Source organism: Podarcis liolepis (genome assembly GCF_965112155.1).
Source record: "Podarcis liolepis genome assembly, chromosome: 16".
NCBI classification, from domain to species: Eukaryota; Metazoa; Chordata; class Lepidosauria; order Squamata; family Lacertidae; genus Podarcis; species Podarcis liolepis.
The window spans coordinates 7,604,296-7,746,783 of record NC_139567.1 but is presented as its reverse complement, the minus strand read 5'-3'; the positions used below and the strand labels follow the sequence as shown (position 1 = coordinate 7,746,783).

At 46.9% G+C, this 142,488-nt stretch overlaps 4 protein-coding genes across 7 annotated transcripts; 3 read left to right on the top strand and 1 right to left on the bottom strand.

The window, feature by feature from the left end:
• The first annotated feature begins 41,491 nt into the window (after positions 1-41,491).
• Positions 41,492-56,642, top strand: DUSP26 (dual specificity phosphatase 26). Of its 2 annotated transcripts, none has more exons than XM_083480779.1 (4): positions 41,492-41,879; positions 49,936-50,207; positions 51,407-51,621; positions 54,455-56,642. In XM_083480779.1, the coding sequence occupies exons 2-4, from the start codon at positions 50,029-50,031 to the stop codon at positions 54,652-54,654; spliced, it is 594 nt and encodes a 197-aa protein (XP_083336905.1). In that variant the 5' UTR covers positions 41,492-41,879; positions 49,936-50,028; the 3' UTR covers positions 54,655-56,642. The 2 variants fall into 2 exon arrangements, with proteins under 2 accessions (XP_083336905.1, XP_083336904.1); XM_083480778.1 differs by having other exon boundaries at positions 41,500-41,879; positions 49,931-50,207.
• A 14,605-nt stretch (positions 56,643-71,247) lies between these two features.
• On the top strand, positions 71,248-106,335 carry RNF122 (ring finger protein 122). 2 transcript variants are annotated; one of them, XM_083480815.1, is made up of 6 exons: positions 71,248-71,632; positions 90,157-90,313; positions 97,085-97,130; positions 98,946-98,987; positions 101,510-101,589; positions 105,082-106,335. In XM_083480815.1, exons 1-6 carry the CDS (start codon positions 71,608-71,610, stop codon positions 105,194-105,196), a joined length of 465 nt encoding a protein of 154 aa, XP_083336941.1. In that variant the 5' UTR covers positions 71,248-71,607; the 3' UTR covers positions 105,197-106,335. The 2 variants fall into 2 exon arrangements, with proteins under 2 accessions (XP_083336941.1, XP_083336940.1); XM_083480814.1 differs by having other exon boundaries at positions 101,507-101,589; positions 105,082-106,147.
• Positions 106,336-111,448: 5,113 nt separating this feature from the next.
• TTI2 (TELO2 interacting protein 2) lies at positions 111,449-126,749 on the top strand. Of its 2 annotated transcripts, none has more exons than XM_083480562.1 (8): positions 111,449-112,831; positions 114,089-114,275; positions 115,024-115,116; positions 116,935-117,122; positions 117,207-117,350; positions 118,927-119,089; positions 119,638-119,768; positions 126,319-126,749. In XM_083480562.1, exons 1-7 carry the CDS (start codon positions 112,167-112,169, stop codon positions 119,737-119,739), a joined length of 1,542 nt encoding a protein of 513 aa, XP_083336688.1. In that variant the 5' UTR covers positions 111,449-112,166; the 3' UTR covers positions 119,740-119,768; positions 126,319-126,749. The 2 variants fall into 2 exon arrangements, with proteins under 2 accessions (XP_083336688.1, XP_083336687.1); XM_083480561.1 differs by having other exon boundaries at positions 111,450-112,831; positions 119,638-119,776; positions 126,327-126,749.
• On the bottom strand, positions 126,427-140,408 carry MAK16 (MAK16 homolog). The gene is made up of 10 exons (XM_083480728.1): positions 140,306-140,408; positions 138,752-138,801; positions 136,919-137,028; positions 135,484-135,548; positions 134,226-134,377; positions 133,769-133,823; positions 133,053-133,127; positions 131,079-131,189; positions 130,341-130,397; positions 126,427-126,956 (listed from the first exon to the last, which is right to left on the bottom strand). The coding sequence occupies exons 1-10, from the start codon at positions 140,318-140,320 to the stop codon at positions 126,759-126,761; spliced, it is 888 nt and encodes a 295-aa protein (XP_083336854.1). The 5' UTR covers positions 140,321-140,408; the 3' UTR covers positions 126,427-126,758.
• Between the last annotated feature and the right edge of the window lie 2,080 nt (positions 140,409-142,488).

The window sequence follows — 142,488 nt, the reverse complement described above, 5'->3', positions numbered from 1 at the left end:
CACAAAAGCCTTGGGTTCAGTTCTTGGCAGCTTCACTTATATGGAACAGGGAGCAGTTGATGGTAAAGGCTACTGCTAGCGAGAGAAATAAAACTGTACTAAACAGACAAATATGGGACGCGGGTGGCGCTGTGGGTAAAAGCCTCAGCGCCTAGGGCTTGCCGATCGAAAGGTCGGCGGTTCGAATTCCCGCGGCAGGGTGCGCTCCCGTTGCTCGGTCCCAGCGCCTGCCAACCTAGCAGTTCGAAAGCACCCCCGGGTGCAAGTAGATAAATAGGGACCGCTTACTAGCGGGAAGGTAAACGGCATTTCCGTGTGCTGCATTGGCTCGCCAAATGCAGCTTGTCACGCTGGCCACGTGACCCGGAAGTGTCTCTGGACAGCGCTGGCCCCCGGCCTCTTGAGTGAGATGGGCGCACAACCCTAGAGTCTGTCAAGACTGGCCCGTACGGGCAGGGGTACCTTTACCTTTAAACAGACAAATAACTGGATATGGTGTAAGGCAACTTGCACTATTCCTAAAATCTCCAAGATGAGCATAAGACCTGAGGCTCCTCAAAGACGCCCTGTTTATTCATCATTCACCCTCATTCGTTTGCACAAGCTTTTGCAGTAGTTGGGAAATATCCAGTCCTAATTGAACATTTGTTCTCATCTATTTACAGTGCTGTTATACAAAAATGTGCAGCCATCCTGATTTGCTTGCAGGGTGTTTACACATCTTCCCATTAATAGTTCAATTTTCAGTGCATTTCCCCTTCAAAGCTGTATATTCAAAAGTGTATTTTGTTGCCATTTTGAACTAGGTGTGCAAAAGTATATTTGTTGCCTCAGTGGATGCTTCCATCCACTTTGTGTAAACTTAAATTCCCAGGATCTGCTGGAGTCCCTCCCACAATATAGTGAGGAACTTCCTCCACTTTCTCCTTTCCCCAGTCCTAAATTCAGATCCCCACATTTCTGCAGCAATTTGCAATATTTATTTGGGCAGGGGGATTTAAATGAAAACCCATCAGCCTTTTAGTGCAAATTTCTCTTTATAGACACTTGGAGTGGGCAAGGATCTCCTAAAATTCTTGGGTGCCATGTTCTCCCCATAACTTCTGAAATTAGTAAATGTGGGATCTGAAGTCAAGTCAGCTTCCCCTGGAGCTCAGCTTAGAGAAGTGCCATCGAAGAACAAAGACAAGTGATAGCAGAATCATTATCCTTGTAGAAGGTGAGACATTGAGTGTCAGACACAGAGGAGGGGGGAGTCCCTCCCTCAGCTGTGTATTAGTTAGCAAAAGGCAAAGAAGAATTGAGAGGGGAAAGTTGCCAGGGCCTGATGTCACCACAGGAAAAAGTGTCTTTCACAGGAGGCTCTTGAATTAGAGGTTGCCAGGGTGACCGGGGGGGGAGTTCTGGAAGCAGAAGGGGAGGAGTTGTCATCTGCAAAGGCTGCTGGGAAGAAGGAAGAAGAAGTGGGAAGAACTCCATGTGGCACTGAGAGGGGGCTATTCCAAGAGACCAGGGCGCGTGGCTGACTGTGGCATTGGACACCCAAGCTGGCTGAAACTATGAGAGGAGCAATGAGAGACACTCTTGGGGTGCAATGTTCTGCACCCCATCCATGATGACTCAGGTTGTAAATATGTGTAAAATAAACCATACAGTGGTACCTCGGTTTAAGAACAGTCCTGTTTATCAACTATTTGGTTTACGAGCTCTGCAAAACCAGAAGTAGTGTCCCGGTTTGGAAACTTTACCTCGGTCTAAGAACGGAAGGCCACTGGCAGTGGGAGGCCTCATTAGGGAAAGCGCACCTCGGTTTAAGAACGGTTTCGGTTTAAGAACAGTAAACCGAGGTACCACTGTTTTTCATAAAGACTCTAGTTTCAGCTGTGCCTCATCCCAAAGGAATACAAACTGGTTAAGTGCTAAGACTCCAGGAATCTTGCTCCTGCTAGGCAGAAATTGGGGTGGCCTGTAACAATGCACATTTCGCAAGCAATTTTCCCTATTATAATGCATGCCATTGTTTTAAAGCGTATAATGTTCTTTTCACAAATGCATGCATTTTTTATGCAAACTATCTCCTGATACATGCATTTCCGTACATATTGTTTGATTGGAGAACAGCATTGCAAAATTCAGATAAGTCTGAATTTCAAAGGATTGTTGTGCTCTGGTTTGGGTATCAGTTTGAAAATTGCAGACTGGGGTGTTTCTTGCCGAAATGCAAACAAAATCAGCTTTCTCCCCCATCCCTGATCTGGAGGCAGCCTTAGCATTGTGCCAGCATCTTCCAGCCTGAATCTTAAAGCACACACTGTCCACCTGATGATCTAAGTTTAGCCTTGACATTCCATTTTGCCCAGAAGAGTCTGCTCTGCACCCACTGAGCTTGTGTCTCGTCCCTATTAACATTGGCAGCCTTCTAACACCCATTAAGCAAACAATTTCCAGTGCGACGGTGAATGAAAACCTCGTATCACCCTGGAGCCAAGGGGGGATATTGGCTTCATAGGGTCTCCTTGGTTCCACAGCACATGAAATTTAAAAAGTCAGGCTCATTCTTTCAGTCCTCCTCAATTCAATTTGAAGAGGTGCTGTGAGCTGCCGCCGAATATGCCGGAAGAGATAAATGGGCAAATCATGCCCTTTCTTGATGCTGCTCTTGGGTTAGAAAAGTTCTGGGACAATTCAATTGCTTTAAAATGTTTACCAGGTTCTCAGACAAGGGAGGTGTATTGTGCCTGTGGGGTCGTTTGTTTTCAAGTTACCAAATATGTCTCCTCTCCTTCAGATGTTTCCTCCTTAACTCAGAAGCTCAAGGAAGCATCTGTATTAGGTTTTATGTCTGGGTCCAGTGGAAACAAAGTGATATTGCTGAAGTGGGTGAAAGACAGCATGCAGTCTACCAGTGGCAGACATTGGTGTCTCAAATTTCAGTGGCATCCTATGCAATGCCAAAATCTGGTGTGTCCTCCCCCCACCTCTCACCTTCCATGGGACCTGGGCGCACTCCCCTATATCTGCCTTTGAGTCCCCTAATGATGGGCCATTGGTCAATGTCATGTTGACCACCTCCCACAGGAGTAGGCAACCTATGGCCTTCAGTCTGTTGCTGGGCTCCAGCACCCCCTACCTGTGGCCTTGGTCATGCTTACTGGGATTAATGAGAGACGGAGTCCCACTATGTCAGTGGGGGGCATTGATGCTCCACTTCTGACCTATCATCCCCTGGTTGCTGGGATTCTGAAAAAGAACAAAGTTGTCATGAGTCCCAAGGAAATGTCCCGGAGGCACTGATCAGATCATCAGGATGAAAGATGGGAGGAGCTAAAGAAATTGCCAGGTGACAAAACTGGAAGGGAGCCAGCAGGAGAGGCTGAGACGAATTATGCTTATTATGTAAATTATGTCTACAGTATATGAAAAATCAGAGAGAGAGAGAGAGAGAGAGAGAGAGAGAGAGAGTTTGAAGGGATCCAATGGTCATCTAGTCCAACCCCCTGCAATACAGGAACGATGTGGGGCCTGAACTCATGATCATGAGATTAATATGTATACCATACGGGCAGATGCTCCAGTCTACAGTTCTAGTGGCTCAGCACCTGGGCAGGTGACAACAATTTCTGGCTTTAGCCTTTGTGACAGCGGATCATGACTGTGTAGTAACCTATGTCAGGAGTTCAGCCTACACTCAAATAGGACCCTGGCAGAGACACATGCCCGACTGGCATGTTCTCTCCCTCCTGGTCGATTGTTCGGGAGCTTCAAAAGCTTTCTTCAGCCTGAACATCACAGTGACTGATGCCAACCGACACCGGCACACTTAGGGATCCACAGCGTTTGCGCATCATGCGTAACAGACCTCAGCAACTCAGCATTTGGGCTAATCTACTTTATTTACATATAAACACGCACGGAGCACTGCAACATGGCTCCTTCTATCTCTAGCATCAGACAGCAAAGAGAGAAAACAAAGGACAATAGTCCCACTTCACGGAACACAGTAACACAAACATCCTGTCTCTATCACTTCCCACTTTGTGGTGTCGAAACATATACCGTCATGTGAAAGACAGCAATCCCATGACTGGAATCATGGAGCAGGAATTCTAACAACCTGCTCCTGCCACTAGTGGTTCCAGCAGAGTGTGGGCAATTGGTATTCCATTGCATATGCTACTCTTCCACTTCCTTGGCTCCCTGCTGAGCTATGTAGCCCATCCCCGGTTAGGACTGGGGATGGCAAATCTGTCAGTTGCCAGTCCTAAACTAAGTTCTCCATATCACTGCATCCGTTTGTGCTAGAAAGATAGATAGTCCTCCTGAAAATTCATTCAGCATTTTAGTGCACATTTCTCTTAATAAACACATTTTTGTGTACTTGATATGCCCAGTTTTGCAAAGCCATCCCCCCCATGTAATGCATTTTATGTTATTTCCATTAATATATGCATTTTAATGCATATTGTTGATTGGAGAACTGCACTACAAAAATCAGCTCATGTTAATTTCAAAAGATGGCTGTGTTTTGATTCACATATTGTTTTGGAAAGTGAATTGGGTGCAGTCTTAACCATATCAATGCAGTCTTAACCATATCAAATTTCTCCCCCATCACCAGTTCAGACGGTGGGTATGTTCCAGTCTAACTCTCCAGGGGGTGTCAGATGTGAGCATGAGAGTGGTCCCAAGATGCCCCACAGGCTATGGGGCCTAAATAATGGCCCAAGGACAGAGGTGTTGAACGGATGTGGAAGAACAAGATCTCATTGTCATGCGAATCCTGTGAGCCTGCTGACTAATAAGCCTTTGGTGTCATCGCTGTACTGCATAAAAGAATGAGGTTCAGGTGGAGAACAAGGCGACGGGAAAGATGGAGAATAGAGGACAGCTTATATTTGTGTAAAATTACAGGTGTGTGCTAGAGGGTGTCAAAACAACTTGGGCTGCGGGAGCACATCAATAGAAGCAAGGCATTTGCTGTCGGCACACCTCTGGTCTCTGCACCAGGTAATTATGGTTACTCCGAAAAAGTCATCAGCTGCCTATAGCAGATCACTGAACCTGAAAAGTTATTGGTTTCATATCACTGCTTGCTCTTTCTGCCAGAAGATTGCTGATTACACTGATACAGCCCTGTTTGGCTTGCGAGGGTATTGGATTACTATGGCAACTATGCCATTCTTTAGGTCCAGAAGGTCAAATCCCCAGAGGTGTTCCCACGTGGTTGGAGCAGCCGTTTCTGCAAACCCCAAAATGAAGCAAAAGACAATTTCTCAATCTCCTTCAACCTCAGCCAGGGAATAAGTCTTCCTAGGCTCAGTGGGACTTACTTCTTACTTTGCTAGGGCCTGAACTGGGTAGCTTAGCACCCACGGATTTAGGGGATTAGGCTGGTCCCCTAAATGTTCCCCTGACACCTCCTTCCCAAAGGCCTGCAGTATTAGTAGTAGTAGTAGTAGTAGTAGTAGTAGTAGTAGTAGTAATACCGTAATTCCCCACCTTTTCCCAGTCTGGGACTCAAGGTGGCTTACCCGGATAAAACTAGAAAATACTATAATTAAAATGTAATTAAGCATTAATAAGATTAAAATAGGATTAAAAAGAGTCATTAAACATGTAGACAAAACAGCACAACAACAGCCCTTTCCTCAAAAACAGTCAGTCCTCAAAGACCTGTTGGACTAGAAAGATCTTTCCCCGCCAGCAGAAGGACAGCAAAGGGTGGAGCCAGTCTAATTCTCTAGGAAGGGAGTCCCAAAGTCCAGGAGCAGCCACCAAATTCTCGCTTTCTTCTTGTAGATTTTGGACTTGCCCTGGAGAGGCTGGAGAATGTGCACTGCCCTGGATATAAAGTCATCACCCTCTGGGGGTTTCCAGAGCACAGAGAAAGCAGGCAAACCTTCTTGTACCCCCAAAAAATTACATAGCAATGAATAAACCAAGCTCTTTGTATTCTTCGAGTCGTAGCAAGTGCTCTCCACCCTTTGCACACCAGCTCTTGCTATTTAGTTTTATCACTTTGCTAATTATGTGATTAGGGACGCGGGTGGCGCTGTGGGTTAAACCACAGAGCCTAGGACTTGCCGATCAGAAGGTCAGCAGTTTGAATCCCCGTGGTGAGGTGAGCTCCCATTGCTTGGTCCAAGCTCCTGCCAACTTAGCAGTTCAAAAGCACATCAAAGTGCAAGTAGATAAATAGGTACCACTCCAGTGGGAAGGTAAATGGTATTTCCATGCATTGGTTTCACCAGAAGCAACTTAGTCTTGCTGGCCATATGACCCGGAAAAACTGTCTGCAGACAAATGTTGGCTCCCTTGGCCAGTAAAGCGAGATGAGTGCCGCAACCCCAGAGTCGTTTGCGACTAGACTTACAGTAACTGTCAGGAGTCCCTTTACCTTTACCTACTTATGTGATTGCCTTTCAGACAGCATTTTAGGACTCCGTGCAAAAGAGGCTGGCTGAAACGCTGAGCTTTGGGTGCTAAGAACAAGTGGATTTGCTTTGCTTCCAGTAGCCGCCTCCCCCTCCCCTTCACTGTTTCCCCCCTGAGATGAGAATGTTTGCAAAAGCTTAATAAAGCAGGAAATAGAACAGGTGGGGAAGGAGACATCAATTATTATCAAGACTGGGGATCCTAAATGATCGCTGCCATTGAGCGAAAGCAAACGGAACAGGCCTTCCGTTGCAGATAAATCACCCTGGGTCAGCTTTCCAGGGACTCTTGGCTCTTTTATAGCAGAGTATTTGTAGCCATGTTGGATGGACATAACACAAAACAGAAAATATATGAGTCTTTACATTTATTTACTGGACCTTTTGGTGGTTATTTGCAGGGCAAAGCGTTTTCAGCTGGACAGTCCCTTTTGGGTGGAGCCAGAGGCAAAAGTGGGTGGAGCAATAAATGTTAATAATAATAACTGATGATAATTAATAATAATATTAAAATATTACCTTTGTACAGTAGGACAGTTTCTACACACAAATTATTCTCCATCCACACAAGCAAAATGTATTATCAGAGCTCAAAGACACATTCCAACCCAAAGAGCCAAGTTTTAGACATTCCCCCTCCCCGCCGGATTTTAACTGATTTTATATCTACTGTGCTGGTTTTTGTATTTTTACTGTTGCTGTGATAATTGCTTTTGTTTCTAATCTTTTTGATCTGTTTTATAGCTGCTTTATGGTTCTCTTTCGTAGGCTATCCTGAAAATCTAGATTAATAAAATTATGGGTTTTTTTAAAAAGGGGTGGGAGCAAAGCAGCTAGGAATTATTATTATTATTTTTTAAAAAGACACATTCCAGCCAGGCAAAAATTCTTGGGGTTGCAAAGTCAGGACAGTGAGGGGTATGAGCTGGAGAGAGTTTCAAGGGCCAGAGAGAGAGATCTGGAGGCCGCATTCAGGTTCCCCACCCCTGGACTATATCCTGCAGATCAGTATTAGAATTTGATTATGCCCCCAGTCAATGTAGCAATGCTGCTTTCCCCCCACAAACCCCATCATCACCCCCAAGTATGGAAAAATCTGGGAAATGAAAAGGTGAGAGCCACGCCAATTTTCCAGAAATCCTTCAGCTTTTTACTTATTACTTATTATTTACTTACTTATTATTATTACTTCTATCACAGAAACCATCAAAGGGGTCTCTGTGATTCTGTGTATGGTTGTGTGTGTTTTTTGTTGTTGCAATAATGCCACAGGGAGCTTTTAATTGAAATCAACGGCAGCTTTTTAAACTGTGTTTCACATTGGAGGAAAACAACAGAAGACACCACCAGAAGAGGAGCATTAAACAAAGGGGGGGGGCACACACATGAGACAGGAGTGGGGAAGGAAATAAAATCAAAAGAATAAATTTACGGTAGCCAGCAAAGGAATCGTTACGCTGCAACAAAGCTCTTCTCCCTTTCCCTCATATTGACTGTAACCAGGAATGGGGGGGCGGTTAAACGACTCCCCAAAAATCCCAAGTCCCCATCACAGCCTCGAACTAAGGCCAGGACAATGGCACAAGCACCATAAATACAAAGAGGCTCAGAAAAGCGGTCTGTAAAATTGTAACAATAAGCAGACACCATGTACCGTACTGTTTCCTCTGACAATCCAATACAGGTACCACTGTTAAGAACTTTGCTTCAGGGTAGGAACAGAAATCGCGGGGCAGCAGCAGGAGGCCCCATTAGCTAAAGTGATGCTTCAGGTTAAGAACAGTTTCAGGTTAAGAACGGACCTCCAGAATGAATTAAGTTCTTAACCAGAGGTACCACTGTATAGAAAACTGTAGAAACTTCACAAATAATCACCAAAATTCAATGGCCCCTCCATAAGATGTGAACTTAGTCTCACAATAGGAGGCAGGAGGCAATCAAGGGCAGCACATACCCCAAAGGCCTGGTGGAACAGCTCTGTCTTGCAGGCCCTGCTGGAAAGATGTCAAGTCCCGCAGGGCCCTAGTCTCTTGTGACAGAGCGTTCCACCAGATCAGGGCCACAGCCGAAAAAGCCTTGGCTCTAGTTGAGGCCAGCCTAACCTCCCTAGTTGAGGCCAGCCTAACATACCAGGAGAGGCGGTCCTGTAGGTATGAGGGTCCTAGGCCATATAGGGCTTCAAAGGCTAAAGCTTCCTAATGCCCAGTAGGAACACACGTTGTGAGGCGGAGTTGCTGAGTGGCCCTGCTAACAAAGGTCAGTCTTATGCAGGTGCACCAGAAACAACATTGAATTGGTTCCACTGGTGACCTCATGCACTCACTCCTGACCTGACCATCCTACCCCAGCCATATCCAGGTGAGTGGCAGCAACGCTGGTGTTGTGTACTGAGCTTGGATCCTAGAACAATAGGCAGGTAGGATGCTAGAATGCAACAACCTGATTGGCCTGCAGGAGCAGCCCAATCAGGCTCCAGGAGGGAAGCAGAATCAGCCAATCACACAGGACCTATCGTGTAAATAATGTATATAAAGGCTGAGGTTTGGGGGGAAATTCAATCACTATTTTTGAGCTGTAATAAAGAGCATGAAATCACTACGCGACTCAGAGTATATTTCAGCTGGTGTTGCAAAGGTCACTCTGCAACCTTGTTCCATCTCACACACACCAACTACTGGCTGTACTTCTCATCACTTGCACCATACCTGCAGCTGGGGGAGGGGAAAGCTGCAAATATTGGTTGAAGTTTTTTTTGGGGGGGGGTCCAATCTTATATACAGTTCTCCACTGTTCCACATCAATTTGTAAAAGAAAAAACAAAGTGATTCCCATGAAAATTTGTCAGCATTTTAGTGCTAATATCTCCTAATAAACACATGTGTCACTAAAATTTGCATTTTTGCAAGCAATTTTCCCTGTAATTCATTTTTAGTGTCGTTTTCAGTGGAAATGCATTTTTGTATAACTTACCTGGCACTGCAAAATCTAAAGAAGTGAAGGAAGGGCATGTTTCAGTTTGCATATTGTTTCCATAAGTGCAAATATGGCAAGTTTTCCTTTAATCAGGAATGAATAAAATCCAATTTATCTCCCTTCCTTATCTGCAGCCATCTACCTCTTGGGAGCTGGACTTCTGTAGTGAGAATTCTCATGAAGGGGTGAAGGACAAATTTGATTCAGTTTGCATCGGAAGGTGAACCTACCTAATTTGTACTTTCCCAACCAATACATGAATCAAAACACAACCAAACCTGATCCTTGATCCCAAGAAACATAATGAAAAATTTGGTTATGGTGTCTTTAAGAGGTGCCCAAATCCATAGTGAACTACCAACTTACTAAAATATATGAAACAACTGACCTCATGTAACAGAACTCTACTGTTGTGTCTCAAAGTTTTCACCACAGATCTAAGCTCTTGCACTTGCTTCAATTTCCTTGTCCATTTCGGTGTTAGCAGTTATTATCATAAGAAAACTTGTAGGTTAAGAGAAACAGATTTTCCTCTCTTCCACTCAGCCCCAGCCCACCTCCCCAGTGAGACCTGCTTTTGCTTTAAGCTTTCAGTCTGGGCACTTAATATCGGGCCATTAATGCACCTCGAATCTCACTGGCATAAAACAAGTGTCCTGGAGGGGTAACGTGAAAAATGGTGACAGAGATCAGAAGTGATCAGGAGGCAGGCTGGAGCCTCGGTGCTCAGTGGGAAAGTGATTAATGAAAGTCCCCCCCACCGCCATCTATTCCCGTCTTTGCAAAAGAGGAAACCAGAGAGCTTGACAAGAACAAGCACTTCTCGTGCAAAGAGGGTAATCGCAGGAATGATACGTCTCCAGGAGATTCCCGAGGTCTTGCCTGCCCATAATAAATTGCCCTTGTCGCTTCCAGGAAACTTATGAAGAAAGATGGCAAAAGCTGGAGATACAACAGGCAGAATAAAAGACTTCCCTTCCTCACGAAGAATTTCAAAGACGCCACTCGGCACTCGCCTGGATGCAGTCAAAGATCTGACTTTAAATTTCAGATTTATTCATTTGCATGGTGGCGGCTGCGATTTATATAACCCCATCTATGCACATGGGACCTTACGCATTTGACAGACCACTTCTGCAAGGCCTTACAGAAAGGATGGGGGGGGGACCTCAGACCCCAACATCTCTGTCTGGTCCTTGAAATGTTGCCATGTCACACACCCAAACGTTTTAGCATGGCTCTTGCTTGCCTGGGTGGAAGATAGAAAGGGTTGTTGTGAGTATGCGTAGAAGCTACCATACTGTACAAAGATAAAACTCTACATTCATTGCTCCACCTACTTTTGCCTCTGGTCCCACCTGGCATAGAATTGCAGAGTTGGAAGGGACGGCAATTTTTTCTGTCAAAATACTGGGTGGGGTGGAGCGGTTGGGGTGATTCCACCACCACCACCCAGTACTGAAGTGACTTCAGAACAATCCATTACAATCTACCACAGCCTAACAGGATGGCCGCTCTTGAATTTGTCTTCTTCTGCTTCTTATTATTTATTTAAATTTTATTAACATATAAAACACATACATATACATTTACACAATTACACAATACATGTACATAACACACTACCTTATATACATAATATAAAACATGCCTACATTGCTCTATATAATACCTGCCTATACTGTACACATCAACATAGCTACACACCTACCCCACACAGACACCCACCAAGGGACTTGACTTCCAGCCGTTCTTGTTGCGCTACTTTATTTTTCCAATTGACTTAAATGCATTTCATTACTTCTTTAATCTCTTCTTCTATCTTAACTTAGGTCTCCTTTCACTCTAATTTTCCATTTTCTGGATTCACTCAATATCTGTCAGAAATTCTACTTTTTCCACATAAATTTTGATGTATTCCTTAAATATAACCTACTTTTTATTCAATTTTTGTACCATGTCTCCTCTTATCCTCCCTGTTAGTTCAGCAATATGGAAGTATTCCATCATTTTAGATAACCAGTCTGTTTTAGTTGGGACGCTGCTGCTCTTGAATTTGTCATACACATGAATTTGTAAGTCTGCCTGTGCTTAGCTACCCAGAGCTTAAATACATGAACTTTCATATACCCTTTGAATCTCAGGTTCATGAGTTTGAATCCCATGTTGGGAAAAAGATTCCTGCATTTCAGAGGTTTGGACTAAATGACTCTCATGGCCCCTCTATGATTCTATTTAAGAACAACTCAGACAGCAGCACTTCCTGGGGATGCAGAAAACATGCGGAAGGAAAACCTTACAATTGAAGTCACTGTTTTCAGGTTGCTGGTAAGAAGTGTTGATATTTGCAGATGGCAAAAGGTGTGAGAATCTGGTCCTACTAATTAAGACCGGCTCCCATTAACACCCCAATGGGAAAGAAAGTTGACATTAGATAGCATTCTCTTTTTTATTATTTTTATTTTTAGAAAATCTTTATTAATTTTCACATAGACAAATATACATAACACATAATACAAAAGATGATACAGATGAATAAAAACAATAAAGTAAGAAAAGTTAGAAAAACAAACATAAACAAATGCAATATATTACACTTACATAACAAATTAAAATATGTAATTTCCAATAATTCTCATTATACTACTTATGTTATCTGTATTCCTTGCACAGATTTATATTGTTTTATTTTGCATATAGATCTATAATCCACTATTACATTTTGAATAATTCTTGGTTATCAGTATCACTCTATTTCTGCAAGTATCTTATTGTTCGTACAGTACCTTTTCAAGTATTCTTTATATATTTTTCCATTGCCTAAATGCCTTTTGGTCTGACATTCCTCTAAGTTTTTCAATCAATTTTGCTAGTTGCGGGTATTCTATCATAAGAATTTGCCACTCTGTGATCGTTGGTAAGGTTTCATTTTTCAATTTCTTGCCACTATTATTCTGGCTGATAGCATTCTCAGGGGCAGTGTGTCCCATTTCGCCGCTCGAGGTGAAATGGGAACTACGGCTTTGTCCTGTTCCTGCTGCTCCTGCCACTACATACCTGTGGGGATGTTCAGGGATGCAGGAGAGGATATATTGTTTGGTTATAGCCTTTCCAACTTGTGTTAACAAGTTCGCAATTTAGCAGAGTAACATTCCCCTTTTTAAACTTGCAGTGGATGCGTTTGCTCAGGCTCGCTAAAGCCTCTATAATAACTGTTCTGGTATTTTCCCCTTATTCCCTCATAAGAGGTAAGACATGACACAGTCTTCTATAAAAGTATAAAAAGAGTTTACTCACATTCGGTTCACAATCGGATGCCAGAAGGCAGACTTAGCTTAGAAAAGTAACATACACCTGGAAACTATCTCATAAGGAGACAGTACCTTTGTCCTCTCTTTGGCTAAGCAGATGTTGCTTCTTCGATGCATGTAGTCAAAAAGAGAGAGATGGCTGCCCTGCCCTGTGCTTTTGTCCTTACCTGCACAGGTGAGGCCACACCCACCTCTAGTCACATGCAGAGGAAGTCTGTCCCAGCCCAGAAGGAAACAGGAAGTTTACCTGCTGGCTGCACAAACATTCCTCCCCATGTGTAAACATGTTCACTCTAGGAATGTTGTACTTGACTGCTCTTGTGTTTCACATCCCACAATACCTGCTCCTGCTGTTGCCATCAGCTCTGCCGCCACCCTATACCCTGCCTCATTCACCTCTGGCAGAGAAGCAGCACCACCATCCTTGCCAATTGGGGGCAAGACTGTGCCAATTTTGCACAGCTTCAGGTGAGATCTTGCCCCAATGGCCACAATATTGCCCCAATTGGTGCCAGTGGTGCTTCTCTGCCACTGGTGGAGGTGACCGGGCAGGCAGGTCCCCCCTGGGCATGCCACCTGGGGGGGGCACCTGCCAGCTGAAGTAGCAGCCTCATTTGCCTCAAGGCTGGGCTGGCTCTGAGCACCCCTAATTTATGTATGCAGTTGTTCCTTTTGAAAGCCCCAAGTCTTACAGAGGTCAGATCTCGTCTCCTCTGATCTGCTTCCTTCTGTCTACACATGGTCAGGACTTTTGTCCTCCATGACCTTTTCTGCTCTTAACTAAAAATCAGCTTCTCACAAAAGCCCATTGATGGAAAAGAGCTTTCTCACACCTGTACTGTGTTTCCTGTGTTGAAAGGTTACAGCTCTTAGAAGAAGATCTCATGACATCTGCTGATGGGCTTTGCCCTTTCTGAGACTCAATTATCAACTCCAATTTGTTTTTCCTTCGTTATATATATCCTTTCCCCTTCTGAAACACTTGCTGCTGCCTGATTTGGTTTCTTCTCTCTGTGTGTCACTCTTTCTCTCTGTCTCCGTCTCTCTTTGTTGCTACTGCAGAAGCACAATTCCCAGGCTTCCTTGGAAGGGTGATTTAATTTATGGTGTGCTTGCATTGTAAAAAGCACTGGTGAATAACAAGGACTTTGCCTAGTGCCTGAAAGGTAGCAAAGATGGCACCAGGCAGAGGGTCCCACAACTGGGGTACCACCATCGCCCCTACGGAAGAGGCCATTTCCCCTGCCTACTTGCCTAAATTCAGAAGACTGAAGCACAAGCAAGATGTTTCAAATGAAGTCTAAGCAGATATTTTCAGCTGTGCTTTTTTCACCATTGAGGAGACATAGCCTGCAAAATAAGGAGTCAGTTGAGAGGTGATACTGAAGGAATGGGTTTCCCAAACCCCAAAACTGACTGTGCAGGCAGTTTTTAAACTGCACCAAAATCCCCATTTCTCCTTAGCTAAAATGCATAAACTTTAGCCGTTGAGCAAATGCAAAACAAGAACACAGCTCTCTCCCTTATCAGTTTGACGGCAAGACTGGCCTTGACTTTACCAGTAGAACAGACACAGACATATCTTATGTCCTGGCCACAAATGACGCAGAGACCCAAGTCTGGGACTAATGCCAGAGCATGTTCTCGGAAGTAGTGACCTCTTGCTCCAAGATAGGAGAAGGAACAGGAATATCCTTTTATGGTCAGAAGTACAGGAAGGAAGATCCTTTTATGGTTGAGAGTACCAGAGCAGGAACATATGTGATGTCAACCTATGTACGTACGCCGACGTGGTTGGGCTCCTAGGGGAGGAGTGAGAGGGTGCCTGGAGGATATATAAACTGCATGAAACCTGTCATTTCTTTGGACTTGCTGGGGACTAATCACGCAAGTGCCTTCTGCTCTCCGGAGAGCAGAATAAACTCTTTCTTTGAACCAACCTCGGTGTCATTTTGACTTCCTTCCTCCTGTCCCGGAGCAACGCAGACCCAATCGGTGAACTCCAATAAGGCTACAATGCTTGATATAATGGGGTTGATTCTTGGTGTGGAGCTACACACAGGGGGAAAAACCACTATAAATAAGTCAGAAATTAAATCCTCATAACAAAAGAAAAAAACCCTATGTAAAAACACTATAGAAAAGTTTTGTGCTCTCTGGTGCCATCTGGTGTTGCATGTTTATAATGCATTCAGGTCACTTTTTTTTTTTTACTGTCTCATCTTAAAAAAACCCAGCCCAAAATATTATGAGATGGTCAATTATTTGCAGCTTCATACCTTTCTCCAGCCTCTTATGCTTCCTGAAATAACAGTTGGAGGATAGAACAGGCTTTCTAGGAAGTGTGGCTGCTCTGGAAGATGCCTGCTATGCACTGGAGAGCACTGGGGATTTGAAGGAGAAGGAGAACACACTTGGTAAACACTCTATGAGAAGTGGCCTCTGAAGAAAATCTCACTTGCCTCTACCCTGTGATGGAGGGACTTTGGGTCAGCCTCCTGGAGGGCTTGGCTACGAATTAGCTGGGTGGTTAGCAGTTTGCCAGGCAGGGCAAGTCATATTATTTCCCTTAGAGGAAAAGAAAAAGATTCTATTTTTTATATATATATAAATTTTTTAGTGGTTTTTCACAATTTTTATAAACACAGACAATACACCATACAAACAAAACACATAAACAAACATGTATAATTTCAACTCCTTTTTTCTTAAACCTTACTTCACCGACTTCCCCATACCTCCCCTTTCTGCATCCCAATTTCCAAATTTATTTTAGCAAATCCTGCCCCTTGGTTTTATCAAATTCTCCCTTATTCCTTTTCTTTTACTTAATCTTTTACAGCTGTAATCCCCTTTTTTCTAAAACCTCAACAGTTTAGCATTCATTAATTTTACAATATTTCTTAAGATAAATTTTATATTTCTTCCCATCTTCTTCCGCCGTCTCCTTCCCCTGGTCTCGGATTCTGCCAGTCATCTCGGCCAGTCCCATATAGTCTATCACCTTCATCTGCCATTCTTCCAAAGTGGGTAGATCCTGCATCTTCCAATACTTTGCGATGAGAATTCTTGCTGCTGTAGTAGCATACATAAAAAAAGTCCTGTCTTTCTTTAACACCAATTGGGCGACCATACCCAAGAGAAAGGCTTCTGGTTTGGAAAAGAAAAAGATTCTAGAAGGGGGCTGGAAGTGCTTTACTGGTTAGGCCAGGGGTCTGCAACCTGCGGCTCTGGAGCCGCATGTGGCTCTTTTACACATTTGCCGCAGCTCCGGGGTGGATACTAGCGAGGGGAGGAGGCGCATTGTGCGCCCTGACACTCCCCAGTGTGGCGGGCACTGTACTGGCTGTGATGTCGCATGGGGGCGGTGCGTGCGTTAGTCACGCACCGCCCCAACGTCACCTTCCCGTCCGCTGTCAGATCACGGCTCCAGAGATATATGTGTTTTAAATGTTGCAATGGTTTTGTGGCTCCCAGTTGTTGTTTTTTCTTCGGAAACGGGTCCAAGTGGCTCTTTTTGTCTTAAAGGTTGCAGACCCCTGGGTTAGGCAAAGCAAACCGCCATTCAAGGAGGTATCACTTTAATAGAGGCAGGTTTAAAGTAGACATTTTAAGTGAAGTTCTGATTTACACAGAAGTATTGTGCCTTATAAGAGAAACCATTAAGCTTTAACCCTTATCCAGTGTGTTTAAATAAAATTCCAGTTTTACTTTGAATGTTCCTCAACCTCTCTTAGGTCCTCTGATTGAGGGATAAGTGGTCATGGTTTTAAAAAGAAAACATGGACCACTCAAATACTACTGGCAAGGAGTGTCTCGGTTTTAAAGCGCCCCCAAACCCAGTTGTGTTATTTTACTCCCATCTTTACTGAGGGAGTTTGCCAAACTGCACTTCAAAAGCGAAAGGTTTTTTTGCAGACTTGCACAATTCATCTCTGCAACTCACTATGAAGGGAGAGAGAAAATTAAATTAGATGCAGAAGACGCAAGAGGCACATTTGCAATGCCTGCCTGGGCACAATTCAATAGGAAGGTTTCCTCTGCTGTGGAAGCTACCCCAGAGGACTGAGCCTTTTTGCAGCTCCCAGTTGTTAGAGTGGGGTGAGCCCTGAAGCATATCACTGCGGACTGTGCCCTTAAATTGCTATAGAAATGATTAGTCATAAAATCCTCTCCCAAGATGCTTCCCATTCCCTCTTCCATGCAGCTATTCTGAGCCTTTATTCTCCAAAGCCGTGACAGCTGTGCTAAGTCCTGTGCTCCATCCCTGACAAAGGAAAAGCTTACCTCCTGATGGACGGGCCCAGCGCCTTCCCTGTGACATTTAAATCTTTCTTTGTACTCGACTCAGGGGGGTTGCTGTTAAAGAAGCCGGTGCGCTTGGGTGATTCCATTCCTGAGAGTGTTATTACAGCGAAAGGCTGTTTAAGACACAAAAATGTCACAGCGATAAAATATTCTCTGACAACAGGAAGGGCTTGGAGATGGAGCAGCAATGGATCGTGGGGTGAGAGGGATATTGCCTGGTGGGGAGGATAGTTCTTCCGTCACTTGTTTGTGTTGTAATTTGCAGTATATTGAGAGGGGAGACAATAATTGCAAGGGAAGCTACTTTTTACCAGTTCAGATGCCTCTGTTGCCCCCAGTGTTGTCTGCACTGAGTGGCCGTGTTAACAACGCTGGTTTTAGACAGGAACGGTTTAAGGAAGAAGTCTTACCCATCCCTACCTGGCAATGGCAGGTACCAGACCTGGAACACCTTGCAAGCAAACCCTGTTCTGTGCTACTAACCCATGGCCTTTTGTTCTCAAATGCATGGAAATCTATAGAAATGAGCCCAAATGGACTTAACTGCACATATTACGGCTAGTAAAGGTAAAAAGGTAAAGGACCTCTGGACAGTTAAATCCAGTCAAAGGCAAGTATGGGGTGAGGCGCTCATCTCGGTTTCAGGCTGAGGGAGCTGGCGTTTGTCCTGGGACGGCTTTCTGGGTCATGTGGACAGCAGGACTAAACCTCTTCTGGTGCAATGGAACATTGTGGCGGAAACCAGAGCCCATGGAAACGCCGTTTATCTTCCTGTCACAGCACTATCTATTTATCTACTTGCACTGCCGTGTTTTCGAACTGCTAGGTTGGCAGGAGCTGGGACAGAGCAACGGTAGCTCACCCCATCACGGGGATTTGAACCACCGACCTTCTGATCGGCAAACCCAAGAGGCTCGCTGGTTTAGACCACAGCGCCACCCACAACTAGTATAGTTGATTTTGCAGAATTTGGAATGGTTGGGCACGGGCAATAAAGCAGAGGGGAGACAGACTGTGATTATACTGGAGAAGATCTCCCTTTGTATGCTAATAGATGAGGGATTGGGAACGTGTGGCCCTCCAGGTGTGTAGATTGGGGGTGAGGAAGCTTTGTCAGTCGGGAACAGCCTTCCAAGAGTCACATGTCAACAATGTGCAGAGCCAGAGACAAAAAAAAAAGTGGATGGAGCTACAGTGTGTCTCTTCCCTTCAAACAACAAGCTACATTCCAGCCAAACAAAAGTCACAAGGTTCTACAATGTCTCTCTATATTCAGGCATGCAAAAGGCATGATAATGGTTGGAGGACATATTCCAGCCAGAAAACAGTAGAGTGGTACCTACGCTTCAGGTTACAGACCCCGCTAACCCAGAAATAGTACCTTGGGTTAAGAATTTTGATTCAGGATGAGAACAGAAATTGTGCTCTGGCGGTGCGGCGGCAGCAGGAGGCCCCATTAGCTAAAGTGGTGCTTCAGGTTAAGAGCAGTTTCAGGTTAAGAACGGACCTCCAGAACGAATTAAGTTCTTAACCCGAGGTACCACTGTACTCAAAAGAGGAAACAGAGCAGGACCAGTGAGTGATGGGGTCTGGGGCAGGGACATTGCCTGGATAGATTCCTGAGGGCCATATAGAAAGGCCTGTATTCATCCCCTAGGCCTGAAGTCTACCCTCCAGACACTCTGAATGGCCATTCCTTAAGGACTGGCAACTTTGCTAGTCTTTTCTACAGCACCTGCTCAACAGCAAAGATCAGCAGCGAGTGACTATTTCCCTTCCCCCCCATTATCTCTTCCGAGCCTATAAGCCTTGGTGAATTGTCATCACCAAAGGAACAGTGGGCTGATAAACTTGCTCTTGCGGGAATTTATCCGGCATCCCATCATCTCCCCTGAGCAGCCACTGGGACCTGCTTTTCCGAGAGCCCAAATGATCACCAGCTGCTGCTGTTGAAATGCCACACTTTTTCTTTTTTGAGATCTGCTGGGGGAACTAGACATCTGTGTTAGAAGTTCCAGATGCAGAATTAGGAGGTGATCATTCATTCTTTGACAAGACTACAGCAGCCAGACGAGAAGCGACACAATGGAAAGCCTATCTATCAGGCTAAATGGCTGTGGCAATGCAAGCCTCCCTTAGATCTGCTGAAACCCCCATTCCACACACCACAGAGTTCAGCGACAATTCACCTCCACCTCAGTGCAACAGACCACAGTCAAAGTATTATAGTGGGAGAGACAGGTGCCAGCTAATGCATACCACGAGTGCTTCGTTAGCTGTCTTTTGCAAAAGAGCTGTAATAAATGGTCTCTGGTGCAAGACAAAAGATAAAAGGCACAGCAGCTATCACTCTCTGTTCTCTCTGGTTGCCCTGATCTAATTCAAAGTCAAGCACGGATCATCAAAAGTAAAATCTTTTTGCAAGAACAAATAAAAACTACAAATGTTTGTGCTTTACATTTTTTATCTCATCTTTCTTCTAGGGCAACAAAGGGAATCTCTGGCTTTTCGCATGTGGTTGCAGACCCCTTAGGCATCCCAATTTAATCAGAATGTCCCAAATTTACAGACGCTGCCCGGCTTCTGATCCCAATCTGGGATGCCCCAATTTTCACAGAGGCCACTCTTGGCCGTGTAGCATCTCACAACGCAGCAAGGCCAGAAGGGGGAACTTCCAGAAGCCACTCTAGACCGCATGGCATCTTCAGAAGTCCTTGAACTCTCATAATGCCTGGGTGGAGGATGGGTCTGGGAGGTGTCAAAACTAGTCTCCTGTTTTACAGTTGCTGCTCTGCTCACCTTGGCCTTTGTCCCCACCCACCTCTGGTATGTGGTTCTTAGAAAGTTGACCAGAAGAGAATGTGTTCCTCGTGCATGGTCTACGGCAGGGGTCAGCAACCTTTTTCAGCCGTGGTGGGCCAGACTATATTTTGAAAAAAAATATGAACAAATTCCTATGCCCCACAAATAACCCAGAGATGCATTTTAAATAAAAGGACACATTCTACTCATGTAAAAACATGCTGATTCCTGGACCGTCCACGGGCCAGAGTTAGAAGGCGATTGGGCCGCATCTGGCCCTCAGGCCTTAAGTTGCCTGCCCCTAGTCTACGGAGTACACAGAACAGGAATGGGGAACCTGTGGCCTTTTGCATGTTCTTAGACTTGCATTCCTATCAGCCCCCAGCCGTCAGGAGGGCCACACATCTCCCATACTTGGCACAGATGAATTGACCCAGCTCTATCTGAGTGACAGAAGCAATGGCTTACAGCACAATCCTCTCACACTTAACTTTGTGTAAAAAAAAAAGGTAAAGGTAAAGGACCCCTGCACAGTTAAGTCCAGTCAAAGGCGACTATGGGGTTATGGTGCTCATCTCAGTTTCAGGCTGATGGAGCCGACGTTTCTCCACAGACAGCTTTCTGGGTCAGGTGGCCAGCATGACTAAACTGTTTCTGCCGCAACGGGGCACTGTGATGGAAACCAGAGCAGCACACGGAAACGCCGTTTACCTTCCAGCCAGAGTGGTACCTATTTATCTACTTGCACTGGCATGCTTTCGAACTGCTAGGTTGGCAGAAGCTGGAACAGAGCAACGGGAGCTCACCCCGTCACGGGGATTTGAACCGCTGACCTTCCGATCAGCAAGCCCAAGAGCACCAGTGGTTTAGACCACAGAGCCACGTGTGTCCCTTTGTGTTTGCACCACTGAGCATGGTATGACTTACTGTACTTCCCAATAAACAAGCATAAGATTTGACTGCACTGTATATCTGCCAGTTAATCTAGATACATTTATATCTCACCTTTGTTCCAAGGAGCACCTTACAACACATTTTATCCTCACAGCAATCCTGTGCAGTAGGGCAAGCTAGGGTCATGATTCATCCAATTGCACCAAAGGAGCTTCAGGGCTGTGATGATTTGAACACAGGACTCATGGGGTCACAGTGCCGCACTTTCACCACTACGGGCTCTCAAATACACACCAAGCTGCCATGAATGAATGAAATCTTTATTGCTAAAAGCTATAAGCTGTCACAATTGGTCATAATGCGTAAAATGCAAATACCGTATTTTTCGCTCTATTAGATGCACCAGACCATGAGACGCACCTAGTATTTGGAGGAGGAAAACAAGAAGAAAAATATTCTGAATCTCAGAAGCAAGAACAGCAAGAGGGATCACTGCGCAGTGAAAGCAGCAATCCCTCTTGCTGTTCTGGCTTCTGGGATAGCTGCGCAGCCTGCATTCGCTCCATAAGACGCACACACATTTCCCCTTACTTTTTAAGAGGGGAAAAGCGAGTCTTATAGAGCAAAAAATACGGTAATTAATTTAAAACTGAACAGCAACAACAGCAAAGCAAACATACAGAAATCAGAAATGTAAGGAATTTAAACAAAAAGGAACCTTTAGAAGCTAAAGGATGTCTGTTGACCCAGCATTTTCTCAGAGACAGGATCAGGAGGTGAGGGAGGGAAATTTTGCAAGTCTGTGAATCACAGAGTTCGATGCATGGGCATATGGTCATCAATATGAATATAGTTCTGAAGGAAAATAACCTATTTCCTTGATTTTGCAGGTAATCCACGTTTTGGGCTCAGCAAGCTCTATCTTCAAAGAGGCCTTCCCTGCTGTGTGAGAGAGAAATCCTCTTTGCCTATCATTACTCTAAGGAGAGACGGCTAAATCAGTCCATTTCTTGTCAGTTTTGCCCACTTTCACTCATAAGTCCATCAATCTGTATTTTTATCTTTTAAAAAAAGCACGTAAATTCCCATTGGTTTTACTGTATTTTTCACAAAATGCACAATGGCCTATGCATTTTATCAGAATACGCATGGCAACATAAAATAAGTATGTTATCGGAAAATACTCATTGTATTTGCATATTAAGATAAAGTATCGTATTAAATACTTTTTGTTGTTTTGTGTGCTGGAAAACAAAGCGTTACTTTGCTCCAGCCCACCCATTAATCCAGGAAGTTTCGGTCCACTGAAAAATGCAGACTAATCAAAATCCCAGAGCATCCCCAAGTATTTGTATTACAAAATAATGTCAAAACATTTGAAAAACCTGGGTGCGCAACTACCTGTGGAGACCTAAACCTTACAGCTTTAACAGAAGTATGTTTATTCTATCCTGCCCTTGTGCAAAGGTAGGTTTCTTTGTTCCTTGTCAAAAGTGAAGTTTCCAGCCCTCTAAAACTGCACTTAGCAGAGCTGTGCGGAGGAGACACATCTCACAAACATAAAACAGAAATGGTTGGTAAAGTCGCAGCCTGCTTCTTCCCTTCTTCACTTGGAGTTTTACTCCGCTGAAGGCAAAAAGGAGATTTTCATATATATAATCAGAGCACCCCCTAGTGACCAAAGTTTGCAAAGCTTCATCAAAGAGAAGGCATACAGTGGTACCTCGGGTTACATATGCTTCAGGTTACAGACGCTTCAGGTTACAGACTCCGCTAACCCAGAAATAGTACCTTGGGTTAAGAACTTTGCTTCAGGATGAGAACAGAAATCATGCTCCAGCCAGCGGCGCGGCGGCAGCAGGAGGCCCCATTAGCTAAAGTGGTCTTCAGGTTAAGAACAGTTTCAGGTTAAGAACGGACCTCCGGAACGAATTAAGTACTTAACCCGAGGTATCACTGTATTTTGGGAGGCCTTGAGAAGATTGGATGGGACGTAGATGAGATTCATAGCAAGTAGGGATGGAGAAATCAGACTAATTCTGATCTGTGTCGCTTTCATATTCTTAAGACCATTCTGTTCCCATATTCATTTAGGCATCCCGCCACACTGTGAATTGCATAGTCAGGAGGTGTGAGTTAGGATAGTTCATGCTGGATCACAAGTATTCACACTTAGCTCCCCAAGGCTGCTTCTGCCCTACTGCCTATTATTTCATGTCCCACAAAAACACACACCCCTCCCACACTCTCAGCAAAGCAGCAGGAAAATGGGACAGACAACTCAAGATAAATATCTCACCATTCTTGGCTGCTCATCAGTCAGCTCAGCAGCACAAAGAGGATATCCGGGAAACAAAAGTTTAAAACCTTCTCTCCTCCTCCCACAATGCTGAAGGGAATTCCCACCACCATCACTGCTACTAAGCTTAGGGAAAAGCTTAAAAGCTCAGTTGGTTAGAGCGTGGTACTGATAACACCAAGGTTGCAGGTTCATCCCCATAAGAGACAACAGCATATTCCTGCATCCAAGGGGTTGGATTGGATGATCCTTAGGGTCCCTTCCAACTCTGATTCGATGATCAGATACTTGGGGTCAACCATCAAGACAAGGGGGAACACATGGCAGGGGAGATTAAACCCATTGAGGAAGGGTTACCTTGAAAGGGAAAGAAGAGAAAGAGAAAAAGTGTGAAGTCTAAACCACTGAGCCTCTTGGGCTTGCCGATCAGAAGGTCAGCGGTTCAAATCCCCGCGATGGGGTGAGCTCCCATGGCTCGGTCCCTGCTCCTGCCAACCTAGCAATTCGAAAGCACGTCAAGGTAAAAGTAGATAAATAGGTACCGCTCCGGCGGGAATGTAAATGGCATTTCCATGCGCTGCTCTGGCTTCGCCAGAAGCAGCTTAGTCATGTTGGCCACATGACCCGGAAGCTGTACGTCGGCTCCCTCGGCCAGTAAAGTGAGATGAGCACTGCAACCCCAGAGTCGTCTGCAACTGGACCTCTTACCTTTTTACCTCTGATCCCACCCACTGCCATTTCTGACACTACCTACTGCTGAAAGATTACTCAAGGGACGTCCTGCCCTTAATGGGGGGTGGACCTTGCTCTTTACCAGGCATAGGCAAACTTGGCCCTCCAGATGTTTTGAGACTACAATTCCCATCTTCCCTGACCACTGGTCCTGTTAGCCGGGGTGATGGGAGTTGTAGTCCCAAAACATCTGGAGGGCCGGGTTTGCCTGTGCCTGCTCTCTACTGATCAGAAAATGTGCCTATTCCCCAAGGAATATACAAAATGCAGCCAATCTATGCACATTTCCCAAGGCCTGTTGAAAATGATTGACCAAGAAGTGTCCACAATTCCCTCTTCATGGAAGGATTATGTGCACATTCTCCACGCAGCCTGGTGAATGTGCACAATGGATGGTTATTATGAACATTAACTACTCATCCATCATTCCTCTGAACATTTACACAAAGCTATTGAAAACAAAATAAACATGTTAGGGATCTATAAGTGCTATTTTGAATCATACACACCAATTTTGAGAGCCTCTTCAAACACACAAATACACACACACACACACACACACACACACACACACAAAAGGTGATCATTGCTGACTCTCTAGTAAGGAGGCACAGAATTCTAGTGAAATCTTGCAGAAGGAGGAGGTGTTTTGAGCGTACCTTAATAAAGTGACAAGGTAGCTGGCATATGTGTGCATTTTCCCTTTCCCTTAAAAAAAATAAATCATTGCAGTGTTCCCAGTAGCCTCTCTGGTTGCCTGCACTTCCTTGAATCCCCATGAGAGGATCCACAGAAAGCCTCTCTTTGGAGCACCTGAAAGCAGCACAAATGTGGTGTAGTCTTTTTTAAGGCTAAAACTCTTGGTGCTGCTTTTAAGTCCTCCAAATGCAGGGCAGCTGCCTGCACTTTCTGGAAAGCCCATGAGAGGTCACCACAATGTCCTCCTGTAGGCATTCAAGGAAGCATGGGCAGTGAGGGGATGTTTCCGATCTCACTACAAAGGATTTTATTCATATGAAAGGAAGGACGTACTCACTCCTCAGCCGCCTCATCCCTTCCAAATCCTGCCCACCCCACCTTGCAATGTTTCCATATAATCGCTCTCCCTCCCTCTTTTCTCTACTTGTGAGAACATTGGCAAAAATTATCAGCAAGGCGCAAGAATCTTTGCTTTCAGAAAGGATAAATTATCCAGAAAACTGCTACCCTTGTAAATTATACAAACACACAAGCTTATGTTTTAGTACATACTTTCTAAAAAGGGGAAAAAACAAAATCTATTTTAATGTCTCGGTTTCAAAATCATATCCTGTTCAAAGTCATTTGTGCTAGATACATCATCAGTCTCAATTGTAGGATTAGAGGGGGGGTTTCAGGTTGTTTTCATGGTTCTGACATGTACCCCCATCAATGCACAGTAGCCCAGAGACAAGAGAAGAATGCACTTTCCTCCTTGAAATTTCTTCCTTTTTTTCAATTACTCTTTATTAGTTTTATATATGACATCCAAACAACAGAAAAAAACACAAAAAACACATAACTTCCAATACAAAGAAATTGTTATATAAAAATAAGATGACTTTCTTATTTATGTTATGACTTCAGTCAACCTCAACGTGCATCCACTGTTTCCTTAGTAACTGCCTCTGATATAATGTTTGACTTAGCAGGAATTATATTTTAATTATATATATTTAACATAAGGTATTATTTCCTCCTTGAAATTTCACAGGCTGGCAGCTCCTGTGAACCCCACTTCCGTATAGTATCTGATGCAGCAGGGCTTTTTATCATCCCATCGGTGGTGAGTATCTTGCCCTGCACAAGCAACCACAGCCAAAGTAAAGGACCCCTGACCATTAGGTCCAGTCGTGGACGACTCTGGGGTTGCGGAGCTCATCTCGCTTTACTGGCCAAGGGAGCCGGCATACAGCTTCCGGGTCATGTGGCCAGCATGACTAAGCCGCTTCTGGCGAACCAGAGCAATGCACGGAAACGCCGTTTACCTTCCCGCCGGAGCGGTACCTATTTATCTACCTGCACTTTGATGTGCTTTCGAACTGCTAGGTGGCCAGGAGCAGGGACTGAGCAACGGGAGCTCACCCTATCGCGGGGATTCGAACCGCCGACCTTCTGATCGGCAAGCCCTAGGCTCTGTGGTTTAGACCACAGTGCCACCCGCGTCCCAAAAGTCCCAAAGTACTGAGCTCCATGTTTTAGTTTGTATGTGGCAGGTTCAGCATGTCCAACCAAGTCAACTTTCTCCTAAGAATGGAACTGAGGCATCTGGCAGGGGTCACTACATAGAGTAGGGTGCAATCATAGAATCTTAAGAGCTGGAAGGGTCCCCAAGAGTCATCTAGTCCAACCCCTGCAATGCAGGAATCTCGGCTAAAGCATCCATGACAGATGGCCATCCAACTTCTGCTTAAAAACCTCCAAGGAAGGAGAGTCCATCAATCTCTCGTGGGAGACCATTCCACGGTTGAACGGCTCTCAATGTCAAAAAGTTTTTTTCTGATGTTTAGTTGGAATCTTCTTTCTTGTAACTTGAAGCCGTTGGTCCGAGTCCTACCCTCCAGAGCAGGAGGGTAGGACTCGAACCAATCCTAACAGTAAAGGTACAGGTACCCCTGACCATTAGGTCCAGTGGCGGACGACTCTGGGGTTGCGGCGCTCATCTCACTTTACTGGCCAAGGGAACCGGCATTTGTCCGCAGACAGCTTCCGGGTCATGTGGCCAGCATGACTAAGCTGCTTCTGGCGAACCAGAACAGCGCACAGAAACGCTGTTTACCTTCCCGCTGGAGCGGTACCTATTTAACTACTTGCACTTGACATGCTTTCAAACTTCTAGGTTGGCAGAAGCAGGGACCGAGCAACGGGAGCTCACCCGTCGCGGGGATTCGAACCGCCGACCTTCTGATCGGCAAGCCCTAGGCTCTGTGGTTTAGACCACAGCACCACCCGCGTCCCTAATCCTACCACTAGCTGCCGGTGAACAGAGCTTAACACAGTGGTAGGGTTGCCATTGCATGTACAGTCCATCCTCCTGCATCTTCCATAGGTGGGACTGGAAGCTGTGAAACTAGCATCACTCCTCAGGCTGCTGGAGGCTGGCAAGACTGGGCAGAGGGACACTTCCACCCAAGTCAGCCCACCCCACCCAGCACAAAGGGAGCTTGGATTGCACCTTTAGTCCCTAGGTGACACCAGACATAGATGTAGTTGGGAGAAGTCGGGAGTTTCCTGCATCTGTTGTTTTTGTTAGAGATGAAGTCAAATCAGCTTCTCATCTAGCTAGGCGGCTGGTGTGTCTTCGAAGCCTTCCATAGCAAAGTATCAGAGGTTGAGCTTTAAATGCACGGATTCCTAACCCAAGAAAATTGCACAATTTCTTGCCCTGAATGGTAAGAAAAGGTTCATCTAAAGCATCATCAAGGAGACAACTGAAAGATGCAAATCCCAGTTAGGGCCCCTCCAGCCACGTTTTCTTATTGTGCTTCCATGATTCTTTGTGCTTCTGTCGTTCGCTGGGAGATCATATTCCTTCCGGCTTTTAAAACTCTTTGCACCTGCAAAGGTTCTGGGATTGGAATTATTAGTATCATCTTTTATTTATACAGCGCCGTCAATGTACTTGGCACTGTACACAATCAAAATAAGGATTTCATCCCAAAGGGCATATAATATAAAACAACAAATATGAACAATGCAATAAAAATCAATAATTTAAAATGTACAATTCACAAGCCATTACATCAGGTATACTAAGACAGCAACACCCAAGCAGAACGGGAACTCGTCACAATTTACAGCCAGCAGGGATTGTTCAGTTGATGGCTGACCCATGGCTGAGATCATGCCAGAGGCTCACACTTCTGGGCACCGGCTGCCTGAGGGGTGGGATGAACAAACACAAGTTCAGAAGTCAGGCTGAAGTCTCCCAGCTGTTTCCCTTCCATCTCCCTCTAGTCCTCTCCTCCAGAAATACCGCTTTGTTTCCCATAACTTCCTGCCGAAGTCCTGTAACTTTTTGGACCATAACTATTTCAGGTTTTTTTGTGTCCCATTTTTGTTGCGCTAAAGTGCAGGAGTGCCACTCCAAACTACACTAATGTAGAAACATTTGGGAAGAATTGCAGAGCAGCTAATAAAGGGGGAACGATGCGCTTTCGCTGTGTCAGTGATATGTTGCAGAATATAGCTGCAAACGAGAAACACCAGTCTAGAAGGGTCCTTAGAGTCGCATGCAGCTCAGACAAAAACAAAAAGGGAAGTTTTGAACCAGAAAGCCAAAGTTTGATTCTTCCCCCCGCTTTTCTCCCTTCATAATTTATTACCTGAATGAAGAATTTATTTGAAGTGCACAGAAAAGCAAAGTAAACTAGTTTTGTTTTGTTTCTACAACCTGAAGAGTTGCAAAAGTTCCCTTATTATCATCACTCCTTCGGGGAGCAAACTCAGGTGACGAAAGGAAGGACAGGACCGTAGCACAAACGGGGTCACAGGGAAAACAAGAGGACGGTATTGGAATGCTCAAGAGAACCTCCCCAGTTTTGCAGAAGTGCAAACATGCTTAACAAAAAAAAACCCTTAAGGACTGCATGAGGACTGAGAGTGAGGTTGTATCCATTATAGCGCTAAATTACAGGAACTTTGCAGTATACTTGTTCTGCTGGTGAAATATTTAGTTGTAAATGTGGGAATGTTCAGGGTGGCAGGAAAGGATATATTTATTATTAATATCCTTCCTAACTTGCACTAGCAAGTTCCTTTACTTGGCAGAGTTTACATTCCCCTTCTCACACACAGCAGAAAACTAGTTGCAAACTCGTGTGAGTTTCTTAAGACAATACTCAATTCAATCGGGCTTGTCCAAATTGAAAGGTGTTCTAATATTTTCCTAGTAAGACCCCTTGAATCCCTCCTAAAAGAATAAAGACACCACAGTCTTATTCATAAGCAATAAAAAGAAAGTTTACTTATGATCAGGCAGAGCACAGTGTGATCTCTGAAGGCAGGCTTTAGGCTTAAAGTTACAAACATTATACAAACAGGTTTACCCCAAAGGGAGATGACCTGGGGGACTGCTTGGCTGGCAGCCAGCAGTTCAGTCCAGGGAGTTCGCCGGATGAAAAGAAGTTGGAAAAGAGGGAGAGTGGCAGCATGCCTTGTCCTTTTATCAGGTCTGGAGAGGTCACGCCCACCCACTAGTCACATGCAAGGAAGGATGCTCCAGCCAGGTGTAACAGGAAGTTCATCCCCTTGCATGTCCACTCTAGGAAAACAAGGAATGTTGTATTTGACTGCTCCCAGTGGATTACATCCCACAGTAAAGCAGTGTAAAGGCTGCAACCTGGTGTCTGTCTTCCACTCATTACACAGCCACAAAATGTAGCTTTGCAACGGGGTGCAGACTTTGCAGAACACCACAACCAATTCTGGCTGCATGTTTGCTCAGGGGTTTTAATCTGAGCACAGAGAGAGAGAGCAGCCAACCTACAAAGGTCAATGCTTGAATTGGCCTGTGTTTAGTGTTTTACCTAGGGAGATGTCAATGAACACAAAGAGAAAAGCGCAAAGTGTCACATACTGAAATCATGCAAAGATCTATTTCCTCATGTGTGTCTTTTATATTTAGATCGTCTTCCAAGGAACACATGGTTTTACAACTCTCCCACCCATTTTAGCCTCGCAACAATTCTGAGTGGTAGGCGAGGCAGTGGCTACTGAGCTGAGTAGGAATTTAATCTGGGTCTCTCCCCAGCCTAAATCCACCATACCTCACTTGCTTTTAAAACAAGAACACACCTTTTCCATACAGAGCCCCAAAGGGGAAAACTGTGTGTAAAACATATTTTACTCAGCTAGACAGGATGGAATCTGCGTTCCTCAGTCCATATCCCACATCTGATTACCGGTATATAGTGTTTCCTGTCAAAGCTCATAGTTTGAATTCTTGCAATGTTTAATTGCTTTTTATTTTATTTTTAAAATTAATTCCTCTGTTTTTAGCTCCTCTTGTTTTTATCTCTAAGCCACCTCAAGTCCCCATCAGGAAAAAGACAGAACAACAACAACAACAACAACAACAACAACAACAACAATAATAATAATAATAATTCTAGAGCTGAAAGGGACCTCAAAGGTCATTTAGACCAATACCAGAAACAATCCATTACAACATTCTTGATAGTTGGCCATTCAACCTCTGTTTACAAATCTTTAATGAAGGCACATCCACCCCCAAGGCAGCCTGCTTCACTGCCAAATAGTTTGTTTTATTATGTTTATATATGCTGTAAGCCTGGACGCAGGTGGCACTGTGGGTTAAACCACAGAACCTAGGGATTGCCGATCAGAAGGTCGGCGGTTCAAATCCCCGCGACAGGATGAGCTCCCATTGCTCCTGCCAACCTAGCAGTTCAAAAGCACATCGAAGTGCAAGTAGATAAATAGGTACCACTCTGGTGGAAAGGTAAACGGTGTTTCCGTGCGCTGCTCAGGTTCACCAGAAGTGGCTTAGTCATGCTGGCCACATGATCTGGAAGCTGTACGGCGACTCCCTTGGCCAGTAAAGCGAGATGAGCGCCGCAACCCCAGAGTTGTCCGCGACTGGACCTAATTGTCAGGGGTCCCTTTACCTTTATGCTGTAAACCACCCAGAGTGGCTGGGGAAACCCAGCCAGATGTACAGGGTATTATTATTATTATTATTATTATTATTATTATTATTATTACTGCATGTGCCATCAGGAAGTTCTCTCTGACGTATAGTTAAAATCCTTTTTCGTCCCCTTTGGAATCATTGAGTCAGGTCCTTCCCTCCGGATCAACAGCCAAAAAATTTGCTCCATCATCTATGTCACAGTACTCCAGATATCTCCACACACACACACACACACACACAAAAGCACAACAAATCAGGCTGCACTCGTGCATCATGTGCAGCCCCTGAGCATGAAAGAGGTGGCACTGAGGAAGGCCAAAAGGGACGTGAAACCAGTTCTTCCAGCAAGAACTGGCAGCATTCACGGGAAAACCGTTCCATCGTTCCAGCTCTTCGGGGTCCAGCTGCTCAGTTTTAGGGGTTGATTGAATAACTGGCATTTTGCCCTGGCTTTGTATCCCATGGCTGGCCTCATTATTGGCACTTCTGCGAGCCTGCCTGGCTGGGATACTGAGCACATCAGAAGGCAGGCAGGAGTACCCACAGCCCTGCATTCAGTGACTGCCCATGAACTTCCCTACCCGAGGAAAGGAATATTGGCCCTGAGAAAGATTTCATCAAAATGCCTCTGGCTTATGGTCTTTGTTCTGCTACAATGCATGCCACCCCAGGGCTGGCCCACCCATAAGGCAATGTGAGGCAACTGCCTTGTGCAGAAGGATCCACAGGGGCAGCAAATATTTATTCCCCCCTTGTCCCTTTTGTAGATCTTGACTTGACACTTTTTCTTGACACAGTATTACACTTCTTGACACAGTATTACATAGCCTTTGTACACATTCAGGCTTTGAAGTACTGCAGTTTTGGGGTTTCTAAAAGCAGTATTTTTTAACGGGACGTGGGTGACGCTGTGGTCTAAACCACAGAGTCTAGGGTTTGTCAATCGGAAGGTTTGTGGTTTGAATCCCCGTGACGGGGTGAGCTCCCGTTGCTCAGTCCCAGCTCCTGCCAACCTATCAGTTCAAAAGCACCTCAAAGTGCAAGTAGATAAATGGGAACCGCTCCGGCGGGAAGGTAAACGGCGTTTCTGTGTGCTGCTGTGGTTTCAGGGTTTTCCCTAAGCAATCTGAGACTGTGCCTCTGTGCTGCTGATTTCCCCACTGCCCTCTTCATACCTCTCCTGGTTCTCAGAGACTGTGTGGAGGGGAGCTTGTTGCAGCAGGAGGGGGAAACACCCGTGCCTCTCCACCAGCCTGACTCATCTCTGCCTCTTGGCCTCACTCATCCCACTCTGCTGCGGCTGCAGCTTCCGTTTCTGATTCTACCCTTCTCTCTGCCACAGGTGCTTCCTGCTCACTAAGCACTGTTACCTCTTCAGCTTCCGACACCTCCTCCTCTCAGGCTTCTCCCTTTGACCACTCATGGTCATCTCACAACTATTCCCTAGGTTCTGAGTCTTCTTTCCTTGGGGGTTCCCCAGTTGGGGAACTGGGACTATTTCTTTGCATCCTTGGCATTTCATGAGACTTCAGTGAGATCTCGCAAGATTTCACTGGAAGATGGCACTGCTGCCAGCACTTTGTGGGCGCTGCCAGGCAACACGGGTAGGAGAGGCCTGGCGCTGGTGGGTGGGACAACAGGGGGGTGGCACATTCCCGTTTCACCTCAAGTGGTGAAATAGGACACACTGCCCCTGTCACATTGCATACCAATAGGGTTTCAATAGGCAATTGGCCCTGTTATCCCAGCCTCCACACAAGGCAAGTAGGGCTTCAGAATGCAAGATGACTTACAACTGTTCTACCTAAAGGCTCTTTCAAAACAGCTAACCAACAATGTGAAGATCACAATGTCTGGACACTGACCAAAAAATGTTTCTACGGAAGGCAGCAAATGCACTTTATGGTTATGTGTGTCCACAGTCTTAGTGGTGATGAAAATGCGCTCTGCAAACAAAGGATCTAATTTCTTTTATCATTATCTCTCATACTCCAGGACTGACATTTGTTTTAGGAAGGAATGGGGAGAGTTGGGTTTACTTTAAAATGCAAATCAAAATGACTGCTGTGTAATTTTTATTTACACAGCACAATTTCAAATATTCAGGTGTTCGTTTGGTCAGGATTCAATAACTTTAAGACCTTTTAAGATCTCTTAAACCTTCTATTTTTCAATGTGTTGTTTAAACCTGTTTTATTAGTTTATTGTTTATTTTATGTATTCTGATGCCATAAGCCAGGCAGAAAATATTGTGATCAGGGAGTCATAGAAGTGTGACACGTCAATAAGAAGCTGCACACTCATCAATACAACAGTCCAATTCTATGCATGTCTGTTCAGAAGTAAGTCCCACTGAGTTAAATGAAGTTTATGTCTAGGTAGGGAAGGTGGAGAAATCCAGTTCAGTTTTCATTTAAAGGCAAATCTATGTAGTTTGTATTTTCTGAAACAGTTAGTGAACTGAAATATAGCCAACATTTGAAACTTGCACTTCCTCAGGGCAAAGTGTGCAAAATGTACGTATTAGTGAAAATTGTGGGAGACTACAGTCAAGCATACTGTAACTATGCACAACTGCTAGTTAGTCCATGAAAGGGTTAAAGACCACAGTAGTATTACTAGATAGACTCAGTTAGGTCACGCCCCCTCTCCTGTGGAGAGGAAGGAAGTGAAACCTTTCTACTTCCTTTCTCTTTCTCTCCCTGCACCTGTAACCAATGAAGGAGGATGTGTGTAAGCTTGCTCTCAAGTTTAGAGCATGTGTTTGGAACTATATTATGTATTTTCTACTCAAGAGTATTTTGCCTGTGTTCTCCTTGCAGCTGCATGGAACAGCACATGTACCAGACCTTTGAATCTATAAGTAAATCATTTCAAACTTACTTTCCAGTGTGTGGTCTGTTCCTTGCAAAAGGGATAGAAAGACGGGAATGTTTTAAATGCTATACTGCTGCTAATTTTTGTGAGTTTAATACTCTGCCACTGGGACTCTCGGTGTGCTAGCCCCGAGTTTTGAATCCAACCACCCAGATGATTCTTTTGTTGTTCACCTTTCCTTGTTCAGTCTTTTGTTGTGGTCCACAGGGATTCATACATTTTCCTCCCACTAAAATAGCATACAAAAATGCTAGGGAACATTTATTTTTCTTTTTTAAACCATTTTTTATTGATTTTTAAACAAATACAAATACAATAAACACTTATCCAGCAGTACAGCTAATGGTGTTTGTTTTATCCATTGTCTCTAGACATACACTTACACATTCCACATTCAAACATATTTCTTAATGCAACCTCTCCACTGAGACTATTGAGTGGTTGGTATAAGATCTTTATTTTAGTCATTAACCTAGTTAAAGAAAGGGGTCCACATTTCTTGGAAGGTGTCTCTATTCGTTATGCCTTTAACTGCCATCCTGTGTCTGGTGGGATGTTTGGACAATGCTGTATCCCAGATATTATTTTCCCATATGTTCAGGGGTACTTCAGTCCGGTTCTTCCATTGCTGAGCTATGGAAAGCTTGGTTCATTTATTCATGTTTGGTGGGAATGCCCTTAAGTTAAAAACTTTTGGAATAGTGTTTTCATAAAACGTTTAAAGGTCAATATAGAAGATATCTGCTGAATCGCTATTATAATAGCATTCCATGGGCCTTGGACAACGACACTAAAGGATTGGTTTCGTATTGATGTCTCACGAGCCTCACCAACTTGGGGGATAACCAGTGATGCTCCTACAGATGAGCTCAGTGGCTGAGCTGGAATATAAGGGTTCAGGCCATCCGTAAGATACCCTGACATCATTGTCAATGATGATCCACATCTATTCAAAGCCAAGTTTTGGTTGAATGTGATATCTTTGCTTAAAGTTTCCAGGTCACCAGAGACGTCTTTCCCATAGGGCTTAGTGATGCGTCGCGCCAGGGCGCCGGCCTCTCAGGGGCGCCCCAGTGAGTGGGGGAGCTGCGAGGCTTTGCTGACGGCCTCCCCTTTCCCTGCACGTCCACCAGCTGTGCCCCACCAACTATATGGCTGAAGGGCATGCAGCTTCGACAGTGGAATTTGCTGCCAAGGAGTGTGGTGGAGTCTCCTTCTTTGGAGGTCTTTAAGCAGAGGCTTGACAACCATATGTCAGGAGTGCTCTGATGGTGTTTCCTGCTTGGCAGGGGGTTGGCCCTTGTGGTCTATTCCAACTCTATGATTCTGTGATTCTATGATTCCTTCCCAAACCTCTGTGGGCATTGCTCTCCTGCAGCGGCATGGGGGGGGGGAGTTGCGCCCCCCCCCCATGGCTGGCAGTGCACAGCTTCTCCCCCCCCCCACCATCCGTGGTAATTTGGGGGGGCTGGGCAGATATTTGCACTCCGGCGCTGCATCTGCTAAAGACAGCCCTGCCCTGCAGGTCACAGTATCTGGCTCCTCTTCATTCCTGAATTGTGTTCCATTTGTCTGCCCAGTAGCAATATGTGCATTCAGCTGTGCCTTGACACCCACTTCCGTCCCCACCTAACAAGAGCTTGCAGCCAGCTACCTTGAGCTACCACCGAATGCCCAGGAACCCACCTCGAGTTAAATCAATGACTTCATCCGCAGAGCCAACTGAATACACAGCTGTCCCTGGTTTTGAAAAGGGGTGAGGTCAATGCAGTGGAAACAGCTGAGATTTCCCTTCCTTTCTTTTCAGGAGATGCTGACATTTTGTTCTATGTTTAGCATTTCATCTGTATTTGGAGGGAGGGGGGGGGCAAAAGGAGAGAAGCAAGGATGCTGGTTCCTTCCAAGAGCTTCCCCTGTTAGCGCCCGATGAGAATCTGACAGACAAGCATGTCAGTGGAAATGACCAGCCAGTGCCCCATAGGCGGCAGGAAACCAAAAACATTTATCCACCTAATTTCATTTCCCAAAGCCTCTTAGCTTTTAAATTCAGATTTGCAATTGAGTGATGGGATTAGACAAATTCCTTTCTGAATATGAGCTGTGCGCTGGCGAGGGAGAGCTCATTCAGAGGGCCTTGGGAAGAAAGGCTGCCTCGTCGCTGCACTAAAGGGAGAACGCAGCGGGGAATCAGCCGTGCATGCTGAGGTTATTCACCCAGAGGGGAGGGAGGGAGACTCTTTGCCAACAGGGAAGGATTTTGTGCCTTTGGGGATAAAGGCAGCCATGCTTACTAGAACAAGGTGGGAGGGAGCTAAGGAACTGGGAGCCAAGCCGTGCTGGGTTGCCCAGTAGGCAGACCAAGCAGGTGCCTTAGAGCATCATCAAAGCAGAAAAAGAAAATTATTTTGATATTTGCTTTATTTTAAAAAAAGCAAGCACTGAAGTACTCGTCATTTTTCTAACATTGATGATTACTAACTGCTCCACAGAACACTCTTTTTCTCAGCTGGAAAGAAGAAGAAGAAACCCTCGGAGAACAACAATGTGTCAGGACAGACTTGATTCACTTCCCTATGTATAGATGTGGACATGCTTCATTGAGATAGCTTCACTGAAATTATCCAGAATTTTGCAAGCAGAAAATCCAGGCATTTCAGCACAAATGTAGGTTTTGTGTATATAGTAACCTTTTTATTTTGAGTTGCATATACAGTTGCATATACAGTGGTGCCTCGCAAGACAAAAAACTCACTAGACAAAAGGGATTTGCGTTTTTTGAGCTGCTTCGCAAGACAAATTTCCCTATGGGCTTGCTTCGCAAGACGAAAAACAAAAATGTCTTGCAAGTTTGTTTCCTTTTTCTTAACACCGTTAATACAGTTGCGACTTGACTTCGAGGAGCAACTCATAGAACGTGGTATGGTAGCCTTTTTTGAGGTTTTTGAAGACTTTGGTGATTTTTGAAGCTTTTCCAAAACTTCTTTTGCAGCCATTTGGTAAGTTAAACTTTTAAAACTTTTTTGGGGGGGTTTGGATTTTGGGTTGGGGTGTTTGGAATTCAAGGACTTGGTGTTGGGGAGGGGTTTGCAAGAATCTGGAAGCTTGTGTGTGTGTTTTTCTGCATTTTTATTATTTTCTGTGACCATTGGGCCACTCTGCTGTTTTTTTAAAAAAAATCTGGATTTGAATTTCTGTGTGGTGGGTGGCTGGGGGAACAGTTGAGGAGGGGTTTGCAAGAATCTGGAAGCTTGTGTGGGTTTTTTTCTGCATTTTTATGATTTTCTGTGACCATTGAGCCATTCTGCTGTTTTTAAAAAAAAATTCTGGATTTGAATTTCTGTGTGGTGGGTGGCTGGGGGAACAGTTGAGGAGGGGGTTCTTCAGCAAGAAGCATAGAGTGGAAGAGGAACCTTCTTCGAGTTGTCCCCCAGAGTCTTAGAAAATGTACTGTACACTTTGTTGATTTTTAAATGTTTTTCTGTCATGTTTAGAAACTTAATTTATTGTTCCTTCAATTTTTGAAATGCTCTTTACAGTATGTGTGACTTTAAAGAGCACTTAATAAACTCTTGTTGTACCAAATTTGGCTTTGTTTGGACTTTTTTTGACCATAGGAACGCATTAATTGATTTTCAATGCATTCCTATGGGATTTTGTGCTTCGCAAGACGAAAAATTCGCTAGACGAAAAAACTCGCGGAATGAATTAATTTCGTCTTGCGAGGCACCACTGTAGAGGCACCATATCTTCCCCCTCAGTGCTTAGGGGCTCTAAAGGTATTCATTCAGCCCTGGGTCTGAATGTGGCCCTCAATGCCTATGTATCTGGCCCCCAGGACTCTCCACAAGATACCCCATGGCTGCTCCTCCAATGCTTTAAAAATGTTCATTGCTTTTTTCCAAAAATAGCATCAAGTAACCAAGAAAACAACAAACAAAGCAATACATGCTTCATCCTCCCACCTTCTGGAGAACAGCTAATTGTCATAACTGGTTGCTCAAGTCTACAAAGGCTCATATAAAGTCACATTACTCATTATTACATCAGTTGGTTCAATGGAAGTCCTTCTGGAAACGCTTGTGGGTGACTGGAGGTTATTTGTTGTCACTATGTGTGTTCATATGCCTAATAAAACAGAAGTACATTTCAGTATTATTATTATTATTAATAATAATAATAATACTCCACCCATCGCCACTTTGGGCAGCTTACAGCATATCTAAAAACATAATAAAAGCATCAAGTATTAAAAACCTCCCGATTCAGGACTGCCTTCAGATGTCTTCTAAAAGTTGTGTAATTCTAAAAAAATCACTTTGGCCAGATTGATTATTTCTTCCTACGATTTGTATCTTTGAATTGTGATAATGCATCTCCTTTATGGAGATATTTGAGGGGGGTGTCCTAAGTTAAAAGTACTGTAACATCCGTTGCTCTGACCTCCCTACACTGGCATATGTGTCCCAGAAAGTTGGCCATGAAATATTGCAACACTTGGGCTGAAAAAGATTCCCCACCCCATATGAGAGAGGACATATGTTTGATGAATTTGTTCTTTACCAATTCCAATAGAAACTAACTTGAGCTTCCCCTTTTGAACTATCAATCAGAACACACCTTTCCTTTGGATTTCACACTTCCCCAAATGTTGTAATGCAGTTCTCCTTCCCCCCAAAATGCTAAAAAATGCTTCTAAAATCATATTTTAGGATAAAATATGTTTAGAAAGGTGTACTTCAAAAGAAAAGACCATTAAAAGTGCACATTTTGGGAAGAAATACATAGTTTTGAACTTATTTCAATGTGTACAATGGTATCTCGGGTTACATACGCTTCAGGTTACCGACTCCGATAACCCAGAAATAGTACCCCGGGTTAAGAACTTTGCTTCAGGATGAGAACAGAAATCATGCTCCGGCGGCCCGGCAGCAGCGGGAGGCACCATTAGCTAAAGTGGTGCTTCAGGTCAAGAACAGTTTCAGGTTAAGAACAAACCTCCAGAACGAATTAAGTTCTTAACCTGAGGTAGCATTGAATTAAGTTATTAACCTGAGGTAGCACTGTATTTAAATACAAATCTGTTTTCAGGTAGTTGTTTTCTTTAAAAAAAGAAAAACCACACAAATCAAGGTAGAAATTTGGAAACAGAAAATATTTATGAACACATGTGAAACTCACACAGACCAGAAATGGACTTTGTTTTTTGAGTATAAGAAGCTTCCTTATACTGAGTTCAGGTCATTGGTCAGTATTGTCTACAGGGCAGTGGCTGGCAGCTTATCCACATGATATCAGTTCTCCAACCAAGCAAAGTTTACAAAAATGCATATATTAGGGGGAAGTGTGCATTAAGTGTACGCATTTGTGAATATAATATACAAAAATGCATTATCTCAAGAGAAATAAGTTGAGAAAAATGTGTATGTACATTGGTCCAAACTGCATACAAAACTGGGTTTTTCAGTAGAAAGGCATGCTATAATACTGAATAATTTTCATGAGGATTTAACAAAACAGAATTGTGGATCACTGCAGAAATAGGAAGAACTGAAATTCAGATGGGGAGAAATGAGAAACTGAGAGACCCAAGATGGGCAGATCCTTCTATCCCTATTAGAGGATGCAACTGATGAACTGGTCAACAAAATAGGCTTCTGTATCCTTGGAGGTCTCTCTGTTTTCCAGACAAAAATATATTGTGGCCGAAAGCGTACTTTGCTTCGTGACTCCCCCACCTTCCTAAGGTTCAAATTCCCATACCTTCCAGTACGTCGATGGCAAAATCTGGGACACAATCTTCGGGGATGCCATCTTCCTGATTTTTCTCATGAGGGAACAGAGGCCATTTTGGACACTGTGATCTCACACAATTTTGTGCCACGATTTCCCCCTTAAAAACCACTTTTTTCAAGCATAGCACCCCAAAACACACATTTTGGGGCACCATGTGAGGCTGCAGGCACAACAAAGTGGGGTTTTTGGGGGGGAGACTGCAGTGCGAAATTGCTCTAGATCAAAGCATCCAAAATGGTCACCATTGTCTCGCAAGAAAAAAAAAGATTGTCCCACTTTTTCCAAAACACTTGCAGGGTATGAACTCCACGTAACAGTAAGGGTTTTATAGCTGTGGAGTCCTTGTTCTTAGCTGGTTATCAATTGTGGGGTGGGATGTACTACTAACATGTTTCTGGGAGGGTAATCCCTACTTAGATCGAATCTACACTCATGGTTTATAACGTTAAAAATGTGTTATTAAAATGTGGCACCAGAGGGCGCTGCAGAGCAGCAAAGAGAAACTGCCATTAAACATTGTAGAATGTTGTATTTAATAACATTTAGAAAATCAGTGTAGATCCAGGCTTAGTTGAGACTCAGCCACACTTCTGGTTGCCCCATGCCTGCTTGGAAAATATGCTCTTTGCTTCTGAATCAGAACAAACAGCATGTCAGGCTTCTGGGAATGGGCTTCCTCCCCCGTGGCTGCAAATGAGCAGATCAAATGTTGGGAATTCTTACCAGTTAGTTTCTTTAATAAACACAGTGAAGGACAAAATAAAGCATCTAACCAGAATGGCAGGGCTCCCAATTAAGGTCACTCCCCCCCACCTTCCATCCTTATTAATCTACGTCATTCCTACATCTTGTAATCTGAGCTTGAAGCCTCTGTGTTTTCTGTTCCAACACTTTCTGAGCTCTCCATACTTTGGGGAAGGAGGGTGGATACTTTACAGAGACTATGAATCTGTTAACTCTCTCTTTTCCAGTGTTTCTTCTTCTAGCTGTTCCCCATCCAGTATTTCCCAGCTTCTGCCTTCTAAACTATGTCCTTCTGCAAACCACTGTTCCAAATCTATACTGTCCTCCTGCTCCTGGGAAGATTCAGGATCAGGAGGAGGGGGTGGCTCCCACCATTTTTCCTCAGTGCAGCCCTCCTCAGCACCGTCCCTGACACAGCAGTCTGCAGAAAACCCGATAGCCGTTTGGTTCGATTCAGCGGTAAGCCACAGGTTTTCCTGGGGAAAAGAGGCAGAGCAAACAGAGAGATGGACAAGCCCAAAGCTTGTGTGTCCTGGTCTCTGTAGAACTGCATGAGCTAGGAATGCATTAACATTTAAATGAAATGGATAAGTTGGAGTCAGAGCACATTGCCAGAGCATTGTGTTTTGCATGCAAAAAGTCCCGGGTTCAGTCATTCACAGAGGCAGGTTTAGGGGAATGTGACCTGCTCAGTCACACTGGGCACGGAGCCCCGGGGGCACTGTAATGTAGAATGGAAGGTGATAAGGGGGAGGGCAATTTTTGGTGTTGCGCAAGTCACTGCTGAAATTGGAGTCCCCAAGGTCTCACTGACATCTCCAGTGAAAACAATCAGAGGATGTGAAGGATTCTTCTAAGAAACTTGGGAGAGACACTTCCTCAGACACTAGGTCATGCCAGGTCACAGTGTGACCCAGTAAAAGGCAGGTCTCCTGTGAAGAATATAAGGTTTGTGCATAAAAACCCAGGATTATTATTATCATATTTTTGCCCCATAGGATGAGTCCAGCTTCTTTCTACCTTCAAATGAGACATTTTTGTTCCTCCTCCCATACTTCAGGTGGGCTATTTACCTTTGTGTGTTTAAATTTCCTTTTGCACCACGTCGGAAGTGCATGATTTTTTTTAAAAAAAGGTTAAAAACATGTTTTCTTCTTCAGCTGGGAAAAAATGCTCAGTGAAGAGAGGGGAGGGTGCTTGTTGATGTCACCAACCCCCCAGCCAATCAGCACCCTGCACAGCCTCTTTGCCTTTTGACTGATGGGACTCATTCTTCCTGAGATGGGGTAACAGCATTGCTGCGAGTGTGCTTTCCGAAGCAGAGCAGCTCATGTTTTTATGCACATTTGCACTCTCCCGTGTTTCCTCCAAGTAGCCCCCAACTGGGGTATGGATTTTGTTCTGTCTCTAACATCCAGATGAGGACTAGCTCTCATAACTATTATGTGGGGGGTTGTGTTTTTTTAATGTATTTCCCTTTTCTTACTAGTGAAATGTTTTTCTCCCAGCTTGGATTGGATGAAAAATGTGGCACAGCAGCCCAGACCTAGCTTAACAATGGCTTTGCCGGCTGCATTTGCCCTGTGGGGTTATCGGCTGGCTGTCCCTGCTCCCAACAATGGCCTTGCATTCGTTTGCATGAACTAACATATTAATCACAGTGAAGGGTCTGCGTCGGGCTTTCGCATGGTAGCACAGGTGTGCTCCTGTGTTGCCGTGCAGACTGAAGCGAGCGAGCGAGCGTGTGGTGCATCTGTGGCGTGTGTTTGCACGTGCCTGCTCTCTCTGACTGGCTGTCTCCTGAGCTGCTACTCTACTCTCTCTCACCCATTCACTGTCTAATAGGAAACAAATCTGCCCCTGGACATGCCAGGGCTTAAAATAGATGTTGAGACAGCAGCCTTTCCCCTTCTTCAGCAGCAACAGCGTCAGTAGCAGGAGCAGCAGCAGCAAGGAGAGGGAGAGCAGAGGAGATGGCCGACTAGATCTGAAGGAGAAGCCTTCTTTCCCAGCTGAGAAAAAGCAGAGCCTTGACAAAGGTAAAGTAACTGGGGCCAGCTGGCTCTCTTGTTGTCTCTTTGTGGCACTTCCATTGCAGGACAGAGCCTGTGGCTTCCTTGGTGTTTCCCCCTTGCGCTGTGCCAGCAAGGAGACGCTTCTGCCTGTCCTCTCTCGGAGAAGCTGCCATTTAGAAGAAGAAGCAGGCTATTCGATGCTTTGCATGTTTGTATGTGGCAGGGAACTGTGGCAGAACTTTGGCAGGATCGAGGCTTGTTGGAGTGGGAGGTCTCAGGCTGCATGCATGAGCCTGTGGTATTTACTCTCTGCTACCTAACTTGTCATCCCAACAGTGCAGCCGAAGGAAAACAAGAGCCAGATTCATGCTGATGTGCATATAAGGGTGGGGTATCTATGGGTCACATAGTTCAGGGGATTGATCCTGGTCTCAAAGAAAATGTGCCTCCTTCCCAAACACTGCTGCCACGCAGAACTCGTTCTTGGAGCTCATGTCTTTCAAAACATATCAAAGCTCTTGAAAGGCTGCTTTTTGGCAAAAAAATTTGCCAGGCTAAGAACCAGCGCAATTGGGCATGTGGATAATTTTGGAAGGACTGAGGGGGGTAGAGTTGAGGACTCTGCTTGGCTTTTAGGCTTAAACTGGATACCTCGAGCCAGAGACGTCTTCTTCACACTCAGTCTCATTTTTCTGCCTCTGTAAAGTGGGAACAATTGTGGCCTCCCACTGAGAGGACAGATAAAATAAGGGCTCTTATGCATGAAACCCTGTGAAAAAGATAGATAACAAGGAGAGAGTTGCGCAGCATGGGAACATGGCTTCTTATCTTGCTCGTCTTATGAGGCTGGGAAGCAAGGCAGACAAAACAACAAGCAGGAGGCAGTCTCTACTTTCCCCTCTGCTAGTGCTCCGGTGGGAGCATTAAAAGAGCAGTGCATCGTGTGCAACATCGTGCAGGAAGAAAAACATCTCCCTTCCCACCCCACGCGTGTATTCTGAACAGGGCTGGTCCATGGAGAGGAGTGGATCTGTTGCATCTGATCTCCAGCCTGGAAGGGTGCCCCACCCAGTGCTTGATTCCCGTTAAGCTAAATGACCATCGGCTACCAATCCTTTAGAAACGCAGCTGCCTTGCTGCAAAAGCCACAGGCCCCAGATGAGCTGTTCCAGGAGGGCCGGGGAACCTGTGGCTCCCCAGATGTTGTTGGACTCCGTTTCCCATCAGCCCCAGACAGCATGGCCACCGGTCAGGGATGAAGGGAGTTGCAGTCCAGCCATATCTGGAGGAATCTTGTTTTCCCACCTCTGTGTTATAGCCCAGTAGATGGAAAAGCTTTATTTCCCTTCACAGGCTTGTAAAACCTTCCCCTGCTGGGTTAAAGCACTCAGGTTTCAGACTGGCTGCCACCCCTGAATGTAATACTTTATTCTGATGTAGCAATGAAAGAGAGAGTTGTTGTTTTTCTACTCCTGGACCTTCTCATGAAGGGTAACGAAGAGATGGTGTTGGCACTCAGCTCACTGGCCTGAAGTCCCCCTCCTTGAACTGTCTGCTATCAGGGGCTCAAGCAGACTCCTCCATCCCCCATTTTGTTCACAATCCACAGGATGCAGAGTCCTTATAAAAGCAGTTCTGCTTTCAATCGGTAAACAAGGGGAAGATAGAGAAACCACCGCCGTGTGTGAGGGCATCCCTGTTTCACTCCCAGACCGATACGCAGGCACAGCTTGGGCCAAGTTCAGAAAGTACAGAGCAATATTCTAAACAATTTTACGCAATTCAGAAACAACCAATCATTTCTGGTGATTGTGTTAAGCATGTGTGTATGTGCACCCATTTCTGAACACGATGCGATATCCTCTGCATTACCCAGTTCAGATTTTTGGTATTATCATTTTTGCCTGGCACCACACCCAGCAGCAAAGGCTCCAGAGAAAGCTGTCCTCTTGAAGCAAGTCAGCACCAAAGTGGATGTGACAGAGTGATGGAGCCTATGCTTTGAAATCAGACATTCCCAGCAGTTCTGAATGAAGACATGTAGCCACCTGAGATGGCCCAGCAAATACCACGGTCTGCTTTTCTTTTTCCTCTTCCTCCTCATGCTCTGTACTTTGACTTTTGCCTCTGCTACAGCAAGGGCAGGTGAATCAACAGGCTGTCACCTGTTCAGAAGGTGGGCAGTTCGAATCCCCGCGACGGAGTGAGCTCCCATTGCTCGGTCTCTGCTCCTGCCAACCTAGGAGCTCAAAAGCACGAAGTGCAAGTAGATAAATAGGTACCGCTCCGGCGGGAAGGTAAACAGCGTTTCCGTGTGCTGCTCTGGTTCTCCAGAAGCAGCTTATTCATGCTGGCCACATGACCCAGAAGCTGTACGCCGGCTCCCTCGGCCTGTAAAGTGAGATGAGCGTCGCAACCCCAGAGTTGTCTGCAACTGGACCTAATGGTCATGGGTCCCTTTACCTTTACCTTACAGCAAGGGCAGGTGAGTCAACAGGCTGTCACCCAACAATGACTCACTCAGAAGAAGGACCCTATATCAAGGAGTGAGGAATCTTCAGCCCAGGGACCCAGTGAGCCCTTCCAAGCATCTCTCTCTGATCCTCAAAACTAACCCTTTTTTGCTATCCCAACTTCAGAACCTGAGAGTTTTTGCCAGGCTGGAATTTGTCCTTGAACTCTGGAAGGGCTCTTACTTTGAGGGATAGAGAGGGATTGTGTGGAAATCAGCCTCCTGTACAAAGGTCAATTTTACACCTGCTGCCCTGCCCACTTTGGCCTCTGGCCTCACCCAACACCGGCATGTCTACAGGGTCAGTCTCAAACTGAGACCTTGTATCAGAGCAAGTGGCTATTTTTCTGGGGCAAGGTGTCGATTCTTTCTGAAGTTCAAAGGGCATTTGTCACGGCAGCAAAGCCATGGATAGTCTCTCCAAGGCCACTTCCCCCCACAATGCCTTGCTCTGAGGAGTGACTCTTTCTCAGAGTAAGGCATGAGGAGCAACAGAGGAGATGTGGATGGGCAGTGGGCAGCCTAGAGAAGAGTTTGGATTTGATATCCCGCTTTATCACTACCCTAAAGAGTTTCAAAGCAGCTAACGTTTTCCTTTCCCTTCCTCCCCCACAACAAACACTATGTGAGGTGTATCTGAAGAAGTGTGCATGCACACGAAAGCTCATACCAAGAACTAACTTAGTTGGTCTTTAAGGTGCTACTGGAAGGAATTTTTTTATTTTGACTATGTGAGGTGAGTGAGGCTGAGAGATTTCAGAGACGTGTGATTAGCCCAAGGTCACCCAGCAGCTGCATGTGGAGGAGCGGGGAAGCGAACCCGGTTCACCAGATTACGAGTCCACCGCTCTTAACCACTACACCACACTGGCTCCTCCTAGAGGAGGCACCACTGCACTGCTCCTCAAAGTCCTCTGCTTAAGATGTGTCTCAAATGGCCTAAACGAGAGGGCTAGCCATGGGCCTCAGGTTCAGTCCCTAGCATCGCTCCACAGGATCAGACAACAGAGGGTGCAAAAGACCCTCTGCCTGGGATTCTGAAGAACTGCTGCCTGTCAGAGTACCAGGGGTCAGCAAACTTTTTTCAGCAGGGGGCCGCTCCACTGGCCCTCAGACCTTCGGGGGGGGGGGCAGACTGCATTTTGGAAAAATAATATGAACGAATTCCTATGCCACACAAATAACCCAGAGGTGCATTTTAAATAAAAGGACACATTCTACTCATGTAAAAACATGCTGATTCCCAGACAGTCCGCAGGGTGGATTTAGAAGGCAGTTGGGCCGGATCCAGCCCCCAGGCCTTAGTTTGCCTACCCATGGAGTACACAGCACTGGGCTTGGTTGAAAAATAATCGGACCCAGCAGAGGCCATTTTTAATATTCTGAAAGAACTTCCTAATAGCTGCAGCTGCAATGCTCCCAGCCTCCCAGAATGGGTTTGGCACCTCCTATCTCCTCTGCAAAAAGTGGATTCCCCCAACCTGATTCTGACAGAAAAGAGCTGGGAAGTAGCAGGCTGAACATATTCCAAAGTTCAGCAAGAGAGAGTCAGATAGATTGATACAACAGCAGCATTTGGATAGGCATACGATGAAGTGATCCCTGGGCACAGTTCCTGAAATGAGAGGTGCCAGAGACCCCTAATGTCCAGCTTTTGTGATGTCTGCCTGAGGTTACTCGGTGGTGAGAGAACAAAATTCTGCACCTTCTCCAGGGAGCACCAGCTCTTTAGGACAACTTCATACATGCTAAAGCTGCGTCTTCACTGGGCATTTGCCACTGAATAGTCACACATGGTGAACTCACTTTTAACAGGACATGTGCATGAAATCATGGGGAAGGTTTTGCATGTTTTTCGTGTTTTGCCTGTTCAGCTTCTGTTTGTTTGTTTTCCAGAGCTCAGAAAAGCTGCCCTTTTTTAGCTCCAGGGAGTAGCTGCACAATTTCTGCAGGTGTCCGTGGACTATTGTGTTGCTATTGTGACCAGCTACGGCCTGCATAGATTACTCTAGCCATTTCCTAAGAGCAACTCTGGCATTTTAACCCTCCATTTTCCAAACAGCATTGCTTTTATATCTAATCCCTCCAAACCACTGGGCCTTAAATTGCATTGGGAAAGATAATGATTAGGGTGTATTTAGCCCTGTTTCAATGCACAGTAGTCCTAATGAAAATCCCCCTCACCCACAAACCTTTGGGGCTGAAGAAAGGGAGGCTGCCCACTTGGCAGGACATGGTACGAGTCGCTGTTCCACTTCTAGCTGAAAGCAACACAGCAACAATTGGGTGTTGCTAAATTATCCACAGCTGGAAAGCACCTTAAGACATTGGGAAAAGATTCCCAACTGTGGCCCTGGTGCGTTCTGGCTCAGATTATACCCCCGGTGTCACAATGCAGAAGCAGAGCAATTCAACTCGGCAGTTTTGAGAGCCAGGAAAGTGAGCTTCAGGTTATATAGGAAGGTGTCTTGGGGACCAGATCTAACTCTTTGTCCATCTAGGCCACTGCTGCCTACTCCGACTGGCAGCAGCTCCCTGGGGTCCCAGGCATGGAGGGGAGCTTCCCATCCACCTAAGTGGTCCTTTCAGCTGGAGATGCTGGAAATTAAAACAAGGACATTCTGTATGCAAAAGTCGTATTCTTTCCACTGCATGACAGTTCCTCCCCAAAGAGAGCAGAAATGGGTTTCCTTTTCCTCCTTGGGTTCCTTAAAAACTTTCTGCCCTCCTAGTGGAAAATCAGAGCTCCCCTAAATACCACAAGAGGACCCAAGTGCGTGTGGAGCTGGGTGAATAATTTGTCTTTTTCCTTGTAACGGGGTCAGTGCCAGGGTGGAGATATCTTGATTTTTGTTTTCCTTCTCCTCCAGCTCCTGGCTGTCTCTGTACAAAGCTCCTGGCACCTGCCAGCCTCCCTCATTACTATTCCTGCCTTGGCAGCCTCTGAGCTGGCAGAGCTGTGCTGGCCAAACATCGTTTTGAAGGAAGGCAGCAGCTGGGCTCATCCCCATCCCAGCTGGTCAGGAGATGCCAGCTCAAAAGCTGAGGAAAACGCCAACCAGCGTTTATTTCTCCTCTGCACATGTGAATTCATTAAAAGTCATGTAAAATGATTGAATGCCCATTATCGAACACTAAAGTGGCAGTTGGGTTTCTTCGCTTGTCTATTTGAACAAGAAAGCAGGTTTCAAATTGTCCAAGTACACGGGCAATCCAATGTAGCGTCAGGCCCCATCTGCACTACAGATTTAAAGCAGGATCATACCACTTTAAACAGCTTCCCCCAAAGAATCCTGGGAACTGTAGTTTGTTAAGGGTGCTAGGAGACTACTATTCCCTTCACAGAGCTACAGTACCCAGAGTTTTTGGAGATGTAGGATTGATTGTTAAACCACTCAGACAATTGTGGTTCTGTGAGAGGAACAAGGGTCTCCTAACAATTCCCAACCAAAGTCCCTTACCAAACTACAACTCCCAGGATTCTTTGGGGGAAACCATGACAGTTTTAAGCAGCTGTGTTGCTGCTTTCAATGCCTGGCACTGATGGGGCCTGAAACAGAAAATGCCAGGCAGGAGCAATGCCAAACTCACCGGGTTCCTGGAGCTCAGGCTATTGAGCCCCCAAACTAGTAGTGTTTCAAGGGCAACACAGCTGCCAAGCCCAATTTGTCCTTTCGAGATCATTCAAAACAACATGTTATCCAAGTGTCCTGTTTACCACAGACCTATTTTCCTATTCCCGTCCCCGTTTTATTCCGCCTTTCTTTCTTTTCTTTTGCAAAAGGCCTTGTAAAATATGTCAGGGAATGCTTATGAAGCCTACGCCACTCTGGAAGCCAGACAAGAATGCTGTGGCTGGACTGCTCACAGGAGTCACTGGCAACATCCTATGTCTCTTTGCTGGGAGACCTGTACTGGTTGCCAGTTTGCTACCAGCCCAGGCACAAGGTTTTTGTGTTCATTCTCAACAACTTGGGCTCCAAGTACCATAAGGCACCTACCGTATTTTTTTGCTCTGTAAGACGCACGTTTTCCCTCCTAAAAAGTAAGGGGAAATGCGTGTGCGTCTTATGGAGCGAATGCAAGCTTCGCAGCTATCCCAGAAGCCAGAACAGCTAGAGAGTGTTGTGCAGCGCTCCCTCTAGCTGTTCTAGCTTCGCATGAAGCCTCCGCAGGGCACGGGGAGCATTCATCCCGTGCCCTGCGGAGGCTTCGCGGGTCTATCCATGGCTTTTGCGGGAGGTGCGGGAAGGGACAGAGCGGGCGGCTCTGTCCCTTCCCCCACCTCCCGCAAAGCCAGGGATAGGCGCACTCCCTTTAAAGAGTTGTGCGGAGTGTGTGTGCGGCTCTTGGGGGAAAGCCTGCAAGCGGCACACACACACTCCACGCTGCTGATGAAAGGGAGCACTGAGCAGAACCTGGGATGCATACAGGCTCTGCTCAGCGCTCCCTTTAAATAATATTTTTTTTCCTTGCACTCCCCCTCTAAAACCTAGGTGTGCCTTATAGTCAGGTGCATCTTATGGAGCAAAAAATACAGTAATTCCTTACGCTTGATCACTGAGAGCTTCTGATAGGACACTTTTTGCAGTCCCTCCAGTGCCCTGAGGCTGAAGGCTCAGCCAAACTTTTGCTTGTCCCACCTCTTTACCAGTCTTTCAGACCCTCCAAGAAGCCATCCCAGTTTCTGATTTATAATAATACTACTACTACTACTACTACTAATAATAATTTCTTTATTATTTACACCCCGCGCATCTGGCTGGGCTTCCCCAGCCACTCTGGGCAGATGTCTTCTAAAAGTCTGGTAGTTGTTGTTCTCTTTGACATCTGGTGGGAGGGCGTTCCACAGGGCGGGTACCACTACCGAGAAGGCCCTCTGCCTGGTTCCCTGTAACTTCAATTCTTACAGTGAGGGAACCACTGGAAGACTCTCAGAGAAGAACCTCAGTGTCCTGGTAGAACGATGGGGGTGGAGGCACTCCTTTAGATATTGATTTGATCCTGGAATGTCCTAGAGCCCTCCCACCTCATTCCCAAAGCTGAGAAACCACTAGCTATGCTTTGGGGAGAAGGGAGGAGGACTCTAGGACCCTGTCTGAGCCCTCATGCTTCCTCCCCAAAGCCCACTGCCTCCCTTACCCAGCTTTGGGAAGGCAGCACGAAGGCTGCAGTGGTGGGTGTCAAATATTGATGGGGGCCACCAAATAAAGCATTGAGGGCCACATGTTTGGAAAGCTCTGATTTATCCCCACCTACAGTAGAGGGCAGCCTACTAATGTGGATCAAAAGGATGCAAGAAAACAAGATCCCATCATGTTGGAATAAGTTATGTTTTGATTTTGTGGTTTAGCATTGCTTATATTTTGAATTGCATATGGGAAAAACACCATAATCTTTCCAGTGCTTAAGGCCTGTACCAGTCTTAATCCAGCCCTGGTTTACCCACTGCTGTCAGTGCTCTAGCCCCATCAAGGACTCCTTGCTTTAGCCATTTCCATTTTTAACAGGATCCGGAAGGCTGGGATGTGGTCCTGCTAATACCACCTGTGCTCTCTTCCAGTTTAGAAACCGACCGTGGGTGGTGGTCGCAGCAGAAACACTGCCCCGCCCCAGCCCCCTCAAGAGGCCCGGGATGCAAGGGGGGGCTTGGCGGCACCAATGGCCTTCTTGTCCCGGTTCTCCCGGAACGGATCCAGGGCTCCCAGCCGGCGGATTCACGATGACACCGTCAGCCACCCCATCCTCAGCGTCTTCGAGTTGGAGAGGCTGCTCTACACGGGGAAGACAGCCTGCAACCATGCCGACGAAGTGTGGCCAGGACTCTACCTGGGAGATCAGTACGTACCAGCCCAGATGTCACTGTGGGGATGGTGGTGGGGAGGAAGTCCTGTGATCTACAGCTGCTAAGGAACTGGAGGGCATGCATGACATTGCCTACTATCAGGGACTGGGCAGAGGAGGAATGGTGGAGACCACCTCCCCATCCTGACCCCTCTAGGGAGGAGGAAGAAGACAGTACAGTGGTACCTTGGTTGCGAACAGGATCCGTTCCAGAGGCACGTTCGCAACATGAAAGGAATGCAACCCACAGTGGCGCATCTACGCACATGCGGGTTGCGATTCACTGCTTTTGCACATGCGCGTTACGTCATGCGGCACGTCTGCGCATGCGCAAGTGGCGAAACCTGGAAGTAACCCTTTCTGGTACTTCCGGGTTGCCGCAGGATGCAACCTGAAAAAACGTAACATGAAGCAAATGTAACAAGAGGTATGACTGTATAGATTTACAACAGGGGTTTGAGGGAGGTCACAGGTCAGAGGCAGATGAGGCGGAAAGTTGGGAAATAATGGTAGAGGAGGAGGCAGGACCGGAATGGCAGTTGGCTGGCATGAAAGCCTTCCAGACCCCCCATCTGCCAGAACCTGGCAAGCCTTAAAAGTAGGAGAGCAAAGAGCTCCAAGACAGAAAGCAACGTAGCAGCACCCGTAGAAGTGATGAATGAGGAAGTGGGAGAGACGAGGGGTTGGAGATTCACTTGGGACAACGTCATTATCCAGGAGGCTGGGTTCTATAATAATATTTATTTATTTATTTATTATTTCCACCCTGCCCATCTGGCTGGGTTTCCCCAGCCACTCTGGGCGGCTTTCAGCAGAACATTAAAAGCAGAATAGAACTTCAAACATTAAAAGCCCTAAACAGGGCTGCCTTCAGATGTCTTCTATAGCCTCTCTCTGTTATATTGAAATAAAAAAGGACAGTAAGAAACTTTTCCTTGTTTTCATACTTACCTGGGCAACCAGCCAGGAGCTGCTGACAGCTTCCTGGCACCTACAGAAGACAAATCTCCATTTCTCTCTCTGTTTCTCATGTTTCCTATTCTGAAGTTCGTTCCACCCCCTTTTCTGCATCCATTTGAGTTTTCTGTTTAAAAGCCTGCACGAGCAACCTTGCTCCTTTATGTGCACAGCAGCCAGCTGCACTGAGAGGGCTGCTTAACAAGCTTCCCTGCTCCATCTTCTTCCCCCCATGTAGAGATATAGCTGCCAACCGCCGGGAGCTGGCACGCCTGAACATCACCCACATCCTCAATGCCTCGCACAGCAAGTGGCGGGGAGGGGCCGATTACTATGAAGGCACTGGCATCTGCTACCTGGGCATTGAGGCCCACGACTCGCCCACTTTTGACATGAGCCCCTACTTTGATCCCGCCGCTGACTTCATCCACAAAGCGCTGAGCAGGACTGGAGGTGAGTCCATTTCGGGAAGTAGCTTGATGGCCCAACTTTTTGCAGAACTGAACAGGTCTCCCTACCATTGGTGAGAGTTTCACGTTGGGGGAACAATGCTCTGGATGGAAGTAGGAGTGGTGCCTGTGAGCACATTGTCATGGGATTGGTGTGCTGAGACCTGTGGTGGGCCTGTTAAAGGGTAGAAGAGTATTGGGAAATAATTCATAATGAATCAAAAAAAATGTTTAAAAGTACTTTTCCCAAAACAAATCAGAGTCCTTTTTGTTGAGGAAAATTCAGATGGAAATTCCCATGTGTCAAAAAAGGTTATTTATGTATGCCACTACTGCGGCCCGTGTTTCATTAGCCCCAAAATGGAAAGCGAGTGAGGTCCTATCTAAAGAAGATTGGCAACTTAAACTGATGAACTATGTGCAGCTTGCGGACCTAACATATAGAATAAGAGAACAAGAAGAACATACGTTTAAATAAGATTGGAAGATGTTTATTAAATATATGGAAAATAACTGTGTACAGCTGAAAATGCTGGCAGCATTAAGATAAATTCAACAGTGTAAACAAGTTTTGATGGATGTAATAATGGAATACTGAATGGTTTAGTTTATGTAAAATATACAGGGATTTATTATGATATGAAAAAATGAACCATGGAAAGAGAAGAAGGGAAGTCAATGACACTTTTAGGTTGTTTAAATGAATATTTTAGATTGTAAAACAGAAAATTTAATAAAAATTATACACACAAAAAAAAGAGATTCTTTCCCATAGTGAGAGATTAACTGTTACACGCAGACTATATCCATAGCATATAATTAAAGCGCGTGGCTTTCCCCTGCCCCCAACCCAAGAATCCTGAGAACTGTAGTTTGTTGCAGGTGCTTGAAATGGCAGCTCTGTGCATGGAATCAGGGTCCCCTAAAAACTCAGTTCCCAAGAAACTTGGGGGAGAAGCCAAGATCACTGGGTGATCTTGGGCCAATCACTACCTTTCAGTTTGCTCTACTTTGCAGGCTTGCTGTGAGGAGAAAGTAGAAAGGGAGGACTGTGTGTGCTGCCTTGAGCATCTTGGAGGAAAAGCTGAACACAAAAGTAAAAAGTCTGTGAGCCAGTGCACACTTACCTGAAAATAAACCCTGCTGAACATTGCAGGATTTATCTCTGAGTATCTATGCATAGCGTAAAGGGACGCGGGTGGTGCTGTGGGTTAAACCACAGAGCCTAGGGCTTGACAATCAGAAGGTCAGCGGTTCGAATCCCCGCGACGGAGTGAGCTGCTGTTGCTCAGTCCCTGCTCCTGCCAACCTAGCAGTTCGAAAGCACGTCAAAGTGCAAGTAGATAAATAGGTACCACTCCGGCGGGAAGGTAAACGGTGTTTCCGTGCACTGATCTGGTTCGCCAGAAGCGGCTTAGTCATGCTGGCCACATGACCCGGAAGCTGTACACCAGCTCCCTCGGCCAATAAAGTGAGATGAGCGCCGCAACCCCAGAGTCGGCCATGACTGAGCCTAATGCTCAGGGGTCCCTTTAGCTTTACCTGTATGCATAGCGTAGAATCATAGAATCATAGAATCATAGAGTTGGAAGAGACCACAAGGGCCATCGAGTCCAACCCCCTGCCAAGCAGGAAACAGGGGAGGCATTTTTTTTAGGGAGTGCTACCAGGTGCCCCCAGAACAGGCTCCCTCATTGGAGCTTGGCTCCAGTGTGCAAGGAAGCTGCAGAGACATTTTCCTCGTGCAACGGCTCAATGCCACCAGCCACAGCTCCACCCCTGGGTCAAGCCTGACCTGGGGGCAGAGAGAGGCTGCGACACACAAGGAAGATGTCAAGTATCTTGCCTGGCTGCAGTTCTGCTACACCACTGGCGCATCATATATTTGTTTTTGACGTGTCTAAACTGCCCATCACCCTGATGGATCCCAGGGCAGTGTACAGCAAGGAAAAGATGCATCTTCATGCACCAGTAAAATTGAGGACTTGTCCACACTTCTGCTCGTCCTGTGTCTAGAATGCATGGGCACAAGCAATTTTCCACTTGATCCACGCAGTGTGGTCATTGTCCTGTGGAAATTGGGGACCTTTTTCAGGCAAACAGCCACAATCCCTCCTGGGAAATTTCCCGGGGCCATCTGCCAATGGTGGGTGGGGCCAGCTGCAAAAGTAGGTGGAGCAACCATGCAAATTTTACCTTTGTGTGATAGCCTACTTTCTACACACACACACACACACACACACACACACACACACACACCTCTTTATTCTCCATCCAGGGATGCAAGAGGCATGATCAGAGTTCAAGGATACATTCCGACCAAGTGAAAACACTCAAGGGGAGTGAAAAATAGGACATGAGGGCCAGATAGTAATGCCTGGAAGGCTACACGTGGCTCCCATTCTTGAGGTCCCTCACTCCTGTGTTCCAAACCAAATGAGGATGGAAATATAAGGTTGTGCTGGGGGAGGGAATCTCTCTGGGGTTATTTAAATTGGTGGCATTCTGGAAGAGATCTTTGCTGAGGTGCACCTCTAACCTTACGGGCCATAAATGCCTCAGCTGCCATTTGATATTCAATGGTGCACTTTAGCTACTCTCAGATAATGGTTTTAATGCGGTTGGGAGCTCTTCAGATTGCAATCTGCATTACTTCAGTTTATTCTGAATGTGTTTAGTCATCCCTACTGTGTTTGGAAGGCAGGGAGCCTCCTGCTCCTTCTGTTGAGTAGGGCCCTGGACCTCTGGCTCCAAGTCCAACCCTGGTTGCAATACTGTCAACACTTACTTTGTATATCTACATCTAGCACATCTATATCTCCCCTTTCTTCCTGCAGGAAGGATCCTTGTTCACTGTGCCGTGGGGGTGAGCAGATCAGCCACTTTGGTCCTCGCCTACCTCATGATTTACCATCGCTTGACCTTGGTGGAGGCCATAAAGACCGTCAAGGACCACCGAGGCATCATCCCCAACCGGGGGTTCCTACGTCAGTTGGCTGCCCTGGACAACTCCCTCAGGTTGAAACAGAGGCCATGAGTGGAAGGGCCAGAGGGGAAAACAATGTTGGAGCCAGTCCTGAGGCATTCCCAGGCCATAATTTGGGCTCTGGTATCCCTGAACTTCCACAGTTCCCGCCCTGCAGAAGCCCAAGGCCTACAAGGCCTCTAATTTCTAAAGTTAGCTTCAGGTGTCAGCCAGAGGTGAGCTGGCTCAGGTTTCCGAGAGGCAGAGAGTTCCCCAACCCCTCTCTCCATTTCTCCCTCCTTTGGGAAGCCATAAAATGGGGCTCTTCTTGATATCAAGTCTCAACCTCAGACCAGGGGAGCCTTCAGCTATCTAAATCCCCTCAGAGTCCTGTGTGGTGTGGCCTGTCCAAAGTGCTTGGGTAGTTCCTTAATGTATTTTAGCTGTGAGAATAAAGTCCTGCAGAGACTAAATGCATCAGAACATTTTTCCACCCAACAGTGATAGGCAATTATGGCACAAGGGAAGAAGAATAGGTTTGGTTACGGCTAGAGAGCTATGCTGCTGCTGTCTGGGGTGGGGTGAGGAGTAGTCCCAGAACAGCAACTGCCCAAGGGTCCCAGGAACTTAGAAGGGCCTTCCACTGGCGTAAGCCAGCTGCACCCCAATTCATCACCCTCTCTACCAAGCCCACAGGTGCTTTCAGTTACAGGTGCTGCTGCTGCTTTTGAATGGGAGCCAAAATCAGCTCCCTTCCAGAATGGCTGCCCACCATTTTAAGTTACCCAAAATGTAATGCCCTGGACCACAGATTTGTCAAATGTATTGCTTTCACAGCTCTGTAGTCTGAGTTGATCAGTAATTCTTTTGCAGCCACTACAAGCAGGGCTGGGCCCTGCCCTGGTTCAAGGAAGGTTGCTGGGCATGGCCAGGACCATGCAAAGGGGCTGTCTAAAGCCTGGCACTGGCTTGGATGGAATGAAGTACACAGAGCACTATTCTTATTATTTTTAACCATTCTCCATCACTTAATGAGAAAAGAAACTGCATTCAGAAATTGTCAAAGGGGAGAGAAAATGTTGGCGAAATTCTCACAGGCATGGTGTGGGCTTTTCCCCTCTGCTTACTTACTTTCAAGTAGGCCAAGGGGCATTCGTGAGCCTCTTTTCTTCCACTCTAGCTAGCTGGTCAAATATACAGTATATGGAGAATCAAGTCTTTTCTGAAATCCACTGTTGGGTCATACCTTTTTTAGGACCAACCAAACATGTCACCCAAAAGTGGCAAGTTTTGAAGAGGGAGCAAGGCAGCGTCAGCTCCAGAGACCTGCCAGGACCAGCAATGAAAGGAAGTGCCGTTTGAGTGATACCAGGCATAAAGATAAAAAGTTCAATGGTTCCTAGAGCAGAATTGCTGGTTGAGTGGATCCCCCACCTCCTAGAATGGATTTTTTGTTTGTACCAGCTGCTGAAAGTTGAAGGAGCTCAGGTTCATTCTAGGAACCATGGAGGGGGGGAGAGACCATAGATCAGTGGTACGGATATATTTTGCATCCAGGTCCCAGGCTCAATCCCCTGCATCTTCAGGTAGGGCTGGGGGAGTCTCCCTGTCTGAAACCTGGAGAGCTGCTGCCAGTCAATGTAGACAATTCTCTGGCTCTGTATAAGACAACTTCCTATGCTGCTATGAATGGAATGCTTCATCCCTGCTCCATCAACTTGCTCCCTCGCCTACATGTAAGTCCATGCCCTCACCTGCCTTCAGTCACTCATTGCCTGTGGCTACCAGGCGAGGGCTTAAATCAGGCATAGGCAAACTCATCCCTCCAGATGTTTTGGGACTACAACTCCCATCATCCCTGACCAATGGTCCTGTTAGCCGGGGATGATGGGAGCTGTAGTCCCAAAACATCTGGAGGGCACACTTCCAGCTTTGCAGAGTTACCCACAGCAGATCACAGAAAACAGCTCCAACCTGGATACTCCTGCAAGAGTTCCAGCAGCTTTGGCATTTCCTACGCTGGCAATGAAAATAAATTGATGTCGTTGGCTAGAGTGTAATGTCTGTTTTAAAGATGGCTTTCTTCCGCCTGCTCTCCCCCCATTGTTCATTTGGGATGTGGAAGTGGCACAAAAGAAGTTCAAAGGCACTTTTAGCACCAGGTGTGAGAAATGATGCCAAGGCCCTTTTCATCAGTATATAAGGAAAATTAAATCGGAGGTTCTGCACAGCTGTATTATTCAGCAATCCCTTTCCTCCATAGCCATGTTCTTCTTATAGATGCCAACCTCAGTCTGTCGTCATCCAGTTCCTGGCTGCCTGCTTGCCTTCCCACCCAGGTGGCGATCGCAGCTGCCAAGTTCCTCCCCCTTGGTCTCAGTGTTGCCCTTTTAGAACTCAGCAGGGAGAAGGATGGGGACAAAACTAGAATAAGTTGGCTCTGCCTCTCACTGGCTCTGGTCCCACCAACCTTTGGCCTCCCTGCTTTCTGTGCAGAATTATATGTGTGGAAGTTGCCCAGGGTCATTTGACCCTTTAAAATGGTCCTCTTTTTCCTTCCGATAAAAGACTATGCAAAATACTCTCCTTAAAGTTTAAAAATGACGCATTACTTCTACTTGGTACACTGAAACATTTTTACATGAATTTGTATCTGAGACTAATATTTACAGACTGATTGTGAGACACACAGCAGCATAAAACAACACCTGCTGTTCTCACAGTTAAAATTCACTCTCTATACAGCTGATAAATGAACCAGCCGGGGGGGGGGGGGACTGACTACTTTGATGTTAATACTACAGCATTAAGCCTTTGCATAGTATTTTGGAGGCATGATTCCCACACTCTCCACTGCACCAGTCTCAATGGGCATTGGCCCCTACAGCTCACAAGTAAGCCCTGTTCAGCAAAGGGCTTGGGCAACTTCAGTTCAATGTTTGTTGATTGCAGATTCAGTCTCATTGCTTCCTGTTTATGCCCCCCACAGATGCAAGAAGGGGGATAGTTAGTGATGAATACCCGCTTACCTGGGAATCTAGGGTTGCCATATTTTAAAAAGCAAAAAAGAGGACACTATGACAACTCTCATTTTAAATACCCCTACTATTGTGTAAGCTATAGAAGCTGTGAAATATTGCTGAGGGGGGCAGGAGAAGAGAAGAGAAAATCAAATCTTCAACCACCAGTTATGTCTATGTCTCATCCAGAAAGTATAGCCAGAGATATTTTGGCAAATTTTAAAAATCCACCCGGATGGAAATTTTACCCCTGAAAAAGAGGATGTGTCCTGGAAAGAGAGCACACATGGCAACCCTAACTATGCCCCATTGAATGCAACGGAACTTATTTCTGAATGGACTTGCATAGGGTTTAAGATGATGAGTTGAAAAGTGGGGCTGGTCTGCTGCATTTTTAATGGATATGTAGTGGTGGCTTGACAAGCTACACCCACTGAAATACAGTGGTACCTCGGGTTACATATGCCTCAGGTTACAGACGCTTCAGGTTACAGACTCCGCTAACCCAGAAATAGTGCCTTGGGTTAAGAACTTTGCTTCAGGATGAGAACAGAAATCATGCTCTGGCGGCGCAGCGGGAGGCCCCATTAGCTAAAGTGGTGCTTCAGGTTAAGAACAGTTTCAGGTTAAGAACGGACCTCCGGAACGAATTAAGTATGTAACCAGAAGTACAGTGGTACCTCGGGTTAAATACGCTTCAGGTTACATACGCTTCAGGTTACAGACTCCGCTAACCCAGAAATAATACCTCAGGTTAAGAACTTTGCTTCAGGATGAGAACAGAAATCATGCTCCGGCAGCAGCAGGAGGCCCATTAGCTAAAGTGGTGCTTCAGGTTAAGAACAGCTTCAGGTTAAGAATGGACCTCTGGAATGAATTAAGTACTTAACCCGAGGTGCCACTGTACCACTGTACCCTCAATCTAAGCATGTGGCCAGCCTAATAGGACTGTGCTGTCTACACCACACAGTAGGAACCAACACAGATGTTGGGATGATTCAGAGAGGTCACTCAAGAGGTAGTGAACAGATTATAGCTCACTAACACTTGAATACACATGGATACATACAAGCAATATAAATATATACACACACAAGCCATGCTAAAGAGAAAGCAATGAATAGGTGCAACCAACACACAGGAAGTGTTTAATTAAAGGAACAGAAGTCCCTCCAAGCCTTAATAGTGCTTTATGTATCTGCAATGGACAGAGGTGTGGTGCCATTGAGGTTTTCCTACCCTCAAATGGCCACAAACCAGGTAAAAAAATAGTCATAATGGCAGGACAATGAAGGAAACACTGGGGTATAACAAACTGATGATGATGTCATCTGGGTGTTCCCTAAAAAGTGAACAAACAAAGGGAAGCCATTCGGGGGGGGAGTGTGAAAACAAGCAGTTCCTTGCTAAACAAGTATGTTTTGCTCCATGGATCACAAGTGGTGTAGACCTGGTATTCTGTTGTTGGTATCCGTCTGTCTCAAGTGACAATGGAGTGTGCCTCCAGGGGTGAAGTCAAACCAAAGTGACCACCCCGGGGCGCAAGTCTGGTCAGTGTCTAGTTCACACGTAAAGTAATTTCTGTGAATTCCAGTAGACGCAAGAGGGCAGTGTGGCTCCTAGGTAGTGTGGCTGAGGGTGGGGATCACCAAGAGTTGACCCAAACCAGTAATGAATGAGCTACCCCTTATATTCATGCAACTAAAGGTCCAGAGAAGGTCCTTTCCCAACCTGGTTCTCTGTCCTGATGTTTTGGACTACAAAGCCCATCAGCCCAAGCCAGTATGGCCATTAGTTCAGCTACTTGTTCAGTGAAGAGGCAGCAACTTCTTTTCCTGCCAGTCTCTCCTCAATTGTTCTGAAGCTGCTACACCTGTGTCCTCCAGGTGTTTCTGGACTCCACTTTCCATAATTCCAGATTTTTGGCCATGCTGGCTGGAGCTATAGTTTGTTAAAGGTGCTGGGAATTGTAGGTCTGTGAGGTCAGCAACCTTAACAAATGATAATTCCCAGGATTCTTTGGTGGGAGCCATGACTGGTGAAGTGGAAGAAGAGGGCTTTAAATATATGGTGGGGATCTGACTCTAGGAATGAACCTAAAGCTCACTAAAGATAACATTTGGGCAAAATATAGAGGGACTGGGAGCCAGCAGGGCTGTAACAATCTCTTCTGGCTTTCTTTTCTTCTTTTTTGTCTGCCTCCTAAGTAACCTAAAGAAGGAGAAATAAACTGACATCTCAAGAGAGAAAGAGAGAAAGCACAAACTCAAAATACATCCATTCAGTCCCATTAAAACCATATAGATGCTCTTTCATATAAAAGTCTGTACAATTTTGATAATCTAAGCAAAGGTCTTCCAACACAATGGGAGAGGAACAGTTAGGTCCTTTTAGACTTGATGGTCTTACCAAATGCAACCATGTGCCTTACTTCACTCGCTTCAAAATCTGGGAAGCCGGTCCTACTGCTTTTGAGGGGGGGGGGCTTTCTCCTTGCTCCGCTGTGCGGTGGCCCTGGACCTCTGCCCCAAAGTCCAGCCCTGACGATACCGCTGTGCACTGGGCCCACTTCAGAAAATACTTTGCTCTGTTTACAGATACACACCTTGCTCTGTTTGCTCACACATACGCACACATTCTTATCTCCTGGAGAGAGGAAAGCTCATCAGCAAATCCTGTCCCTCAACTTTTAATGGATGGAGAGGCTCATGTAGAGAGGCTAGTTTCATGGAATCATAGAATTGTGGAGTTTGAAGGGACCCCAAAGGTCATCTCACCCAGCCCTCTGCAGTGCAGGAATCCTGCCCACAGCTGTTCCTGGGTGGCTCAAACCACCAACCTTCTGGTTGACAGCCAGATGCACAGACCCATTGCAGCACTGGAAGCTTCCATCATTAGTTTTTGAGCCAAACAGTTGAATAAAACCTCCAGGTTCGGAGAAAGCAAACCCTGGAATAGCAGTTCAGGGGGGAATATGCCACTTTTGTGGCCTCCTTGTAGGATTCTTGCAGCATCTGACTTCAACTGTTAATATCCTTGTCATAGTACAAATCTATGATGTGATCACACTGGGAATACTGCATGTAGTCCTGGTCACCACACCCTCTACAGGGATGTGAGTAGATGCTAGGAGATGGTATATTTATTGGATATTATCCTTCCTTCCTCATGTTTGTGAGTTCAGCAGAGTGGTATCCCTTTACAGCTTAAAAAGAACCTTAGGATAATTTAAGTTTTAGTTTAAGTAATTCAGGATGCTTTACGGCAGACTGGATTCTTCTGGTATTCCCTCCTTTTCTCCCCCTTAAAACAATAATTACACAAACAGTCTTGTAAAAGGTAAAAACAACACTTACTCACTTAGAATACTTGTTGAAGACTAACAGACATAGCAGCTTTGTTCAGACAGGCTTAAGATGGTAATTCAGTTACTGTACAAAGACATACTAGCTTAAAATGGTGTCTGAGCATTGGAGCTCAGGCATGCAGAGGTTCTTCTCATTTTCTGGCTTGATAACGATGGTGATGAAAAGGAGCATGTGCCAGGCAGGTCACAGAATAGATATAGCTATGCTCTTCCCCTGTCAGGGCACTGTGAGTGTGTCTCTCACAGAGTTCACTCACAGTGCCCTGACAGGGGAAGAGCATAGCTATATAAGAGCATAGCTAGCAAACTTACAGGAAGATTCTGTGAGATTCAGCTCCTATCATGTGCCTATCTAGCAAAGCATGAATTGTTGGTTCTGACTGCATTGTAAATATCCCACAATCTCAATAAGGGAGTTCTAGATCTGGAGAAGGTGCAGAAAATGGCAACCAAAATGGTCAACTCCTATATGGAAAAAGGCTGCAACACACACACACACGATATTAGAACTTGTGGTCATCCACTGAAGCTGAATATTGGAAGAGTTGGGACAGGGGAAAAAGAAGTACTTCTTCACTCCAAGCATATTTAGACTATGGGATTTGCTATCACAAGACGTAATTGTGCCCACCAACTTGGACAGCTGTCAAGGGAAAGGGACAGCAGTATAGCAGATAAAAGTCTAAAACAGCCCTTACTGACAAACGAATTCCAAAAGTACATTCCATATTTTTCTTCTGGCCATGCCTCTGTGTTGGTATGCAAAGTTTAGCAACACTCAGTCACGCAGAGTGAGGAGGAGGCAAGCATTTTCTACTACTGAGTTTCATTGAAAACCATACATTAAGATTCAAACCGTGCCCACAAGTGGGCATTTTTCCTTTGCCAGCAAACTTACAAATCCAAGCTCGCTGCCCAAGTGAACCGGTGAATCGGCACTTGCAGAAAACTCCTATGAAGTCTGAGGTTGTCTTGGGTCCACTTTTTCACTGGAGGCCTCAGCAGCATGGAGGGCCTCTTACCAGTTTGGGCTGGTTTGTTGGCTGTGGCTTCTCCAGGAGAAGCTTGCTGTGGTTCTGTCTGGGGTTGCTTCTGAAGATCATTTGGAAACTTCAGTTGGCACCTAACACAGCTTTTAGGGTTTGGACTGGCCCTGCCTATTTAGATCACATCTCATTGGCATTAAAAGAGCTCCTCTGGCCGGCTGTATCCTTCCGAGCCAAATCTAGAGTGCTCGTATTGATTTTTATTGCTTTTTAATGGCTTGGGACGCAAGTACATAAAGGATCACTTCCCATACGGTCCATCCTGCCCACGTTCTCAGACTATCAGCTGAGTTCCTTCTCCCTGCTCCTTCCTTGTTAGAGGAGAAGCAGGTGTCAACCAGAGAAAAGGCCTTTCTGTCTCTTGTCTATGGTGCCTACAGCTAGGGCTCACCCACCTCCAAGGAGACTGACTCACTTGGAGGCAAAATTGTCCTCTCTTAAACCCCAGACAAAACCCTACTTACTCTCATAAGCTTTGAAAGTATATTTCAAGCATTTAATAATCTTGCCAATGGCTCTGCTTATCTGCTGGTTGACTAATAGGATGGTGTGTAAATACCTCACCAGTAAATCAGGATGCATGCTCATTGTCATATAACTGCCCTATAAACAAATCAGAAAGGATGTTCAATATAAAAAAAACTGGACATCATCTTACAACAGTAGACATTTTGTACAAGCAAATCAGTTTTATAAACTGGTGGTCTGTGGTGTGTGCATGGAAGATCCCTACTCAGGCATAAAACTCATAGGATGACTTCAAGCTAGTCACTGTCTCTCAGCCTAACCTAGTACGTTGGGTTGCTGTGAGGGTAAAATGGGGAGGCAGAGAATAGCATGCATCAGCTTGAACTTCTTGGAGGACTCCTTGAAAGGGACGTGGGTGGCGCTGTGGTCTAAACCACTGAGCCTCCTGGGCTTGCCGATCGGAAGGTCAGTGGTTTGAATCCCCACAACAGGGTGAGCTCCTGTTGCTCTGTCCTAGCTCCTGCCAACCTAGCAGTTTGAAAGAAGAAGAAGAAGAAGAAGAAGAAGAAGAAGAAGAAGAAGAAGAGGAGGAGGAGGAGGAGGAGGAGGAGGAGGAGGAGGAGGAGGAGGAGGAGGAGGAGGAATGTGGATTTGATATCCCACTTTATCACTACCCTAAGGAGTCTCAAAACGGCTAACATTCTCCTTTCTCTTCCTCCCCCACAACAAACACTCTGTGAGGTGAGTGAGGCTCAGAGACCTCAGAGAAGTGTGACTAGCCCAAGGTCACCCAGCAGCTGCAAGTGGAGGAGCGGAGACGTGAACCCGGTTCACCAGATTACGAGACTACTGCTCTTAACCACTACACCACACTGGCTCATGCCAATGCAAGTAGACAATAGGTACCGATGTGGAGGGAAGGTAAACGGTGTTTCCATGTGCTCTGGTTTCCGTCACAGTGTTCTGTTACACCAGAAGGAGTTTAGTCATGCTGGCCACATGACCTGGAAAGCTGTCTGTGGACAAACGCCGGCTCCCTCGGCTTGAAAGTGAAATGAGCGCCGCAACCCCATAGTCACCTTTGACTGGACTTAACTGTCTAGGGGTCCTTTACCTTTTTTCTACCTTGGAGGAAGGGCAAGATATAGAATCAAAGGGTTCTGTATCATAGGAGGCGTCATCTACTCCACAATACATCCCTGCAATACATCTCAGCATGTGATTCCCCATCCAAATTGAAACCATACCTGACCCAGCTTAGCTTTGCATATGTGCCAGCAGTTTTATTGCTGCGCCACTAGGAGGTGTCATAAAAGTAAGAATGAATGCGTGAAAAAATAATGTGTTGTTTGACATTTTAAATTTGTAAACCAAATCGTGTGAAGGGTGATGTATGCACATTTTAAATAAATAATGTTCTCAGCCGTGCTCTAAACAGATGCCAAACCAGGCTATTAGGAGGCTTGGTTATGCTTCTGTGTTCTGCGAGTACAGGCAATTGCACACACACGCACGCACACACTTCTTGAAATTTAAGCAGACCTTTCATTACATGGTTGGGCAGCTGTCTGTCTGGATCTCACAAATATGCAAACAATAGAGGATCATGTGACAGCCACGAAGGGTGCCGTGTTCCGCCTGCAAGTCGGATGGGATGCTAACAAGCACCTGCCCTGTGTCTGGAATGGATTATAATCCCAGACAAGCTCTGTGGTTGGCTTGGTGCCTGCCAGACTACTAGAGATTCCTTGTAAGAAGCAGATCTGTTCCTTTGTCTTTCTGGTTTGGTTTTGTTTCTACTATATGAAAGGGGTCTAGATAGCAGGTGGCGCTTGAGGAGCAAAATACCTCATTCTAAGCCAGTAGCCCATGGCTCTAAGGTGAAAGAGGCAGATAGCAACTGTCCGATGGGCCTTAGGGTTGTGTCTCAGTGATAGAGCACATGCTTTGCATGCAAACATCCCAGGCTCAGCTCTCTGTCTGAAACTCGGGAGAGCCACTGCCAGGCAGGGTAAACAAGAGCGAGCGAGCTGGGCCAGCAGTCTGACTCCATGTAAGGAAGCTTCCCATGTTTCTAAGGCATGCTGGGCAGGCAGCTGTAGAATAAATTAACGCAAAGTTCAAGAGAAAGGGTAAGAAGTTTCAGGGGATCCTGTGTGCACCCTGGGTTGGTTTTTCTTTGGAAAGAGGTCACAGGAGACCTATGGTATTTTTGTGATATATGATTTATTGACACAAGAAGAAGAAGAAGAAGAGGAGGAGGTGTTTGGATTTGATATCCCGCTTTATCACTACCCGAAGGAGTCTCAAAGTGGCTAACAATCTCCTTTCCCTTCCTGCCACACAACAAATATTCTGTGAGGTGAGTGGGGCTGAGAGACTTCAAAGAAGTGTGACTAGCCCAAGGTCACCCAGCAGCTGCATGTGGAGGAGCAGGGAATCGAACCCAGTTCACCAGATTCTGAGTCCACCGCTCTTAACCACTACACCACACTGACTGCACATTAAAGCATCTGCCTTGCAGGGAAAAGGGCCTTGGTAAAAGAGCAAGAACGTCCTGTGAAATGCCCTCCATCTGAAACCCTGGAGAGCCACTTGCCAGTAGGGATGGGGAGAAATCTGCCTAAGTTTGCATTTAAAGGCAAACCTACCTAATCCACACTTTCTGAAATGATACGCGAACCGAAACTCAGTCATCCTATGAAATTTGCACTTCTCTGAATTTTGCAACCAAGTCACACGTACAAAAATGTATGTGCTAGGGCAAAGTGCGCATAAAGATACATGAAAACAATACTAAATGTATTGCACTGGGGACAATTGCTTTGCAAAAATGTGTATATTAGGCAAGACTGCATTCAAGCATATGACTGCATCACAGGAAAATGCTGATGAATTATCATGAGGAATATCTATATCTATATCTATATACACTGCAAGCCAATATGGAAATGTGGAGAACTTAATTTAAGATTGAGAAAATGAGAAACAGCAAGAAACTGAAACTGACATATTCTCCCATCCTGAGTGGAGTTCCCAAAATGTTTGTATGGCTCCTTGCATGTTTCCTTCCAGCAACTCCTTCAGCCCAGCTGGTGTCAAAAGCATTGCTCTGCTTTCTTTGGACCATATCAGTGAGGCTGAGAGGGGGGATCTTGTCATCTGAGCAGCCCAGGACCTTCATGATGCACACTGCCACCAGGAGGTGCTAACACAGCGGTTAGACTTCACCCTTGGAGGCATACTCCATTGTCTCTTGGGACAGACAGATGCCAACAACCATTGTCAGTCATACTCGACAGTGCTGATCTAGAGGGGCCAATGAGTTCCCAGGTCTCCTTGCTTCCAACACACAGTAGCAGGATAGTGAGAGTGAGTTATCTCTCAGTTAACAGCCACACTGGATAATGGGAATGCTGACTGATAGTAATCCACTGCATCATCTTTATAGGCAACTTTTTCATACATTTTTAATCTTGTGCCTTATTGCTAGCTTCAAGGCAGTTTCAGAATGCTGACTGGGGAAGTTGCAGGGAGGGGAGAGAGATTTATCTGCCACAAAACAGCAACGACTCCCTGCCCCTTCACACGTGCATTTTCTTTTGCCTCTTCAAAAGGAACACTGTTTTAGAGGAAGTCCACATGGCTTGTCAAAAAGAAAATGAGGTGGGGGGGGGAGGTAGGAAACCATTGTGGCAAGGGGAAAGTGCAATCTGTTTGTCAAGCTTTTGTCTGTGATGGGGATATTACTCATAAATGAATGCAGAGTCCCTGGAGTAGGATAAACCAAGGAAAATTGGAGCCGCAGTGTATTTCACATATGGTTTGTGATGTACTGAGTTGAATAGGATCCAAAATGCAGCAGTCTGATTGGTCCTAGAACAATAGGATTCAGAATGTAGCAGTCTGATTGGTCCTAGAACAATGCAGCAGTATGAATGGTCCGCAGCCACCCAATCCAGCTCCAGGTGGAAGTGAATCCACAACCTGATTGGCCTACAGGAGAATCCCGGAATTAGCCAATCACGTGCAGCCCATTGTGTAAATAATATATATAAAGCAGATATTTTGGGGAAACTTTCATTCCTCCTCACCACTATGAGCTGAATAAAGAGCATGAAATCCACTCTCGACTCTAGTATATTTCATGGTTGTTTGTTACATTTTGTTATGTACTGAGCTGAATCCTAGAACAATAGGATCCAGAATGCAGCAGTCTGATTGGTCCACAGGAGCCACCCAATCCAGCTCCAGGTGGAAGTGAATCAGCAACCTGATTGGCCTGCAGGAGCAGCCAATCAGGCTCCTGGGTGAAGTGAATTACTAACCTGATTGGCCTGCAGGAGCAGCTAATCAGGCTTCCAGAGGAGGTGAATCCGCAACCTGATTGGCCTACAGGAGCAGCCCGGAATTAGCCAATCACACGGGGCCCGTTGTGTACAGTATAGCTAGATGTTTTGGGGAAAGTTTCATTCATTGCTACTATGAGCTGAATAAAGAGCATGAAATTCACACTCAACTCCGAGTATATTTCACATTTATATCCTATTTTTCCTCCAAGGAACTCAAGATGACATCCACGGTCCTCCCCTCCCCATTTTATCCTGCCAACAACCCTGCGAGGTAATTTTGCCTAAGAGACTGCGACTGACCTAAGGTCAACAAGTAAGCAACTACAATGATGTATCGAGGACATAATGACATCCACACTGAGCTTTCAAATGCCATACTTCTTCGAATACATGAAAACTCTATTGTCAGTATATATTACATTTAGCACCAAAGTAAGAAAGTTAGTAATAATTTTTAATTTGAATTTTTAGAGATCCAGACAATACTTTCCAGCACATTATAAAATAAGACCACCTTGCAACTTTGCAACATAGTTATTCATTTTTATTTATGTATTGAATTTGTATACTGCCCTATACCGAGAGGTCGCAGGGCGGTTCACAGAACAAAATCAAAATATAAAACCACAATATGCAATCAAAATAAAAACAACAACCCAATAATACCCCCCATTTATCAGTTATCCCCAGTTATCCATTCATTCAGCAGTATTTTCCAAACTATAAATCACACCAGTTTATAATGTGATGTATACTGTAACTGTATACCAGCAATTGGAGATTTCACATACTGTAGACTGCAATATTGCACTTACATAATCCATTTTTTATTGTTGGAATGTTTTCACCTTTCCAAAGTTTAGACAGGCAAACCTTTGCAATCAGCAGCATAATTTGAATATCAAGATGCTTGCAAATCTACCGGTAAGTCTTTGATATGTATTTCAAGAATAGGTGCCTGTCTCCTGATATAACTAAAAAAGATATCTGAAACAGCATTTTCTCAAAAGGGACAGTCCTAATACATGCAGAAATAAGTTCATCTATTCCCACACCTCTTCCAGCATGCTTGTAATACCTATCCCTGCAAACTTTATTTATTGTCGATGGAGGTAGGTAGCATCTTGCTGCAGCTTGATCTATTTCCAAAACATAGGCAAGGCTGTCAAAGGCCGTATTCTACTGAATACCAATTGCTGAAAACATCACAAGAGGAGACTGCTGCTGTGCTCTGCTCAAGTCATGCTTTTGAGCTTCCCACGGGCATCTGGCTGGTCACTGTGAACTGATCCTGCAGATTTTGTTTATGTTCTTATGAGGACTTGCAACATGGAAGAAACAAGATTTACCAACTATCAAAGAATGGCAGGTGAAGATGATGGACTATAAGGAACTTGCCAAACTGACTGGGAGACTCCGAGACCAGACAGAAGAGACGGTGGAAGAAGATTGGAAGAAGTTCAAGGAATATTTGAAAAAAATATGTTAATATTTAAATCTTAGAATAGCTTTGGAAGTGGATATAGGCTGCAGGGTTAGAAGTAGAAGATAGTGTATTTTAAAATAGTATTATTTGTAAGTGATAAAATGTGAAGATTTTTATGGTAAAAGTAAGTGTGATAAAAAAAATGGTTAGAAAGTATGATATATGTAAACTGCTAAAGATGAGGTAAAATGAAAATCAGATGGGGGGACTTGGGGAAGCCCACCTAATAATGTTTAGAAAAAATAAGGATAAGACAAGAATTTGTTTGTATTGTTTGTATTTCTGTTTGTGTTGTTTATTTGTGTTACAAAATGAATTTTTAAAAATTGGGGAAAAAAATGAGGACTTGCAACAGAATGATGCTGGGTGCCAGTTTCTGTCAGCTGCCTTTACTCCCACCAGTTTTTGCTCAGCTTGGAGCTTTGGGAGGTGTCGGAGAGAGTGGCTGCCAGCCAGCCTGATCGGCACCTTCAAAGCCTGCTTTGAAGGTAAGGAAGCAGCCCAGAGTGGGAAAGCCTTTCCACCTGAAAAGGGGCAGCTGGGGATTCGCGAAAGAGCAGGTCAAACACTGGCTTTGCTTGGCTTTTGTTCTTTAAGAACGTAAAAGTCCTGCTGCCTTGTCCATTTCTCACTGGCCTTTGGGAAGCTCAACAGCAGAACAACAGCACTCTCCTGTTCTGCAAAGTGCGCTGTGCACAGTTGTTTTCTTTTAAAGAAAAATTATGCACTTCTGCAAATGTTCAGCTTCCCCCAGATCTCTTTGATTACGACCTGCTTCCATGTGGGAGTGCTGTTTTGGCTACAGAAGCAATTCCACTCACCCTTGAATTGGGGAAATAGAAGGGATTGTTTGAGACACAGCAACTGGCACTACCCAGTGTGGCAAAACAGGTGCTGCGCGGTTAGAAGGTACGATGCCGAGTGGAAGGATTTGGTAACAACTGGAGAACGATGGATGAGACTGGGCTATATCTCTGAGGTGCCTCACCTTGTTTTATAGCCTCATTGCATGGCCTTCCTAGTGCGTTATTCTACTGCTTATCAGATGCAATTCCATTGTTTGCTAAAGCTGGGATCAAGAAGGTGCAGAGCACGAGGGTGAATTTATGTGACCAGGATTAGCCATTCAGTCCAGATGAAAGTGCAAGGCCAGAACAGTCCCAACATTTTCAGTGAGTGCTTGGTCTCTACAAGTGGTCCCTGCAACAAAAAGGTTGCAGCGTGGAATGCTCCTGTTCAGAGGGCCAGTCAGTCGTCTCCTTTTCCCAGAACAGTTCATTCCATGCCTTCCATTTGTTCAGTGTTCAAATACCTTTTTCTTTTTAAATTGCATTGGTAGCCCACTTCATGACATTAAGGCCCAACTGTCATAAATCTGTACTCCTTCAGGCCATCTAAACTATTTGTACTGTGTTTCAGCTGTTGAGTGAAGTTACCTAGCTAGCCAATGAAAGCCATGAAAGTCATATAGGGTAATGTGGCTAGGGTGCCAGATTAGTCCTGGAGAGATCTGGGTTCAAATCCTCACTCAGGCTTACAGCTGGTGGGATGGCTAGTCTTCTAAAAGCTGCGGCTCAGCCCGCTGAAATCTGAGCACTGAGCATCAGCCACCTATCCTGTATAATAGAGGATTGTCCTGTATTTCAGTGTAAAATGCTATGTCCTGTATTGATGCACTTTTGTCCTGTATTTCTCTCTCTGAGTGAGAGCCAGCGTGGTGTAGTGGTTAAGAGCGGTAGTCTTGTAATCTGGGGAACCGGGTTCGTGTCTCCGCTCCTCCACATGCAGCTGCTGGGTGACCTTGGGCCAGTCACACCTCTCTGAGGTCTCTGAGCCTCACTCACCTTACAGAGTCAAAACAAAAAAATTCCTTCCAGTAGCACCTTAAAGACCAACTAAGTTAGTTCTTGGTATGAGCTTTCGTGTGCAAGCACACTTCTTCAGATACACACTTCTTCAGATACACCTGTGTGTATCTGAAGAAGTGTGCTTGCACACGAAAGCTCATACCAAGAACTAACTTAGTTGGTCTTTAAGGTGCTACTGGAAGGAATTTTTTTGTTTTGACTATGGCAGACCAACACGGCTACCTATCTGTCACCTTACAGAGTGTTTGTTGTGGGGGAGGAAGGGAAAGGAGAATGTTAGCCACTTTGAGACTCCTTAGGGTAGTGATAAAGCGGGATATTAAAACCAAACTCTTCTTCTTTTCTTCTCTTCCTCTCTCTCTCTGTGTGTGCCAGGTTAAGGATCTTCTCCAAATGCCTGTGTTTGAAAGGGTCTGTGAAAGGTCGTGTATTTAAGCTCTGGGTAGCCAAGCACAGACAGATTTAGAAATTTATGTGTACATGCAAGTGCGACCAATTCCAGAGGGGCCATTCTGTTAGGCTGCAATAGATTCTAATGGGTTGCTTAAAGTCACTTCAGATGGAGGCGAAAAATTGACCACCAACCGCCCTGCTCCACCCTGCCCTGTATTTTTTCAGAACAAAACTACCCAAAACCACCCAAAACTAAACACCACCCACCCCATAAGGCAGCAGTCAGGTGCTTGTGACCCTCCAAATGAACTCCCTCCCAACTCCCATCAGACAAAGTTAGCACGGCTAGGGCTCAGGGATGATGGGAGTTGTAGTCTAGCAACATCTAGAGAGCCGCAACTCCACTGCTGCCCATCCCGTCCCATTTAAACTTCACGCTTGGAATCCTTCAGCGGAATAAGAGGGTCGATCTCTGTCTCTCTCGAAGCCCGCAGCGCCATAGGCTGCAACCGCGTTCCAAAGGCAGCCCATCCGGCGCATCTCCCGGTTGACATCCAAAGAAAGCATGCTAATAAGCCCCGCTCGCTGGCGGCGGCGATTGGCTGCTTCTTGAAGGGGGCGGGGTTTTCGGGGGCGGTGTCTCCGTGCCCGGGGGTCAGGTCCCCAAACCTCGTAGAACGTATCCGCGAGAAACAATCTTTTCCCCGGGAAAGCGCTGCTGACGAGCTTCGCGGAGGGGCCGGCCGTCGCGTGCGCGCTGCTCGTCGGAATCAGCCTCCTTTGGCCCCTTTGTGCAGGTTTTTCTCCCCTCCCCTGCCCTTGGCTTGCAATTGATGCTGCTGATCCAGGAAGAGAAGACTGCCTCCTTGAACTATTGAGCCCCAATCGAACTGAGCATTGGGGGCGGAGAGAGGGGGCTTCTCTTGGGGGGGGGGCGGCTTTGTTTTATCTATCTATTTATTTATGTATTTATTTTCCTTCTGCACCTCGGGTGTTTTTTGCAAGCAGCTGAGCTGGGGACTCTGATGCACCCGTTCCAGTGGTGTAACGGTAAGCTTGTCCGACCCAGGGTGGTGATGGTGATGATGATGATGATGATGATGATGATGATGATGGAGAAACGGGCTGGCCAAAAACCAACCCCTCACCTCCCCGCTCCTTTAAAACGAACAAATCACAGGCATTGCGGGCGGCCAAGTTCATTGTCCGGTCTTCGGGTGGAGATGCAGATCCTGTTTATTTTATCTTTTTTTAAAAAATCTGTCTGTAAACAAAAACTCCCCAGATTTTAAAGAGACCAAAAGGAACCTGCCGGGATGGTTCGCAGGGGAGGGAGGAGAAATTGAGGGCATTCTTTCGCTCCGGGGTAAGGCTCCCTTCTTCGTTGTTACTTTGGAAACAGCGTCTTGAGGACACCGAGTCAGGTCCAGCCCCTCCCCAAAGCATCGCCGACTCGAAAAGCCGAAAGGTCGTCCCTTTTTCCACCATACATTAAAAAAAAAAACAACCCCACACGAGAATGCTGGGAACTATAGCGTGGTAAGAGCTCTGTGAAGGGTAAACTACAGTTCCCATGATTCTTTGTGTGCAGAGGGTTGCGCTTTAAATCTATGGTATGTGCTCAGTTCAGAAGAGCTGCCAATATGGTTGCGTCCTTGCTTAACTCCTTTGTGACGTTTTAGTTGGTCTTCATAGAGGGGTTCCTCTGCTGTTAACTTTTGGGTATTCCCCCCCCCCATGGGACAACAGGGCTGCCTGTAATTTACTTTCAAATTCCATTATATGCATTGCTTTGACATACGCAATGCTATGTGTGCTTGCTCAGGAGTGAGCCCCATTGAAAATGTGTAGAATCGGAGCCTAAGGCTATAATTCCTGCCCCACACAGACACAAACCATTGTCTTTTTTCCAGTTAATAGAATCATTGAATTGTAGAGTCGGAAGGGACCCAAGGGCCATCTAGTCCAACCCCTTGCATTCCTCTTGGCTATTGGTTGTTGTGTTGTTTTCCTGCAAATATCCGCCCCCAAAGCAGCTTACACCGTTTTAAAAAGATAATCTAAAGCAAAACCACAATATCAGGATGACAATTGAAACACTAAAGCACTGAGTCAAGGGCATAATTAAAAGCAGCCATATGCCAAGAATGCCAAGTGTACCTATTGCTAAACAGTTGCTAAGTTATCCCCTCTCAAACAGGGATCTGTTTAAGCTACCCAAGTGTCTGCCCTAAGAATGATGGGCTGGCATTGTTTTCCTTCTGCTAAAACGGGTTCCCAAAATAAACAGTGCATTTGCTCCAGACTTTCTTAGCCCCCCTCCCCTCCTTATGGAGAGGGCAGAGATTGTCGTGAAATTGCCCAGCTGCAGAGGGGACACCATTTGCACAGCGCTTTAAAACCTCATTACAGTGTTTTAGTTTTGGGGGGGGTGTGGGGAGCGCTTCGTTCAGAAGGCCTAGCAGATGGTGACTGCTTTTGTAGAAGGGCTAATGGTTAATTAAAAGGAGCAGAGCCCTGCTTGGGATGAGCCTGGATTAATTATTTCAAGTAGCTTTTGTTCTCTGACTTTCTTCTTCCTTCCTTCTCTCCCCCCCCCCCCCGCCCCATCTCCCTTTATAGTTCCATGAAATTTAACTAGCATCCAGCCTTTAGGCCATGTGCTTCAAAGACAATGGAAGGGAAGGGGAAGAGGAGGAGGAGAGAGCCGGCTGGTTTATTTTGAGTACACACAGACACTCAGGCATCAAAGTCAGAGGCTCAATTAACCTCTTATGTCTCACTTTGCTGCTGCTTTTCCCACCATTAAAAAAAAAAAACCTGTAATTGAAGCAGATCTGTACACTGAAAGGCAGACCGAGTCCCCACACTCAGGACCGTCTGCAACGACTGTACTGCTAAATACAGAACGGGAACATGAGAGCCAGTGTGATGTAGTGGTTAGAGCACTGGAAGGTCAAGGTTCAAATCAGCCTGACCTACTTCAGATGGGGAGGAGGAGGACTCTGTATGCCACCTTGAGCTTGGAGGAAAAGGTGGTATATAAATGAAGTAAGTAAATAAATAAATAAATAAATAGGAAGCTGTCTTAAGCCCTGTGGACAGCTCAGTCAGTAGCACATGAGACTCTTAATCTCTTGGTCATGGGTTTGAGCCCCAAGTTGGGCATTACAGAGGGCTAGTCCCTTCCAATTCTACAGTTCTTCTGTGATTATGTGGCCTGTTGAGCTCTGTAATGTCTCCACTGACAGACAGCCATTCTTCAGGTGGGGAGATGTTCTCAGCCCAATGTCAGGGATTGAACCTGGGATCTTTGGTGTGCAAACAAAGCAGATGCTGTACCACTGGGCTACAGCCCTATCAATTTTAAACCTCTCCCTAGGAGAGGCTAAGTAAACCATGGTCAGTTACTTTTGGTTTCGAGAAGGCTTGCAGTGTTGATAGCCAAACCGCATCACAGCTGCCTGTGGGCTGTGTCGCAATCATAATTCTTGTCCAATGTTAACCATGAATGTACTTTAATAACATTTAATCTTTGCATATGCTTTTCAATTGCTCAAAGCTTTTTGAAAGCATCAGCTAGTTGTAATCCTCATAGCAAACTTTTAAGACAGGGGTAGAACAACCTTCTGGGACGCGGGTGGCACTGTGAGTTAAACCACAGAGCCTAGGACTTGCCAATCAGAAGGTCGGCGGTTCGAATCCCCGTGTGACGGGGTGAGCTCCCGTTGCTCGGTCCCTACTCCTGCCAACCTAGCAGTTCGAAAGCACATCAAAGTGCAAGTAGATGAATAGGTACTGCTCCGGCGGGAAGGAAAACGGCATTTCCGTGCGCTCCTCTGGTACGCCAGAAGCGGCTTAGTCATGCTGGACACATGACTGGAAGCTGTATGCCGGCTCCCTCGGCCAATAAAGCGAGATGAGCGCCGCAACCCCAGAGTCAGTTATGACTGGACCTCATGGTCAGGGGTCCCCTTTACCCCTAGAACGACCCCAGGCCCAGGGAACAGATGCAGCGTCCACTGCCCCCAGACATCTTTTTGTGACCCTTGGGACTCTTGCCAGGCCATGCCCTCCCCCTTCTTTGCACCCCATTTAAGTGTTTTTGCTTGGCTGGAATCTGCCCTTGAATTTGTTTGTTGCAGCAAACAAGAAGTGAAAAAGCATCTTAAAAACAATTCCAGGTGCAAACTGGAAAAGATTTCAATTCAAAAGGCTTGTTGGAAGAGGAAGGTCTCCAGTGGGGGCCAACCAGGCAAGAGAGAGGGTGCCTGCCTAATATTCAAGGGGATGGAATTCCAAAGGATAGGGGCCACCACACAAAAGGCTCAATTCCTACTTTGTGTGGAACAGAGCAGAAGATTCTGGAGTTAGCATTCTGATTCCCCATATTGCAGATGGAGGCCGAGGCTGAGCTCGCATCCATACATTTAAAATACTCTCATGCCGCAGGTCATGGCTTCCCCCAAAGAACCTGTCAACCGGGCAGCCCCTGGTGCTGGTACCACCAACAACAAGGCCTCGTTTGCTGATTGTTGGACCCATAAGTATGGTGTAGCGGACCCATGCTCAAATCTTCTTATTCTCCCAAGCACCTCAGGGGTAGCAAGCATAATTCCTCTCCTCGTTTTAGCTTCACATCAGCCTTGTGAGGTAGGTAAACCTGAGAGAATGTGACTAGCCTGATGTCAGACCAGTGAATTTCATGCCTGCGTGGGGATTTGAACCCAGATCTCCCCAGTCTTAGAACAGCGCTCTGACCACTACACCACATAGCCTAACTACTTGCTCAATGGTACTTGAGCAGAGCTTTGACAACACTGGCAGGGGTTTTTAACCCTATTCTCCCACCCCGGCCATTTCCCTGATCTAAATCACACACACATCTACTGAAAGTGTTATTAGGTCAGCTGTGCCTGCAGTTATCTGGAGCACGTCTGTGTGTATATTTTGCTTTCTTCAAGCAAAACAAACAGCATCTTTGGAGGAACTGTCCGAGTTAAGAAAATCACACAGTGATGAAAGTTTAAAGCAGTGATTGGGGAACCAGTGTTCCTCCAGATTTTGTTGCTGTTATTTTAATTTGCTACCCGCCCCTTACTCTAAGGTCTCAGGGCGAGTTACAGAAATTTAAAATACTGTTTAAAGCAGTTTTAAAACAGTGTCACCAAAACAAAAAGAAAAACAACAGTTTGGGGAGTGGTTGGAGTATAATCATCATTCCTTCCCCCTGTACTGATTTGGTCTGAACCAAATCAAAGCTTCCCCTGGCCGCTTTAAAGTTGTTTTAGTTTTGTTTTAAAAAGCAGATTTTATTAAGGATCACTCACGTCACTTCTCATTTGGTTCTTGGGAAAGGGGCAGCTCATCTTATAAGCACACCCAACATGCGCTATTAATAATTAAGAATTCTAGTCTATAAACCCTAAACTCTAGGGAGCAAATGGACTTTTAAGGGATGTACTCAGCCTAGTTGTAAATCATGCGTCTTGAACGCAAAAGGCCCCAGGTTTTCTCCCACGCCTCTCCATTTCAGATCGGGTATGTAGGAAGTGGTGGAAAGGCCTTCTCTCTGCCTGAGACCCTGGACGTCTGCAGCTGTCAGAGGATATCAGTGCCTTCCCCGATCCAGGGACTTCCAGATGTTTTTGGGCCACAGCTCCCATCGCCCATGAGCATTGGCCAAGCTGGCTGGAGCTGTTAGGGGTTGTAGTCCACAACATCTGGAGTGCCAGGGGTGATGCTGATAGGCTTTCAGTGTTCCTATTAAGATGGTTCTGGGACCATCCTCTAAGCCAGGGGTGGAGAACTGGTGACCCTCCAGATGTTGCTGGACCCATCAGCATGGCTAATTGCCAGACATGATGGAAGCTGCAGTCCAGAAACATCTGGAGGGCCAGAGGCCAGATGTCTTCTAAGGCCATGGGAGGGAATTCTAGGCCTGGGAACCAAATGTGGCCCTCTCTGTCTGGCCCTTGGGACTCTCCAACCTCTGCCAGCCATAGCCCCCTCCCCCAGCCCTGCTTCATGCTTTCCTTGAGTGTTTTTGCCTGGCTGGAATGTGCCTTTGAACTCAGATGACGCTTTTTCCTTGTCTGGCTGGAGCATAGCGAGAGGTGTGTGTCGAAAATAGTCTGGCTGTACAAAGGTACCTTTTTCACCAGTTACTCCACTCACTTTTGCCTCTGGCCCCCGGGCAGGTTCAGCCCCCTCTCTAAGCAGATGCAATCTACACAGCTAAAGAGTCCTCCTCTCTCTTCCTGCTGTTGCTTTTGTGTTCCTTTGCATGCAAGCTTTTCCCAGCCATAATTTTTTCAAAGGCAAACAAAATATTGGGTTGGATTCAGTGCTGAGTGTTGACAGTGGCAAAGGTGCATGGGTTGGGGCCACCCACAGCTTAATTTGCAGCACAATCCTGTGCGCATCTACTCTTAAGTAAGTCCATGGGGCTTAATCCCAAGCAAGGTTGGCAGAGCATTTTAACCTCAGGATGCAGACATTTAAAATCCCCAGTGATTTATTCAGACTGAAATCTGCAACTCCAGATTATTTACCGTATTTTTTGCTCTATAAGGCTCACTTTTTCCCTCCTAAAAAGTAAGGGGAAATGTGTGTGCATGGAGCGAATGCAGGCTGTGTGTGTCTTATGGAGTGAATGCAGGCTGCGCAGCTATCCCAGAAGCCAGAACAGCAAGAGGGATTGCTGCTTTTGCTGCACAGCGATCCCTCTTGCTGTTCTGGCTTCTGAGATTCAGAATATTTTTTTCCTTGTTTTCTTCCTCCAAAAACTAGGTGCGTCTTATAGGGTGAAAAATACGGTATCTATTCATTCATTACATTTATATCTCACCTTTTCCTTCAAGGAGCTCAAGTACATGGTTCTCCTCACCATTTTTAAAAATCCTCACAACAACCCTGTGAGGTAGATTAGGCTGAGAGATGGTAACTGGCCCAAAGTCACCCAGCGTGCTTTATGGCTGAGTGGGAATTTGAACCCTGGTCTTCCAGCTCCTAGTCCAGTACTCTAACCATTATACCACACTGTCCCTCTCAATATTAAATCATGAACTAGGAACTGCAGGGGAAGGGATAGCTCATTCGTAGGGCAGTTGCTTTGCATCCAGGTTTGATCCTCAGCACCTCCATTTTGGGGGATGGGGGAAAGCAACCCAGCAATTAATGTGAAAGAAAGATCTCTGCCTGAAACCCCAGAGAGCTGCTGCCAGTCAGAGTAGGAACATAGGAGGCTGCCTTATACTGAGTCACACGATTGATCCATCTCCCTTGGTATTGTCTACACAGACTGACAGCAGCTTTTTAGGGTTTCAAACAGGATTTTCTCCCAGCTCTACCTGGAGATGCCAGGGATTGAACCTCATCTGTCAGTTTGTCTGTAGAGAACAGGCACCATCTTCTCCCTGTCAGGAAACCCAGTTGCAGCTGCTGCTCACCCCCACACAAAGGCCTTTACATAAACCCCTAGTTTCGTTCCAGTTTCTCACTTTCTGTGTTGCGTGGGGTTGAGCCTCTCTAGCTGCATCAGTGAGCTGACTCTCCAGGTGAACCGTTCGCCTCTGTGAAGGAGGTGACCTACGGGAAGTGGGAGAATACTGCAAATAGCACAAGGACTCCATCAGAGTTTCTCACAAAGCAGATCTTCTCCCTCTTCTTCACGCACCTGCTGTTAATCGTAGACTTTGGAGTAAATGGCCATATTTGGAAGATTGGAGCTATTTTTGATGGTAATGTTTATTTGCTTCACTTCGAAATGTGGTAAGCCAGCCTTGTTGAAGAATCATAGAATCGTAGGATTGTAGAGTTGGAAGGGACCCCATGAGTAATCTAGTCCAACCCTCTGCAATGCAGGAATCCTGCCCTGAGTGGGATTGACCCACCAACCCTCTGGTGAGAAGCCAGACCCAAAGACCCACTGACAAGCTGTGCATCTGATTTGAGAGCTGGGAACATCTCCTGCCTGAAACTCTTGGGAGCCACTGCCAGTCAATGTAGATGGCACCCCTGATTTTGTTTATACTGAAAGTATGTTGGATTGTGGGTGACCCCTTTGAAGGTGACTACAACTAATCCAGAATGCTGCAGCTAGATTGGTGACTGGGAGCGGCTGCCAAGATCACATAACACCGGTCTTGGAAGACCTACATTGGCTCCCAGTACGTTTCCGAGCACAATTCAAAGTGTTGGTGCTGACCTTTAAAGCCCTAAACGGCCTCGGTCCAGTATACCTGAAGGAGTGTCTCCACCCCCATCGTTCTGCCCTGACACTGAGGTCCAGCGCCGAGGGCCTTCTGGTGGTTCCCTCCCTGCGAGAAGCCAAGTTACAGGGAACCAAGCAGAGGGCCTTCTCGGTAGTGGCACCTGCCCTGTGGAACGCCCTCCCACCAGATGTCAAAGCGATAAACAACTACCAGACTTTTAGAAGACTTCTGAAGGTAGCCCTGTTTAGGGAAGCTTTTAATGTTTGATGCATTACGGTATTTTAATATTTTGTTGGAAGCCGCCCAGGGTGGCTGGGGAAGCCCAGCCAGATTAGCGGGGTATAAATAATAAATTATTATTATTATTATTATTATTATTATTATTATTATTATTATTATTATTATGGCAGCAGTCGTCCCCCCCCCCCGCCCCCGTCTGATGCACAGAACACCTTCTTCCTAGCACTAAATTGAAACAAATAGCATTATTTTTCTGCTAGGAGTGGTTTCGCCCCTAAAAGAAAGCAAAGTTAGGGAACATCTAGCCCAATCTTGGGTTCCTGCCAGGGGTTCCAATTTGAAGCCGCTCACCTGAAATCACGCCCACCTGTCAATCAGGTGACATCACCCAGGTGGGCAGCTGATGGGATGGAACAGGGTGGCGGATCCTGGAGAAAGCTTGACTGGACCGCTTGCCCATCAGCTGATTGCGGGGATGGGGGCATGCAATCCTGCCCTATTCAGCTGTGCATGCAGCTGATCCCTGCACAAAGCAGGATCAACCCCCTTGCACATTACTCGATGCGTTGGGAAGTCAGTCTTGCCCTATTTGGGTGCAAGAGATTCCCAAGCACCTGACCTCCAGGGTTTTGCCAGGCTTCCCTCTCCAGTGGCTGGCAGGTGTGTTGCCCTCCCCACTTGTCAAAGTTGGCCTGCAGGGGTGGGGCCTGATAAGAATCAGGCCCGTGGAGCCGAAAAGCTTCCCTACCCCATGTAATAATAACAACAACAACAATAATAAATAATAATAAATTTTATTTATACCCCACCCTCCCCGGCCAGAGCCGGGCTCAGGATGGCTAACAACAGTAAAATTACAGTAAAAACATAATAGGGGGAAAAAACCAATATAAAATACAGGTTAAAATGCAGCCTCATCAAAACCATAAGGGGAGGGAAACATAAGGGTCGGACTGAGTCCAAACCAAAGGCCAGGCGGAACAGCTCTGTCTTGCAGGCCCTGCAGAAATATGTCAAGTCCCGCAGGGCCCTAGTCTCTTGTGACAGAGCGTTCCACCAAGTCGGGGCCAGTACTGAAAAGGCCCTGGCCCTAGTTGAGACCAATCTAACCACCTTGAGACCTGGGACATCCAAAGTGTTGTCATTTGTAGACCTTAAGGTCCTCCATGGGACATACCAAGAGAGGCAGTCCCGTAGGTACGTGGGTCCTAGGCCGCATAGGGCTTTAAAGGTCAAAACCAGCACCTTAAACCTGACCCTATACTCCATCCACCGGGAGCCAGTGCAGTTGGTAAAGCACTGGATGAATGTGATCCCGCAGCAAGGACCCCGTAAGGAGCCTCGCCGCGGCATTCTGCACCCACTGGAGTTTTTGGGTCCGCTTCAAGGGCAGCCCCGCGCAGAGCGAGTTACAATAATCAAGCCTTTAGGTGACCATCGCATGGATCACTGTGGCCAGATCAGGGCGAGAAAGGTAAGGGACCAATGTAGAAAAGAAGAATGCTCTGCTAGGGACCTGAAGCAACCGAGCCCCTGAGGCTTTCTGGGCTCCGTGAAGGCAGGAGAAAAGGGAGCAGGAGATGAGCTCTGACAAGTCTTCCATGAGCACAGGAGCTACGTCAAGAAAGCTTGATGCTTTCAGGCTCTTAAGGATCCAACTCCTGCTCCAAGTGGCAATACTTTTGTAGCTGAAGTGGCACCAGTCATGCACATGAGGGAGATAGCAGCAGACTTCTGGGGAACCCTGTAAACAATGCTTGGGACCCCCTCCCTAAAACAACCTACTGGGTAGCCATGGAATGCTAAATGCATGTTGGATGGATGAGAATGACAGAAAAATTGGGTGGGTGGAATGGAGTATTTAGGGAAAGGGAGTCACTAGCTGGAACCCTGAACAGGACAACACCATGCTGCAACATCTTGTTGCAGGTCCCTTGCATAGCATCCACCAGAAAATGGAAAACATTTCAGCTTGTCTGCACAGGCAGTTTGTGAATTAGGTGGTTCTTAGAATTATGAACAAGTTACTAGAATGGGTTTGCTTCAACAGGTTCAGCTTCAATATAGACACCTTTTATCTTCTTTTAATCTTTCAGAGCAGCACTGAGTACGATAGTAGCGCTTAGTGCCAAGTTTTCTTTGTCTACGGGAACTAATGATTAAAAATAATAATAATAATAAAACTACAGTCATCCAGATTTTTGATCCACTGCCACCTGGCTTACTCCACGTTTTGAAAGTTCTCCAGCAGGCAAATGAATTGCAATTCCTGACAGCTTCATGAAGCGCTCCCAGCACCCAGAGAATAGGTCCAGGACTCCAGGATTCAAATATAGTCATGTGCCTTTGCCTCGAGCGGAGCTGTAGAATCAGATGGCACTTGTGTGGCAAGAGTCCTGTTGGCCTGACCTTGACCTCTGGCAACAGAGTGTGTCTGCCACTTGCCTGCTTAAGCCTCAAATGTTAGAGCTTTATAACTTTCTGCTAAATAAGCAAACTGAGCCTGGAAGCTGAAAATGGCTGTTGTAAGGGGAAATCAGGGGAAGCTTTTGTTAGTGGGATGGCTTGGGTGGCCAGATGCAGGGTTGCAGAGATAATTTATATTAGCATGCTGTTAAAAAAATAATAGATTTGATTTGATTGCTAAGTCCTGCAAACCAAAAGACTGTTAAAGGCAGAGCTGCAGGGGCTGGTTCAAACAATGACAGCTGTGCAGGGGTTGGTGGCGGTTAATGGATTGAAACTGAATCCTGACAAGACATAAGTACTGTTTCTGGGAGACAGGGGGTGGGCAGGTGTGGGGGGCTCTCTAGTTCTGAGTGGGGTAAATGTGCCCCTAAAGCAGGGGTAGGCAACCTAAGGCCCGTGGGCCAGATGTGGCCCAATTGCCTTCTCAATCTGGCCTGCAGACACTCTGGGAATCAGCGTGTTTTTACATGAGTAGAATGTGTGCTTTTATTTAAAATGCATCTCCGGGTTATTTGTGGGGCATAGGAATTCGTTCATTTCTCCCCCCAAAAATATATTCCGGCCCACCACATGGTCTGAGGGACGGTGGACCGGCCCACGGCTGAAAAAGTTTGCTGACCCCTGCCCTAAAGGATCAGATGTGCATCCTGGGGGACATTTTGGACTCGCAGCTGTCCAGGGAAGTGCAGGCCAACTCTGTGTCCTAGATGGCTGTCTACCAGTTCCATCTGGTACTCAGGCTGAGACCCTGCCTGCCTGTGCCCTGTATCGCAAGAGTGGTACATAACTCTGGTTATCTCCCGCTTGAACTGCTACAATGCACTCTTATGTGGGGATACCTTTGAAGGTGACTTAGAAACTACAACTAATCCAGAATGCAGCAGCTAGGCTGATGACTGGGAACGGCCACCAGGACCATATTACACTGGTCCTAAGATTGGCTCCTAGTACGTTTCCGAGCACATTTCAAAGTGCTGACCTTTAAAGCCCTAAACAGCCTCAGCCCAGTATACCTGAAGGAGCGTCTCCACCCCATCGCTCAGCCTGGACACTGAGGTCCAGCTCTGAGGGCCTTCTGGTGGTTCCCTCACTGCAAGAAGTGAAGTTACAGGGAACCAGGTGGAGGGGCTTCTCAGTAGTCACACCCAGCCTGTAGAATGCCCTCCTGGCAGATGTCAACTATATAAATTTTCATAGACATCAGGCAGTCCTGTTTCAGGAAGCTTTTTATCTTTGATGGTGTTGTGTGTGTGTGTGTGTGTGTTTGTTTGTTTGTTTGTTTTGTTGCTTTGTTTTGTTGCTTTGTTTTAATTGTATTGTTGGAAGCCGCCTGGAGTGACTGGGGTAACCCAGTCAGATGGGCAGGGTATAAGAAATTTTATTATTGTTATTACTATATTGTTGGGACTCCAATTTCCGCCAGCCTCAGGAAGGATCGCCCAATGGTCAGGGCTGATGGGAGTTGCAGTCCAGCAACCTTATTGAGGGGCTGGGGCACAGCTTAGCTATCTCTGTCAAGGCAGGATAAAGCTGTAGTGCCTTAAATAACAGTATATAACTCAAAAGGGACCTGCAACAAAATGTTGCAGTATGGAATGCTTTGTTTAGCGGTCCAGCCAGTCAGTAAACCATGCCCTCACACATATACATGTTTTCCATCCAGAGATGGAATGGGCCTTTTCTGCAGTGTCTCCCCATTCCATGCAGGGCTGGAAGAGGCCCTTGTCTGAAACCATGGAGAGCCCATCAGCTTAGAATCAACAATATTGAGCTAGACTAATAGTTTAATTTTTCTTAAGGCAGCTTCAGAATTTTGGGGGAGTTGGATTTCTTGCGCACAGGAATCATGGTACGTTGGTCTTCCTTTATGTCACTGCAACAGCCCACATTGTTTTCTGCCTCTGATTTTGCCTGCTGATTTTCATTTATTCCCCCCACCCCCTTTAAAGACGTCCAAACAATATCTAGGTCGCTGCACTACGTAATGCTGCTGAATTTTCTTGTTGCCTCGAAATGGGCGGCTTCTAGCTGTTCATTTTTTCCATATTAGCAGAGAAGGGTTCGCTGTGGAGAAACAATTCTGCAAAGAACCCCAGCTTTGTAAACTGGTTCTTGCAGTTGCTTCTGTCTGGATGTCGCGAGTTCTAAATATATTTTTTTCATTGAGTGACGATGCTTGTTAGAAGGAGAGCCAGTCTAGCGTAGTGGTTAGAGGGCCGGCCTAGGATCTGGATGGCTAGGGTTCAAATCTCACTCAGCCATGAGACTCACTGGGTGACTTTGAGCCAGTCACAGTCTCTCAGCCTAACCTACCTCACACGGTTGTTGTGAGATGAGGATAAAACGGGGAGGAAGAGAGCCATGTAACCACATTGGGGGAAAGGTGGGATAGAAATGTGATGATGATGATGATGATGATGATGATGATAATAATAATAATAATAATAATAATAATAATAATAATAATAATAATAATAATTTATACCCCACCCATCTGGCTGGGTTTCCCCAGCCACTCTGGGCAGCTTCCAACACAATATAAAATACAGTAATGCCTCAAACATTAAAAGCTTCCCTGTTTAAACAGGGCTGCCTTCAGATGTCGTCTAAAAGTCTGGTAGTTGTTGTTCTCTTTGACATCTGGTGGGAGGGCATTCCGCAGGGCGGGTGCCACTACCGAGAAGGCCCTCTGCCTGGTTCCCTGTAACTTGGCTTCTCGCAGCGAGGGAACCACCAGAAGGCCCTCAGCATTGGACCTCAGTGTCCAGGCTGAATGATGGGGGTGGAGATGCTCCTTCAGGTATACAGGACCGAGGCCGTTTAGGGCTTTAAAGGTCAGCACCAAAAGCCCAAAACACCAGCTCCTGCCCTCTCAGTCAGTTCAGGATCAATGGTCAGTATTCAGCTGACCTGCCCCATCTGTGCAAGGATTTCTACTTGCACAGCAGAACCACCACTAGGGGTTCGGGGAACCCTTAGAACAGATTTGTGGGGTTTGGGAAAGGAGAGAGGAAGGAAGTTTCTTTGCACAAGCAGAAATCTTTGTGTGTTCTGAACGCTCTCTTAGCACTGCAATAGCTTCTACCCAATGGCTTGAATTTTGCAGTCTTCAGCTGCAGGAAACATCTGGCAATCGCGTATCTCCATATTGGCTATAAACATGCACTGTGGGCCCACGTACGCCATCAAGAGTTTAATGACTTTCTTTATATGATCATGTACATGCTTCCAAAGGGATAGATGGAGGGGATTATAAGACTGGATCGCAAATACAGATACTTGACTTCAGTTAATGGGTGGTGGTTCCCAGCTGAATATGTGAACATCATATGTTGCAAACTAAGGTGCTTCAGTTGATGTGTGATGATATGAAAGTCCTGCTTGTGGCATGGGATAGGCTGTAGACTCTTCAAGAGTCTGAAACCCTCATGTGTTTAAATATTCACTAGTTGAGAGTAGGAATGGGAAAATATGTTCATTTCATCTCAGTTTTGCATTCCCCCCCCCAGTCTTAAGTTCAGTTTCCAAATTTCCATACAGATGGTAGGGGGTTTTTTTGTTGTTGTTTTTAATGTTCTGAAAATTCACCAGTATTTCAAATTTTTGTATGCAATTTTCCTAATGGACGCATGTTTACAAAGCATTTTTTGCTAATATAATGCACTTTGGCTTGTTATTTTAGTTAATATACACATTTTATGCACACTTTACTCTAGCACAGCACATGCATTTTTGTACCTGTTACTTGGTTGGAGAATTGCATTTCAAAATTTGGAAAAGTGCAAATTTCGAAGAACTGCTGTGTTTCGGTTCACGTAAAGTCTTGGAAAGTGTGAATTGGGGAGGTTTGCCTCTAAATGTTATTTTTATATAATTCTTTTAAAGCATTTTAAATGTAGCAAATGATTGGTTTTTAATTCACCAAAGCAGTCTACTAGGACGGGGTAGTCAAAAAAATGTAAAGGACCCCTGGACGGTTAAGTCCAGTCAAATTCGACTATGGGGTGTAGCATTCATCTCCGCTTTCAGATATAAAATCTGTTTGGGAGTCAACAAACAGATTTTGTATATTACTGTATATAGTTTGAATTCCATCAAGGTTTACTTGTCCCCCCCCCCCCCAAGTTATTAGCAATTCTTGTTTTTATCCATAAGCCTTCCCCATTAGGGAAAAATATGGAGTATAAATAAATTGATGATGATGTAGTGCCCTCGAGATGTTGTTGGACTACAATTCCCATCATCCCTGACCATCTGCCATACTGACTGGGGCTGATGGGAGTTGTAGGCCAACACCCTTGGGAGGGGGCACTACATTGGCTATTGCACTAGAAAATGAGCTTTCTGGCCCCATGTCCCTGTCACTCCTCCCTGCTAGCCTGGCTAGTAGGTGATGGCAACAACTTCTAGCCAAGACCCTCCAGAGCCCCAGCCAATCCAAATTGATAATGCAGCTCCAGATGGTCCAATGGAGACAACAGCAAGGCAAAGATGCTGTAGGCCAAATTGGACACACAGAAGTTAAATAGGCAGCAGTGACAGTGGTGCTTGGGAAGAGGAGCCCATTCAGGGTGTGTATCCTGCAAAGGGTGCCTTGTGCCAGGGTCTGGAGCTGAACCACTGCTCCCTGCGTGAATAAGGACTTTTTTCCCCCCTTCTGGGTTTGGCACTACTGGGGAAGCTTCAGTTGCTGAGGAGGTGATGTCTGGAATAATTCACAGCAATATCTGTCTCAGTGGAATACGTGTATTTTTGGAATCCTAGGCTGGCTTTATATCTTCAGTGATCCTCGGCGTGTGTGTATAGGAAAACCATTTTGTTTTTCTCAGCCTGTGGTCCTGAAACAAGGGGTGCAGTCTGCGTCTGGGCCCAGGTGGTGTCCCTGATTCGGTTTTATCAAAGGGACTTCAGTGCCTCATTATTGAAGTGCTAATTTCCCCCTTCCACTCCTCCCCCGTCCTTCCCAATGTCTAGGCAGATCTCTCTAGAGACATTGATCTCTGCAAGCTTATCCTTTCAAACAGCAGACTCTGAGGCAATTACTCAGAAAGAAAGAGATCTGCCTGTAGATAATACACCAGCTTGCGGAGTCCTTTCTGTCCACCCTCAAATCAATCTCTGCAGGGGAGAGGAAATTGGGGTCGGGGACAATACACTCCTATAGTGCTCATCTTGGAAGCTCAATTCCCCCCCTTCCAGTCCCCACAGCCATTTGGGAACGTAAGGAGCTCACAGAACATAAGGAAATTGCCTGATATCAGGTCAGACTATTTATGCATCTAACCCAGGAGTGGGGAACTGGATTTTGACTTGCAGCCTTCATCTTTCTTTCCCCTACCAGCTATGGGCCAAGTTTGACAGCTGTTGTGAGACCATAGGTCTTTCTGTGTATCTATCTCCATCTGTACAGGAAATGCTAGTCTCCATTGGAACCTAGATACTACTTTTGAGTTGTGTAGCAAGGGTCAAGAGCTATGTCTACACACACTTCTATTATTTGCCTAATTAAGGTAGCAAATTCTTCCTGAAAAACCTCCCACCTCCCCCCACCGCCATTCTCATGGAGATTGTTGCTTGGATCTGAAGGGCCAGCGCTCTGCGAACAGCTGATGGTGAGAGACTTCCTCAGAACTGGCCCCCTGCCTCAGCTGATTATTTCATTTTTAATACATTGTTAATCATTTCTGCTTTGCTATTAGCACCCGCACCACCAAAGGCTTTTCTTTTCTTATTTTGGCTTTCCAGCAGGCCTTCCTGTAACCAGCCACAGCTGTTCTGTGCTTCAGATAAAGTCAGCAAAAACCTCCTTTTGTGCACTGATTCCTTAAATAGTGGATGGGATCATGTTTTGATCATTTCCTGTTGTGGGGCAGGAAAAAGATGACTGTTCCAAGGAAGTCATCATTTAAATAAAAATAAAAATGCAATATTATTTCCCTCCAAGTGGCTGAAGGTTTGGTTACCCCATTTTATCTTCACAACAGCCCTGAGAAGTGGGTTAGATTTAGAGACCTTGACTGGTTCAAGGTCACCGTGTGATCTTCATGACTGAGTGTGGAGTTGAACCCTGACCTCCCAGGCACCATTTGAAAACTTTAACCACTATGCTACACTGCACTGGCTTTGCTGTTTATTATTTCTTTGTGGTCAGTGAAATTCTGGGCATTCCTAAGGCTCTGCTTCTACCATTGCTCTTTTACTCCTTTCGGACATTTGGTGAATGTAGGGGAAAGGGGACTGGGATTGTGCCTTTAAGGTGAATCTATCAAATTTGTCCTTCAAAATTCACACTTGCCCGAATTTTGCAGCCAAACAGTGTTTAGAAAAATGCGTGTTTTGGGAGAAAGTGTGCACACAAATGAATATGTTAGTGAAAATGGCATGCAAAAATGCATTATATTAGGGGAAAGTTTTTGCAGAAATGTGTACATTAGACAGAGCTTCACACAGAAATGTGTTTATTATGAGAAATACACACTTAAAATGCTAGTGAATATTCATGACCTTTTTTTAAAAGCAAATTGCTGCAGAAATATGGAGAACATAATTTAAGACTGGAAAAATGAGAAATGGAGAGAACCAGAATTGACAGATCCTTGCATCCCAAGCCACTACTGAAAATACCCAATTGCCACCTCCAAAGGGTACAGGAGGAGGACCTCTGACGTAGACCTTGGGGTGCCAAAAAAACACCTGACATTTGGCAGTTTGGAAAGCAATAAAAGGGTGGGATGAATGAATTACTAATGGGAAGATGTGCAAATGCCCCATAAACAGATTGGGATGAATGTTAATGTTTTATAAGCTCCCCATTAAAAAATGGAATAAATATGATAGTCTATTCTCCTACTTCAGTTTTGTGCAAGGAAATCAAGTTGAATGTGGAATAAATAGGTCATCTGGAGGAGCTCTTAGATTCTGCACAGGTTCATATGGGAGTAGGCAGCCTTTTGATTTACAGGATGCAGGTGGCACTGTGGGTTAAACCACAGAGCCTAGGGCTTGCCGATCAGAAGGTCGGCGGTTCGAATCCCCACGACGGGGTGATCTCCTGTTGCTCGGTCCCTGCTCCTGCCAACCTAGCAGTTCAAAGCATGTCAAAGTGCAAGTAGATAGATAGGTACCGTTCAGGCGGGAAGGTAAATGGCGTTTCTGTGTGCTGCTCTGGTTCGCCAGAAGCGGCTTAGTCATGCTGGCCACATGACCCAGAAGCTGTACGCCGGCTCCCTCGGCCAATAAAGTGAGATGAGCGCCGCAACCCCAGAGTCGTCCATGACTGGACTTAACTGTCAGGGGTCCCTTTACCTTTAGCCTTTTGCCTTAATACTTGTATTCCCCTTTTCCACAAGACTGTTGAGCTCAAAGAGGCTCATAATGATAATATAAAAAGCTCCCATCAGTGCTTCCTATTTTTGTGATTGTTTGGATTTTGTTCTTTTGGATGAGGGGGTTTTCTTTCGTTTATCTAAGCAAGGAAATGGTATGTGCTGGAGATGGTACCTATAACCATCATGACTAGAAGCTATTCATCGCCTTATTCTCTAGGAGGGATGAGGGAGAAATTCAGTGCCTTTTGCCTGGTCTGCGTTTCCCAAACAGATGTGCGAACTGAAGTATCCTTCCAAATTCACACTTCTTCACATGTTTCAATGCAGTTCTTCAGTCAACATGAACCAAAAGGCTTATGTTTGAGGGAAAGTATGCACAAAAATATATGCATTTGTGCAAATAGCATTCAAAAAAAATTGTGTTGTATTTAGGGGAATAGCTTGCAGAAAGGTGTGCCTTAGTTCAGTGTTTCCCAACCGGTGTTCCGCGGCACACTAGTGTGCCGTGAGACACCGGCTGGTGTGCCGTGGGAGGGAGGCGGGCGAGTCGGGCGGCGAGAGGCGGCGGCGGCGAGGATCCGCGTCGAGCCGGGGGCGGCTCCGCGGTGGTGGTGCCGAGCGGCGGGGCAGCGCGCGCAAAAGGGAGGAGCGCGAGACAGCGGAGGAGGAGGAGGCCGGCATGTCCGGGCAGCAGCAGCAGCAGCAGCAACTCCCGGCGACGGCTCCTCCTCCGCCCGCTATCGCCGCCACCACCACAACAGCCGCCGCCGCCTCAGCTGCCGCCGTCCCTCAATCCCTCGCTCTGCTGCCTCCTCCCACCCCGGCAAGGGGAAGGGAAAAAACTTTCACTTTTGTGCGTCCCTCCCGGCGTGACGCTGCGCGCTGACGTCACGGGGCGGGGCTTTAATGGTGGTGTGCCGCGAGATTTTTTCCCGGTAAACAGGTGTGCCGTTGCCCAAAACCGTTTGGGAAACACTGCCTTAGTTTACACCGCATGCAAAAATGTGTACTGTATATTGGAGGAAATGTGGAGAAAGGAATTTAAGATGGGGAAAATGACAAACTTGGAGAAACCGAAAGGGACAGATTTGCCCATCCCTATTCTCCACGGCTTAGTTTCGGTCATGGGTTTGATCCCCGTATGGGCTAGCTGCGTAGTCCTGCCTTGCCGAGGGGTTGACTAGATGAACTTAGAGGTCCCTTCCAAGCTCTACAATTCTATGATCCTAAGGAGATCTGTGCTGCTGCCTTCCTCTCCTGTCTCTCTCCACCCCTGAGTCTCATCTTCTCTTTCTCTCCCTTCTACCCTCCTGGCTTCCAGGATGCTTCTGTGGTTTGGGGCTGGTTTACACCAACAAGTCGTGCACGATGCCTCCCATCACATTCCAGGACTTGCCGCTGAATATCTACATGGTGATTTTTGGCACGGGGATCTTCGTCTTTGTGCTCAGCCTCATCTTCTGCTGCTACTTCATTAGGTGAGTCACAGCCCCGAGGGAGATGCTGGATGCAGATGGCGGAGGAGGGAGGAAACAAGCGAGGCACCTGGGCCTGTGACTGCAGTTGCTTCTCCTTCTCTGCTTTCTAGATAATTTGGGGTCAGAGAGGAAGAGGAGGGGGAGGATTGAAACTTCAAATATTTTTAAACCAAATAGCTAAATCTACTAAAGGGAAGGACTGTGGCACGGTGGCAGAACATCGGCTTGGCATGCAGAAAGCTCCCAGGTGCAATGCCTGTCGTCTCCAGGCAGGGCCTTGTAGAGACCCTTGTCCCATGAGAGCAGCTGCCTGTCAGTGTAGGCAACACTGAGTGAGATGGACCAGTGGCCTGATTCTGTAGGAAGCAGCTTGCTAGTCCTTCCATGAGGTTTTTCAAAGAAAGTTCCAAGGAGCCTTGGAGGTCAGGAATCTGTCAAGAATCAGACAAAGCTTGTTGAAACAGATAACTCCTTAATTGTCCTATGAATTGCTGTCCCTAGCCCAGGGACGGGGAACCTGAATCAGACCAAGGGTCAAATGTGTCCCTCTCTGTTTGTTCCTTGAGAGTCTTCCCAGGCCACACCACCTACTGGCCCTGCTTCGCACCCTCCTTGCATGTTTTTGCCTGGCTGGAATATGTCCTTGAACTCTGATAATGCCTGTTGTTTGTCTGGATGGAGAATAGAGGTTGTGTGTATGTGTGTAGAAAGGAGCCTATTATTATTATTATTATTATTATTATTATTATTATTATTATTTAATTACTTATACCCCACCCATCTGGCTGGGTTTCCCCAGCCACTCTAGGCGTCTCCCAACAGAATATTAAAACACGATAAAACATCCAACATTAAAAACTTTACTAAAAGTCAGATAGTTGTTTATTTCTTTTCATATCTGATGGAAGGGTGTTCTACTGTGCGGGCGTCACTACTGAGAAGGCCCTCTGCCTTCTGTGCAAAGGTAAGATTTGCATTCATTACCCTCCCCACTTTTGCCTCTGACCCCGCTGACCCCTGGCAGGCTCCCACCTGGCCCTTAGGCTGAATCCAGATGCCCCACCCTCAATCTATAGCCCAGTATGGTCTTTCCTGATTAGCAGCAGCTCTCTTTTAAGACCTCTGGCAGACGTCTCTCTCCTTTCACCTGAATACTTTTAAGTGGAGGGGACACAGAATGTGGAAGGTTTGCATATAAACCATTTGCTCTGCAACTCAGGCCCCATCTGTACTACCATACCACTATCACGGCCATAGCTTCCCCCAAAGAATCCTGGGGAGTATAGTTTTTTACGGAAGTCGAGAGCTGCTAAGAGTCACCTATCCCCTTCACGGAGCTACAATTTGCAGAGTTCCCTGTGAAGAGAGATTGACCAAGGGGAAGGGGAGGGTCTCCTTACAACTGTCAGTGCTCTTAACCAACTGCAGTCCCCATGATTCTTCGGGGGAAGCTGTGCCTGTTTAAACTGTGATGTAATACTGCTCTAGGGACGCGGGTGGCACTGTGGGTTAAACCACAGAGCCTAGGACTTGCCGATCAGAAGGTCGGTGGTTTGAATCCCCGCGACGGGGTGAGCTCCCATTGCTTGGTCCCAGCTCCTGCCAACCTAGCAGTTCGAAAGCACGTCAAAGTGCAAGTAGATAAATAGGTACCACTCCGGCGGGAAGGTAGAGGGCATTTCCGTACGCTGCTCTGGTTCTCCAGAAGCAGCTTAGTCATGCTGGCCACATGACCTGGAAGCTGTACACCGGCTCCCTCAGCCAGTAAAGTGAGATGAGCGCCGCAACCCCAGAGTCGTCCGCAACTGGACCTAATGGCCAGGGGTCCCTTTACCTTTAATACTGCTCTAGTGGAAATGAGGCCTGAGCTATGGTTTCTCCATCCCGAATCTCTCAGGGCTCTAATTCAGTGCAAGCGCTGTCCGTTCAAGGCCTGAGCAATTGTTGGCCTGGGTTTCTTTCTGCCAAACTGCTTCTGAGTGTTTCTTCCATGCCCGTCATGAATGTGCAAGGACGGGTGGGAGTCAGAATGCGATGCTGGGTGCAGCTTTTGCCAGAGGAGACTTTGCCCCGTGCCACGTAGGATGTGCAGATTAGTTAGCGGAGGAATGAATTTTGCTCTGTGCCGCGAAGGCCCTGGGCCTCTTGGCTTTAGCCTTGTGGACAATGAGGCTTTTATCTAGTCCCCTGAGCAAATACCAAAAAAAGAAAGAGAGAGAAGGGTTGAGTATGATTTAGAGCTACTTCTTTGCTAAGCCATGCATAGGTCATAACCTCTTAGGGCAGTTCAATCCCCAGGCTGATATATGTCATTCCTGGGCAAACAAAGGATGCTCCACATATTGAGCTTGCAGTCCCCATTGTATATCCAGATTGGTTGTGGGTGCAAACAATACACAGATGGGTGCAAACAATATGCCAGTTGTGGGACTTGCAAGATACTTTTAATTCAAGCTGTTTGGAAATTGCACATGGGGGCAAGGTTCCTAAGACATTGGGATAAAATAGAGGTTTGCCTCCCTTTCTCTCTTTACGCACACGCGTCCAGCTGGATCAGGCCAACAGCTGTCGTAGTTCGGCATCCTGATTCCCAGCCGCTGCTGTTGTGAGACCATAGGCACATAGGAAGCTGCCTTATACCGAGTCAGACCATCTTGACTCAGTGGGTCCCCAGATGTTGTTGGACTACAACTCCCATCATTCCTGAGCTCTGGCCTTGCTAGCTAGGGGTGATGGGAGTTGTAGTTTGACAACATCTGAGGACCCACAGGTTGAGAACCGCTGGTCTACAGGGACTGGCAGAGGCTCTCCAGAGCCTCTTCAGACGAGGGATTGAACCTGGAATCTTGCACATTCAAAGCAGATGTTCTTTCACTGAGCTACAGCCCTTCCTCTAAGAATTACTGCCTCTGAGCGGCTTCCAACACAATATTAAAATACAGTAATGCAGCAAACATTAAAAGCTTCCCTAAACAGGGCTGCCTTCAGATGTCATCTAAAAGTCTGGTAGTTGTTGTTCTCTTTGACATCTGGTGGGAGGGCGTTCCACAGGGGTGGGAGGGGTGCCACTACCAAGAAGGCCCTCTGCCTGGTTCCATGTAACTTGGCTTATCGTGGTGAGGGAACCGCCAGAAGGCCCTCGGTGCTGGACCTCAGTGTCCTGGTAGAAGGATGGGGGTGGAGACGCTCCTTCAGATATACTGGACCGAGATCGTTTGATCCCAATGAGAGAGAGTGAGAGACCTCTTCACCACTTCTTCCCCACTGCAAATAATTTTGTGAAGCTCTCTTATGACACATGCACAAGCCATTAGCCATTTCCCCACCTTAAAATGAAAAAGCTACGCACCCCACCCCACCCAGTTTTAACCCTTCCTTACTGGAATAACTGCTTTGCATTGGCACCAGATGTTTATATTTGTGTGACCACTCCCTTGAGAAACAACCAGCCGAGGACATTCTGCCAAGCTAAGATGACCAGCTCTTGTCTTCACGAAACAGGAAATCGCAGGAAGTTGCAGAGGGGAGGGCCTCATTCAGGTGGTAGACAGATCCATTGTTTCTGGGGGAAAGAAGAGACATGTCTTGCTTCTATCGGCTATTTATAGAAAACTTATTTTTAAACTGTGCATTTGCCTGCAGCCGGGATGTCTAGGAATAGCCAAATGGATGACAAAGAGCCGATTTCTTTCAGCTTTTCTTTCGAGCTTCTGTCTCCATCAAAATCTCTAAAGAAAAGACGTAGTCAGCGTTGACTTTTCCCAGGGCAAGCGGCAATATCTACTTTGAGAGAAAGTTTTAAGGGAGATCTCTCAACCTCCTCCATTGGAAATTTGAATGCTCTGGTTTAGATCGAGTTAGCCATCACTGAAATTTTGTCAATAATATTTACTGTAGACTTTTTGAGAGCTGAGCATGTTTGTTACATGAGTTTCATTTATTTACTTTTGCAAGATTTATATAGCACTGAATTAAAAAAAACAAACCACAAGGAAGTAAAATACGCTTTAGAAATTACCGATAAATCAACAGACTAAAAACAAGTAGGCATAATATAGTGATCAAAATATAGATGGACTAATATGTGTAATATGGGGACGCGGGTGGCGCTGTGGGTTAAACCACAGAGCCTAGGACTTGCCGATCAGAAGGTTGGCGGTTCGAATCCCCATGACGGGGTGAGCTCCCGTTGCTCGGTCCCTGCGCCTGCCAACCTAGCAGTTCGAAAGCACATCAGAGTGCAAGTAGATAAATAGGTACCGCTCCAGCGGGAAGGTAAACGGCGTTTCTGTGCACTGCTCTGGTTCGCCAGAAGCAGCTTAGTCATGCTGGCCACATGACCCGGAAGCTGTACGCCGGCTCCCTCGGCCAATAAAGCAAGATGAGCGTCACAACCCCAGAGTCGGCCACGAGTGGACCTAATGGTCAGGGGTCACTTTACTTTTAATATGCGTAATAAAATCACATGCCTGGGTAGGCCTGCCTAAACTAAAATGTTTTCAGCAGGCTTTGTAAAAAATATTAAAGCGGCTGTCTAATATTAATAGGCCCAACAGACTCTGCAAACTTTGCAAATCACCAGTGTTACATTGCTAAACTAAAAGGTTCAACTGACGCAATCCCAGCCAGAAGATGCGACAAGACGAGAGTAAAAAAGTTGGTTCTGGCATATTTGGCCTCAGTTTTTTAGGATTAGGTTGAGGTTTCAGCACTCTTAATCCCACTCTCCAGATACAGAGTTCTTTAGCGCTCTCCGGTCCTTCTTGATGTGGCTGAAAGTCAAGAATGACATTGGCATGGCTCCTGCCTGGAGGTGTTGGGGATTGAACCAGAGACCTTCTGCATGCAAAGCAGTTGCTCTACCACTGAGCTACAGCTCTTTCCCATGTGGTGGCCCCTAGCCCAGCCCTATTATTCACTGTCTTTTTCCTGCCTCCAGCAGCTTAGGCCAGCCAGTTTGACTTCCACAGCAGTGAACGGGTGCTTGTCCTGGCGAGGTGTCTGAATGAGCCTTGAACAAAAGTTCTGAGCCTCAGGATTGGAGGCAGGTTCATCGCCAGCATCCCTTGAGCATTTTAACTGCCTGCCCAGGGGCCGCTCAAGCGTGTTTTCCATTGAGCTCCCAATCTTGAAGCATATGGCTGAGCAGTTGCATTCTCACTTTCCTCTGCTTTGCAGTCCTAGAGAAAAAAAGTTTTGGAAGCAGGAATGACTCTGTGCACCCAATCCCAGCAAGTGTTATCTGCCTGGGACCAATTGGTTGTTGTTTTTCTTTTTGCCGAACGGCTCTCTGGAAAACCAGCCTCCCAATCTGTGGTGATAAGCCATCATTCAGGGGTCCATAGAGAATGTAGGCAATAATTGCACATTGATTTTATTTGTTGTTTCTTGCTGGGGTTGCAATGTTCCACTGATTAAATTGCTTAGTATAGAGGTGAGGAACCGCAAGCCCAGGGGCCAAATCTGGCCCTCGGGATTCTCATTAGGCCACGCCCCTGTTCCCAGGCCACACCCCTTACTTATCTTTCTTTGCATACTCCTTGCGTGCTTCTGTCGGGTAGGAATGTGTCCTTAATGCCGCCTGCTCACCTGGATGGAGGGCATGTTTGCGCACATGTGTAGAAACCTCTGACGTTTGTGTGGCTGGAATGTACCATTACTCTAGACACCTCTGCTCTTGGCATTGCCCTTCAGTGGCATTCATGCCTCAGAAATTTGCCCAGGAGAGAATGAAGCCCGCAGGCTAAAGGACGCTCCCCCTTCCTGGTTTAGATGAATCAATTGCAGAAATATTTAAATCTACTTCAAAAGCACCCAGGATTAATTGGGAAACACATCATGCATACACTTTTAAATATAAGTTCTTGTAAAATAATCTTTAAAGGCAGCCCCACATATAAAATTACTGCAATCAAATGAGATGTTGCCAGTTTAACATAACAAAGCCTCGCCACTTGTCTTTGACATGACAGTTCATTATTTTTTTTAACGACCTATATATGCCACGTGATCGTAATAAACCCTCAAAGCAGTTTGCAACAAGGGGAAAAGCATTATCAATAAAAGGCGGTTAAAACCACATATTGAAAAACATTCAAAAGCCGATTAAAATCAACAATAAACTAAAAACAGATTAACGCATGTAGCTTCCATATGCCTGGGCAGGCTTGACTAAACAAAAATGTTTTAAGCAGGAACTCAAAAGAGTACAGCGAAGGAGCCGGCTTGCTGTCTATTGAGTTCCAATGTTTAGGGATTTCTTGGCCTTAACAACTATCCTGCCTTTTCTTCCATGTGTTGATAAAAACTCTGATGCAGTTCAGCTGCTCTGAAGGCATGACATTGTTACAAATAGAGGGCAAAACTGGGAGTATGTTTGCATTAGGTTTCTGTGAGAGCAGGGGAAGTTGTCAGTTTGGCTGGGATCACACAGGTCACCTAAGACCGTAAGTAGTGTATCTTTGTGGGACCGAGTGATTGAAAAATGGGTGCACAGTAGACAAGCCTTGAGATACTGCTGAACCGCAACTCCCATCAGCCCCACAAGCATGGCCAAGGATGATGGGAATTGTAGTTCAGCAACATCTGGAGGGCCAGCGGTTCTCCACACTGGATTTAGGGTAAGCATAAGGAAGAACTGCTGGATGGTATGAGCTGTTTGCTAGCATAGCAGATTGCCTTAGAAGCTGGTAGTCTCTCCTTTATTAGAATTTTTTTAGCATGTTTGGGTTTTTTCTGTTAACTTTAAAAATGTTCCCTTTCCCTCTGCAGTAAACTTCGACACCAGGCACAGAGTGAAAGATTTGGATACAAAGAGGTAACAGGGCTATGACCTGGTTTTAAATATTTTTTCCCCTTTTGCTTTCCAAACTATGATCAAGGGAATGGTTTAGTTCCTGAGCAGGTGTGGGAAGGAGCGGAGATGCATCTTTCTGGGCTTGCCAGCACCTTAGTGTGCAACAGGAAGTGAGATGTTCATAATCTAGAACAAAGCAGGAAATCTTTTGCCAGTCTTGTATCCCTAGCATAGCCATGTAAAGCTGAAATTTTATATGCAGTGAGGAAGCTCTGTCCCATAGGCCTGATCTGGCCCACCAAGTGTTCCCATTTCCCTGCGAGGCCATTTTGTGCAAGCTGCAGCCTCCTGCCATACAAGTGACACCAGGTGTGGGGCACATAAAAGCATAGCTTGGCAAAAAGTGGCTTTTTGGGCACCTGCTTCTGTGCCCCCATTGCACAGTGCTTCCCAAGCACCTGACAACCAGCCAACCGAGCAATCTGAAGGAACAGAGCAGTGCGTTCTCCCCTTTGGGCAGGGATAGAAGGCAGAGGTGTCTCTCTGTCCTGCCAGCCTCTGCCTGCAGAATTACACTGGCCTCATTCAGGTAGTGTGGAGCACCACTTTCCACCTACCAAACATGGGGAAGTGCTACTGGTTAGGAATCCACCAGCAGCAGGAAGACCCAAAATGCCATGTTCCAGAGGCAGGGAAGGAATCCTGAGCCTGCTGTATTGCCAACACATGACAGCATGAGGCCTGGTTGTTGTGCCGGCTCCAGGCTGGTGTAGCAACTTGCCTGCCCGCCCCTACCAACTTCCACTCTGGCTAGCATGCAGAGACAGTGGTTGGTATTAGGTGTGCAATATTAATCTTTCCACAGCCCCTACCTATCAACATTCTGGATGTAAGAAGACAGTTGTTTCCCGTGGTTTTTTTAATTGGAAGAAAGTTGGCATTACTAAGAATGAAGTTGTTAAGTGCCACACTTTTAACATTTGGGCGGAAAGGGTGCCAGTACTGCGTGCTCTTGAGGAGCCCCAGGAAAAAAGCACTGGTTGTTTCCATTGTGTCCTGTTTTCATGACAATCTGTGCTGCTTCCGTTCTGCTGCGGCTCAGTTTCCACCAAATGCAGAGTTACTCATCTCTCTGCTATTTGACGGATTTTGCATATTTATTCACATAGATTGACGGATTCAGTGTAATGTATGAGGTAACTATTTCCACAACATTCCTTTCAGTGCAAAGGAAACACAATTCAAATCAATTGATGACAATTACGTATCACCAATTGCATATCATTTGTGGGCTGGGGTGGGGGCAAACCGTGAATACCAACAGAGTGATTTATGTTCCGGATGTGAGATGAATAAGCGAACATCGGCAGTTTCCATCACTTTTTCTGTTTTCGTCAGAATAACCTGGCAATCAGTAGTTTGCAGTTGTCCTTCCACCCACGAACTGTACACCTTCACTCACCAATACCTACACAACTCAGACCTCAGTGTGGCTTTTGCAGGGCGCTGCTGTATTGCAGATATGCGCTTGCACAGCAGACATTTCCACGAAGAGTCAAAGCTATGTGCTGATCAGAAAGGACGGAAAAGTTTGAGCAGAGAGAGAAACAATGGGGAAGTTTGCCAAAGCCCGAATTATCTGGGCCAGATCTCCCCACCCAGCAAGTCTGCCTGTGTGATTTATGTGGTTTCTGTATAAACCAAGGTTTTCAGTGTTCAGCAGCAGTCACTGTCTGTCTGCACAGTAGTCAGCAGGATTAAAATACATGCCCTGATCATTCATTTCTGGTGCCCTGATGCTAATCTGCCTCCTTCTCTTTCCTTTCTTCCTCTCAGGTGGTTTTAAAAGGTGATGCCAGAAAGCTAAACTTACATGGGGTGAGTATAGAATCCACTTTGGTGGATGAAAGGGGCTGGCTTTTAACCAACATTTAGAAAGCAAGGCTCCCTTGCAGTTTCTTTCTGGGGCACATGGGGAGGGGAATGTAAGAAGAGCCCTGCTGGATCAGGCCAGAGGCCACAGTGGCAAACCAGAGGCCTATGGGAAGCTCAAAATCAGGGTCGGAATGCAACAACACTCTCCCCACTTGTGATTCCCAGCAAACGCTGTTCAGAATCATACTGCCTCCGGCAGTGGAGAGAGAATCATAGAATTGTAGAGTTGGAAGGGACCCCAAGGGTCATCTAGTCCAACCCCCTGCAATGCAGAAATCTCAGCTAAAGCATCCAAGACAGATGGCCATCCAAACTCTGCTTTAAAACCTCCATCACCTCCTGAGGGAGTCCATTCCACTGTCGAACAGCTCTGACTGTCAGAAAGTTGGAATCTCCTTTCTTGTAACTTGAAGTCATTGGTTCAAGTCCTGGCCTCCAGAGCAGGAGAAAACAAGCTGGCTCCCTCTTCCAGTTTTTTTTTTTTTAATTTATTTTCAATGCAAAATTACAACAGAAATTACAAACATTGAATCAAAAATAAAACAGTACAAACAAGAAAACAAAATACAAGAGAAAAAAAACAAACAAAAACACACATCTACAAATAAAACCATATCATCATTCTAATCATTACGTACATATACACATACTGACACCCTTCCTTTGTTCTAAGACCTCGAAATTTTTACTCTTTCTAAATTGAAAATGGTGCAAAAAGTATAAAGATAGAGGTAATCTACATTAGCCACCAAAAGCTTGCTCCCTCTTCCATGTGACAGCCCTTGAGATATTTAAAGATGGCTATCCTATCTCCTCTTAGTCTCCTCTTTTCCAGGTGAAATATACCCAGCTCTTTCAACCGTTCCTCATAAGGCTTACTTTCCAGACCCTTGATCCTCTTAGTTTGCCCTACTCTGTACACATTCCAGCTTGTCAACATCCTTCTTAAACTGTGGTGCCCAGAATTGGACACGGTATGTAGCTATGATAACCAGCAGCCACTGATAGCTTTATCCTTCATTAAGCTTTACCTTAATTGTCTTTTCAAGGCACACTACCTTCAACACTAAAAGCTGTGCACAGCCATCACAGCTCATAGCCATTGCCAGGCTCCATGAATTTGTCTAAACTCTTTTTAACTCCATTTTGGAGGAGCAAGTGCCATGGCTTTCATTATGTGCTGTGTGAAGAAGCACCTCCTTTTTCTGTCTTGCATCTTCCCATAGAAGACAAATCAAAATTTGCCAAACACTTACACAGATAAACTGTTATTCCGTGAATATCAGTGAGACTGAAGCGAAATCCCTGGCAGGAAGGAAAGAAGGAACCCTAAGAGAGTAGAGCTCGTGTGTTTTTTTTACTTTGCATGCAGAAGGTTCCAGGTTGAATCTTGGGCACCTCGTGAGTAGTAAGTGACATGAAAGACCTCTGCCAGAGACCCTGAAGAGTTGTTGCCGTTCGGGGGGGGGCACACATTTTCTTGGACCAGGGTAGCTTCCTCCAGCTGCTGCAGCCCAAATGGAATTTGTCACAGATCCACACAACTCAACACAACCCCAGGACAAATAATAATAATAATAATAATAATAATAATAATAATAATAATAATAATAATTTATTATTTATACCTCGCCCAACTGGCTGAGTTTCCCCAGCCACTCTGGGCGGCTTCCAACCGAATATTAAAAACAATACAGTGTCAGACAATAAAAGCTTCCCTAAACAGGGCCACATTCAGTTGTCTTTTAAAAGTAAAATAGTTGTTTATTGCCTTGACATCTGCTGGGAGGGCATTCCACAGGGTAGGCGCCACTACCGAGAAGGCCCTCTGCCTGGTTCCCTGTAACTTGGCTTCTCGCAGCGAAGGAACCGCCAGAAGGCCCTTGGCGCTGGACCTCAGTGTCTGGGCTGGATGATGGGGGTGGAGACGCTCCTTCAGGTATACTGGGCCGAGGCCATTTAGGGCTTTAAAGGTCAGCACCAGCACTTTGAATTGTGCTCGGAAACGTACTGGGAGCCAATGAAGATCTTTCAGGACCGGTATTATATGGTCTCGGTGGCCGCTCCCAGTCACCAGTCTAGCTCCCGCATTCTGGATTAACTGCAGTTTCCGAGTCACCTTCAAAGGTAGCCCCACGTAGAGCGCATTGCAGTAGTACCCCAGCCCGGCCCTGAAGATGCCAGGAATTGAACCTGGAATCTTTTGCATGCAAGGCAGATTCACAACCCTTGAGCTGTGTCTCTTCCGTGGCAACTGGGTCAAATGATTAGGCCAGAAGCAAAACTGGGCAGTTCCTCTAACTCTGCCCCGTTCTAACTCCTGTTTCTCACCCAGCCTTTGCAAAACATGACGAGGCCCGTCTTTCGCACTGAGATCTGCTGTGGGTGGGCATGCAGGAGACAGCTTTGTAATGTACGCCTCTTCTTCTCTCTCTCTCTCCCCCCCCCCCCTTTCTCCACAGCAGACTTGTGCCGTCTGCCTAGAAGACTTTAAAGTGAAAGATGAGCTGGGAGTGTTGCCATGCCAACATGCCTTCCACAGAAAGTGAGTAGCTGCCAAGGATGGGCCAAATAGCTGCTTTTGTGCCTCTCGGATTGGCAAGACGCCCGGCGTTCAGTTAACGCCCTTTGGTGCATGCGGCTGGGGAGAGGAGATGGGCGCCTTTGCCCACAGAAAGAGGCGAGGGGAGGGAGCCCAGCTTTTGTTTCTGAAAACCTCTTGGGCTGCGGGGAGGGAGGGCATCTTTGCGAGACGGGAGGTTGGCAGGAGTAGGCCGAGGCCTGGATCAAACCGGACCGTGACATGCCAAGGCTCAGAGCCATTGTCGGAGGTCAGAAGGGAGCCAGGGTTGCACCTATTGTTTGCTGGGTGGATTGTTTATTATCCGCTCTGCACCTTAAGGTGGGCTAAAACATCTGCCAAGCCAAGAGTAGGAACAAAGAACCCATCGAAATGAGGGCTACGTTTGTTTCAACTGAGGGGAAGATAGTTGAATTCTGGGGCAGATTTTGGCTGAACCCCTGAAGCAAAATACAATCATACCTCGGGTTACAGGCACTTCAGGTTGCAATTTTTCAGGTTACAGATGCGCCGAAACCCAGAAGTACCAGAATGGGTTACTTCCGGGTTTTGGAGGTCGCGCATGCGCAGAAACGCTAAATCGCACTTTGCGCATATGCAGAAGCGCCAAATCGCAACCTTCGCGTGTGCAGACGCGGCACTGTGGGTTGCAAAAGCTGCGAGTTGTGAACATGCCTCCCGCACGGATCACATTTGCAACCCGAGCATCCACTGGAATAGAGTTGAAATGATCAGGGAAGAGGTAAAATGATTTGAAGGTAAAACTTAAACTTCTTTTAAGTTTTCTATTTGTTTTCTTTCTTATTACCTTTTTAAAAATAAAAAAGCTGCCAGCTTTACTGGCTGGTTTGCAGCATATTGCCTGCTGCTCCCCCTCCCCCCCCCCATCCTTCCTTCTTGGAGTGCTTCTGCGAAATTTACGTATTATTATTCATTTGTTTGTGGCATTTATATCACACCGTCTATTCCCAAAGGCTAATATATATATATCTTCTGAGACGGACCCTTGCCCTCGACCTCCCAATCTAAAAGAAAAGACATAGCATGAAAGGAAAAATGGAATGGACGGGAGGAGGGGAAAGCAAGCTCAAGCACAAGTTTCCAAGTTGCAGTTGCAGCCAATGTCTGTGGCAGTTCTGGCTGTCTTGCTCTTAATAAAGATCATTTGTTGTCTGGAAACAGCCCCCCTCCCAACTAGATTAGAGCTGGAAACAGAGATGGTGATGATGTTCCAGGCAGGGGGTCAGGACAACTCCTGCCCCACAGGCCCCATACATTTCTTTTAAAGCACATTGCCTTGAAGAATCCCAGCAATTGTAGTTTTTATTAAGGGTGCTGGGAATTGTAGCTCTGTGAAGGGTAAACTACAATTGCAGTGAGTCTTTTGTGGGGGGAGCCATGGGCTTCAAACGTGCTTGAAATATTTGTCCTTCCAACAGCTGCCTTGATGGCAGATTCAATCCTCACAGGAGGGGGGCTTCATAGGGTTACCCCCTCCCTTCCTCACTAATGTCAGCGTCAAGAGTGCTAGGAGCAAAAGCAGCAGGGCATAAAAAGCTATATTAAAAACAGAACTGGAACGAAATTAAAAGGGGAGAACGTTTTTGGTTTTTTTAAGGGCTCACCCACCATGAACATGTTGAGATTACAAGCTCCTTCCCCTGTCCCTGATAGTGTTTGGCGGGTTATTACAGGGGTTGAATTGTAACCTGCCAATTGACCGCCTCCACTTGACCAGCCTGAAAGTGAGCTTCCAAATGGTGGGTGGGGCAGCCCCCCAACAATGCCGAGCCTCAGGTGAAGTCCCAGCTCAAAGAAGAAACCCTCTATAGCAGGGGTAGCCAACAAGGTGCGCTTCTTACATTGATGGACTCCAGCTCTTATCGGCCCTTAGCCAGCAAGGTCAATGGTGAGGGATGAGGGAAGTTGGAGTCTAGCAACATCTGAGTGGCACCAAATTAGTCACTGCTGCTTTAGAGATATCTTCCTGTCTTGCAGACCAGCCCAGGAGTAGACTCTGAATCACAGCCCAGACGATCAACACAGGGCAGTTGCTCACAGAGCCCAGAGTCCCCAATTCTAATCCAGGTTGTTCTGGATGAATGGTGGCTCCATTATTATCTGTCTGGGCCCATAAACTTGTGTTCAAACCATTCATTAACCCCCTGGCATCCTCTCCATGCAGCAGGTGCCAGAACCCTGGGAGTCAGGCCAAGCGCAGCACCTGCTGTCGCAAGGGGTTAAAATCCCAGCTGGCTTGTGCAAGCCAACCCTGGCGTTTTCCGAAGAGAAATCGGGAGCCATGGCAAGGCAGTGGGGTAACAGGGAGCAAGTGACTTGGAGAAGCCAGGGCTAGGATCGCTTTGCAGCTTGCATTTCCCTGCCTCCCTGTCTGGCTGTGGATAGGAGCAGAAGAGGCAGGAAAAGGAGAATTGCAGCAGCTGGGCCACTGGAGGCTCTGTCTGCACACTTGCGGGCTCCTGCGCAACCAGAAATGCTGGAAGCAACATGCACATGCCAGTTCCAGTGCCACATGTGTGCTCAGAGCATGCACATGCATGTGTAGATCCATAGCATTCTCTGTGAGCCAGGCTATACCTTACCTCGTGGCTGGGGAACACTTCTGAGCCCAAGTGCTGTAATTCCTTCACAGCGACCTCATAGGGGCTGTGTGCCAGTGGTGCGGCAGGGCCATAGGCAAAAATGGGCAGAGGGTTGAATGTGAATGTTGCCTTCAGTCTTCTAGTTTCTACACACTCGCCCAGCCTGCCCGGCAACCCCATCAAAGCAAGGTTAGAAGCTCTTATCAGAGCTCAAGGTCACATTCTAGCCCGGCTTGACTTAGGGAGGTTCCCAAGGGCCTGACAGAGGGCCATATTTGTGAAGTTTACCCCTAGGTAAAGGGACCCCTGACCGTTAGGTCCAGTCGCGGACGACTCTGGGGTTGTGGTGCTTATCTTGCTTACTGGCCGGGGGAGTTGGCGTACAGCTTCCAGGTCATGTGGCCAGCATGACTGAGCCGCTTCTGGCAAACCAGAGCAGCGCACGGAAACGCCGTTTACCTTCCCACCGGAGTGGTACCTATTTATCTACTTGTACTTTGACGTGCTTTCAAACTGCTAGGTTGGCAGGAGCAGGGACCGAGCAATGGGAGCTCACCCCGTCGTGGGGATTCGAACCACTAACCTTCTGATCAGCAAGCCCAAGAGGCTCAGTGGTTTAGACCACAGCGCCACCCACATCCCTTGAAGTTTACCTCTACCTTTGAGCTAAAACATCATCCTAGAATCATAGGGCTGGGTTCTGCAATGCAGCAGTCTTTGGTTCAATCCATGGCCCTGAGATTAAGAGTCTCATGCTCTTCTGACTAAGCTATAGCAGCTCAGCTTTTAATGCTGTCAAAATACACCTCTCCCCCCCCCCATCCTCCCTCCCCCACTTCCATTTTGGCTGCAGGTGCCTCGTGAAATGGCTGGAAGTTCGCTGCGTCTGCCCCATGTGCAACAAGCCCATCGCAGGCCCTGCGGAGCCTCACCAGAGCATTAGCATCCTCTTGGACGAGCTGGTGTGACGTCCAGCCTCCCGCTTCCCCCAAAGCAGACCTTCTACTGACATAGATGATTGCCTGGGCGAGGGGTCCGCACTAAAACGCGTGCCCCCAGCTACAAACACTTCCCACTGGGGACTGTCTCCTCCTCGAAGGAGCCAAAGGGGAATTGTACCTAGTGCCAACAAGCTGGCCTTGTTGTGCGTCCCTGGTCTGGGGGCAAATTTTTTGGGGAGGTTGGTCAAACCTGTGCCAGGTTCTGCGTTTGTCTCGGTCCTCCGGCACACAAAAGGGCTTAGGAGCAGAGGACATCCTACAAGGACAACACAAGTCTCTTGCACTTGGTTCCTACAACAGGACATTACGATGCCAAGTCTTCCCTTCGTCTAGGAAATACTGGTCAGAACCAATTGCTGGGTGATGACCCCCTGCACCCACCCACCCCTCGGCTCTTTTAGCAGGCCTAATGAACTCTTTCTAGGAAGCCAATTCCCCAACCCCACTTGGGCCCCTCCTCAGAAGGGTCCGTTTTACGATTAAAATCGGGAGCTTTAGCTTGGGCACCGCCTGATCTAGACCAATCGCAGGGTTCTTCTCCGCAAAACCTAGAGTCCATGTTTACAGTAAGACTTAAATGGAAACCTCCTGGCTGCTGCAGAAGACACTCCACACCAAAACCCGTGTCCACACCATCAATTTTGAAGCACTCCTGCACTGCTACAAAAGCCAGGGCTTTCCTAAAGGAATCCTGGGAACTGTAGTTTGAGGGTATGGAGAGTTGTATAGGTTACAGCTATAGTTCCCAGAAGCCTTAACTAACTCGAGCTCGTAAGATTCTTTGAGGGGAGCCGTGACTGTTCAAAGCGGTGCAAGAGTGCTTTAAATGTATGGTGTCGATGCGACCTGTGGCTTTCAGAGCACAAAGGTGTTTTTGCCTTTTCCAAATAGCTGCATTAGAAGTGGGGGGGGGGTTGTGGGGGGGCACACTTTGCCTCTCGTCATTCCTTATGCACAGGTCATGGGGAAGGAGGAGATAACAAAAGACAGGTGTGATTCCTCTTTTTGATTTGAAAGAGGGGCGGGATGTATTTTCTTAAGTGGCCTTTGAACTTTTTCTTCCTGTTTTACCCTTGTACAGAAAAATAAATCTACTTTCTCTGAAACCTGTTGGCTGATATTTTGTTTATTTTTTAAAATATATATACATTTCAAAAACGAAACCACTGTATTTATCATCACTTTTGGAGAGGCTGTGAAACAGATAGTTGAAGCACTGGCTAAGTATTCAGCAATTCCAGTTATTTGAGTGTCCTCAACTCATTTTTTTTTCTTATATAGGGCTAGTTTAAGCATGTAACTCTTTGTTGGAATTTATCAGCATTATCTTAATATAAAATTTAATTTAAAAAATATATTTAAAAATTACTTCTGGATTGAAGGGTGCTGTGCTGAATTAAAAAGCTGGTAAGACTTGGCCAAATACTTCCTTGACTTTCCATATCCTTGGTAGATCAATTGTAGCTCAGTGGCAGAGTATCTGCTTTGCATGCAGAAAGTCCCAGGTTCGATTCCCAACATCCCTCATTTAAATGTTCTTTTTTCTTAAAGGCTCAAGGTATTAAAAAAAATAAATAAATATTAAATTCCTGTCCTGCCGTACCTCCCAAAGGAAGCCAGGGTGGCAAACAACAAAATGATATAATTAAAAAATAAAATAAGGGGGGGGTAATAAACATTGAAGGGTGTTTTGCCACACCAGCTCATAGCTAATAATGTCAAGGCTGCTGGAAATGCAGTTATCATTCGGCTATCAAATCCCTGGGTGAGCAGAAATCTCTTTAAATTCCTGCTGTAGGTTAATAAGGGGGAGGCACCTCACCAATGGGGGGCATTCCAAAAATGAGAGAATGTGGACCAGTGCCAACCAAGCAGCCCCACCAACAGTTTATGGGGCTTGGCCTCTGTTTTAGCTCATGGTACATTCCTCAACGTGGGTGGTGCTGTGGGTTAAACCACAGAGCCTAGGGCTTGCCGATCAGAAGGTTGGCTGTTCGAATCCCTGCGACGGGGTGAGCTCCCGTTGCTCGGTCCCTGCTCCTGCCAACCTAGCAGTTTGAAAGCATGTCAAAGTGCAAGTAGATAAATAGGTACTACTCCGGCGGGAAGGTAAACGGTGTTTCTGTGCGTTGCTCTGGTTCGCCAGAAGTGACTTAGTCATGCTGGCCACATGACCCGGAAGCTGTACGCCGGCTCCCTCAGCCAATAAAGCGAGATGAGCGCCGCAACCCCAGTGTCAGTCACGACTGGACCTAATGGTCAGGGGTCCCTTTACCTTTACATTCCTCAGCTAAACAGGAAGCTGCCTTATACTGAGTCAGATCACTGGTCCACTTTGCTCAGCATTGCCACTATACTGACCGACAGCAGCTCTCCTGAATTTCAGACCTGGAGATGCCAGGATTAAATCTGGGACCTACTCGCAAAGCAGATGCTCTACCACCAAGCGCTTCCCCCTAGTGGCCACCAGTCTCCATATTTGAGCTTTCAGGATCCCTTTCTAGCTGATTCATACATCTCATTGATATCCTGCCTTCTTTCCAAGGAGGACAAAGTGAGACATCTTCACCTTCACCATGTTATCTTCATAGCAATTGCTGAGAGAGGCATTAAAAGACCTGCCAAAGGCTGCCCAGCTGCTGGCAGTTTGGGATTGCCAGACTGCTTTGGTCACCCTATATGATGACCTCTGTCGAGAGAGACACAAGGGAAACATGTCCCTGTTAATTCTTCTCGACCTCTCAGTGGCTTTCGATACCAACGACCATGGCATCCTACTGGAGCAACTGTGCAAACTAGGGGTGGTTGGCACTGCTTTGCGGTGGTTCCAATCTTACTTGGATGGTCATTCCAGGAGGTGTTGCTTGGGGAATGCTTTTCAGCCCCATGGAACCTTCATGTGGGGTTCCGCAGGGCTCAATCCAATCCCCTACGTTATCCAGTGGTTTGGAGTACATTGTCAGCAGTATGCTGATGATACCTGGCTCTATTTCTCCTTTACATCTGCAGGTGAGGCAGTGAAAGGGCTGGACCAGTGTCTTGCCTCAATAATGGACTGGATGAGAGCCAACAAACTGAAATTCAATCCAGATAAGACTGAAGCACTGTTGGTGGGTGCTTCCCCTAGACCAGATGGGTGGGAAATCACCTGCTCTTGATGGGGTTACACTTCCTCTGAAGGAGCAGGTTCGTAGCTTGGATCCTTTGCTGTCACTCGAGACTCAGTTGGCTTCAGTGGCCCAGAGTGCCTTCTATCAACTTCTGCTGGTGGCACAGCTATGCCCCTATCTGGACAGCGATAGCCTAACCCAGTGTTTCCCAACCTTTTTTGGGCAAAGGCACACTTGTTTCATGAAAAAAATCTCGAGGCACACCACCATGCCAGATGGGGAAAGGTCACTTTTTACTTATGTAAAAAAAAAAAAAAAAAAAAATAGTAACAGCATAGAAGGTAATGGTTAGGCTAGCATCCCTCTTCCAAATATGCTAGGTTTTTATTTGCCGGGACTGTTCTACATGGGAAAGCATTCAGCACTGTCATTCTCCCATCTGCCATCTGAATTGGTACTATTCTGGGTCAACTTACTCTGCTGCATGTGTAGATGAAAATGGCACCAAGTGTGGGGGAGGGGGCAGAACAGGTTTCAGATACAGGATATTAAGCATACACGTACTTCAGATTGAACTGGTTGCTTGCTTTGCAAGTTTTCATTTCCCAAATGACTGCCTTGGCAAGCGCAATACCTACCAGGCTCAACGCCGGTCTCGCGCTGCCGCTTCCTGCGCTCTCAAGGACCCGGGAGGAGGAAGGCGTGAAGGGAATCCCGAAGGCGCAAAAACCTCGCGCATGCGCAGGCCTTCCGCCTGCGACAGCCCAGTAGGCCGGCCGAAGCGAGCGGCGATGGGATGTGGGAGGGAGCTCGCTCGTCGCCCCGCGTGTGCCTATGTGGGGCACGTTACAGCCCCGTGACGTCAGCGCCACGCAGGCAGCCAGGCAGGCAGACGGCGAGAGCCCCGCACTGGGCGGCCTCTCCTCGCCGTCGCCGCCCCGCCTCTCGCCGCCCGACTCGCCCGCCTCCCTCCCACGGCACACCAGGCAACGTCTCGCGGCACACTAGTGTGCCGCGGAACACCGGTTGGGAAACACTGGCGTAACCACTGTGGCCTGTGCTCTGACAACCTCAAGGTTGCATTATACTTAGGGCTACCTCTGAAGACAGTTCAGCTAGTGCAGAATTCAGCAACCAGGTTGCTCACCGGAACATGACGGTTTGAGCATATTACAGTCATACCTCGGGTTACAGACACTTCAGGTTGCGTTTTTTGGGGTTACGGACCCGCTGAAACCTGGAAGTACCGTTACTTCCAGGTTTCGGCGGTTGTGCATGCACAGAAGTGCTAAATCGTGCTTTGCACATGCACAGAAGCACTGAATCACAACCCACGCATGCGCAGACGCGCCACTGTGGGTTGCAAACACTGAGGGTTGCAAACATGTATCCCGCACGGATCACATTCGCAACCCGAAATCGCACAACCCGAAGCGTCTGTAACCTGAGGTATGACTGTATAAAACCTGTTTAAAACATACAAATAATTACAATTTTTAAAAAAATGGCACTAGCCCTTTCATTAAAAAAGGCAGTTCCCAAAGGCTGCTGGAACAAGGAGGCAGAAGGAAAACCAGGAGGGAGCCAATCTGAGATCCAAAGTCTGGGAGCAGTCACTGAGAAGGCCCTCTTCCATGTCCCCACCAACAACCTGTAAGACTGGACGGACCTAGAGAAGATCTCAAAACCTGGGCAAGATCATGGGGGGGGGGGTGCATTCTTTCCCAGTCATAACCAGCACTTAGAATTGCCGGTGGAGCTGTTGCAACAATGGGCTTGTATGCTGCTGTAACCATCTGGCTGCAGCTCTCTTTGTGCCAGCTGAAGTTTCTGACAATGTGCGAAAGCCGCCCACGCTTACCCAGCAGATCAAAACTTTAACTTCTCTCTTTAGACAAAAACCAGAACCACTCAGTATTTACAGTACACAACGAACAAAAGCCAGCTTTTCCAAGCAACAAAACAAAATTTAATTCTTCTGCTGGCTTTGCAAGCACAAAGCTAAAAATTGCTACCTTCTAAATGAACTACAGTGGTACCTAGGTTCTCAAACACTGAAAACCCGGAAGTGTTCCGGTTTTCAAACGTTTTTTGGAAGCTGAACGTCTGATGCAGCTGTCAGCTATTGTTTCTGGGGCGCCTGCACCAATCAGAAGCCTTGCCTTGGTTTCCGAACATTTCGAAAGTCAAACGGACTTCTGGAACGGATTAAGTTTGAGAACCAAGGTACCACTGTATTTGGCGCTTTTGTTTTTGCTATTTATTTTGCATTTTTGTTTTACTGGCTTTTTCGGTTAATTTGTTTTTGTTACTGTGTGGAGCCCAGTTCAGCTACTGATTGATTGATGGAGCGACTGCTGAAATGGATAAAAGCCCCCCATCCAAACAATAACTATCATCAGTGCAAGTAAGCATTTATCTATTTTTAAATTTTTATAATCTACAATACTGTCTTATTTTATAGTACAGCACATTGATTACTGCTTCCATTTTATGGATAAATGGTCTCATTAGAAAGTAAAATTCATGTTAAATGGGGCTGTTTCCAAAAGTCTGGAACAAATTAGTCTGTTTTGCATTACCTTCTACAGGAAAGCCCACCTTGGTTTTGGAACAGAATTCCAGAACAGATTAAGTTTGAAAATGTACTGCTACCAACAAGCAAAAATAATAATAATAATTTATTACAAAAGGTTCAGATCAGAAGGGTACTGTGCCCCGTCGTAACAATTCGGGACGGCACATCTCACGCAGGCGCATGAAGACCCACTCATCACATGACAGAACCTGAAGGATCGCTAAAGGGCCTGCGAGCCTGCGCCACCATTAGGTACCGCAGGCTTTGATGTTATGGTGGCCTCTCTCCTAACCCTCCATTTCTTGCCCCTACACGTCTCCTCCTGACGAAAAAACAAAGGCGATGCTTAATTCGCTCTCCCTCCGTAGCCTGGATTTCTTCTTTTCCCTCAGCAATACCAGGACCGGGCACGCTCATTAGGCATGTTAATATATTCACCATCCGTTCCCGCCCCCTTTCGCTTTACGGGAAACCGGTTTGCGACCTGTGGGAAAGCGTCGGTGCTTTCCGGCGATTTGTCGCGCAGAGCTGCGGTTTCGCGGCCAAAGCAGCCTGAACAGAGTAAAGTCGGCTTAGAATAAGGAGAAATTGGCGAAGCTACGTGAGGAGGAGGAGATGTTCATAGAGATTAACTGCTAGAGCGGCACGTAGGCGGAGCTTCCGGTTCAACTCGGAAGCCACCATTTTGTTTGTCGTCAGCCATGATATTCCGTGCAGACACCCTCTCTCTCTCTCTCTCCCTTGACTCCAGTGTAGTGGAAAGCATGACTTCTTGGCACCGGGCGTTAGAGTGAGAGGGCAAAGGCCCTTGACAGTTTTGCGTCGGAAATGCTTCTGAGGCTTCCGGGCCGCGTGTTCTGCTTCCTATTTCTAGGGTCTCCGCTCGAACTTCCGGTTTGAAACGGAAATCCGCTGCTGGCCGGGTTCCGATTCACTGGGAGGCCTAGTGAGGCCGCTCTAGGCCGCGGTCTCTCTATGGTGAGAGCCCTCTGTCCAATCCTTTGCTCTGGGACGCGGTTTAAGACCAGCTCAGACTGAGTATTAGAGCTCAAATACTCAGAGGGGCCACTAAGGGCTACAAAGGCCTTCTGAGAAGGCTAAATACGCCCGGGGAAAGCTTGCATTCTCAGCAAGGGTTGCAATAAATGCAGGGAGGCTAGGAACCAGTTTGCTGGGAGGAGGGGTAAAAGTTTTTTTGTGGGGGGAGAAGATTGAGGTCCTTCTCCATCATCACCACCACCCAGAGCCAATGGCGCAGCATCCCTTGCTAGATTCCCTACAGTGGACCATCGCAGAGGGCCAGGGATGCCTCCAGCGCCCCCCATCAGAGCAGGTTCTCTCCCAATTCTTGCAGCTTTTTGCAAGCAGGGGAGCCAGCAGTGATGCCAAGGCAGGCATGATCAGAGACCTCCTGGCCATCTTGGAGGCTGTGGACTGCCAGTGGCTCTTTGGGAGCTGCCACCCGAATGCCGCCCCCACCCTGCTTCGTGACATGGTGGTCGCGCTGAGCCTCTATGCGGCGCCACCCCAGCAGCAGGAGCCAGAGGGAGGAGGGCTCCCCAGCGGCGACCCCTCCTATGCCGCGGTAGCCAGCCGAGCAGCAGACGTCAGCCTGGGCTTCATCAGCATCATGGCCAAAGTGGAATCGGCTAAAGGCCTCGAGAGGCTTGGTACTGCGGTGGTTGGTCCCATCTTGCGCCAAGTGGCTGGGCCCTTGTATCTTTTTGCCGTGACACATGTTGCAGAGAGGTTGTGGACCACACCAAAAACTCGGCGCATGGCTCAAGAGCTGCTGGATGGTCTCCTTCGGGCTTCAGACTGCCGGTCAGTACCTGAGTTCCTGAGAGGCGCACGGGAAGACGAAACAGGGTGGTTGGCGGTGGTGATGCAGTGCTTGAAACCAGAGTTGACCAAGTAAGTGAACTGAAAGCCCAGTGATGGTTGTCAGAGGCTAATTATATTTGTGGGGCCTTTTATAGGGACAAAACGATTCATATGGACCACCCATCAGTGACAATGTTACAAGGCTTTCAGGATTGTTTGGAAGTCCGAAATTGAATGTAACTTCTGTGAGGTATTGTGGGTGTGGTGTTTTTGGGAGAAGGACGGCTGTGGCTTGTGAGAACTGTGGAATGTTCTTCAGTTATTTCATCCCACTGGGGACTTGAATATGGGAATTCTGTGGAAGGGCCATAGGGTAGAGCAGCTGCTTTGCATGCACAAGATCCCAAGTTCAATCCCTGACTTCTCCAGGTAGGGCTGGGAGAGAACCCTGCCTGAAATTCTGGAGAGTTGCTGTCAGTCAGTGTTGCTAACATCAGCATAGACAATATTGAGCAGAAGGACCAATGGTATAAGGCAGCTATGTTTCCTTGCAGCTAGTTCTCTAGCCTTGATCATCGCTTGCTGCAAGTGAAGAGTCTGGTGCTGCTCTTGCAAGGAACCTAGGAAGCAAGCGTATACCATCACTTGCTTGTGCCTAAACCTTTTAAGAGGAGATGCCAAAAATTGAACCTGGGACCGTCTGCTTGCAAGGCTTTTTCTCATTCCATTCACCATAATAAGGGGCTGCTTCTCTGAAAACCAAGCCTGTTACCACTAAAGTCACTTTGTGGCGGCTGGTATTGCAGGCTTCCCACTCTAGTTTCTCACTCTTGGCTTGAATAAGGTGGGTAAATTGCCTGCCCCACTGTGGCTGACATATTGGGAGGGGGGCATTTCTGAACTGCCTCCAGTTATGAAAGAAATATTTAAATGTGCCCAACAGAACTCTGGCTTGAAACAAGCATCTTCCAAAGCCTTGGCCGCCACCCCCAAGTCCCTGTTACCTTCACCACCTTTTGAATTAGTGCTATGTGACTGAAATTGGCACACATCTGTGAATTGGAGGCACCATACCTCAGTGAGAGAGCACAGGCACTGCATGCAGAAATGCCGTATTGAATCCCAGGCTCCTTGTTAAAAGGGCTGTGTCACAGGTGACAGGGAAAGCTCCCTCTTGGCCTGAGAGGTCTAGTTAAGAGTAGATAATCCCTGGGCTAGCGGGGCAGAAAGACAGATCTGGTATAAGTTTATGTTGTTAACACACCACCAGCAGTCCATCTATAATTTGATCCTAGGCTCCATTTCACCTCCCAAGATGTGCAATGATTCCCTTTTCCTCTGCTCCAGAGATACGTGGCAGCGCAGCCCAGCAACAAAACATGTCTTCTCCTGCACGCTCCAACACGTCACAAGGCCCTGGCTTGGCCCTCACTTGGAGAAAGTCCTGCCGCCCTCGCTGCTGCTGTCGGACGACTACCGAGAGGAAAATAAAATCTTGGGAGTGCAGTGCCTACACCATATCATTCGGAATGTGGTAAGGACAGACGTTCATAGGCATTTGGGGGACCATGAACTGGGTCATCTGAGTCCTCTGGTCTCCAGCCAAAAGTTGGGGATGGCTTTATGACTTTGTCTGACTTCAGAGTAAGGAATCATCCTCAGAGCCATAGGAGAGAGTGTTAGCAGGGGCTGAATCCTCACACCCACCCACCTCCATTTTACTAACTATTTTGCCCACAACTGAAACAGCATTCATGAGAATTGGTTGCCGTTAGATCATTGCTGTTAACATAGGTACCCTTGGATCAAAGACTGTTACTTGGCCTAGTGTCCAGTTGCATCCTCACTACCTTTGTAGTTGGAGTTGTGAGGGAAGGAAAGGTGGATTTGGGTGATGCTGCTGTATTAGGTTTTTAATAAGAGCAGACACCATTCAGACATAAGAAGACACCTAGTGGATCACGCCAAAGGCTCATCTAGTCCATCATTCTGTTCTCACCTGGAGGACCTGAGTGCATCTTCTGGACAACCCAAGAAGTTTCCAAGTACAGCATGGTTTTATTTACTGTTGCTTATTTCAAGCATCTCATTGTCCAAACTGCAGTGCCATTAACTGTTATTTTGTCATTTGCTGTCCTGTTGGGTGGGATTTGTAAAGGTCCCATCAAAGCTTGGGTCATGCCACCGCCCCTGTTAACAGTAAGGGTGAACCTTGTCCCTTGCACAGAATTCCTTTTGCATAATGCTGGTCAGATGATAACAATCATTTCCTTTCCTTGCAGCCAGCAGCTGACCTCTGCCAGTATAACCGGGCGCAGGTTGTGTACCATGCCCTTTTCAACCACCTTTATAGCAAGGAAGCCCAGCTCCTGCAGGTAATATAAAGACTGGTGTTTCCTCTTTAACTCTACTGAATTTATTCAGGTGGTGGACTAAATACAAGATTACAGATCCTTTTACACTCTACAGTAGGGGGTGGCAACCTTTTTGATCCTGAGAGTCACATCCAGCAATGGGTGGGCTATTGCAGGGCGACACACCACTCAATGTGGGTGGTGATGGGCAGGGCCTAGGCTGACACACTCATGCACACACACATATTCCTATGTAGTTGTGCTTCCCCAGGTTCCTAAAGAGCTGTTTGGCAGGCTGGGGGAAGCAAATTTTACATTGGTAGCATGGTTCCAGTAGTAGATAGGTAGCCGTGTTGGTCTGCCATAGTCAAAATAAAAAAATTCCTTCCAGTAGCACCTTAAAGACCAACTAAGTTAGTTCTTGGTATGAGCTTTCGTGTGCATGCACACTTCTTCAGATACACTGAAACAGAAGTTGCCAGATCCTTCTATATAGTGAGAAGGTGGGGAGGGGTGTTACTGAGAAGGGTGGTGGGAATGGGAGATAGGCAGATAGCTGGGAGAGCCTCTTGACGACTCTTAACGACTGTAATAGGTCTTACAGGAAAAGGCAAGGGGTGGGAAGGTGAGAAATGGTTTAGTTATGTATAGTGAGATAAGAATCCAATGTCTTTGTTCAGCCCAGGTCTTTTCATGGTTTTAAGTTTGGTAATGAGTTGTAATTCAGCAGCTTCTCTTTCCAGTCTATTTCTGAAATTCCTTTGTAGTAAAACAGCTACTTTGAGATCTTGTATAGAATGTCCTGGGAGATTGAAGTGTTCTCCTACTGGTTTCTCTGTTCTGTGATTCTTGATGTCAGATTTATGTCCGTTTATTCTTTGGCGTAAGGTTTGCCTTTGCCTTTTCCTGTAAGACCTATTACAGTCGTTAAGAGTCGTCAAGAGGCTCTCCCAGCTATCTGCCTATCTCCCATTCCCACCACCCTTCTCAGTAACACCCCTCCCCACCTTCTCACTATATAGAAGGATCTGGCAACTTCTGTTTCAGTGTATCTGAAGAAGTGTGCATGCACACGAAAGCTCATACCAAGAACTAACTTAGTTGGTCTTTAAGGTGCTACTGGAAGGAATTTTTTTATATTGGTAGCATGGCATGTGTGGATGACTTTCTGATTTGCTACCCTGTGCTTCCTTTAGCCCTTCCAAACAGCAAGGGGAGATATTAAGGGTTAAAGCCAATGTAGCACTAAGTAACAGCCCACATGTGCTCTATAACATCTGTTTCTCCCTGATGCTTTCTAAGCATTACGTTTTGAAGGGGCAGCAGTTTTCAGGTCGTAAGTGGAATTTCTACTGGCTCAAATCTGAACATGCTTAAAAGAACCAGCCATAGCAATATTCTCATAGTGCTGGCTCAGTAGGGGCTGCTTATTTGTTCTCTTCTGCTGCCTTGTTAACAAGCAGGCTGGGAATACGTATCCTGTGTTTAGACCACCATTTTGGCATTTGGGGAATGCACAACAGAAGCTGAGGTTCGAGTAGCAAAACAAGGTGCTGCCTGATGGCGTGTCAAGCCCTTGGTCCGCCAAGCTCAGTGTGTGGGCTCTGCAGTGACCTGCAGTTCAACATGAACATCAAGGTTAGAAGCAACTGATAGCCTTATCCTCTACGAATTTGTCTAATCTTTTTTTGAAACCCATCACTGCCTCTTGTGGGAAGAAATTTCGTAGTTTAAGCACTGTGTGAAGAAGTACTTTAGTTTGCCTGACCTCAATCTTCCAGAATTCAGCTTCAGGTGTTACTTGCTTTTTCTCTAAACCCATCCCGTTACTCTTCGCAGGTTGTGTTGCTGTGCTTGCTGGACTTGCTTCCCATCCTGGAGAAGGCCCTGCAGCGGCTGCCCCACAACCCCCAGCTTGTCACACCTTCCGATGAGGTGCTCCAGCTGGTCCTGACCCACATGGAATTGGAGCACCGGCTCCCCTTACGGAGGGTGTACGCCAGGAACCTGCCTGCCTTTGTGGAGAGGTGAGTGTTTTAATGGCGAACCCTGTAAGCAGATAAGCCTCCCTCTTTGTGCAGAGGTTTATAATCCTTGATTTGTCTTTTGAGGCTCGGCATTCAGATAGCCCGTCATCTGAAGAGGTTGCAGCGGGTGATTGTGGGATACCTGGAGGTCTCCGATGGTCCCGACGAAACGGCTAGATTGGCAACATTAGAAACCTTGAAACACACCATACAACATGCCTGGCCCAGGTACTTTGATAAGCCCTAAGCACTGGGCAGTAGCTGTGTACTTGTAGAGGGGCATTTTTCTCTTCACTTGATCTTGCTTTAAAAAACCAACCAAAAAACCTGTCGGCGCTGTTACGGTCAAGAAGCATCCTTCTCAGAGGTGGGTTGGCAGCATGGAAACTAGTCCCACTGCTTTGGAGGTGCTGCTTCTGACCCCAGTGTGAAGCCGAAAACTTGAGTGTAAAGCAGTTAACACTTCTGCCTGCCTAAATACAAATATCTAGCTAGTAGGAAATGAGAACTTCTGGTTCCTGAACCTGCCACATGTTTTTGAAATGGATATGGGGGCCTAATACCAGTGAGCCTTAGCTGAAATTCATCAGGCTGTTATGGTGTTTGGACTGTCCTGGTTGTACAAGAGCTTTGACTCAACAGGCTCAGTTCAAGGCAAGCAGACGGGTTCACCTCTTGTCCAAGGTCACAAGGCAGGACTAGCAAACTTGCTATCACTTTCAACAGGAGTCTGGACCTTCTCTTCTGAGAGCAGGGTCATCATAAGGCTCCTGCACTTCCTCATCCCATTTTTCTTTCCCTTTCCCAAATGCACTAGATACAGTGGTTTAGAGCAGTGTTTCCCAACCTTTTTTGGGCAACGGCACACCTGTTTAATGAAAAAAATCTCGCGGCACACCACCATTACAGCCCCGTGAAGTCAGCGCGCAGCGTCACGCCGGGAGGGACGCACGAAAGTGAAAGTTTTTTCCCTCCCCCTTGCCGGGGAACCTCCAAGCTTTGGGGGTGGGAGGAGGCAGCAGAGCGAGGGACTGAGGGGCGGCGGCAACTGAGGCGGCGGCGGCTGTTGTGGTGGTGGCGGCGATAGCGGGCGGAGGAGGGGGCGGCGGCGGGGCTTGAGGAGCCGTCGCCGGGAGTTGCTGCTGCTGTTGTTGCTGCTGCTGCCCGGACATGCCGGCCTCCTCCTCCTCCGCTGTCTCGCGCTCCTCCCTTTTGCACGCGCTGCCCCGCCGCTCGGCATCACCACCGCGGAGCCGCCCCCGGCTCGACGCGGATCCTCGCCGCCGCCGCCTCTCACCGCCCGACTCGCCCGCCTCCCTCCCACGGCACACCAGCCAACGTCTCACGGCACAGTAGTGTGCCACGGAACACCGGTTGGGAAACACTGGTTTAGAGGAGCAGAGTTCTGGCAGCAGTATCTTTCCCCTTCCCCTGCAGCTCCGTCGCCTGTCAAAAGTCTGCTCCAGAAGGTTCCCATTGTTCCCTACTCTGGGAGGAACCATAGCTGGATAACCTGCTTTGCATGCAAAAGGACATAGGTTCAATCACTCGTTAAAAGGGACCAGGTGATTGGAAAGATCTGCTAAAGATCCTGAAGAATATCCCTCCAGATATTGTTGGGACAGCCAACATGGCCAGCTGTCAGGGATGATGGAAGTTGGGAGTCTACATCCTGCTCTGCTGAAAGGTTGTTACTTGTACCAGCTACACTGAAGTTGTAGTGCCACTTCCTCCTGGGATGCAGCTGGCTCCAGAAGTAGCTTTCAAGTCAGGCTGACATGAGTTTGCCATCTCCTTGCTGTAGAATGTCCTGCCGCCTTGCTGTCCTTCTCAAGGCTTTGCTGAGAATGATGTTGGATGTGGCTACAGACAGGAGCTTAACACCAGAACCAGTGAAAGCAGAGTTACTCCAGAAAGCCACTGAGTGCCTTATCTTACTGGATCACGCTTCTCACGGACAGGTGAAGGTAAGCAAGACCAAGGGAGAGCCCAAGGTTCAGCAGGCCTGTGATTTAGGGAAAAGCAGGCCCTCTGCTTCTTAACAAGAGACAACTGCGGAGTCTCTGGGTGTGTTGCATATGTCTGGCAGTCACCACTGATCAGCACGCATGTGCCCATAAGAAACAAATTAAGTGCAGTCCTTTTTCTCAAATGGACATGCTAATTAATACTCTTGTCATACTCCCAATTGATGAGTCCATTCTTCCTTGATTTTAATACTAAAAGTAGCTCCGTCAAGGAAGTACACCTTGCAGTGCGCAGACAACAGCCTCAGCACCTGGCTCATAGGTGCTTTGCATTCGGAACATCCTAAAATCACTCTCTGGCATCTCCAGGTAGGACTGGGAAAGCCGCCTGAAATGCTGGAGAGCAACTGCCCACCTGTCTGGACAATGCAGAGCAATGGTCTGACTTAGAATAAGGGAGATTGTGTCAGAAATAGAGCAGATAAGAGGCTGTTGCTGCCCACTTCTAACACGATTAAATTTGATTTCTTCCTATTCCTAATATTCAGGTCCTACTACAAGGAGTCCGACGCAGCTGTCAAGATGAGACCCTCAAGGAATGCCTAAGAAAAGTAGAGGAGGAGCCTGTAAAAAGTATAATCACTCCCTGAGCTCAAGTGGGGAGGCTTATATTCACTGTTGTCAGGGGTTTAGGAGCAGAGGCACGGGCAAGGGAGGAAACAGAGAGCGAAGGGGAGGAGGCAGAAGAAAAGATGAGTGATGACGACGACCCGAGATCTCCTAGTCTTTCCAGTGAATCAGAGGATTCACAGAAAGGAGCACCAGTGGCCAGGGCAAGGGGGGAGTCTAGGGGGGCACCCCAGGAAGATAGAGCCAGAGGGGACTCAGAGGGGAGCAGCTGGAAATCGGGACCAGCGTCACCGCCAGGAAGCAGGGAAGAGGAAAGGAGCCAGGGGGGAAGCGCTGGCAGCTCACCACAGGAGGGAGGGCATGAGTCAGGAGTGGCCACACCTCCATCGGGGAGCGAAGAAACGGTTAAGAGGAAAGTGGAAGGTTGGGCGCGCGCGCCAAGTTCAAATGCAGAGGAAGGCGGCGCAGTAAGCAGCCCCGAAAGGGAACCAGGTCCTAAAGCCCGGCGCAAGGAGGCAGGAGGGTCCGGGTCAGCGTCAGAAGAATCCCGGAAGGAAGAAGCCCCGGGGGGTAGAGGGACCCAGAGGAGGACAGTCAGGCGGAAAAGGTGGAGCAAGGCTAGGATATTAAGTTGGTGCACACGGGGCGGAGACTCAGACGGAGCTTCGCCGATCTAGCTACTAGACGTAGAGTTGCGCGCAGCAGCGTGAGAATGGAAACTGTAATTCAATAAAGACTTTTACTTAATGATCGCTGGCTAGCGTGATCCTCTGTGAGCTAGGATCTTCAAGCAGCTCTGACAGTAAGCTCCGTCTCACGATTGTGGGCATCTACAGCCTCGAGGAGGGGAGAGAAACAGGTGCCTACTAGCGAGCTCACGAACGGCAGACGACATGACGGCTGAGCAGCAGATAGAGGAACTCAGAAAAGCAGTGGCACAACTGAATGCCGAGGCTCTCGCATCCAGGAAGAGAGAGGAGGAAGCAGCTGCCGCCTGCAGGGATCTCCAGGTCAGGTTAGACGTGCTGACAAAGCAGACACCCCGGCAGGAGGGAATTGGGTTGGCGCGACGGACAGGCGGGCTGGTCTCTCACTTCGATGGGAACCTGCAACAGTATCCCAACTTTAGAGCCGACGTACTGTGCGCACTGCAACTGCTGCATAAAGACTTTAGAGATGAGCAAGAGAGAGTGGGATTCATCATGTCCCATTTGCATGGGGATGCTAGAGCATGGCTACGCAATTTATGGAGAGATAAGGATCCGGCGCTCCAGAATGCAGATGCCTTTATTAAAGCGATGGATGGGTGTTTTTTATCAAGTATTGACGTGGATCTTGCACGGAAGGAGGTGCATGGGCTGAGACAAGGGAGGGCCAGCGTCAGGCAGTATCATGCCCGCTTTTTCGCCTTGGTCAGTGCCCTGGAATGGGACAGAGATTCGGCTCCTGTAAGAGACCTCTTTTGGGAGGGGCTGCACAACTCGATTAAAGATGAGATCGCGAGGGGGGAGAGACCCCGAACCACCCAGGAGGTCGTTCAGAGGGCACTGGCAGTGGGGGTGAGGCTGGAAGGACGTCCGTGGAGCAGGGACGAAGGGCGTGGAGGGCGCGAACCAGCCAGGGGCCCCTCCTTCCTTCCCAGAGAAGCAGCGCGGGCGCAATCCACGCCTCCGCCAGGAGGAGGAGCCGAACCTATGGAGGTTGGAGGTGCAAGGGCTCAGTCAGCAACCAGAGCCCTAGCACCGGCAGCAGTGAAAGCGAAGCCTCCTAGAGGGAACAGGAAGTGTTACGTCTGTGAGGAGCCAGGGCATATGGCAAAAGAGTGTCCCCAGAGGCTCCACAAGCTTACTGCAGCCTCGGCAATGGTGACTGCAGCAACGCAGCAAGGGGGACCACAGCAGGGAAACGACGCAGTCTGGCTGGAGGAAGAGGCCCTGGGGCCCAGCCAGACGTGTTAGTGACGCAGTCCCCAGAGGTTTTACAGCCCGTGAACCCCCTCCCGCCCAAACCAGTGGTGAGGCTCACCGCATCTCTCCAGCTGCCCAATGGAATCACCACTGACGTGCCAATCACTATTGACTCAGGAAGCAATGCGGACTTTATAGGGCAGGACTTTGTCGACCGGCACGCTATACAGTTGCTGCCTGCCACGCTGCCCCTGCAGGTTGTCACGGTGGATGGCAGGGAGTTGCTAGGGGGGCAAGTGGTGAAGCAGACGCCGCCCATGGCGATGCGACTTGGAAATCACAAAGAAATCATCAGCTTCAATGTCACTCAACTATCGGATACGCCCATTGTATTGGGAATGAGTTGGCTGGACAAGCACAGCCCAACGCTGGCTTGGTACCAGAGGCAGCTGATCTTCGGCTCTTCCTTTTGTGCTGAACACTGCATCGTGCCCCGGCAGGAAGGAGAGGAAGAGGAGTCACAGCTGCTGCTAGGCACGCTGCAAGCGATTCCCCACAAGTACGCAGAATTTTTGGAAGTTTTCTGCGAGAAGGAGGCAGACAGGCTACCCCCTCACAGACCATATGACTGCAAGATTGACCTGCTGCCGGGGGTGGCGCTGCCTAAGGGGAAACTGTATTCCATGTCAGAGGACGAGCTGCAGGAACTCAAACAGTTCATAGATCATAATTTGGAGCGCGGTTTCATCCGAGAGTCCAAGGCAGCGGGGGGCAGTCCAGTATTCTTTGTTAAAAAGCGAGACACGCCCCAAAAAAGACTGGTCGTGGACTATCGCATTTTAAACAATGGGACCAAGCCGTCGGACTTCCCCATGCCCCGAATCAACGACCTCCTGGCGACGGTGCGGAAGGGAAAAGTGTTCACCAAGTTAGACCTGCGAGGGGCGTACAACCTCATTCGTATGCGGGAGGGAGATGAGTGGAAGACGGCCATGTTCACGCCACTGGGTACCTACGAATACAGAGTTATGCCCTTTGGATTGCAAAATGGCTCCCACGTTTTTCAAGCTTTCATGCATCACGTGTTGGCGGGACTTCTCTACAAGACGTGCGTCTGTTTCTTAGATGACATCCTGATCTTTTCGGAATCGCAGCAGGCGCATGACAGACACGTCAAGGAAGTGCTGACCAGACTAAAGCAACATAGGCTCTACGCCAAGCTGGAGAAGTGCCAATTTGACGTGACGGAGGTGGATTTTCTGGGCTACAAGTTGTCTGACAAGGGGCTCGCCATGGACAGCGCCAAGGTTCGCGCGGTATTGGATTGGAAGAGTCCACGCAACCGGAAGGAGGTCCAAAGGTTTGTCGGCTTTGCGAACTTCTATCGCAAGTTTATCAAAGGCTTCGCTATGCAGACAGCGGCCATCACAGACACGCTTAGCTCCAAGAAAAAGAAGTTCGTTTGGACAGAGGAGGCGGAGCAGTCCTTTCAGGCACTCAAGCGTCTCTTCGCGTCGGAAGAGCAGCTGCTTCACGTCAACCCCAGCAGGCCGATGAGGGTGGAGACAGACGCCTCGGACAGAGCCGTGGGGGCGGTCCTGCTGCAAAAGGACCAGCAGGGGGTGTGGCGACCGGCAGCGTTTTACTCCAGGAAGCTCAGCAAGTCCGAGCAGAACTACACCATCTGGGACAGGGAGTTGCTGGCCATTCATGCAGCGTTTAAAGCGTGGAGGCACTTCCTGATCGGCGCCAAGCACACGGTGCAGGTTTGCACGGACCACAAGAATCTGGAGCACTGGCGCACGGCACAGTTCCTAAACCAGAGGCAGATACGTTGGGCTGAGTTTTTTGCGAACTTCGACTTCCGCATAGAGTATGTCCCGGGGGACACTAACATCATGGCGGACGCCCTCTCCCGTAAGCCACAGTATCTGGAGGACGCAACGCCAGCGGCCGCCATGCACATCTTCGCACCAACAGTGTGGGCGTGCGCCGCGGCCACCGTGGACCTGGAGGCGGTGCGACGAGCGTTGCAGGATGACTCCTTCGCGCAAGCAAAGATGGCAGAGGTGCAAAGGGGCACGGCTGCGGCCGACGGTTTCCAGCTACGAGATGGATTGCTCATCCGTAAAGGGGCCATCTACGTGCCGGGAGACGACCTTCGCGCCAAGGTGCTGCAGCAGCTGCACGACGCGCCCACGGCCGGGCACTTTGGCAAGGAGAAGACGGTGGAATTAGTAGCCAGGGATTTCTGGTGGCCTGGAATGAGAGGGGAGGTCGCAGACTACGTGGCGAGGTGTGACACCTGCCAGAGGGCCAAACCAGTGCACAAACCGCCGGCCGGACTGTTGGAACCGCTGCAAACTCCGGTCGAACCTTGGGAAAGGGTGGCCCTGGACTTTGTCACGGATCTGCCCAGCTCGAGGGGCAAGACGGCAGTGCTGGTGGTGGTAGACCTGTTTTCCAAGATGGCGCATTTCATTCCGTGTGCTAAGGTGGCCACGGCGGAGCAAACCGCCAAACTGTTCATAGACCACGTGTTCAAGGTTCACGGTCTGCCACGGTCTATTCTGTCCGACCGGGGGCGGCAGTTCATCTCGAATTTCTGGCAGAAGCTGATGGGCTTCCTGAACGTCAAGATCAACCTGGCGTCGGCGAGACACCCGCAGACCAACGGGCAAGCGGAGCGGGTCAATGCCATCATGCAGCAGTACCTGAGATGTTATGCAAATCAACAGCCTGCGACGTGGGTGGATTACCTGCCGCTTGCCGAGTTCGCCTACAACAACACGAAGCACGTGTCCACGGGGGTCACGCCGTTCTTCGCCAACAACGGGAGGCACCCCAGAACCTTCCCGGGACTGGAAAGAATGGGAGAGGGGGAGCCGCAGACAGCAGATGCGTTCGCGTCGGAGCTGCAGGAAGTCCACGATCAGCTGAGGCGCCACCTGGAGCTGGCCAAGCACGCATACAAGGTACAAGCGGACAAGCACAGAAGGGTTGGCGAAGAGCTCCACGTGGGAGACTGGGTTTGGTTAGCAGCCCACGCAGTGCCGGCCAGGTCGTTGGCCAAGAAGAAACTAGGGCATAAACAACTGGGGCCCTACCAAGTCGAAGAGCAGGTCAACCCGGTAGCGTTCAGACTGGCACTTCCGGAGGGTTCCAGAATGCATCCGGTATTCCACAGATCGGTGCTCACTCCCTACAAGGCACCGCACAGGTTCCAGGAACCCGGAACGGCGCCGAGTCCGGTCAGAGACAGAACAGGGCACGCGGGAGTGGCACAGAAGGAGCGCATCAACGAAGTCACGGAGATTTTGGACTCCAGATGGGGGGAAGAGGGGGTAGAATACTTTCTCGCCAAGGAGGGCACCCCGGCCAGTGCGAACAGCTGGGTGCCGGGCTACGCCTTGGACGAACCTCTCCTCAAAGACGAGTTTCATGCCCTCTTCCCCCATAGACCTATGCCAGCAGACTTTTTCGACGACTGGCTTTTCACGCCCACGCTTTCGGCCAGCACTTTCCGGGGGTTCGACTCGGACGAGGACCCGACACAAGACGTCCGTTCCCCGGAGGGGTCACCCTCGGCATCTGCATCAGAACCCTCGTATTGGTGGGACGATAGACCAGAGGAGCAGTTCCGCAGACGGTGGCTGGAAGGCCCAGGACGAGCAACACCGCCAGGAGGAAGTGAGGGAGAGACGGACATGGACGTTTTCGGGGACGACCCTGGTTTCGAGCACGGCGGCACAGAGATGGAAGCGGAGGTGACCGTTGTCGACGAGAGCAGGGAGGAAGACCCGCGAGACTTCAGATGGAGACCCGCCACGGGAAGCGACGGATATCCGACGTTCGTCCCTTTGCAACAGCAGCCCCCAGCTCCAGCACCGGAAGGAGGGGAGGGGGGAATGGGGGGCTTCGAGGGGGGGATGGATGTCAGGGGTTTAGGAGCAGAGGCACGGGCAAGGGAGGAAACAGAGAGCGAAGGGGAGGAGGCAGAAGAAAAGATGAGTGATGACGACGACCCGAGATCTCCTAGTCTTTCCAGTGAATCAGAGGATTCACAGAAAGGAGCACCAGTGGCCAGGGCAAGGGGGGAGTCTAGGGGGGCACCCCAGGAAGATAGAGCCAGAGGGGACTCAGAGGGGAGCAGCTGGAAATCGGGACCAGCGTCACCGCCAGGAAGCAGGGAAGAGGAAAGGAGCCAGGGGGGAAGCGCTGGCAGCTCACCACAGGAGGGAGGGCATGAGTCAGGAGTGGCCACACCTCCATCGGGGAGCGAAGAAACGGTTAAGAGGAAAGTGGAAGGTTGGGCGCGCGCGCCAAGTTCAAATGCAGAGGAAGGCGGCGCAGTAAGCAGCCCCGAAAGGGAACCAGGTCCTAAAGCCCGGCGCAAGGAGGCAGGAGGGTCCGGGTCAGCGTCAGAAGAATCCCGGAAGGAAGAAGCCCCGGGGGGTAGAGGGACCCAGAGGAGGACAGTCAGGCGGAAAAGGTGGAGCAAGGCTAGGATATTAAGTTGGTGCACACGGGGCGGAGACTCAGACGGAGCTTCGCCGATCTAGCTACTAGACGTAGAGTTGCGCGCAGCAGTGTGAGAATGGAAACTGTAATTCAATAAAGACTTTTACTTAATGATCGCTGGCTAGCGTGATCCTCTGTGAGCTAGGATCTTCAAGCAGCTCTGACAACTGTGTTCAGAGTTGGAAGGAAGAACATTCCTAGCTTTTAAGACTCATGCTATACATAAACTGTCTAGTGTTGGAGAAAGCAGGGCATTAAGTAAAAAAAGGCAATGACAGGTTTGTTCTGATTCATATTTATATGCCACTTTTATACCTCCCAATCCACCCCCCCCAAAAAAATCCCTTCAATGCAGCTCACAAATTAATAGACATATACAAATATTTAACAATCTTAGTTGGGTAGCCTTAAAAATAGATGACGTTTTAAATTGTCAATATGCAAAAATATACGCTGCGGCATCTGGGAATGCCAGCTCACTAGGTCTTCAAGCAGCTGGAACTTTTCCTGTATGATCTTGCATCCCGGTGAGTCAGCCTTTGCGGAGAAACATCCCACCAGCTAGTTCATTCAGTCCATTTTTCAGATCTGCCCCCACACACTGGGAGGAATCACGTTGCTTTCAATTTAGACAGTGGTTCTGTCTCCTGCTCATACTCTATTTCAACATAAGCTCGTTTTTTCCTGACTGCTGGCCCCTTCAAGGGAGTTTTGCCTTTAGACTTGGGCCGCTGGCCTTTCTCTTCCTCCTCGCTGGATGTAGCCTCCTCCTCCTCCTCCTCACTGCTCGTTGCCAGTTTATCCATATCCTTGGCAGAGGAAACAGGCGCGTTAGCACACTCCCTTAGCAAGTATTTGGAGGTTATCGGTTTGAAGAGAAAATGCGAGTAAAACGAAACATGATAGAAGTATATATAATTAGGCCTGGTGTAGAAGTTGTGTGAAACCGCTTGGTGTGTTCTGAGCATCGCTGCCATCCCTGACCGCTTAAGTCAATGGCAGAGCCTGTATTACATACAACTTTTATTTGTTTTATTATCTATTCAATTCATTTATAGCCCACCTTCTCCAAGGAGATCAAGGTACCACACATACCGTATTTTTCGCACCATAGGATGCACCGGACAATAGGACGCACTTTGTTTTAGAGGGAGGAGAACAAGAAAAAAAATTCTCCCCCTCTCTGCCCAGCACCCCTTCAGCGAAGCGGCAGGAGGCGCTGCACAGAGAGGGGGAGAACTTTCCCCCTCTTGTTTCCCCGCTCTAAAACAAGGTGCCGTTTAAGGTGCGTTCAGGCGGCTACCTTGGAAGCCTGGAGAGCGAGAGGGGTCGGTGTGCACTGACCCCTCTCGCTCTCCAGGCTTCAGGTTCCTTTCGACCTGCTCTTTGGGGCTGGCGGGGGGAAGCCCACCACCAGCCCCAAAGAGCAGGTCAGGGAGCAGCGGAAAGGCGCAGCGGAGAGGCTCCTGCCATAGCCGCGCGTCACCTCTCCAGCCAGGAGAGGGTCGCGGGGCTATGGCGTCTTCGCTCCATAGGACGCACACACATTTCCCCTTCATTTTTGAAGGGGGAAAACTGCGTCCTATAGAGCGAAAAATACGGTAGTTCTCCCCTTCTGCAATCCACACAACCCTGTGAGGAAGGTGAGGCTACCCAGTGAGCTCCACAGCCAAGTGGGGATTTGAACCCTGATCTCCCAGCTCCTAGTCCGACACTCTAACCACGAGAAACCCACTGGCATTTTTGTTCTGCCTGATGTGTAGTTATTCTCATCATACTTTTTGATTCCCAGCCCTGCTTTGAAGGAGGTGTGTGCATTGTGTGTAGCAAGTACGTAAGTTAAGTAGAGCAGAAAATACTGGGAGGAACCAGCAGAGGGTTACAGGATAGGTTCTACTGAAATAAATGCTGGTCAGGAGCAGTGCAGCACTCTGCTGGGGCTTAAAGCCAAAGACCCAGTTTCTCTCTACAGTGGTACCTCGGGTCAAGTACTTAATTCGTTCCATGGTCAAATTTGAAGTTATCATTGTTAGGCCGAATTGCTGCGATAAAAATGTATGTGCTGCCAAGGATGTTGTTCTTGTTTCAAACATTACAAATTTTGGATAAGATGGATTGTTTCAAGAAGTGGCAGAAAGATATTTCCAGATTTGTTTGGCAGGGCAAGAAGCCTCGAATAAAATTTAAGATATTAACTGATGCTAAAGAAAGAGGTGGATTTGCCCTGCCAGACCTAAAACTCTATTATGAATCAGCTGCTTTTTTGTTGGCTGAGAGAATGGCTGCTACTTGAAAACACTGATGTGTTGGATCTAGAAGGCTTCAATAATGCATTTGGTTGGCATGCATATTTGTGGTACGATAAGGTAAAAGTACATAAAGCGTTTAAAAATCATATTGTTAGAAAAGCATTGTTTAATGTTTGAATAAGATATAAAGATTTGTTAGAAAAGAAAACCCCAAGATGGTTGTCACCAATGGAAGCGAAGGCACAGAAAAACTCAATATGGCGGCCAAATGGCCGAAATATTGGGAAATTCTGGATCAAGATGGAGACAGAATAAAATTGCAGAGCTTTGAAAAATAGAAAAATAAAGTGCGAGATTGGCTCCATTATTATCAAAATAATGGAGGCATATAATTTGGACAAAAAAGTTGGTTTCCAGGTGGAAAAATCAAAATTGGAAACAAAATTGTTAGATTCAAAAATCAAGAATTTGTGAAAAATGTATAACTTGCTGTTGAAATGGAACACTCAGGATGAAACGGTGAAATCAGCTATGATTAAATGGGCACAAGATGTTGGACATAACATAATGATGGCTGACTGGGAACAGTTATGGACCACAGGTATGAAATTTATGGCATGTAATGCCCTAAGAGAAAACTTAATGAAAATGATTTATAGGTGGTACATGACACCAGTCAAGCTTGCAAAAATTTATCATATGCCTGACAATAAATGTTGGAAATGTAATGAGACTGAAGGCACATTCTTTCACCTTTGGTGGACGTGCCCAAGGATTAAGACATTCTGGGAGATGATTTATAATGAAATGAAAAAGGTATTTAAATATACCTTCTTGAAGAAACCAGAGGCCGTTCTCCTAGGCATGGTCGGCCAAATGGTGCCAAAGAAGGATAGAACCTTTTTTATGTACGCAACAACAGCAGCAAGAATACTCATCGCGAAGTATTGGAAGACACAAGATTTGCCCACCCGGGAAGAATGGCAGATGAAGTTGATGGACTATATGGAACTGGCGGAAATGACTGGCAGAATCCGAGACCAGGGAGAGGAGTTGGTGGAAGAAGACTGGAAAAAGTTTAAAAACTATCTACAGAAATATTGTAAAATTAATGAATGTTAGAAAAATGTTGAAATGAAGTTATATGGCTTTAGTAAAAATATTATAAGGAATTAAGTACAGATAGGTTAATAGAGTATTAAAGGAAAAAAGTTAAGATTAGAATGAGTTAAGATAATTATAGGATAGAAAACAGCGGAGGATGGAAAGGAATTGCTGAAATAATTAACAGAAGTAGAATACAAAAAGGGAGGTGTGAGGAGGTCGTGGAAATAAGTGAATGAAAGATGGGATAATGAAATTGGTTGATTTATTTTATTGTCTTAGTCTTGTTTTGTTAATTTGATGTGTTGTATTGTATTGTTTTTCTTTTTTTTCTTTTAGTGTTTTTGGAAAAATAATAAATATTATTATTATTTTTTTTAAAAAAGTACTTAATTCGTTTCGGAGGTCCGTTCTTAACCTGAAACTGTTCTTAACCTGAAGCACCATTTTAGCTAATGAGGCTTCCTGCTGCCGCTGCGCCACTGGCATGCGATTTCTGTTCTCATCCTGAGGTAAAGTTCTTAACCCAAGGTACTATTTCTGGGTTAGCGGAGTCTGTAACCTGAAGCGTATGTAACCCGAGGTATCACTGTATTATGCTCAGGGAGGATTCCTTGATAGGAATGGAATAATCTCATCACACGCCTTCTCCTCTCCCACCTCCAGATTCCAGCATGATTTTACAGCACCATCAGTGTGCACAGCACTTAAATTTGACACAAAGGAAGGGGAGGCAGGCCAGAGAAAATAGCAGAAAGTATGTTTCAGCGTTCCATTAGAACAAATGAAACGTAAGAGGCTCTAAATTATCATAAACAGTTTTTGACAGGCTGCACTTACCTCAAAGTCACTGAGGTCACTCTCATCTACTTCCACAAATTCTCTCTTGTTTGAGTCCTACAAGCAGAACATAGCAGAATACGAGTTGGAAGGGGCCTTACTCTAGGTCAAATACCCCCACCCCCATGCAGGATTTTGCGATGCAGGATGCAATTACAGCATTCCTGACAGATCAAGGGGAAGGAAGGAGTGTTCCTTCTCACGTGGCTACACTTTTTTCCTAATTTCAGTCTACATGATAAGATCCTTCATCCAGTTCCAAGTCCTTGATCAATGAAATCCAAAGTTTTTGGAACCCCAGTTCTTGGAAGGAGACAAAGCACAAATTGATACATAGTGCGTAACAGCCAAGTGAACAGCTGTGGTTTCTTTGGCAATGCCAGTCTATATCTGAGGTTTCTTGGCAAGCGATGAGGCTCTGGCTATGACTGTGATGTCCCATATGCAGGGCCTTGGGCTAGTCTCCTACGTACATGAACATTTAACGCACGGGCAAATAATATTTAGCCACCCCATCCATGACATTATTTCTGGAGGAGGAAAGCTTAGGGAAGGGAACAGAGAACTGTGCGAAAGTTGTAATAAGTGCTGTTTGGCAAGAATGCAAGCCATTTGGCAGAAATAACTTGCAGACCCAATTCTCTCCTTAGTATAAATGTGCAACGCATAGAGAGTTGCACAGTTCCTGCCCTCCAGCCCTGGAGAGTTGCACTGGGAAACGAGTTTCAAAAGCCTTACTTCCTCCTCCTCGTCCTTCTTCTCTGTATCCGAGTCACTCTCACTCTCCACTTCCTGTTGTTCTAGAGCTTTGTCGAAGGCATGGATGGGGAAGTTGTAGATATCGCCGTACTGAAGAGGGAGCACATTAAGGAGGAAGGACGATTAGATAAGATGATCCCCAAAAGCACACAAAAAAAGCCACAGATTTAAAGACATAGACAACTTTGCATACGATAGCCTACCAAAATAGGAATGAACACTCTGCAGCGTTAGCCAACACATTCCATAACTTTGGGGCTTCCGCCAAGGTTGATCTTAACCCAACCAAGGGTAAGGAACCGCCATCCCACAAGTGAATTCTGGCCCACAAGGCTACTTCCCCCAAGCTGCTCCCACCAGCCCATCAGTTGAAGCCAGTGGATGATGTCAACAAGTGGCCGGATTCACTCCTGCTTGGGTGGTCCCACCCCACCCACCTTTCAGCCATTTTCCAGCTGCAATTAGTCTAGCTGCAGTTAGGTAATTTTAAGACATGGGACTTAACAGTCGTACAGTTAAGGTGGTAACATGCATAGGGCCAGTCTTGCCAGACTCTAGGCTTGTGCGCCCATCTCACTCAAGAGGCCAGGGGCCAGAGCTGTCCGCAGACACTTCCGGGTCACGTGGCCAGCATGACAAGCTGCATCTGGCGAGCCAGAGCAGCGCATGGAAACGCCGTTTACCTTCCGCCAGAACGGTACCTATTTATCTACTTGTACTTTGACATGCTTTCAAACTGCTAGGTTGGCAGGAGCAGGGACCGAGCAACGGGAGCTCACCCCGTCGCAGGGATTTGAACCGTCCACCTTCTGATCGGCAAGTCCTAGGCTCTGTGGTTTAACCCACAGCGCCACCCAGGTCCCTTTTTGAATTGGTAAGGCACCCCTGCCCGTACGGGCCAGTCTTGCCAGACTCTAGGGTTGTGCGCTCATCTCACTCGATAGGCCGGGAGCCAGCGCTGTCCGCAGACACTTCCGGGTCACGTGGCCAGCGTGACAAGCTGCATCTGGCGAGCCAGCACCAGCGCCGCACACGGAAATGCCGTTTACCTTCCCGCTAGTAAGCGGTCCCTATTTATCTACTTGCACTTTGCCGTGCTTTCGAACTGCTAGGTTGGCAGGCGCTGGGACCGAACGACGGGAGCGCACCCCACCGCGGGGATTCGAACCGCCGACCATGCGATCGGCAAGTCCTAGACGCTGAGGTTTTACCCACAGCGCCACCCGCGTCCCACAGGTAACATGCATACTTATTTGGAAATCCGATAAGTCAGCTGTGCTGCTTTGGGGGGGGGGCTCTCTGCTCATTCTGGCCCTGGGCTCTCCCCCCCACACACAAAAAAATCCTGCCCTGAGCTGCAGAGCTCAAAGAAAATGATCTGAAGGCTGAACACTGTAAAATTGGGCTCAGCTATACAGGGCTCTAAGGTAATAATAATAATAATAATAATAATAATAATAATAATAATAATAATAATAATAATAATTTATTTATACCCAACAAAATATTAAAATACAGTAAAGCATCAAACATTAAAAGCTTCCCTAAACAGGGCTGCCTTCAGATGTCATCTAAAAGTCTGGTAGTTGTTGTTCTCTTTGACATCTGGTGGGAGGGCGTTCCACAGGGTGGGTGCCACCACCGAAAAGGCCCTCTGCCTGTAGGCTATCTGCTGAGCATCATGAAGAATCAGGCCATTCAGTGGGCCCCGGGATCCTCTTCTGTCCCTCCAGCAACAACTCTCAACAGCCAAAGTTGTCATCCAAAACATGGGGGGGGGGGCAACCAGGCTAGCAAAGGCTGGTCCAGGTGCCACAGGTCAGTTACAGCTAACAGCAAGGCGATCCTAGGTAGGTATCTGGGTACTGCTTCATTTCTTTCACTGCCTTCTGGGAAGCAACCTGGTTAATTGGCCCCTGCACAAACAGCATGCACTGCATCACAGCATCTTACCGTCTCCTGCTTGAGTCTCTCCAGCAATTCTTTCTCTATTGCGTTGTCCAGCTGAGCAGCAATCAGAGCTTTTTCCTGGCCAACAAAAACAAAGGGATGAGTTGATTTGGAGGAAGGAAACAGTGGATTTATCATGAAGATTTTTCACGATGGATGGAGGTTAGTGGGGGAAAGAGGAGAGGAGGGTGCCTTTCGGAAATAGGTTAGTTCCTCCCATCGTCACCAGGAAGCAGGACTCTGCAGGGGTTTCCCCCCATCCTGTTCCACCTGGGATTGCAGATGAGCAGTTAGGAATGCCTTGCTTTAAAAATGCCCATTGGTACAGCATCCACCTTCCATGCAGAAGGTCCCACGTCCAATTTCTGGCATCTCCACTTAGGGGTGGGAACATCCCCTGCCTAAAGCCCCATGAGAGCGGCTACCAGTCTGTGTAGATAATACTGAGCTAGGCAGACCAATGGCCTGACTCTGCATTTGGCAGCTTCTTAAGTTTCCATGTAAGGCAACAAGATCTGGGAGAAGCAGCTGGTGAGCAAAGCTCTACTGGGGGCATTGTGGGAAGTTGAAATGGTAACTCCAAAACACAGCTGCCTGGTGCTGATTGGAGTATTAGGGGAGAAAGAAACAGCAGGCCTTATAGGAGCTGCATGCTTCCTCTGGACTGAGAGATAAACTGACGAACAGTAAGGAACCACAGCAACAGACAGGTATGTTACCTCTCGTCTCTTCTCACGCCTTTCGATCTTTTTACTTAACGGAACAAGCTTCCTCCTACAAAGGCGAAAATGAAGTTAGTGAAGTGGTTTTGCAAAAGCAACTGTCAACAAGCAACTCGGAAAAAAAGACTCCAATTTCTAGGGCTTTTTAAATGTTCTTCTAGCCAAGTTTCTATCACAGTGCTTTTGAACAACCACCTGAGCATTCTGGGGACACCTGAATCTCCCAATTATCCCTTTCAACTTCTTTTTTTAATAGCAACTCCTTCATTTCAGGGAAGTTGCCTCTTTTCTGAAGTCAAATGTGACTGTTGTGGACTTTTGCGTCTGGCAAATGCCCAATGACAGATATGCTGGATTTGATATCACTTTGGCCACTGTTCCTGGCTGGTTGGCACGAGTCTGCCTGGGACAACAAAACTCAGGAAAAGGCCCCATGCCAAGCCCCATGACTTACTGCCTCTTGAGAGTCAGCTTGCGGATTCGGATCAGGTACTGGGTAATCTTGGTGAAGCGCTGCTTGCACTTGTGCCGGATGAAGCGGGGCCAGTAGATCAGGTTCTCGTCAATCTCCTCCAGCGCTTTCTCATAGTTCTTGCTCAGCCGGACCTGCAAAAAATTAGGAAGGGGAGAAGTCTGTGGTGGGTCCTCATTTGCCATTGTTTTTCCATTGTTTTTCTCGTTCACAGATCCTTTCGGAGCTCTGTGAAGTCCTCTTGGGTTTTTGCCACCCTAAATTAGGGAAAGTCCTCTGCTGAACTGCCTGGAGAGCTACGTCCAGTCAGAGTAGACAGTGCTGAGCTTGATGGACAAATAGTCTGACTTGGTATAAGGCAGCTTCCTATATTCTCAGAGGCCCATCAGTGCAAAGTAGAGAGAAACAGACTTTGCCATGAAAAAACTTGAGTTTCCATTCTGGCTTAAGATGTCCTTTCTTGACTAGGGCCATGCAGATTAGAGACTGGTTCTTATTTAAATTGCTTGCTTAAGTTCTGAAGAAAGACTGTAATAGTTATGAAGGTGAGAGTTAATCCACTAGTCCTAAGAACGATCAGACCAAAGGCTCAGCTAGTCAAGAATTGTTTTTTCACAGTGGCCAATCAGATGCCTTCGTGTCTTCTACTTCAACTTTTAAACACCTGCTGTAAACTTTTTTCATCGGGCTTATGCAGGCATTTAATGATATATCTTCTCACAAGTGTTTCCTGATTTTAACTTCTTCATATGGTTTTTATTCTATGGTTTTAAGTAGTTGCTGTGAACCACTTTGATTTTTTTAAAATGACTTTGTGATATATAAATATTTGTATAAATAAACAAATAATTCAACAAGCAAGGCCTGAGTGAAACTCCCCAGTTGTGATTATCAGGAAACAACGCCCTTGAAGGTACAGGCTGAAAATCGATGTTGTAGCTAGTAGACACCAGTAGCCTTATTCTCCATTAAAACTCATCTTGATCCTCTTTCAAAGTCATTAAATTCACAGCTATTTCTAAGAAATGAGGGCTATCTGTGCAACCAAACTCAGAATGTGTGGGTAGCAGCAGCAGAGAGGAATCGCAGCATCTCCTACAAACTGTAACACATCCATTGTTTAAAGTCTGATCACTCTTTGAACGGAAAAACCCTGCACCATCACAAACCCAAGACATAAAAGTTAAAAACAAACAGATCAGACCCACACCACCCTAGGAGGACTGGAAGGAGGACTTACCCTTTCCCACAGCCGATTGGGGAACGCAGCACGTTCAATGGTCTTCATGTATAGGTAACACTGCCCTAAAAAGGGAACAAAAGCAGCTTATGCATAGTTACCACGAGGTCTGCTGCAGCCTTGGTTTACGAGATGCAGGATGTGGGCCACAATACAAACGCAGCTCACACCATGCAAGGTCAATGCTCAGACGTTACTGGAGCACCAGGCTTCTAGCTGAAGAGCAGGTGCTCCTAAATCTACGAAGAGCTCCAGAGCAGGCACAAGACGGCCTGATGCAAGGCGTTGGATAAACGGGGACCAGGCAAGCATGGAAACAGTACTGTCATTGCAAACCCTTCATCTCTGATTTTAAGCTAGAGCTCTTTCATCTTTTCTTTTAATCCTCCGATATTGTGTGTCACATCAGATTCATTAAGATTTGTCTCAGATAATTCCTAAGATAAAGGTAAAGGTACCCCTGCCCGTACGGGCCAGTCGTGTCCGACTCTAAGGTTGCGTGCTCTAGAGGCCGTGAGCCGGCACCGTCCGAAGACACTTCCGGGTCATGTGGCCAGCGTGACAAAGCTGCAGCTGGCGAGCCAGCACCAGCTCAGCACATGGAAACGCCGTTTACCTTCCCGCTATAAAGCGGTACAGTGGTGCCTTGCAAGATGAAAAGAATCCGTTCTGTGATTCTCTTCATCTAGCGGTTTTTTCGTCTTGCGAAGCAAGCCCATTGACGGATTAGCGGCTTTTAGCGGCTTATCTGCTGATCAGATCAGCTGATAAGCGGCTTAGAAAAGGGGGGAAGGGGGGAAAACCAGCAGGAACTCGCAAGACATTGTTGTCTTGCGAAGCAAGCCCATAGGAAATTCGTTTTGCGAAGCACCTCCAAAACGGAAAACTCTTTCGTCTAGCAAGTTTTCCGTCTTGCGGGGCACCACTGTACCTATTTATCTACTTGCACTTAAGAGTGCTTTCTAACTGCTAGGTGGGCAGGAGCTGGGACCGAACAACGGGAGCTCACCCCGCCATGGGGATTCAAACCGCCGACCATACGATCGGCAAGTCCTAGGCACTGAGGTTTTACCCACAGCGCCACCCGCATCCCTCAGATAATTCCTACCGGTGCATAATATTCACAGCATTTTAACCTTTGGGCAGTGCTTATAACTCTTGATGGCTTCTGCACATTGTTTGAAAGGCACTTCCACAAATTTAAGCCAAGCCTTCCCTCTAGGGGCCTAAAGAGGTCAAAGACCTATGAGACCACTAGAATCACAGAGTAAAGGGACTTCAGGATCATGTAGACCAACCCCTGCAATATGCCGCTCCTTCCGGGGAATCGAACCTGCTACCTCAGCTTATCAGCACCACACTCTAGCCAACTGAGCTATCCATGAAAGATGAGAACCAGGAACAACATTGAGGAAAACAAAGCAAAGAGCCTCACCTTTCTCTTCCTTAATGGTCGCATACTGGCTGTTTGCCAAGGGGCAGGAGGAGCGGTTGCACAGGCCTGTTATATTAAATTCATTCCGGCAAAAGCTCTGTGTTTTCGTCCTACAAGGAAGAGACTTGGAATGAAACATTCGTTTCCATACCTTGTATTACATAGAACATTAATTCTAATCCAGACTACGGAATATCCCTACAGAACTGGAAGAATTAAGCTGATGGGCACAGGGTGGTTTAAAGTCAGATGTCTTAGGGACAGCCTTTCCCAACCTGACGCCCCCCAGATATGTTTTGTACTTCTAACTCTCACCAGCCGCAGCAAGCATAGCATCTGGAAGGCTGCCTGACGCTATGTTCTGATAAACATTCAAACCACAGGCAAAAAAATATATTGGATTTTGGATACTCCCTGTGTATTCCCTTAATTCCCATATACAACGCAAGCTGGCACATGCCACTATTTATTTATAAATATATACATATTTATATACCACAATGCCACAAAAAATATCAGAATGGTTTGCAACAAGAATATATACAATCGAACCGACATTAAAAAAATAAAACAAATCAGAGGCCATCTATTAACAGAAAGATGTCTTCTCAATTGCCAGCACAGAATAATTATCAGCGGGCTGTTAAACGCAAGGAAGCTGCTGAATCTTCCACCGGACCAAGCCAATGAAAGTAAAGGCTCTTTTTCTTGTTGCGGACAGATGTGCCTCAACAGCTTGGGGGATGGCCAATGGCGCTTCTGCAGAGGACCGCAGTGACTGAACCAGGATATAAGGTCTCAGGTCTTCCCTAAGGTACCCTGGACCTAAGTTGTTCAGGGCTTTGAAAAACTAATGCAAGGACCGTGAACCTGGCTCAGTAGCAGATGGGCAGCCAGTACAGATGTTTTAACAATGGCATTTTTGGCAGGGCGTCCTCAGCAGCAACCTGGCCATGCCCCAAGGAGGCTAAAGGGGAGCATGGCAAAGGCAAGCAAAGGGCTGGTTTGAACATCCAGCAATTGATGTGCTGCAGTCCTCTTAAATCAGGGTAGGGAGCCTGCAGCCCTCCAGATGTTGCTGGACAAAACTCCTATCCTCCTTGACCACTGGCCAGGAGGCCACCAGATAACATAGCCCTCTTCAGATGGCGTGGCCTCCAACTCCTATAAGCCCCAGCCAGCAGCCCCAATTATCGGAAATGATAGAAGCTGTAGCCCACAACTTCTGGAAACTACCATATGATCTAAATCTACATTTTTTTAAGCGTGCCTACATATTCAGAGGGGACGCGGGTGGCACTGTGGGTTAAACCACAGAGCCTAGGACTTGCCGATCAGAAGGTTGGCGATTCAAATCCCCGCGACGGGGTGAGCTCCCGTTGCTCGGTCCCTGCTCCTGCCAACCTAGCAGTTCGAAAGCACGTCAAAGTGCAAGTAGATAAATGGGTACTGCTCCAGCAGGAAGGTAAACGGCGTTTCCGTGCGCTGCTCTGGTTTGCCAGAAGCGGCTTAGTCATGCTGGCCACATGACCCAGAAGCTGTACGCCGGCTCCCTCGGCCAATAAAGTGAGATGAGCGCCGCAACCCCAGAGTCGGCCACGACTGGACCTAATGGTCAGGGGTCCCTTTACCTTTTACATATTCAGATGTTATGCGTGCTTGCTCAGGAAAGATACAAATTAGGCAGGGGGAAGCTCAGTTTAAATCACTATTTACTTTGGTTCTTTTTCCTGAGATCCGAATCTACCCACCCCAGGCAGTACTAGAATAGCCAGCACATCCTGTAGCCCTTAAATTCAACAAGAGGTAGAGGAAAGGGAGCAGAATACTTACTTGATCTTAAATGAGCAGAACTGTCTATTGCCAAGAGTGTCCCAGACAACCTGACAAAGAGAGAAAGCTTTGTTAGTAATTCTCCCAATGCTATCCTGCTCCGAAACATCAAGACTCTTTGTCTGATATGCTGTAGCTGCAACTCAAATTGAAGATCCTGTGTTTGAGCACTGGTTTTGCACTGCTAGACAGCCTCCAAAGTCCCTTCCAAAACGTCTATAATTTTGGACACATGGCAAACACCTTGCTCTAATTTAACCTCTTTTGTCGTTTTATCAAATTACTACTGATTCCTCACTAATAGGACGGATCGGAAGCCTGTGGGAAGCTTGAAAGTTGGGCGTGGGCCCCGGTCTTATTAAAGGGATCACAACAGGAGGGTTGGGAAAGGCAGAGTTGACAACCTTAGCTGAAATAGATGGATGATCTTAGCAGCCTTGCAGCAACAGAGGTCCTTCCCAGCAGCGATTGAGCTTTCAACGCACAGGTGGTGGCCTCCAGATGTTGGCATGCTACAACTCCCACCATTCCAGACCACTGGCCATGCTAGCTGGAGTGAGGTTGGGAATGGCAACCACATCTTGGGGGGGGGGGGCACAGGTTCCCCAGCCCTGCTTGTGATGGATGTGAGCATACCCAGTACGGGAAAGTACATGCGTCTGCGACAGGGGTCATTCAGTCGGACTCTGGTTCAGTCCTGACATCTACAGGAAAGGTCTCAGAGCCACCATCCTTCAGCTAAGATCAGGCGCAGTTTCTCAAACTTGGGACCACAGCTCCTATCATCCTGGACCACTGGTCCTGCTAGCTAGGGAAGACGGGAGTTGTAGTCCCAACATCAGGAGAGAAACATGGCGAGCTTCCTACTTGATGTAAGGGAGTTTTCTATACTGTAACCAACTCACTCACAAACAAACAAACAGACACGCTTCTGGAATCAGCAATAATAATAAAAAATAATTTTATTTATACCCCGCCCTCCCCGGCCAGAGCCGGGCTCAGGTCAGCTAACACCAATAAAATCACAGTAAAAACATAATAGGGGGGAAAGGGGGGCAATTTAAAATACAGGTTAAAATGCAATTTAAAATGCAGCCTCATTTTAAAGTAGCTGATAAATCAAGACCATAAGGGGAGGGAAACATAAGGGTCTGACCGATGAAGTAATGGCGCTCTGTGCATGCTCAAGGGTCACCTTTCCACGTGCAAAGTTCTACACGGGAAGGGATCCGGCGTGGTGTGGTCTGAGACGACGGCCGGGGAGGCACAGAATCACAGACCTGGGGGTGGGGTGGAAATTGGGTGGCTGCTTTTAATTCTGATGATGTATTTTGTGGTTTTGTATTTCGATTTTATTCTGTGAACCGCCCAAAGTATAGGGCGGTATATAAATTCAATCAATCAATCGAACAGAACTGTGTGGAGCTGGAGGGACCCCTAAGGGTCATCCAGTCCAACCCCCGCCATGCGGATCCCCGTTCCACACGGGTCTTCCCCCTCAAAGACTGAGGAGGCTCCTTAGTCCCTCCCTGCCCGCTTTGCCCCCCGACTCACGTCGTCCGCGTGCATCTTGCGGCCACGAGGGAGACGCGACTCAGCGACCCGGCGGAGTCCAGGCGGAGCTCAGGGGAGGAGCCGCGCGCGGAGACCTCGCGAGAGCTGGGCGGTGGGCGGGGCCTGGAGGAAGAAGAAGGCTGCAGCTGCGCATGCTCGGCCGTAGACTCTTAACATACAGATCCACGCGCGGGGTCCCCTTACGGGTTCAGTATAACTTTTGCTTCTCTTTCTTTTCTTTTCTTTTCTTTTCTTTTCTTTTCTTTTCTCTCTCTTCCCCCGGTCAAAATAAAAAATCAATACAGGGTTATAGTGCAGCCTGGGTTTTTTTTTTACACAAAGTGGCTTTCAAGGCACAAGTGCTTGCTCTCCCTAACACGGGTCTAATTTAGCACGGTTTTCTTTCTTGCTTTCAGGACGTTTTTAAAAGTGTAACGTATCTGCATACAAGTCGATTCTGCATGCAACTCCGCACTAAATTTGGACTAGTTGTTCTGGAAGTTTAACAGTGACTTTTCTTATTTGAACCCGGAAACGACATGCCCAGATAAAGAGACGTATTTCTTGATTTCGTATCTCTAGGCTGTAAAAGTGCGGACGTATGGAGAGCTGGGTTTGAATCTGATGAAGGGACACAGGATTGGCTGAATTGCAGCTAGGGGTGGAGCCTCTCCGTGCGTGGCGACCAATCAGAAAGCTCAGCTGTTTGTTTCTCTTTATCAGTCTGTAGATAGGTAGCCGTGTTGGTCTGCCATAGTCAAAATAAAAAATTCCTTCCAGTAGCACCTTAAAGACCAACTAAGTTAGTTCTTGGTATGAGCTTTCGTGTGCATGCACACTTCTGGTTAAAGGTTTTAGCCGCGTTTTCCCTTCCGCTTTTGTTGCTCTTCAATGTATCCATTTTTTAGAAATTAGTAAATTGGGGTGGGGGCTGTCTGCGTAGTAGGAAAGTCTATAGCAGTGGGGTGCGATCCTGCCCCAGCCCACCCAAATAGCTTGTAGTTTGGCAAACTTTCTGCAGCTAATTTCAAAGTATATCAGTTGCTAATTCCCTTTTTTATACAAAAAGTAAAGGTAGCTTTGCCATGAGAAAAAAAATCAAAAATCTTTATTAAGGCAATGCCGTTACTAGGCCAACTGAAATGCCACAAAATAATGCTCAAGTGTTTCATATGGGCTACCTGGAGATCCCAGGGATTGAACCTGTGACCTTCTGCATGCAAAGGATATCTCCTACCATTGAGCCTCAGTTCTTCCCTTAAATCCCTACACTGAGTACCAGATCACCAAACCAGGAGATAGGCATCTGTGCTTGCTCAGGACAAAATGCTGCAGTGTAGTTTGTGCCATTTAAATGCCTTCAGTCCTTGTTCACAGTTTTTTTTTTTTTAAAAAAAAAAAACATTGCAGGGAGAGAAAGCAACCACCAGTGTCTCAGGAGCCATCTGTATGCAGGTCCTTTCTCAGAGGTTTCTTCTCCACGTCCCTTTGGAAATCTGGCAGCATGAACAAGGATGCCCTGATTCCCTTCCCAGTCTCACGCCTGGACTGTTTCAAATGGAAATTGTGGTTGCTTCAATGATAGAGACAGGCAGGTGCAGTCAGCCCATGACACACACTGATGGGTGTTTTTTAGTTCCTCCAGGGACAAATTATGGCAAAAACTATATGAAACAGATATTGATAGACGACTTCTCAAAATACTTAGAGAGTTACATTCAGACACCACAGTTAAAATCAGAACTGGGATGTCAGGCAACTATACTGACCCACTGCCACTGGAGAAAGGGGTTAAACAGGGCTTTGTTAGCGCCGTTCCTCTTTAATTTCTATATAAATGACATTGTTCAACATATGGCAAAGTACAAGTCATCAGCTCCTGCCCTGGAAGGCAAACATCTGAATACATTGCTATACGCTGATGACATGGCTGTCATGGCACTTACTCGAAGGGGCCTACACAGCATGCTGGAGGGGCTCGCAGCTTATTGTTCCCAAAACTCTAAAGATAAATTATGACAAAACAAAAATTGTGGTATTTACTAGAGCTCGCCACACATTTAGATGGTCTTTAGATGAACACAAAATTGAACAGTGTCTTTTTTAAAAATATCTTGGTATCACTTTCCAAGCTACATCTAGCTGGCTTGCCCACTTCAAGACTGTAGCCCTTCTAACACGTA

Coding starts and splice junctions, on each gene's coding strand:
- DUSP26 (XM_083480779.1), top strand. CDS start 50,029: ATGGCCTTCTTGTCCCGGTTCTCCCGGAACGGATCCAGGGCTCCCAGC. Junction 50,208..51,406: donor GGACTCTACCTGGGAGATCA/GTACGTACCAGC, acceptor CCCCCCATGTAG/AGATATAGCTGCCAACCGCC. Junction 51,622..54,454: donor AGCGCTGAGCAGGACTGGAG/GTGAGTCCATTT, acceptor TTCTTCCTGCAG/GAAGGATCCTTGTTCACTGT.
- RNF122 (XM_083480814.1), top strand. CDS start 71,608: ATGCACCCGTTCCAGTGGTGTAACG. Junction 71,633..90,156: donor CCCGTTCCAGTGGTGTAACG/GTAAGCTTGTCC, acceptor CCTGGCTTCCAG/GATGCTTCTGTGGTTTGGGG. Junction 97,131..98,945: donor AAAGATTTGGATACAAAGAG/GTAACAGGGCTA, acceptor TCTTCCTCTCAG/GTGGTTTTAAAAGGTGATGC.
- TTI2 (XM_083480562.1), top strand. CDS start 112,167: ATGGCGCAGCATCCCTTGCTAGATTCCCTACAGTGGACCATCGCAGAG. Junction 114,276..115,023: donor ACCATATCATTCGGAATGTG/GTAAGGACAGAC, acceptor CTTTCCTTGCAG/CCAGCAGCTGACCTCTGCCA. Junction 117,123..117,206: donor CTGCCTGCCTTTGTGGAGAG/GTGAGTGTTTTA, acceptor TTGTCTTTTGAG/GCTCGGCATTCAGATAGCCC.
- MAK16 (XM_083480728.1), bottom strand. Junction 131,190..133,052: donor AGAGACTCAAGCAGGAGACG/GTAAGATGCTGT, acceptor CTCCCTCTTCAG/TACGGCGATATCTACAACTT. Junction 126,957..130,340: donor GTGACCTCAGTGACTTTGAG/GTAAGTGCAGCC, acceptor TCCTCTGCCAAG/GATATGGATAAACTGGCAAC.